The sequence below is a fragment of the Tursiops truncatus genome, chromosome 13 (genome assembly GCF_011762595.2).
Source record: "Tursiops truncatus isolate mTurTru1 chromosome 13, mTurTru1.mat.Y, whole genome shotgun sequence".
Classification (NCBI taxonomy): domain Eukaryota; kingdom Metazoa; phylum Chordata; class Mammalia; order Artiodactyla; family Delphinidae; genus Tursiops; species Tursiops truncatus.
In genome coordinates, this window is record NC_047046.1 from 58831185 (window position 1) to 58975363 (window position 144179).

Consider the following 144179-nt stretch of genomic DNA (forward strand, 5'->3'; position numbering starts at 1 on the left):
AACTAGAGCTGCAGTGAACATGGAGGATTTTCATGCTAACCACTCATTTAAAAAATGAAGAAAATGAGCCCTGAGACAGAGAAGTAACTTACACAAGGTCACCCAGCACAGAAGTAGAGGATTTGGGTTTAGATTTCAGGAATTTCAATTTTAAGTCCTATCTTGTTTTCAATTTTAAGACCTATTTTCCCCCAACTGTAATTCATTAGGAAGTCAGACCTGGCATTAATGTATGTGTGTCTTTACCACATTTGCTTCAATGTCTTTTTCCATAATTTTGAAGTCATGTTAACAAAAATCTACCTTACTAGGCGATTGATTAAACTATTGCACTTCTGAGAGAAAACACAAGGGAAAATCTTTACAATTTTGAGGTAAGCAAATATTTCTTATGTAACAAAAAACACAAACCATAAAGTAAAACAATAAAGTGAATGTCTTCAAAATTAAAAATCTCTACTCTTTCAAAGACACCATTACAAAAATAAGGATATTCACAGTTCAGGAGAAAATATTCACAATGTATATATCTGACAAAGGACTTACATTCAGAATTTATAAATAATTCTTATAATTCAATTATAAGAAAAGAAAGAGCCTGCTAAAAATAAGTGGACAAAGGACTTTAATAGACGCTTTAGAAAAGAAATGTAATTCTGGCCAATAAGTAAATGAAAAGATGGTTAACATGGCAGTCATAGGCAAATAAAAATGAAACCCACAATGAGATACCTATTTTATACCAATTAAAATGTCTACAATTGAAGTTTTACATACATTTTGTTGGCAAGATACATTTCTGGTGGAAGTGAAATGTTAAAAAACAGAACAAAACAAAAACTTTGGAAAATTCCTTAGCAGTTTCTTACAAAGTTAAATATTTATCTACTCTATTACCTGAAAATTTCACCCATAGGTATTTAACTGAAGTAAAAGTATACCTACAAAAAATCTTGTACCTGAATGATCATAACAGCTTTATTCATAATAGCCAAAACTAGAAGCAACCCAAGTGTCATCATTTGTGGTATAGTCTACATGGCACAGCCTTCTCAGCAATAAAAATGAACAAACTGTGGATACACATAATATGGATGAATCTAAATGTTGGGTTAGTGAAGAAGCCAGGTACAACAAGTGATTCCATTTATATGAGTTCTCAAGCAGGCAAAATTACTGTATGGAAATAAGTGGTTGGGATTGACTGTAAAGGGGTAAAAGGGGACTACTATGGGTGATGGAATTATTTCATTGTTAGGGTGATGGTTACATATTTGTTACATTTGGTATTGAGGTGGTAAATATATTTATTTATTTATTTATATAGTTATATATATAATATATATATAGTTATATATATATGTCAAAATTCATAGACCTATACACTTAAGATGGCTGTATTTTATTGTATGTAAATTATGACTCAAAAGTTTACTTAAAAAATCAATCTAATGGTTACCTCTAAGATGATGTAGGAGCACAGGGATCTTCAGTTACATTGGTTCTGCTTTAGTTTTGAAGATGGATATGGATAGTCAGTTCACAAGTGTTTGGTTTATTATCATGCTTCATAAAATATACAGTGCACATATAATCTGTCATTTATCAAATATTACATAATAAAATATTTGAAGGAACTAAAACATTTTGCCAAGTTACCATATGTAAAGTGCTGATCAAAGTTGCCAGATTTATGAAGTTATTACTATGTAATAATCCTTTATAAGCCTGAGTTGATTTTATCTTTGTATAAATTTATGGGGTAGTTTTAGGGTTCTAGTTATAGATTTTAGGACATTGATGATCAAAAGGTTAAACCAACTCCTCAACACTACACAGTTAGTAAAGAATAAAGCCAAATCTATCATGATTTTGTTCTTACTCTACCATGTTCTAGCTGCTTCTCCTAGTGCTTGACCCAAAACATGTTAATTTAACTCTCTCCATTCATTCCCTGCTTTTTTAGGGTCAAGAGTATACAACATTTCTCTCATTCTTTGTGCAGTGCCCATAATTGTGTAGTTACATTTATTTACATTCATCTCTTTCTTACAGCCGCCCCTCTGCTTCAGACACTTTTATTTTACACCTAGATTATTTCCATTGTCAATTCTTCCTGTGTTCAGCTTTTCCTTCCTCACAATTTTTCTGCAAACTAGGGACGTTTTATTCATATACAATTCTTGTGGGCAGCAAGATGATAGCATCTACAAACTGGCTATTAAATCTCTGAAAGATAAAACACTCTCCTTAGTCAAGCTTTTATAGACCCTGCAGTCTAGTCTAAGCCAATAGTTGCCTCATAAGATATGCAAATTATGTTCCAAGTCAAATGTCTAAAAGGCTATTGCAGAAAGACCTCATGCTGTCCATTTTTTTTTTTTTTTTTTTTTTGCTGTACGCGGGCCTCTCACTGCTGTGGCCTCTCCCGCTGCGGAGCACAGGCTCCGGACGCGCAGGCCCCGCGGCCATGGCTCACGGGTCCAGCCGCTCCGCGGCACGTGGGATCCTCCCGGTCCGGGGCACGAACCCGCGTCCCCCGCATCGGCAGGCGGACTCCCAACCACTGCGCCACCAGGGAAGCCCATGCTGTCCATTTTTTATGCCTTTCCTCTTGTTGCCTTTCTGAAGAACTATGCCTTTCCTTTCTTCTATCTAAATCCATCTGCCTTTCAATTCCCAAAATAAGTCACCTCCTCCGTGAGGCTTCTCTGATTAACAAAAACAAATCCAAACCACTTCATCCTCTTCAGTTGTTTGTGTTTTACTACATTTAAGTTACTCTTTTATTCATTCATCTATTCAATTGCACCTCTTGAGTTCCTACTCTGAGTCATTCGCAATGTGCAGTGCAGAGCTGTAGTAGTGAATGAGTTCTTGGTATCGTGAATATTATATTCTTGCATCTGTGTTGGTCTTATTCTTCAAAGTTGATTATAAGGTTCTTAATGTCTAAGATCTTGTTTCATGCTTGCATCCCTTAATAGGTATAATTAATGTTTAGAATATATAGTCAAAGAAAAAGGCAATCTAATAATAATAATTTGTCCTATTTTTATTATTTTATTTAATTTTTGATATTTATTTATTTTCCTTATTTTTTTTGGTTGTGTCAGATCCTAGTTGCGGCCCATGGGATCTTTGTTGAGGCATGTGGGATTTTTTTTTATTACAATGCATGGTCTGCTTGGGTTTCTCTCTAGTTGTGGTGCGCGGGTTTCTCTCTAGTGGTGACATGCAGGTTTTCTCTCTCTAGTTGTGGCACATGGGCTCCAGGGCACAGGGCTTCTGTAGTTATGGAGCACAGGCTCTCTTGTTGAGGTGCACAAGCTCAATGGTTGTGGCATGCAGGCTTAGTTGCCCCACGTCATGTGGGACCTTAGTTCCCCAACCAGGGATTGAACATGTGTCCCCTGCATTGGAAGGTGGATTCTTTACCACTGGACCACCAGGGAAATCCAATTTGTCTTGTTTTTAATACCCTAAATTGGCATCTATTTATCTGGTCTTCTATAAATGAGGAATAGCTATTTGAAGGCTATGTGTGAAAATGTAAATAGTGGTTTTCACTGGATGTTGGGGTCATAAGTGACCATAAGTAATTGAAAAGAATGAAGTAAAAAGAAATATTCTATTATTTGAAATCTTTATGTGATGCTTTTTGTGTTCTCCTGAACTTAGGAAAAATGTCTCTCCTCTAAAAGAAAAATTAATCTACTTAATAAAATAGGAGTTGTCATTTGCCCTATTATTCAGTTTTCCTTACTGTGCAGTCATGGGGCTTTACTCTCCCTACTTCATGAAGTTATAGTTAGTGATTAATAAAATACCATGACTTAATATACAGTAAAATGACACTGGGCAGGGGATATGGTTAAAAATTAATCTTATAGTCATTCATGAACAAATGAATTTTATATAAATCATCTGACATATAAAATTATACATCTTATAAAAGTTTCTATATGGCTCAGTTTTCCTTTTTTTGACAAAGGATAAAATAATTTTTATGCTTTATTCTACATGTAACATAACTAATAGTTATGACTTTTGACAGAGAATCTTCATTACTATCACCAATAATGAAGTCCATGGTGAAATAATATTGTTGCAGAAATGACAATGCTCTGTTATAATGAGATGTTGTCATATTCATTTGAAGTATAAAATAAATTATGATTATCATAGCTATTAATATTGTAGACAATATTGATTAGTAATATATTATTATTAAACAGAATGACATACAGAAAACTTATGGGGATTCTTTAACTCACGAGGGTGCTTTACAACCTTGGCCTTCTTAAGAGATTTTCATCTTTCAGTTTACTACTTATGTGAGAAGAATTAATTGGAAAGAGCAGCAGACCAAAGGGTACAACTGCCTTGGGGGAGGGGGAAGGAGGGAGAGGGAGAGGCAAGAGGGAAGGAGAAGACAAATTCTGGAATCTAGGAAGTCTCCAAAATGAGAATTTAGGAACAAGATCAAGATTCAAATCCACTTCTTTAATTTTTTTTTCTGTACTACCAAGTTTTCAGTTTTTCCTTTGCTTAAACTAACTCAATGCTTCCCAGTGAAATAGTTCCATATTTTAGGTTCATTCCTTTAGACTGGAATATCTACTCTATATCAGGTTACATTAAAGCAACTGTATTTATGCAAAGACAAAACTTCTTCCATAAGGCCTTATCTGAATAACTGAATTAAATAATGTTGCTCACACTTGAGACCAAGCAAGGGCAGCTTAAACAGTCAACAGTTAAATCAGATGATTATAGCCAGTGGAATACTTGATAGTGAGATACTTGGAGTATAGTTCAAAACCACTGATTTCTAGATAATGACGGAGTATACTCTTGAAAGTAAAGCTGTGCTTTTCCACTTTAAATATAACTAAATACCCTAGAGATTATCAATAGACAGTGATAAAATGACTGAAAGCTAGAAAGAAGAGGGAAGACTGGCCAAAGACCTGACGACTTGAGAAAAAACAACGTGATAAATTCCCTGAATTTTCTTTTATTTCCTATCTACTCCCTGACTAGGTACTGAGGAGGCTTGCAACCCAGGACTGACAACAGGTTTAAACAAAACAAAACAAAGCAAAACAAAAAGTCCAAGGAAGGTCTGCTCTCTCTAGCAAAAGAACTGGAAAAGGGGAAGTTCAATGGAGACCTAGAGTAGAGGCTAATTTCTTGTTCTACAACTGAAGCCCCAGCAAGCATTTTAACCACTGGCAACATCATATCAGTCCTTGCTCCACACCTGGCCTAGTGAGCAGTCTGATCTGGCAGCAGTGGCAGTGGCATCAACAACAGCAAAGTTCCAGGCTTTCCAAGCCACTGGTCCTCAAACAAGACACTGCTAAATAGTCCCATTTGCCTGTAGTAATGATAGCAGCAAAGATGAAAAGGATAATATATTTTATTTACCTATATTTTTATTCTTTCTGTTATACTTTTTTCTACCTAATGTTTCAAGATTTCTTCTGACACCTTTTTCCCCTCCCTTTCTAGTTAGAGAATTACCTTTAGTCATTTATTTATGATAGATCTGCTAATGACAAATTCTCTTTTCCTTTATGGAGAATGTCTTTATTTCAGCTTTGTTTCCAAGGGATATTTTCACTGGATTTGGAGTTCAGATTTGGCAGGTTTGGGGTTTGTTTTAAAATTGTGCCACTTTTTTCTGTCCTCTACAGTTTCTGATGAGAAATCCATTATCATTCAAATTGTTTTTTCCTTGTAAGTAAGGCATCATTTCTCTTTGCTTTCTAGATTTTTCTTTGTCTTTAGTGAAAGTTTCAGTCTTTCAGAAGCTTGTCTATGATGTGTCTTGGCATGAGTTTCTTTAAGCTTATCTTGTTGGAGATCACTCAGGAAATTTAATTTATGGGTATATATCTTTTGCTAAATTTAGGAAGTTTTCTATTGTTATTCCTTCATGTAATTATTTTTTAAATTAATTAATTTATTTATTTTTGGCTGTGTTGGGTCTTCGTTTCTGTGTAAGGGCTTTCTCTAGTTGTGGCGAGTGGGGGCCACTCTTCATTGTGGTGTGCGGGCCTCTCACTATCTCGGCCTCTCTTATTGTGGAGCACAGGCTCCAGAAGCACAGGCTCAGTAGTTGTGGCTCATGGGCCCAGTTGCTCCACAGCATGTGGGATCTTCCTGGACCAGGGCTCGAACCCATGTCCCCTGCATTGGCAGGCAGATTCTCAACCACTGCACCACCAGGGAAGACCCCCTTCATGTAATTTTTAAGCCCTGCTCCCTTTCCCTCCCCTTCTGAGACTCTGAGCACATGAATGATAGAATTCTACTATGGTCTTACAAGTCTCTATTCATTAGTAAATTTTTCTCTTTGTTGTTCAGATTGCGTGATTTCTGTTGTTCTGTCTTCAAGTACATTGACTCTTTCCTCTATCACATCCACTCTGCTATTGAGCCTATATAGTGAGTTTTCTATATTTTAGTTATTGTACTTTCATGTTCTAAAACTTCCATTGGGTTCTTCTTTATATCTTCTATTTGTTTGATGAGACAATTATTTTAATTTGTTACAAGTGCATAGGTTTCCTAAAGTCTTTGTCAGGTAATTCTAATATTAGTGTCATCTAAGTGTTTAATGTTTTTTTTAAATCATGTTGAGATTTTCCTGATTCTCAGTATAAAGAGTCATTTTTAATTGAAACCTGTATATATGAGTATTATATTATGAGATTCTGAATCTTATTTAAAGTTTGGTTTTAGCCAGCTAGCTCTGAAACTGCAAAAGTGTGAAGAGATAGAGAAGTGTTGCTTCACTACTACCAGATGAGTGTAAGCAGGGAGGGCCTCTTAGTTACAGCAGGACAGGTGCAACAGTAAGCCTCTACTGATTCTTCCCTGGAATGGAGGAGAGTACTGCCTGTTACTTTTCTCTCCCTGGTCTTCACTGGCACCACAGGGGAAGGACAGGGGGCTCATCACCTCTAAATGGGTAACAAAGTCCTGGCTTCCCTATCCAGCCATTGACCTACTCTGCCACAATCCAGTAAGACATGGATTAGGGTACCTTCTTACAGCCTTGTGAGTGTCCCCCCAGTTGGGTTTTTCCAGAGTGGGTGGGGTAAGGACCACAGTTTTTTCTGTGGTGTTTGACTGGAATAGAATAATTGTTGTCTAAATTGTTGCCTCTTTCCTGGCTCTTAGTCTAGAGTGAGAAGCCGTTTGTTGGAGTTTTAAGTTTTTTAAATCTTTATACTTTGGTGTTTCCAACTTGCTGCCTTATTCAGTTTCAATTCTGGAATATTTAAACAAAAGGGAAAATCCATAAAAAAACACAGCCCTTAAACAACATATTTTAATAGTTGGATTTAACAGATATGTACAGAACATTCCATCCCAAAGCAATAGAATACACATACTTTTCAAGTACACGTGAAATATTCTTCAGCTTTGATCATATGCTAGGTCAAAACACAAATTTCAATATATTTGAAATTAAGCATATTTTCCAAACAAAACACTATGAGACTAGAAATCAAGTAAAAGGAAAAGAAAAATGCAAAATACACAAATATGGGAGGCTAAACAATATGCAACTTAACAACCAATGTGTCACTGAAGAAATCAAAGAGGAAATTTAAAAATACCTGAATACAAATGAAAATGGAAACAAAATGATCCAAAATCTGTGGGACACACCAAAAGCAGTTCTAAGAGGGAAGTTTATAGTAATACATGCTTACCTCAGGAAACAAGAAAAATCTCAAATAAACAATCTAACCTTAGGTGTAAAGGAACTAGAAAAATAAAAAAAATCTGAACCCAAAATTAGTAGAAGGAAAGAAATAATAAATATCAGTGCAGACATAAATGAAATAGAGTCTAAAAAATATAAACAATCAATAAAACTAAGAGCTGGTTCTTTGAAAGATAAACAAAATTGATAAATATTTAGACAGACTCATCAAGAAAAAAGAGGACCCAGATAAAATCAGAAATTAAACATAAGTTGTTGCAATGAACACCACAAAAATGCAAAGGATCATAAGAAATTACTATGAATAATTTTAATACAAGAAAATGGACAACCTAGATAATGGACAAATTTCTAAGAATGTACAATCTCTCAAGACTGAATCAGGAAGAAATAGAAGATATAAACAGACCAATTACAAGTAAAGAAATTGAATCAGTAATAAAACAAAAAACAGAATACTCCCAACAAACAAAAGTCCAGTACTAGATGGCTGCCAAGGTGAATTTTACCAAATATTTAAACAGTTATCATTTATCTTTCTCAAACTATTCCAAATACTGAACAGTAAGGAACACTTTCAAACTCATTCTACAAGGCCAGCATCATCCTGATATCAAAACCAGACAAAGACACTACACACACACACACACACACACACACACACACAAATCACAGCCTAGTATCACTGAAAAACATAGGTTCAAAACTCTTCAACAAATTTTTTGCAAATCAAATTCAACCATACATTAAAAGGATTATATCATATTAATATATACAACAAAAGCTTTTGATAAAATTCTACATCCATTTATAATAAAAACTCTCAAAAAATGGGTATACCCCAGCAACAAATAAAAGGCCAGATATGACAAATCTACAGCCAATATTATGTTCAACACTGAAAAGCTGAAAGCATTTCCTCTAAGATCAGAAACAACACAAGGATGCCCATTCTCACCAATTTTATTCAGCATAGAATTGGAAGTCTGAGCCACAGTAATCAGAAAAGGAAAAGAAATAAAAGGAATCCAAATTAGAAAAGAAGAAGCAAAACTGTCGCTATTTGCAGATGACATGATAAAGTATATAAAAAATCCTTTATATACATGAAAATCTTCTATGACATGAAAAACTACCAGAGCTCACTGATGAATTTAGTAGAGTTGCAGGTAAAATTAATATACAGAAACCTGCTGTGTTTCTATATGCTAACAATGAACTATCAGAAAGAGAAATTAAGAAAGCAATCTCATTTACAATTGCATCAAAAATAAAATGTCTAGGAATGAACCTACTTAAGGAAGTTAAAGACCTGTACTTGGAAAACTCTAAGACACTGATGAACGAAATTGAAGACAACACAAACAAATGGAAAAGTATACTGTGCTCATGGATTGAAAGAATAAATATTGTTAAAATGTCTGTACTACCCAAGGTCATCTACAGATTCAGTGTAATCCCTATCCAATTACTAATGGCATTTTTTTCACAGAACTAGAACAAATAATTCTAAAATTCTTATGGAAACACTAAAGACCCCAAATAGACCAAACAATCTTGAGGAAGAAGAACAAAGGTGGAGGCATCATGCTCCCTGATTTCAAACTGTACTACAAAACTGCAGTAATCAAAACAGTATGCACTGGCACAAATGCAGACACATAGACCAATATAATAGAAGAGAGAGTCCAGAAGGAGTCCTAAAAGAAAACATAGGCATTACACTTTTTGATCTCAGCCTTAGCAATATTTTTTAACATCTCCATGGGAAAGGGAAACAAAAGCAAAAATAAGAAAATGGGACCAAATCAAACCAAAAAACTTTTGCACAGCAAAGGAAACTATCAACAAAAGGAAAAGGCTGCCTACAGAATGAGAAAGATATTTACAAATGATATATCAACTAAGGGGTTAATATGCAAAATACACAAAGAATTCATTCAACTCAACATTAAAAAATACCACAACCCAATTAAAAATGAGTAGAAGACTTTAATAAACATTTTTTCAGAGAAGACATATAGATGGCCAACAGGCACATGAAAAGATGCTCAACATCTCTAGTCATCAGAGAAATGTAAATTAAAACCACAATGAGATATTACCTCACACCTGTCCGAATGGCTATTGTCAAAAAGGCAACAAATAACAAATGTTGGCAAGGATGTGGAGAAAAGAGAACCATTGTGCACTTGTTGGTGGACATGTAAATTGTTGCCGCCATTATGAAAAACAAGATGGAGTTTTCTCAAATAATTAAAAATAGAACTACCATATGATCTAGTAATTCTACTTTTGGATATTTTTCTGAAGAAAATGGCAACACTAATTGAACCTAGGGGTAAGGCGGGAATAAAGACACAGACCTACTAGAGAATGGACTTGAGGATATGGGGCGGGAGAAGGGTATGCTGTGACAAAGTGAGAGAGCAGCATGGACATATATACACTACCAAACGTAAAATAGACAACTAGTGGGAAGCAGCCACATAGCACAGGGAGATCAGCTCGGTGCTTTGTGACCACCTGGATGGGTGGGATAGGGAGGGTGGGAGGGAGGGAGACACAAGAGGGAGGAGATATGGGAACATACGTATATGTATAACTGATTCACTCTGTTATAAAGCAGAAACTAACACATCATTGTAAAACAATTATACTCCAATAAAGATGTAAAAAAACAAAAACAAAAAAACATTAATTGTAAAAGATATAAGCACCCCTGTGTTCGCTGCTGCATTATGTACAATAGTCAAGATATGGAAGCAACCTAAGTTGTGCCCATCAGTTGATGAATGGATAATGAAGTGAAGATGTTGTGTGTGTGTGTGTGTGTGTGTGTGTGTGTGTGTGTGTGTGTGTGTGTGTATACTATTCCATATATATAATGGAATATTACTCGGCCATTCAAAAAATAAAATCTTGCCTTTTGTGACAACATGGATGAACTTAGAAGGTATTATGCTAAGTGAAATAAATCAGAGAAAGACCAATAACTTATCATTTCACTTACATATGGAATCTTAAAAAACAAACAAATAAACAAGCATAACAATACAGAAACAGAGTCATAAACATAGAGAAGAAGCAGATGGTGACCAGAAGGGATGAGGGTGGGAAAATGAGAGAGATAAGTGAAGGCAAGTAAGTGGCAAAAACTTCCAGTTCCAAAATAAATGAGTCAGAGGTATGAAAGGTACAATGTGGAAAATATTGTTAACAATTATGTAATATCTTTACATGGTAACAGATGGTAACTAGACTTATCATGGTGATCATTTTGGAATCTATGAAATATTGAATCAATATGTTGTGTACCAGAAACTCACATAAAGTTGTAGACCAATTATACTTTAAAATTAACTAACTAACTAACTAACTAACTAACTAATAGTAAAATCAGATTTGTGGTTACCAGAGCAGGGGTTGGGGGAAGGGGGAATTGGATGAAGGTAGTCTAAAGGTAAAAAGTTCCAGTGATAAAATAAACAGATTCTAGGGATGTAATGTACAACATGATAAATATAATTAACTCTGCTTATTATTATATGTGAAAGTTGTTAAGCATGGATCCTTGGAATTCTCATCACAAGGAAAACTTTTTTTTCTTTTTCTTTTATTTTGTATCTATATGAGATTATGAAAGTTCACTAAACTTATTGTAGCAATCATTTCATGATGTATATGAGACAAATCATTGTGCTGTACAACTTGAACGTACACAATGCTGTATGTCAATTATATGTCAATACAACTGGAAAGAAAAAAAAAAGACAACATGCCCCCTAAAATGTAGGCCAACAACAAAAATGAACAATTTCTAAAGGAATAAGTACATATAAATGACCAGTAGGGACATTAAAATTTGTTATGGTAGTCATTAAGCAGATGCAAATAAAAATAATGATGAGCTAATACTATATATATCTCCTCATTGGTGAGGATATGAATCAACTGGAATGCTCCTACACTGCTGGTAGGTACCATGTATTAACATGGTAGTTTTTCCATGGATTGTAACAAGAAATTGAAAACAGAGAGTCATATATACCCCAGTACATAAAGATCTATTTTTCTGTGGAAGTACTGTATTTCAAAAACACCATACATATCCAGAAAGTTTGTGTATATAATTAATTATTTAATTTTAATTTGATGTGTTCTTCACCCGTGTTTTCCTGTCTTTTGGATAATGTTTTTTGGAGATTGAACAAAATAGCTAGAAATTATGTTTTAAAAATTTAGAATTGAATATTACTTCATTTTAAATAAATTCTGATACAATGTTTGCATTTATTTTGTAATTTAAAATTTATTATAATTACATGAATAAGTTCTACTGAATTCAGATTTTTATCTATGTGTGTAAACACACATATACGTATGTGCCTATATTTATGATTTTTTCCATAAACCCTTCTTTTAAATTTATTTTTATTTATTATTATTATTTTTAACATATTTGTTGGAGTAATTGCTTTACAATCTTGTGTTAGTTTCTGCTGTATAACAAACTGAATCAGCTATATGTATACATATATCCCCATATCACCTCCCTCCCACCTTCCCTATAACACCCCTCTAGGTGGTCACAAAGCACCGAGCTGATCTCCCTGTACTATGCAGCTGCTTCCCACTAGCTATCTATTTTACATTTGGCAACGTATATATGTCAATGCTACTTTCTCACTTCGTCCCAGACTTACCGTTCCCCACCCCGTGTCCTCAAAAGTCCATTCTCTATGTCTGTGTCTTTATTCCTGCCCTGCCCCTAGGTTCATCAAAACCATTCTTTTTTAGAGTCCATGTATATGTGTTAGCATAGTGTATTTGTTTTTCTCTTTCTGATTTATTTCACTCTGTATGACAGACTCTAAGTCCATACAATTAACAAAAAATAACTCAATTTTGTTTTTTATATGGCTGAGTAATATACCACTGTATAGATGTGCCACATCTTCTTTATCCATTCATCTGTCAATGGACACTTAGATCGCTTACATGTCCTGTCTATTGTAAATAGTGCTGCAATGAACATTGTGGAACATGTACCTTTTTAAATTATGGTTTTCTCAGGGAACATGCCCAGTAATGGGATTGCTGCATCATATGATATTCTATTTTTAGTTTTTTGAGGAAGCTCCATACTGTTCTCCATAGTGGCTGTATCAATTTACATTACCACCAACAGTGCAGGAAGATTCCCTTTTCTCCACACCCTCTGCAGCATTTATTGTGTGTAGATTTTTTGATGGTGGCCATTCTGACCAGTGTGATGTGATACCTCATTTAATTTTGGTTTGCATTTCTCTAATGATAAGTGATGTTGAGGATCCTTTCATGTGTTTGTTGGCAATCTGTATATCTTCTTTGCAGAAATGTCCATTTAGGTCATTTTTGGATTAGGTTATTTGTTTTTATGTTATTGAGCTGCATGAGCTGCTGCTTGTAAATTTTGGAGATTAATCCTTTGCCAGTTGCAAATAGTTTCTCCCATTCTGAGGGTTGTCTTTTTGTCTTGTTTATGGTTTCCTTTGCTGTGCAAAAGCTTTTAAGTTTCATTAGGTCCCATTTGTTTATTTTTGTTTTTATCTCCATTTCGCTAGGGGGTGGGTCAAAAAGGATCTTGCTGTGATTTATATTGTAGAGTGTTCTGCCTATGGTTTCCTCTAAGAGTTTGATAGTGTCTGGACTTACATTTAGGTCCTTATTCCATTTTGAGTTTATTTTTGTGTATGATGTTAGGAAGGTTTCTAATTTCATTCTTTTACATGTAGTTGTCCAGTTTTCCCAGCACCACTTAATCAGAGGCTGTCTTTTCTCCATTCTATATTCCTACCTCCTTTATCAAAAAATAAGGTGACCATATGTGAGTGGGTTTATCTCTGGGCTTTCTCTCCTGTTCCATTGATCTATATTTCTGTTTTTGTGCCAGAACTATACTGTCTTGATTACTGTAGCTTTGTAGCATAGTCTGAAGTCAGGGAGCCTGATTCCTCCAGCTCCATTTTTCTTCTCAAAATTGCTTAGGCTATTCCCAATCTTTTGTGTTTCTATGCAAGTTGTAAAATATTTTGTTCTAGTTCTGTGAAAAATGCCATTGGTAATTTGATAGGGATTGCCTTGAATATGTAGACTGCTTTGGGTAGTATAGACATTTTCACAATGTTGATTCCTCTAATCCAAGAACGTAGTATGTCCCTAATCCAAGAACATAGTATGTCCTCTAATTAGTTGATTCCTCTAATCCAAGAACATAATATGTCCTCTAATCCAAGAACATAGTATCTGTTTGTATCATCTTTTTGATTTCTTTCATCCATGTTATATAGTTGAGTGCATACAGGTCTTTTGCCTCCTTAGTTAGGTTTATTCCTTGGTATTTTATTCTTTTTTGCAATGGTAAATGGGAGTGTTTCCTTAATTCCTCTTTCAGATATTTCATCATAGGGGTATAGGAATGCAAGAGATTTCTGTTCATCAATTTTGTATCCTGCCACTTTACCAAATTGACTGATGAGCTCCAATAGTTTTCAGGCAGAATCTTTAGGATTCTCTATGTATACTATCATGTCATCTGAAAACAGTGACAGTTTTACTTCTTTTCCAATTTGGATTCCTTTTATTACTTTTCCTTCTCTGATTGCCGTGGCTAAAACTTCCAAAACTATGTTGAATAATAGCATTGAGAGTGGGCAACCTTGTCTTGTGCCTGATCTTAGAGGAAATGGTTTCACTTTTTCACCTTTGAAGAACGATGTTGGCTGTGGGTTTGTCATATATGGCCTTTATTATGTTGAGGTAGGTTCCCTCTATGCCCACTTTCTGCAGGGTTTTTATCATAAGTGGGTGTTGAATGCTGTCAAAAACTTTTTCTGCATGTATTGAGTTGGTCATATGGTTTTTATCCTCAATTTGTTAATATGCTGTATCACATTGATTGATTTGTTTATATTGAGTAATCCTTGCATTCCTGGGATAAACCCAACTTGATCATGTTGTATGATCCTTTTAATATGCTCTTGGATTCTCTTTGCTAGTTGAGAATTTTTGCATCTAGCTTCAGGAGTGATATTGGCCTGCATTTTTTTTTGTTGTTGTTGTTCTTTTTGACATCTTTGTCTGGTCTTGGTATCAGGGGGATTATGGGCTCATAGAATGAGTTTGGGAGTGTTCCTACCTCTGCTATATTTTGGGAAAAATTTGAGAAGGGTAGGTGTTAACACTTTTTGAAATGTTTGATAGAATTCACCTGTCAAGGCATCTGGTCCTGGGTTTTTGTTTGTTGGAAGATTTTTAATCACAGGTTCAATATCAGGGCTTGTGACTGGTCTGTTCATATATTCTATTTCTGCCTAGTTCAGTCTTGGTAGGTTGTACTTTTGTAAGAATTAGTCCATTTCTTCTCAGTTGTCCATTTTATTGGCATATAGTTGCTTGTAGTAGTCTCATGACCCTTTGTATTTCTATAGTGTCAGTTGTTACTTCTCCTTTTTCATTTCTAATTCTGTTGAATTGAGTCTTCTCCCGTTTTTCTTGATGAATCTGGCTAATGGTTTATCAATTTTCTTTATCTCCTCAAAGAGCCAGATTTTAGTTTTATTGATCTTTGCTATTATTTCCTTCATTTCTTTTTCATTTATTTCTGATCTGAACTTTATGATTTCTTTCCTGCTGCTCATTTGGGGTGTTTTTTCTTCTTCTTTCTCTAATTGTTTTAGGCATAAGGTTAAGTTGCTTATTTGAGATGGTTCTTGTTTCTTGAGGTAGAGTTGTATTACTATAAACTTACCTCTTAGAATTGTTTTTGCTGCATCACGTTGGTTTTTGGTTGTCATGTTTTCATTGCCATTTGTTTCTAGGCATTTTTTGATTTCCTCTTTTATTTCTTCAGTGATCTCTTGGTTATTTAGTAGTGTATTGTTTAGGCTCCATGTGTTTGTATTTTTTACACTTTTTTTTTCCTGTAGTTTATATCTAGTGTCATATCATTGTGGTCAGAAAAGATACATGATACAATTTCATTTTTCTTAAATTAACCAAGGCTTATTTTGTGACCCAAGATATGATCTATCCTAGTGAATGTTCCATGAGCACTTGAGAAGAAAGTGTATTCTGTTGTTTTGGGATGGAAGGTCCTATAAATATCAGTTAAGTCCAACTGGTCCAATGTGTCATTTAAAGCTTGTGTTTTCTTATTTATTTTATTTTGGATGATCTGTCCACTGGTGAAAGTGGGGTGTTCAAGTCCCCTACTATTATTGTGTTACTGTTGATTTCCCCTTTTATGGCTGTTAGCATTTGCCTTATGTATTCAAGTGTTACTATATAGGGTGCATATATATTTACAACTGTTACATTTTCTTCTTGAATTGATCCCTTGATCATTATGTAGTGTCCTTCTTTGTCTCTTGTAATAGTCTTTATTTTAAAGTCTATTTTGTCTGATATAACTATTTCTACTCCAGCTTTCCTTTGATTTCCATAAACTATCTTTTTCCATCACTCGACTTTCAGTCTGTGTGTGTTCGTAGGTCTGAAGTAGGTCTCTTGTAGGCAGCATATATATAGGTCTTGTTTTTGTATCCATTCAGCCAGTCTATGTCTTTTGGTTGGAGCATTTAATCCATTTACATTTAAGGTAATTATCGATATGTATGTTCCTATTACCATTTTATTAATTGTTTTGGTTTTGTTTTTGTAAGTTTTTTCCATCTCCTGTGTTTTCTGCCTAAAGAAGTTCCTTCAGCATTTGTTGTAAAGCTGGTTTTGTGGTGGTGAGTTCTCTTACCTTTTGCTTGTTGGTAAATGTTTTAATTTCTCCAACAAATCTGAATGAGATCCTTGCTGGGTAGAGTAATCTTGGCTGTAGGTTTTTCCCTTCCATCACTTTAAATATGTCCTGCCTCTCCATTCTGGGTTACAGTGTTTCTGCTGAAAGATCAGTTGTTAACCTTATGGGGATTCCCTTGTATGTTGTTTGTTGATTTTCCTTTGCTGCTTTTAATAATTTTTTGTATTTAATTTTTGAAAGTTTCATTAATATGTGTCTTGGCATGCTTCTCTTTGGATTTATCCTGTGTGGGATTCTCTGAACTTCCTGGACTTGATTGATTATTTCCTTTCCCATGTTAGTTAAATTTTCAATTATAATCACTTCATATATTTCCTCAAGCCCTTTCTCTTTCTCTTCTTCTCTGGGACCCTTATAATTTGAAAGTTGGTGTATTTAATTTTGTCCCAGAGGTCTCTGAGACTGTCCTCATTTCTTTTTGTTATTTATTCTTTATTCTGCTCTGTGGTATTTATTTCCACTACTTTATCTTCCAGCTCACTTATCCATTCTTCTGCCTCAGTTAGTCTGCTATCAATTTCTTCTATAGAATTTTAAATTTTATTTATTGTGTTTTTCATCATTGTTTGTTTGCTCTTTAGTTCTTCTAGTTCCTTGTTGAACATTTCTTGTATTTTCTTCATTCTATTTGCAAGATTTTGAGTCATCTTTACTATCATTATTCTGAATTCTTTTTCAGGTAGACTGCCTATTTCCTCTTCATTTGTTTGGTCTGGTGGGTTTTTACCTTGCTCCTTCATTTGCTGTATATTTCTCTGTCTTTTCATTTTGTTTAACTTACTTTGTTTGGGGTCTCCTTTTCACAGGCTGAAGGTTCATAGTTCCCATTTTATTTGGTGTCTGTCCCCAGTGGATGAGGTTAGTTCAGTGGCTTGTATAGGCTTCCTGGTGGATGGGATTTGTGTCTGTGTTCTGGTGTGTGGAACTGGATCTTGTCTCTCTGGTGGGCAAGGCCACATCCAGTGGTGTGTTTTGGGGTGTCTGTGAACTTATTATATTTTTAGTTAGCCTCTCTGCTAATGGGTGGGTTTGTGATCCTGTCTTTCTAGTTGTTTGGCATGTGACGTCCAGCACTGGAGCTTGCTGGCTGTTGAGTGGAGCTCAGTATTAGTGTTAACAAAGACCTCTGGGAGAGCTCTTGCTGGTTGTTATTACATGTTGCTGGGAGATCTCTGGTTGTCCAGTGTCCTGCACTTGGCTCTCCTACCTCGGAGGTTCAGGCTTGACACCTGGCTGGGTCACCAAAACCCTCTCAGCCACACCACTCTGTAGAAAAGGAAGAAAAAAAAGGAAGAAAAAATCAATAAGTATAGTAAAATAATAAAAAATAACAATAAAATAAATAAATAATAGAAAAATAAGAGAGCAACCAAAACAATAAACAAATCCACCAGTGATAACAAGCACTAAAAAGTAAACTAAGATAAACATAAAAATCAGAAAAAAATCAGTGCAGACAGCAAATCCCACATCTACAATTGCTCCCAATGTCCACTGCCTTAATTTTTGGAATATTTTTGTCTATTCAGGTACTTCACAGATTCAGCGTTCATCAAGTTGATTGTGGGGATTTAAATCCGCTGCTCCTGAGGCTGCATGGAGAAATTTCCCTTCTTCTTCTTTGTTTGCACAGCTACTGGGGTTCAGCTTTGGATTTGATGATGCCTCTACATATAGATCACCCTCAGGTCTCTGTTCCCCACCCAGACAGAGGGGGTTAAAGCAACAGCTGATTATGGCTCTCTTGCTCTCTCAGGTTGAGTAGAGGGAGGGGTATGTTTGTCATAATTGGGATGTGGGATGAGCCTGTGGTGGCAGAGGTCAGTGTGAATTTGCAACAGCCTGAGGAGTGCCATGTGTTCTCCTGGGGAAATTGTCCCTGCATCTAGGGACCCTGGCAGTGGCGTGCTGCCCAGGCCTCCAGGGAGAGTGTGGGTAGTGACCTGTGCTTGCACACAGGATTGTTCATGGCAGCGGCAGCAGCCTTAATGTTTCATGCCTGTCTCTGGGGTCTGAGCTGATAGCCATGACTCATGCCACACTGGAGCTCACTTTGGTGGTACTCTGCTTTCTGTGGCACATGGAGAAGGAATCCCTTCTCCTTGCACACCCTAAAAAAATGGTCTGTTACCTCTTCAGCAGGTCCAGAATTTCCCCCTGACTCCTAGCTAGCTGTGGCACACTAGCCCCCTTCAGGCTGTCTTCAAGCAACCAATCCCAGTCCTCTCCCTGGGGTCTGAACTCCAAAGCCCAAGCCTCAGTTCCATGCCCCCACCCATTACGGTGGGTGAGCAGACAAGTGTCTCAGGCTGGTGAATGCTGGTCGGCACCAATCCCCTGTATGGCAATCTGTCTGCTTTACCATCTGCACCCCTGTTGCTGTGCTCTCCTCCATGGCTCTGAAGCTTCCTCCCCACGCCCCTCTCATCTCCACCAGTGTAGGGACTTCCTAGTGTGTGGTAACTGTGGTAACTTTTCCTCCTTCACAGCTCCCTCCCAGAGATGCAGGTCCCATCCCTATTATTTTGTCTCTATTTTTCCTTTTTTCTTTTGCCAGTCAGGTACGTGGGGATTTTCTTGGCTTTAGGGCAGTCTGAGGTCTTCTGCCAGCATTCAGCAGGTGTTCTGTAGGAGTTTTTCCACCTGTAGATGTATTTTTGATGTATTTGTGGGGAGGAAGGTTATCTCCACATCTTACTCCTCCCCCACCTTGAATGTCTCCCCCTTTGGTGCTTTCCAAGTCACCTCAATTCTGCCTCCAAAAAGTCCTCTCTCTTTTCCTTCCCTTCTTTTTTGTTAAACTAATTCAACAAGGAGGTCCTGAGACTAATGTGGTTCTAATACATTAACAGCCACCAGAAGAAAACCCTTTTTTAAAATTTTATAATTTTTATTGTTTTTACAATAACCACCATTACATAGTCTGCATATTTTAGTGTGATAACCCATTTATTCAACTTTATTGTCTAAATGCTTATTTTAACCATATGTCCTTTTATCCCTTATTTTTTTGTTTTCATTTGATTAAATTATATACTGATTTACTTACAGGTCAAAGATTTAAATATGCTTAATAAAATTATAGTATATTGCTAATTATTCATTAGTTTTTTCATGACATTTTTAGAATATTAAGTATTCATCTAAGCAGAATATAGTTATATGATTTTTGCAGATTACCATTATAATTTCCACATTAAAGATTAGTATTTTTAAATGAGTTTAGTTGCTACACTAAAAATTACATGGAAAGACTTGTAATAATTTGCCACGTTATTTTATTAAAAAAGGAATGTTACTGCAAAAAAAAAAAATGAAAGAAAAAGTAAACCCAGGTAATTCGCCTCCATGTTGATCCTTGTGTGTCCTAGGGTCACTCTCTGTTCTTCCTTCTTCTTTCCACCTTTCAAAGTTATCTTATGTTTGTTTTATATATAATGTCCAAGGTTTTTATTTGTACTTAGTGGCAGATATATGAAAAAAATACATCCACCCCACCTTCCCTGAAATCTTTGTTCAGCCACATGTACAGTCTTAAATGTACCATTCATTCAATTATCAGAATGTAATTAAAGAAAACAAAATTAATCTAAAAATATTTTAAATGACCATTTTAAAATATATGTGACCATTGTATTAGATTGAAGCATGTGCAATTGATGATATTCAACAGTTTTTGATCTATAAAAATGTCACTTTCATAGGAAAATCATTTGCTACATCACATTAAAAATGTGATGAACTAAGATTTCACTAATAATGTCATAGCAACCCAAATCAGAGAAATAAGGAGTGGGGTAGACAATTATAGATAACTTCATTTCTGTCATAATAATCTCGGAAACAACTCACAAATTAAGATCCTTGGCTCTTTTTATGTTTTAATGGATTAAAACTAAAGACGGTTGAGTTGCAAATGTTGGGCATTTCTGCCAAGAATAGTTATGCAGACCATGGTTTGCAAACATCTAAGGGTTGGGCTTCCTTTGTGGTGCAGTGGTTGAGAGTCCGTCTGCCGATGCAGGGGATATGGGTTTGTGCCCCGGTCCAGGAATGTCTCACATGCCACGGAACGGCTAGGCCCGTGAGCCATTGCCGCTGAGCCTGTGCGTCCGGAGCCTGTGCTCCGCAACGGGAGAGACCACAACAGTGAGAGGCCTGCGTACTGCAAAAAACAGCAACAACAACAACAAAACATCTAGGGGTCATTCTGGTAAAGTATTGTTTATTATTAAGAAAATTTTCTGGTAAATGACAGTAAAATATCCTGCCCTAATAAAATTAATTTATTACTATAGCTTTTCAAAACATGGAAGCACAGTGTTTTAAATGGAGGACACTTTTTCTCATGTGAACAAATGTATCTATGGGCTAGTAATAACACATATGTTTTCTTAATCAGCTGGGCTCTTGAAGTGCTAAGATAACTAAACATTGAAGATATTTTTATTTGGCATAAGTGAGGTTTTAGGTAATGTTAAAAAGCAGCAGCTATATAGAGGTAGAGAAGAGCACTCCTTCAGTTTTCCAGTCTGCACAGATTGTGTCCCTAAGGCAGAAGATAGTCTGAGAGCCAGGCATAAACCAGAATGTAAGTTTCTTCCTCCTGAATTTGGTGGCAATTATTTTCATAAGGAGAAGCATTAATTGTTTCTAATAATCTGTATCTATCAGGCTTATAATAAAAGTTAATATTTCCCAGATTCTGGAAATAATTTTTCAGGGTTTAGAGAGCATTTTTACTCATTTTTGTGTTTTTAACCTTTCTGTATATTCATAGATATTTTAAATAAACTACTGGGGGCTGCATCAGTGGCCAGATGTCATTTTAAACAAAGAGTTGCATACTCATAACATTTTATTTTTTAAATAATTAAATTTTCTGACCAATATTTCAAAGGTCAACAAGTGCTTTCTGGATTTTTGGTTCAAACAAAGCTCACTTAAGAAAACTGCCAGGGTCAAGAGCTGAATGGTATTAAAGGCAGGGAGGAGGGAGTGGATGGATTCTGGATATATATGTACTTTAGATTGGCATTTTTCCTAGAATGGAACAAATTGTTCCTAACTCTTGTCTGGTTGTTACTGTTAGTAATACAAAGCCATTAAATTCAATAATGATCTCAGCACCAAACCTCACCCAAATAGCTTCCATTTTCACAGTTTGAATCTCAAATTGCATTAATTCACCTCCATCCCCTGTCTAGATAGTCTTTATGATGAGAGGTTATTCCCTATGGACTATACTTGATTTTGACAAGCCCACTCTTGGTAATCACAGTGCTTTGTACTCATCCAAAGCTTGAGTTTTCACTAACTATTGTCAGTCAAACTGTTCACTTCCAGCTGTTAAAGTTCAGAATCACTGGACACAGTTAAGAGGTAGAGAAAGAATCTTCTTCCATCATATAAATGGTGATGATGTAATTGGAAAAAAATCACTCATCTGATTACACAGAGTTCTCCAGTTTCATTTGTAAAAGTCTGTCTCTCCAACTACTTTTTTAAAGCTATAAGGGGAGCAGTGATGTGTTTTTCTTCTATAAAATTCATAGAGACTATTCACGTAGCTGAGGATAGTGTTAAGAGTTAATTGATGCATATTGGCTTGAATGAATAACCTTAAGTCATTCATGGTTTTTTAAAATTAACTATTTAAAGGGGAATTTTTGACTAACCACATGTGGATCATTAGCCTTACTGTGTGCCTACTATAAAAAAAACAGGGTCAGGAACAAGGGATACCAAAGAAAAGAAAGAAAGGGAGACTTATTCTTAAGCATCATATAGACAAGTAGAAATAATCAGATGAAAGATATAAAGAGCTGCATCATGGAAGACACATAGCTAAAATAATTCAGAGAAAAAATTTAAAAAAGATATTTTGCAATTGCACATTCTTGGAAAGAGCCATGGAAAGAATAATCTTTGACTGGATTTTTAAAAGCTAGGTACGAATTAGATAAGCAGACATGGAAGACAGAAAAATATTTATTAATTTAATAATGTATTCATGTCATGCACTTATTTGGTGTCTACCTTGATATTTAGATAATGACATCTAAATCAGTGCTTATCTCAATCAAATGACTTCTGACATGGCAGAAATTGTGTGGGGAAGAGTTCAGAGATCATAATGATATGTCCTAGAGGCCTTGATTAGCTATGGATACCACCTAGAAATAAATAAGGATCACATGCCAATTCTAAAATTGTTATTTTTAAAATGTAACTTTGGAGAAGTTACACATTTATTCAAGAAATTATTACTGAGGCCATATCTGGCTCTTAACTCAAAGTGTTTCTTGTTGTTTTAAATTTATACTGTTTTTCTATTCTTGACCTGTACTGTTAGGATTTGAGAAAATAGGGTTCCATAAAGTCAGGAACCCAAATTGGTCTCTAGAGAGAACCTGAATATTAGGCAGCATGATGAGTCTTCCAGAGTATGGTCAATCATAGGGCTAGAGCAGGGTGGATACCTCTGTTGTAATGACAGCTGAAAGCCAGGATGAAACTTGAGACTGGAAGCAAGCATTTGAATGTTAGTAATTCAATAGCATAAGAGATTTGGAATAGAAAGAGAAGATGGTCTACTCTTGAGCACCAGAGAAGAATAATAGGATATGGGCAAGATGCCGGGAAAATATCACCTTCTCACAAAGCCACATGGCCTTCAGCAAAACTGAGATTTTTGAAGCTAACTTTACATGAGTAAGCCTTCATAATGGGACATGCATTGCAGGTAAAAGTCAAATCAAATGGAAAGAAATATGTAAGGCAAAGAAGACAATTTTCAGGAGTCATGGACACAGTGTCATCTATCATGGGAAGAAACCAGAGGTCAGTGCAGCATAGTAAGAAACCAAGGGGAAGAAGAAAGTGCCTTTTGTTCATGAATTAAGGGATCAAAGTAAGACTGACATATATTAGGGTGATCATAGAAAAGAAGTAACAAACAATCCAGGGATAGAAGAATTGACCTGAGATGTCAAAACCAGAAATAGTCATAAAGACGCTCTGTAAGGAAATTAGAATCCTATCAGTCTTAATGTTGATGCCAAGTATCTGCCAGCTATCTGGAGTTACAATCTGGTTACCATAACCTAGTATCCTATATAGATAAGTTAAATATATACTAAACTTGAGAAACTTGTATAGGAATGTCTAAAACGGGAACATAGAAAGGGACTAGAGAAAAAAAGACTTAGCACTACTATTATTTCAATAAATACTAATTATTTAATATCTGTAGCAACTTCCAACAGGTATTTTATCTTTATGTATGAGAAATGGTTTCAGGAAAATCTCTCACAAAAACAAAGCAAAGCAAAACAAAACCTTTGTTTAAAATCATGGGGATTTATCCTTCTTCAAGATAAGCACACAAGTGGACACACTGAGGTTTCTGTGGTTGATTGAGAAGCTGTGGCATAAATTAGGGAGAAACTAAACCCGTCAGATTAAAGCTAGGAGTGGGAGAGAGAAAGTGAAGAAAGATCATACAAGTTTTCAGACTCAGAAAAAATATTGACTTCTTGTGCCACTTATTAAGGGAATCAGAGATGACACATGAAACACCAATCCACCTAGGTAGAATTAGTAGAATTCAATGAGAAGAGAAGGATACTTCAGACACTCCATGTAGCATTCAAGAATTCAATTATAAAATGTTAACTAATTCTAAACGATTAGAAGTGAAAGAGCCATAGAAATAAATCCTTCCCAATTCTCTTTGGTCTCCTGCAAATGCCAAGAAAGCTCAGCTCAAACGTGTGGAGGGTTTTCTGAATCACATCACATTCTCTCCACCTCCCCAAATCCAGGCTGTTTTGTCTCTGAGGGTCATTCGGAATACCTTTTCATCATAGTGTCACTACAGAGGAAACAACATTAAAGTCAATTTTTTTATGTTTTTCAGGTTTCTGCTGGGCTTGCCCTATACAAGAAAGGCAAAGAAAATCTTTTGAGAGGTGAGATATAAAGACAAATTGTCTATTAATAATTTTTTATAAACTGCCTACTCAGACTGCCTCCTATGGATATTAATAACACTCAGGTCTTCTTAAGTCCAAATGCTATTGATGTAATAATGTCCTGAGGGACTTTCTTTGTGACACAGTGGTTGAAAATCTGCCTGCTAATGCAGGGCACATGCGTTCGATCCCTGGTCCGGGAAGGTCCCACATGCCATGGAGCAATTAAGCCCACGCACCACAACTACAGAGCCTGTGCTCTAGAGCCCGTGAGCCGCAACTACTGTGCCTGTGTGCCACAGCTACTGAAGCCCACAGGCCTACAGGCTGTGCTCTGCAACAAGAGAAGCCACTGCAATGAAAAGCCTGCACACTGCAAGGAATAGTAGGCTCTGCTGACCGCAATTAGAGAAAGCCTACACGCAGCAACGAAGACTCAACACAGCCCAAAATAAATAAATAATGTTCTGAAAGATCCTCCCATGGATATTTACGATTTTCATCTTTACACTGAATCTCCCCCCCCCCCCCCCACACACACTCTATTCATTATCAACTCTTTTGTCCTGTGGAGTAAGGCTTAGCAGTTAAATATCTTATTTATTAGAAACTAGCCAGTCTGAGTTCAAACCCATACTAAGCCTCAGTTTCTTCACTGTGATTTGGGGCTACTGTTAGCTCAAAGGACGTTTGAGAAGATTAAATGAAATAATGCCAGTAAAGTGCTTGAGAAATAGAAAGTTGTAGTAGTTGTTGTTATATTAATCATTATTATAATTACACTTCTCACCAAGTGGTATTTTTCTTCTATTCTAACCTATATGTATCTTTTTATAACATCTTTATTAGAGTATAATTGCTTTACAATGGTGTGTTAATTTCTGCTTTATAACAAAGTGAATCAGTTATACATATACATAGGTTCCCATATCTCTTCCCTCTTGCGTCTCCCTCCCTCCCACCCTCCCTGTCCCACACCTCTAGTGGTCACAAAGCACCGAGCTGATCTCCCTGTTCTATACAGCTGCTTCCCACTAGCTATCTATTTTATGTTTGGCAGTGTATATATGTCCATGCCACCCTCTCACTTTGTCACAGCTTACCCTTCCCCCTTCCCATATCCTCAAGTCCATTCTCTAGTAGGTCTGTGTCTTTATTCCTGTCTTACCCCTAGGTTCTTACTAGTTCTTCAAAGTGCAGTTAAAATTCCACTTGTCTCAATTATTTCACTACTATTAAAGAGTAGTATACTTAGGACATAATTAGGTTATTAAAGAAACAAAATTCAATTGAGCATATTTTAAAGTTTTAATTGGCTTTACTGAATGATTCATAGATCAGGCAACATCCCATTTAGCAAGTAAAGAGTAGCTCCAAAGGGCTACACAGAAAGATTTCTAAAGGCAAAACAAGAAGTCATACATTCTGGAAAAGGCAAACCTATGGAGAGAGTAAAAAGATTAATTGTTCCCTGGGGTTGGGGCAGGGAGAATGAATAAGTGGAGCACAGAGGATTTGTCATTATCTATTTGTCCAAACCCATAGAATACACAATACCAAAAGTGAATCCCAATGTAAAATATGGAGTTTTTATGGTTATGCTGTGTCAGTGTAGGCTCATCACTTATAACAAATATGCCTCTCATGGGAGATATGGATAGTGGGGGACACTGCATTTGAGGAGACAGATTGTATATGGAAAATCTCTGTACCTTCTCCTTTTTGTGGAAAAAAATGGATCTTATTAGGTGGATTACCTCATCTTCCTTTGGGGAATGGAAAGGGCCTGTGTGACAGGTTACCTCATTGGTGTTCACCAGAAAATTACTGATTGACCTGTTAAGACTACATTTCTGGGGGAATTTGAATGTTCGGTTAGGTTAGGAATTAAGTCCCTTTTTGGTTACATGGCATAACGTAAGTGACTCAATCTGGAGCTTGTGGTTTTCTTTTTAAGAAGACGAAGTTATATAAAAACCTCATTGACACCCCTAAATTGGAAAGGAGAAAGAAGACAATAGGATTATCCCAATCAACTAGTAGTAAACTAGCTAGGAAACTATACTTCCTTTGAAATGGTGCTTGCAGTGAACAGACAGTTATGTCGTTGTAGAAGAGCTTCTTTCCAGAGATAATAATCATCCAAGGGATGACAGAAAGAAAATTAAATCAACAGAGCAAGGCCTCTTCTGCCATGAGAATTAGCTAAGAAAGTAGGAGTGGAATGCATATTTCTCAGGAATCTGCTCCATTGAGCAGACAACTTCTGTTTGGATCCTGTGGTCACAGTAAGCTTAGAGTGAGTGCTTTAGAATGAGCCCTTGGACCATATGGGTACAGCAAACAGTTAGTTGGCATAATGGTGTGACTTTGCTGAAACAATCACTCCTTTCAGAAAATTAGAGAAAAATAAAGATGCCTATGAAAAGACACAATCTAAGGGAAAACTCCTATGAAGATTTGGAAAATGGTCATTCTGACAATTTCCTATAGAAAGCAGAACAAAATTTTAGAATATTTTATATGCTTAGAAAATTATTCAAGAGGGTAGATTAACTGAGAAGAGTAAGCCACCATAAAGGAGGAATAATCTGAGATCATGAAAGATTACATAGGAAGAAAATCTTATTTGCAAAATTAAGAAAAAATGAAGAGCAGCTAGATAATGTTAAACAACTTACAGTTCTGTCAAATGATAACCATATAATTAGAGGATAGATAAGATATATGAAAGAATGAGGCAGGATCTCTTGTAACTTACAGTAATCTCAGAAAGGCACACCTAAACTGAGTTGAAACAATGGTTAAAGAATTGTACAAATAAGAATTTTTAGGAAGAGGATATGCTTGTGTCAGAGTATGCAAATCACCATGCACCAAGAAATATTAAAGAACAGAAAGATATTAGAACACAAAATTTACTTGTTTTGAATTTCCAAATAAAAAGAAAATCATATAAAGTCAAAAGTGAAATACTTAAAGCAAATAATAATAATAATAGCTATTAATAAAGAGTAGATTCAGATATTTTCTTATACCACTAAATACCAAAAGATAAGCAATGTATACTCACAGGTTTTGAAGGGAGGTGATTGTGACCAAAAACATCCATAGTCAGGGGTGTTGCACATGTCTGAGAAAAACAAGATATTTTAAAACATTCTAGGAGAAATTTGAGAAGATGGCAGAAGAGTAAGACGCAGAGATCACCTTCCTCCCCACAGATACATCAGAAATATATCTACACGTGGAACTGCTCCTATAGAACACCCACTGAACGCTGGCAGAAGACCTCAGACCTCCCAAAAGCAAGAAACTCCCCACATACCTGGGTAAGGCAAAAGAAAAAAGAGAAAACAGAAACAAAAGAATAGGGACGGGACCTGCACCAGTGGGAGGGAACTGTGAAGGACGAAAGGTTTCCACACACTAGAAGCCCCTTTATGGGCAGAGACTGTGGGTGCTGGGGGAGAAGCTTTGGAGCCACAGAGGACAGCACAGCAACAGGGGTGTGGAGGGCAAAATGGAGAGAATCCTGCACAGAGGATCAGTGCTGACCAGCACTCACCAGCCCAAGAGGCTTGTCTGCTCACCCGCTGGAATGGGCGGGGGCTGGCGGCTGAGACTTGGGCTTCGGTCAGATCACAGGGAGAGGAATGGAGTGGGCGGCATGAACACAGCCTGAAGGGGGCTAGTGCGCCACAGCTAGCCGGGAGGGAGTCCGGAAAAGGTCTGGAGCTGCCGAAGAGGCAAGAAACTTTGTCTTCCCTCTTTGTTTCCTGGTGCACGAGGAGAGGGGATTAAGAGTGCTGCTTAAAGGAGCTCCAGAGACGGGGAGAGCCACGGCTATCAGCGTGGACCCCAGAGACGGGCATGAGATGCTAAGGCTTCTGCTGCAGCCACCAAGAAGCCTGTGTGTGAGCACAGGTCACTATCCACACCTCCCCTCCCGGGAGCCTGTGGAGCCCGCCATTGCCAGGGTACTGTGATCTAGGGACAACTTTCCCAGGAGAACACAAGGCACACATCAGGTTGCTGCAACATCACACCGACCTCTGCCGCCGTAGGCTCGCCCCACATCCATAGCCCTCCCTAGCCACCCCCCCCGCCTGATTGAGCCACAGCCCCCGAATCAGCTGCTCCTTGAACTGTGTCCTGTCTGAGCGAAGAACAGATGCCCTCAGGTGACCTAAAGGCAGAGGCTGTTCCAAATCCAAAGCTGAGCCCAGGGAGCTGTGCGAACAAAGCAGAGAAAGGGAAATAACTCCCAGCAGCCTCAGGAGCAGTGGATTTAATCTCCACAATCAACTTGATGTACCCTGCATCTGTGGAATACCTGAATAGACAACGAATCATCCCAATTTGAGGAGGTGGACTTTGGGAGCAAGATATATTATTTGTTCCCCTTTTCCTTTTTTTGTGAGTGTGTATGTGTAGGCTTCTGTGTGAGATTTTGTCTGTATAGCTTTGCTTTCACCATTTGTCCCAGAGTTCTGTGCGTCCATTTTTTTTCTTAAAAAATTTTTTTTCTTAATAATTATTTTTTATTTTAATAACTTTATTTTATTGTACTTTATTTTAATTTATCCACTTTCTTTCTTTCTTTCTTTCAATTTTCTCTCCCTTTTATTCTGAACCATGTGGATGAAAGGCTCTTGGTGCTCTAGCCAGGAGTCAGTGCTGTATCTCTGAGGTAGGAGAGCCAACTTCAGGACACCGTTCCACAAGAGACTTCCCAGCTCCATATAATATCAAATGGCAAAAATCTCCCAGAGATCTCCATCTCAATGCCAAGACCCAGCTTTACTCAACGGCCAGCAAGCTACAGTGCTGGACAACCTATGCCAAACAACTAGCAAGACAGGAACACAGCCCCATCCAATACCAGAGAGGCTGCCTAAAATCATAATAAGGCCACAGATACCCCAAAACACACCACCAGACAAGGACCCGCCCACCAGAAAGACAAGATCAAGCTTCATCCACCAGACACAAGCACTAGTCCCCTGCACCAGGAAGCCTATACAACCCACTGAACCAACCTTAGCCCCTGGGGACAGACACCAAAAACAACGGGAACTATGAATCTGCAGACTGTGAAAAGGAGACAAAAACACAGTAAGTTAAGCAAAATGAGAAGACAGAAAAACACACAGCAGATGAAGGAACAAGATAGAAACCCACCAGACCTAATAAATGAAGAGGAAATAGGCAGTCTACCTGAAAAAGAATTCAGAATAATGATAGTAAAGATGGTCCAAAATCTTACAAGTTGAATAGACAAAATACAAGAAACGTTTAACAAGGACATAGAAGAACTAAAGAGCAAACAAACAATGATGAACAACACAATAATTGAAAATAAAAATTCTCTAGAAGGGATCAGGAGCAGAATAACTGAGACAAAAGAATGGATAAGTGATCTGGAAGATCAAATAGTGGAAATAACTACTGAAAAGCAGAATAAAGAAAAAAGAATGAAAAGAACTGAGGAAAGTCTCAGAGACCTCTGAGAAAACATTAAATGCACCAGCATTCGAATTATAGGCATCCCAGAAGAAGAAGAGAAATATAAAGGGACAGAGAAAATATTTGAAGAGATTATAGTTGCAAACTTCCCTAATATGGGAAATGAAATAGTTAATCAAGTCCAGGAAGCACAGACAGTCCCATACAGGATAAATCCAAGGAGACACACACAAAGATACCTATTAATCAAACTATCAAAAATTAAACACAAAGAAATCATATTAAAAGCAGCAAGGGGAAAGCAACACATAACACACAAGGGAATCCACATAAGGTTAACAGCTGATCTTTCAGCAGAAACTCTGAAAGCCAGAAGGGAGTGGCAGAACATATTTAAAGTGATGAAAGAGAAAAACCTACAAACAAGATGACTCTACCCAGCAAGGATCTCATTCAGATTTGATGGAGAAATGAAAACCTTTACAGACAAGCAAAAGCTGAGAGAGTTCAGCACCACCAAAGCAGCTTTACAACAAATGGTAAAGGAACGTCTCTAGGCAAGAAACACAAGAGAAGGAAAAGACAATAACAATACAATAACAAACCTAAAACAATTAAGAAAATGGAAATAGGAACATACATATCGATAATTATCTTAAATGTAAATGGATTAAATGCTCCAACCAAAAGACACAGACTGGCTGAATGGATAAAAAACAAGACCCGTATGTATGCTGTCTACAAGAGACCCACTTCAGACCTAGGGACACATACAGACTGAAAGTGAGGGGATGGAAAACGATATTCCATGCAAATGGAAACCAAAAGAAAGCTGGAGTAGCAATTCTCATATCAGACAAAATAGACTTTAAAATAAAGACTATTACAAGAGACAAAGAAGGGCCCTACATAATGATCAAGGAATGATCCAAGAAGAAGATATAACAATTGTAAATATTTATACACCCAACATAGGAGCACCTAATACATAAGGGAAATACTAACAGCCAAGAAAGCAGAAATCAACAGTAACACAATCATAGTGGGGACGTTAACACCCCACGTTCACCAATAGACAGATCATCCAAAATGAAAATAAATAAGGAAACACAAGCTTTAAATGATAATTAAACAAGATGGACTTAATTGATATTTATAGGACACTCCATCCAAATACAACAGAATACACATGTTTCTCAAGTGCTCATGGAGCATTCTCCAGGATAGATCATATCTTGGGTCACAAATTAAGCCTTAGTAAATTAAAAAAATTGAAATTGTGTCAAGTATCTTTTCCGACCACAACACTATGAGACTAGATATCAATTATAGGAAAAGATCTGTAAAAAATACAAACACATGGAGGTTAAACAATACACTACTTAATAACAAAGTGATCATTGAAGAAATCAAAGAGGAAATTAAAAAACTACCTAGAAACAAATGACAGTGGAGACACATTGACCCAAAACTGATGGGATGCAGCAAAAGCAGTTCTAAGAGGGAAGTATATAGCAATACAATCCTACCTTAAGAAACAGGAAACATCTCAAATAAACAACCGAACTTTGCACCTAAAGCAACAAGAGAAAGAAAAACAAAAAAAAAACCCAAAGTTAGCATAAGGAAAGAAATCATAAAGATCAGATCTGAAATAAATGAAAAATAAATGAAGGAAATGATAGGAAAGATCAAGAAAACTAAAAGCTGGTTCTTTGAGAAGATAAACAAATTGATAAACCATTAGCCAGACTCATCAAGAACAAAAGGGAGAAGACTCAAATCAATAGAATTAGAAATGAAAAAGGAGAAGTAACAACTGACACTACAGAAATACAAAGGATCATGAAAGATTACTACAAGCAACTCTATGCCAAAAAATGGACAACCTGGAAAAAATGGACAAATTCCTAGAAATGCACAACCTGCCAAGACTGAACCAGGAAGAAATAGAAAATATAAACAAACCAAACACAAGCACTGAAATTGAAACTGTGATTAAAAATCTTCCAACAAAAAAAAGCCCAGGACCAGATGGCTTCACAGGAGAATTCTATCATACATTTAGAGAAAAGCTAAAACCCATCCTTCTCAAACTCTTCCAAAATATAGCAGAGGGAGGAACACTCTGAAACTCATTCTACGAAGCCACCATCACCCTGTTGCCAAAACCAGACAAAGATGTCACAAAGAAAGAAAAATACAGGCCAGTATCACTGTTGAACAAAGATGCGAAAATCCTCAACAAAGCACTACCAAACAGAATCCTACAGCACATTAAAAAGATCATACACTATGATCAAGTGGGGTTTATCCCAGGAATGCAAGGATTCTTCAATATACGCAAATCAATCAATGTGATAAACCATATTAACACATTGAAAGAGAAAAACCATATGATCATCTCAATAGATGCAGAGAAAGTTTTTGACAGAATTCGACACCCATTTATGGTAAAAACCCTGCAGAAAGTAGTCATAGAGAGAACTTCCCTCAACATAATAAAGGTCATATATGACAAACCCACAGCCAACATCATCCTCAATGGGGAAAAGCTGAAACCATTTCCATTAAGATCAGGAACAAGACAAGGTTGCCCACTCTCTCCACTATTATTCAACATAGTTTTGGAAGTTTTAGCCACAGCAATTAGAGAAGAAAAAGAAATAAACAGAAGCCATATCAGAAAAGAACTAATAAAGCTCTCACTGTTTGCAGATGACATGATAGTATACATTAAGAATCCTAAAGCTGCTAACAGAAAACTACTAGAGCTAATCAGCGAATTTGGTAAAGTAGCAGGGTACAAAATTAATGCACAGAAATCTCTGGAATTCCTATATACTAATGATGAAAAATCTGAATGTGAAATTTCAAAAAGCACTCCCATTTACCATTGCAACAAAAAAGATAAAATATCTAGAAATAAACCTACCTAAGGGGACAAAAGACCTGTATGCAGAAAATTATAAGACACTGATGCAAGAAATTAAAGATGGAGAGATAAACCATGTTCTTGGACTGGAAGAATCAACATTGTGAAAATGACTCTACTACCCACAGCAATCTACAGATTCAATTCAATCCCTATCAAACTACCACTGGCATTTTTCACAGAACTAGAACAAAAAATTTCGCAATTTGTATGGAAACACAGAAGACCCTGAATATCCAAAGCAATCTTGAGAACGAAAAAAGGAGCTGGAGGAATCAGGCTCCCTGACTTCTGACTATAGTGCAAAGCTACAGTAATCAAGACAGTATGGTACTGGCACAAAAAACAGAAAGATAGATCAATGGAACAGGATAGAAAGCCCAGAGACAAACCCACGCACATATGGTCACCTTATCTTTGTAAAGGAGGCAAGAATATACAGTGGAGACAGCCTCTTCAATAAGTGGTGCTGGGAAAACTGGACAGGTACATGTAAAAGTATGAAATTGGAACACTCCCTAACACCATGCATAAAAATAAACTCAAAATGGATTAAAGACCTAAATGTAAGGCCAGACACTATCAAACTCTTAGAGGAAAATATAGGCAGAACACTCTATGATATAAATAACAGCAAGATCCTTTTTGACCCACCTCCTAGAGAAATGGAAATAAAAACAAAAATAAACAAATGGGACCTAATGAAACTTCAAAGCTTTTGCACAGCAAAGGAAACCATAAACAAGACCAAAAGACAACCCTCAGAATGGGAGAAAATATTTACAAATGAAGCAACTGACAAAGGATTAATCTCCAAAATTTACAAGCAGCTCATGCAGCTCAATAACAAAAAAAAAACAAACAACCCAAACCAAAAAGGGGCAGAAGACCTAAATAGACATTTCTCCAAAGAAGATATACAGATTGCCAACAAAAACATGAAAGAATGTTCAACATCATTAATCATTAGAGAAATGCAAATCAAATCTACAATGAGATATCATCTCACACAGGTCAGGATGGCCATCATCAGAAAATCTGGAAACAATAAATGCTGGAGAGGGTGTGGAGAAAAGGGAACACTCTTGCACTGTTGGTGGGAATGTAAATTAATACAGCCACTATGGAAAACAGTATGGAGCTTCCTCAAAAAACTACACATAGAACTACCATACCACCCAGCAATCCCACTACTGGGCATATACCCTGAGAAAACCGTAATTCAAAAATAGTCATGTACCAAAATGTTCATTGCAGCTCTATTTACAATAGCCTGGACATGGAAGCATCCTAAGTGTCCATCAACAGATGAATGGATAAAGAAGATGTGGCACATATATACAATGGAATATTACTCAGCCATAAAAAGAAACGAAATTGAGTTATTTGTAGTGAAGTGGATGGACCTAGAGTCTGTCATATAGAGTGAAGTAGGTCAGAAAAGAAAAATAAATACCATATGCTAACACATTTATATGGTATCTAAGAAAACAAATGGTCATGAAGAACCTAGGGGTAAGACGGTAATAAAGATACAGACCTACTAGACAATAGGCTTGAGGATATGGGGACGGGGAAGGGTAAGCTCTGACAAAGTGAGAGAGTGGCATGGACATATATACACTACCAAACGTAAAATAGATAGCTAGTGGGAAGCAGCCGCATAGCACAGGGAGATCAGCTCAGTGGCTTGTGACCACCTAAGGGTGGGATAGGGAGGGTGGGAGGGAGAGAGATGCAAGAGATATGGGAACATATGTATATGTATAGCTGATTCACTTTGTTATAAAGCAGAAACTAACACACCATTGTAAAGTAATTATACTCCAATAAAGATGTTAAAAAAAATTCTGGATTACAAAAGGTGATATGCATGTTCCGTACTGGAAAGTATTATGGGAAGATATACTTTAGCACTTTGTGAAATGAAGAAAATTAAAGAACTTACAAAGGGAATCATTGTATATCAAATGCAGAGTTGATGATAAATATCTGTAGTACCCTTTAAGTGAATATGTCAAAACTAATTATAGAAACCAAATATCTGCTATATAATAATTTAATGTTTTTATCTTAGCTCTGAAGCTCTAGATAAAATGAACAAGAAGTGGAAGTTGTATGATAGGATGGAAAAGAGTTAGGAGTAGAGCGATTAATCCTGAGGTGACTAAAGAGTTATACATCGGAATGAATATAATCTATGGTGGCACATATTTGGAATATATCAGTTCTTCTCCAGTTGATATAGAATGTTAAGGCAGTTGAAATCAAAATACCTACAGTGAGAATAAAAAGGCAGTTTCTGAAACATAAATGTGTGTTGGAGGATCTTGTCTTATGAATTATAAAACTATATAATTAAAACTGATTGTCGTGGACACATGTAAAACAAAATTAAATTTTTAAAGGGCAGAAAGCACAGTAATAATTTAGTATAGCATACATTTCCCTTACTCATTGAGAAAAAAATGGATAATTAAAAATTAAATATTGGGTCAATTGCCAGCATTTAGGGTTAAAAAAGAACCTTTAAAACAAACAACCAACAAAAAACTCCAAAGAATTTTAATGTTATCTCAAAGTATATTTTAAAATATATTCCATATTAAAGACTTAAATATAAAAAAACCATAAACATATTTGGAGAAAATGTTGGTAAGGATTTCTATTGATATTATATTGTTGTAGAGAAGAGCAGTAACAAAATTTAGGGTAATTAATTGCTAAATTTAGCAAGAGAAAAATTAAAAACAAAATTAAAGGACAAATAATAGCAAATTAGCAGTGTTTTCTATGTATATCCCAGAGGAATTCATAATATTCTTAATAGATGAATGGTACTTACAAATCAAAAGTAACAATGAAACAAAAAAATAAACTGGCCACTCTTCATGAGTGAGCCCTTCCGTATCTCTCTAGATAAATTCCTTGAAGCATTCTAGCCTTTCAAATCCTCCAACACCCTTGTGATTGCATGTCTTTCCCCACTAAACTGTAAGCTTCTTGTAGGCATGGTCTTTGCTTATCATGTTCACCTCTATATACTAAATCCTTAGCAGAGGGTTGGATGCATATATAAATTAATACATGTTGGTGTTACTGTTGAAGAATATGAATAAGAATTCACCAATTAGTACATGAAGATGATAATTAAATAAATGAAAATATTATATTCCAGTAGAAATCAAAATGCATATTAAAAATAATATAATAAGTAGTTAGCAAAGGGGAATGGTTGAGGGAGGGATAAAACAGGATTTGGGGATTAACATATACACACCACTATATATAAAATAAATAACCAACAAGGACCTAGTGCATAGCACAGGGAACTCTACTCAGTATTCTGTAATAACCCATATGGGAAAAGAATCTAAAAAAGAATGGATATATGTATATGTATAACTGAATCAGTTTGCTGTACACCTGAAAATAACATAATATTGTAAATCAACTATAGTCCAATATAAAATAAAAATTAAATTAAAATAAATAATAAGTAACAATGCTCACAGTTGGAAAAGATACAATAAATAAGTAAGCACTTTCCTACCATTAATGGGAATAAAAATTGGTGCAAATATTTTAGATTTGCTATAAATGGGTATTGAAAAAGTTTTCTGAATACTCTTTGACCCAGTGATTGTACTTGTAGGAACATTTCTGAAGAAACTAAATATGATAATATTTTGAGATTTTCTTTTTAGGATGTTTATGTTATCACAGCATTGTTTTAATGAAGAAAAAATAAAAATGATTTAAAATGTTCAACATTAAGTTATTGGTTAAATAAAATGATATATATTATTGCAACATAATATTCAGCTTTCAAAATGAATTTGTACAATATGAATTTGTATTCATATTTCAATATGAATATTTAATGATGTGTAATGTCTTTCATTTTTTTTTAAATGTGGATGATACCATATAATGGGTCAAACTTCATTGTCCAACAGAAATGCATAAGGAAAAACTTTAATGTATTGATGTCTGTAAATTGCCTAGTGTGATGATAAAAGTAAGGTACAAAAGAGACTCTGAGGCCCTGAATTGAAATTAATGGTGCTGAACTGGCAAGTCATCTGTTATTTGTTTTTTTAAAACCATGTTTTATATCCTTTTGGACAGTTTTTCTTAGGTAAGTTAAGCATTTCTTCTTGAATTTTTAATTTGAACAATTGACTTAGATGGAAAAAAAGATTCATGTTTAAATAATGAATACTGGGTAAATCTTTCCCATGAGGAAGCACTTCACTAGGCCCGACTGGAAAGTGGTTTCTTTGTCAGTTAATGAGCAAGGGGTGTTCCAGAGTGTTTGGCTTGGAGATCCAGCATTTACAAGACTTAAGTCCCCTACACGAGAAAAGCTAATGGAAGGCCCAGGAAGAGGGAATATTTATTTACTTTCTTTCTTACTTACATACAGCCATCAGTATTTTTGTCTGTGGTCTCTAGGCTCTGATCCAGTTTTTGTTTTTCAACTAACAGAGTCTTTTTCTTTAGCAAGAATATGAGGAAGTAACTTACATCATTATTTATTAAAATATACAGATTTTCCAAATGTATGCCCTTTCTCCTCTTGGTAATTCCCACCCACCACTCAATAAAATCATTTTTCAAAGCTCATTGTTTGTTATTTTCTTCTTTTAAACACACTATTCAGAGAAAAAAAATCACTGGAGATTCACATTATTCTAAACAATTTATGAGAAAACCTGTCTGGTTGTATTTCCCAGTAGAAAGGGCTGGGGCATTATTAAATGATTTGTTATCATTTTCTTCTGTAGACACCAAAAGATGAGACAGAAAAATCAAAGTTAATTAAGTAAAATCAATCCAGTTTTTTAAAGCATATATGTGTATATATTTTATATATGATTGCATTTTATAAATGTGTTTTTAAGTTTTGCTTTCTATATACATATGTATGAATATGGATGGGTGACATTCATTTTAAAAACTTTATTTTCACTCATTTCATATTTGAAGATGTAACTATAAAATGTACTAAATGGAAAACAGGAAAGCATGCCAACCACCAAGCTGATGGGAGACATCTGAAAAAGATTAGATACATTTTCAGAAGTACTTTTCCATTTCATCTCTGTGCCCCTGGCTAGTATGTTCTTTGTACACTGGATTCCAGTTTCAGAGATGTTGCCAAACATGCAGGGTGAGTGTATGGGCCTTGTGTCTCCTTCACTGATCAGATACAGCCAGGGAAATACTTGGGCCAAGCCCCCTGCCATGAATGTATGTGCCACTGATTCTGGTGAGTGTGTATGCATACACACACACACACACACACACACACACACACACACACACACACTTCATTTACTTGCTTTTTGTAAGGGGGTACTGGTGTAAGGAGAGAGGTTATTAAGATATTCAAGAAATAAATACAATTAAATCAATTACAGGACATGAGTAGAGGGCTTGCTCAATAAAAGCAACAGTAAATGCTTATCTACTCAATGTGTCTTGGGAAAGGCAATACATGCTGTTTCAGTAACTCTTCCTCACTCCAATCCCCACCTCCAACAGTCACTCCTCTCACTTTGTCAGGCTACTTAATCTGAGTCTCACTAAAACGAGACATTTCTCACTTAATAAATATCTTTAAAACTTGCTTCTCTGAGGCATTTGCAGTCTAGAAGGGGTCTTTACCTGTGGTTTGCCTACATGCTCTCAGATCTTGGATTCATAATTTTACCCTGCTCTGTTCTGCACAACAGAGCACAGACTCTAGCAAATTCTGTTTCTTAGACACTCTTGCCAACTTGCTTCAGGTTAGATTTGGCCCTGGTGAGAGAACGTAGAACAGAAAAAGGAGGGAAAAAAAGGTGCTTGTTCCCTCCTTTTGACTGCTGGTGGCCTCTCAGAGAGTTGTGTCGCCGTTGTGACCCCAGTTCTCTTAGCAAACCACCTCCTTTCTAGATTCTGCCTCTTGCAGATGGTTCCAGCTTCTAGAATCTGGTAAACTTCCTCCTTCCATTGTACCATCAGACCTCTTGCTAATCTGTGGGTCACTTTATCATCCCCTATCTGCCCTTTCAGCTATTAAAATGTCCTTATAGCTAATTTTGCATATTTTTTTCCTCTATCTAATTACCTGGGATAGATTCTGTTTTCCTTACTTGATCCTGAGTGGCACAAAGAAAAAAAGGCCAAGTGGAAGGAGTGCAAAGGAGTCAGATCACACTGGAGGAATTCAGACTGCCTTCTTTACTTAATCATAATGCTCCCTAACAGCACAAAGATTTGTCACTTCTTGTTCCATCCCATATTCTTTATCTCACATGGCTTTCTTTTTTAATATCTCAACTTCATGAGATATTTGGGAAAGTACATGAGATTTGAAGCAGGCCATTTCTTAGCTGTATGACCTAAGGAAATTTCTCCAAGTCTCAGATTTCTGTCCCCAAAATGGTACCACATTCTCTGTCTTGATGAACTCAACTAAAATAATATATGTGGAGTCACTTTGTAAATTGTACAACTCTATTTAATAATGAGGCACAGAAGGTGCTTTACAAATCTGTCTATATGTGCACATTAGAATGCTTTATACATTTATCAGGGATGTTTTAATGAGCACTATTTCGATCTAAGGGAACTGACTCTTCAAATATCCTAAAGGTGGGGGATTATTATTAAGTTACCAAAATAGGGAAAAACACATTCAAGGTATTTGAACAAAAATTTGAGGGAAGTTTTGTACCTTACTTAGATCTCAAGTAACTGGAAGCAGATAGTAATCTGCTCAACCTATTGACAAGCTGATCTTGACTAAATAGATTTAAAAAATTCATTTTTTCATTCAACATAGGATACTGGATTATTTTGTACCAGTGTACCTCGTACTTGGAAAGTTTTGTTCACTTGGATAGTATATCAAGAACCCTAAAATAAAGTAAACAAGATCACATTTTTCTGAGAGACTTGATACATCTTTAGAAAACATTATATACAGTTAAGCCAAATTCAAAAAAATAAACATATGTGCAATCAAAAGAACCTTGGATTGAAAGGCAGGAAAGTGATGGCCTAGTGTGTAAGTCAGCTAATGTTACAATAATGCCTTGGAAGAAAGCATCCCAAAATTTAGTGACTTATTGCAGCAAGTATTTTCCTTTTCAAGTTTGCAGGTTGCCTGGAACCCTGCTTGGCTTGGTTCACAGATCTCATTAGTTTTCTTGGGCCAGTGCCTATGCCTGGTGTGTACTCTTGGCAAATGACAGGAGTGCAAGAGGGTGAGCAGAAACATGTGATAACATATTGACATTTTGGTCCAGAAGAGTCAGACTGACACTTCAGCTTGACATGGTCAAATTTAGCATGAACGGAGCAGGGAAATACATTTTGCTCACTCCACTGAATTGTATGGAATCATGAAATCTCATGGCAGAGAACATAGAAGTATAATTCTAACAAAGGGGGAAACATGAAAACTTATGAAAAAAGATTCAAACAACCATGTCTTGTTTTAAATCTGTCACCAACTGGACAGACAATAAGATTTCAGTAAGGTTGGGCCTTCATTTTTATGTAAAACTAAGAAGAAATTTGATTTGGATCTAATTTCCTATCCAGTTCTTCATTTAGAATGAATGACAAACTCATTGCTATAATTTTTACACCTTAATATTATATAACAATAAAGGTTTTACCCATGAAATGAATAAAATTAATAGGATTACACTGGAAGAACTTACCTATTTCAGAGAACAAGCATTTTAAAGGAGTTTTATCATGAGTTTATATGCCTAGATGACATTAATTACACATAAACAATTTCACGTGAATAGTAATAGAGTCTTTAAAAAAACATTTACTTAGAATATTTGTTATCTAGTTAATTTTATTTATTACATATAGACCATATTTTGATTAATTAGATATACCACGATTTTAGATGACACCATGCTCCAATTTGCTCCCGTTTTAAGGGTTGATAGTTCAAAAATTCCTGTTTGCTCTTCTCCTCAGGAGACAGCCAGTCCTGGCACAATTCCCAAATCACTGAATGAGATCAGGGCATCTGGTTTCCAGTTCTGGCTCTGTCACCTCATTACCACGTGACTCTGGACAAATTGATGGTTTTGTGCCTTTATTCCTCTGAAAAATGAGGAGTCACTGCTAAACTTCTTCACTCAGAGGACTAGAGAAGTGATCAAGGGAGATTCCATATGTAAAAACACTTTGAGAAACTAAGTCTTGAGCATATTGAACAGTTTCATTAAGAGAGTATGTTTTAATAGGTTTTATTATTATTTAAGTATGGTAAGGCCGTAGATCAGGATACAATTGCTGTTGAAAAGGTATTCTATTATATTCACAGTTCCCAAGAAAGGGAGTATATGTCATACAACAAGGGAGCCACAGACATGGGAAATCACTGGGGGTCAGTCATGAGGCAGAGGGAGAGAGACGAACAGTGCACAATCTTCTTTATTGTGTTTTCCATGGGAAGGAATGAGCTAAATAGAGTATGAGGATTTAGAATTGGCTAGTTTGAATAATTTAACAGGCTCTGGGTCGTGGTGACAGTCCCTTGTTGTCTGGTACATTGACCTAGGGTTATTAGGATGTGTATATAGTGCTTCAGAGTGTGAGAACCCTATAAGAAGGGTGGTTGAGGGTGCAGACTCTGGATTTGTATTGTTTGTATTTACAAGTGCACACCCAAGAGAAGGTCTCCTCCTGAGAAGTGATGACAATGAGGAAGGCAGGAGGCCAAAGAAAGGTAACTCAGGCATATTATTATGTTGTACAGAACAAGGTGTGTCCAGTATAGGCATGCAGGGCAGATATTAAAGCATCAAATTTACAAAAGCTAGAAATAGTTAACACTGGATCCTGAGGGATCCAGCAAGAAAAACTTGCTGGATCCTGATGCTGGACTAAATACTTGTGTGTTCCTAAATTTCCTAGATATCTCTCTTTCATTAAATATATTTTAATATTACTGTTTATGCAGGTGTCTCCTTCATTACTCTTCACGTTTTTTAAGGACTGAAACTGTACATCATTAATTTTTGTGTCTCTAATTTCAAACACAGTAGTACAATTGAAGTATTCATAAATTGTAGCTGTAATAATTTTTATTATCACTATTACGATGTTTTTGAATAAATGGATAAATAAATGAATAAACAAATGCAAAAGAGGACATAATAGGATCTGAGGCAGAAGTAATAATGGGGGACAAACAGTAAAATAAATACCATGCCTTTCTCATAGGGTTTTTTCCGGTGTCAAGATAAAATGATATTGTTCAGAAAAATCATCAAAAGAGAGTAAGTCAGAAAAAGAACAACAAATACCATATGCTAACACATATATATGGAATCTAAAAAAAAAAAAAAAGGTCATGAAGAACCCAGGGGCAAGACGGGAATAAAAACACAGACCTACTATAAAATGGCCTTGAGGATATGGGGAGGGGGAAGGTTAAGCTGGAACAAAGTGAGAGAGTGGCATGGACATATATACACTACCAAATGTAAAATAGATAGCTAGTGGGAAGAAGCCGCATAGCACAGGGAGATCAGCTCGTGCTTTTTGACCACCTAGAGGTGTGGCATAGGGAGGGTGGGAGGGAGGAAGACACAAGAGGGAAGAGATATGGGGATATATGTATAACTGATTCACTTTGTTATAAAGCAGAGAATAACACACCGTTGTAAAGCAATTATACTCCAATAAAGATGTTAATAAAAAAGAGAATAAGATAAACAAGGCATTATATTACTAGGGTAAAGTGAAAGTGAGAGAATATGATTTATTTAAAAATTCATTGGATCTCACAGTTTAGAATGTGTCTTGACAAAGTTATGGAAACTTAATCACCATCACTTTTTTGAAAGACACTTACATTTATTGTCTACTTTCTGCAAAAACCAGAAAACAAGGGTGTTGATGTCAAGGAATGATATCTACAGCTATCGTGAGGACAAGATGGTTGACGTTCAGAAGGGATCAAGTATATCACAGGATGGCTGGAGGCTGGTTTCCAGGATGAAATAAAAAGCACATACAGTAGACCTTTGAATAACAAGGGGTTTAGGGGTGTGACTCTCCACTGAGTTGAAAATGCACATGTAAATTATATTTGGACCTCTGTATCTATGGTTCCTCTGTAACCACAGTTCCACAACTGAGGATTCAACCAACGATGTATTGTGTAGAACTGTAGTATTTACTATTAAAAAAAATGTGTGTATATTTGGATCTGCACAGTTCAAACCTATGTTTTTCAAGAGTAACTGTATTTGGAAAGAACTGTATTACAATAGTGTCCAACTTTATCCAATAGCCTCATGCAAAAAAACTGATGGGATTCCAGGAGGAATGTTTTCTACTACTTCTTCAAAGGGTTAGTTGTTGCCAACTGAGCTGATGTCTGATATTCTTTTCCAAAAGGAATTGTTGTATGTCAAATATCCAGTTAGAAGTAGAAATATGTGCAAAAATAACTCACAAAGAATTTATTATTATGGAATTATAGGAGTAAATGGCTAATTTTAAAACACTTCTCAAAGCAAATTTTGATAAGGGAAGGAGAGAGCTCAGAACAGTTGCCAGGTGCCCTCTCAGGGCTTCACTCTTTAATGTTTAACTTTGCTGTTGAATGAGAACATACCCAATGGGAAGACCTTGCCATCAACGCTTCCTCTTCTCACTGCTAACTTCTGTCACCTCCCTGTTGTCCTCTGCAGTGCCCATCTGGTAGCACTTTACTCTCCTCCAATCTCTACTCAGGACAGAGCTACACCATGTGCAGTTCACTGGGTGAGGCTTTCAAGATAGGATGGGTGGCAGGGTGAATGCATGGCAGATTAAGAAAGAATAAAGAAAAAGCAAATTACCAAATATAAATGTAGCAAAATTCACAGTGTTTTTAAAGACTGTTCTTTTGACCCCTTTATATTTCAAGGCAGAAAAAAGAGAAGACACATTTCTGGTTTTCCTCTCCTAATTACTTCAGAGCATTAACCAGCTTTGAATTCAGTCTACCAAATGAGCTGTTTCCACACCCAAGAAGCATTATTATCAACCAGTTCAAAAGTGTTCAACATAGGGACACCATCAAAACCCAAACTGACATTCTGTTTCTCATTTCTAGTAAACAATTAAAGAAAGCTAATCAACACATAGGCCTCTGTCAGGGACTAGGCATTAATTGTGCCATGGAGTTGTGTGCAGACTCCACAAACTCATTTTAATTTTACACAAATGATCATTTTAATTTTGCACCTAATGAAGGGTGCAGCTCCCATTTAAAAATAACAGCAACAACCTGTGAAGTCATGATAGAAAACAGAAGCTACATTTTCAAATCATATCTATATTGGAATTTCACAACTGTAGCATGATTTGAAAATGTTAATTAATTCCTGAAATGAACAGTAAGCCAAAGGGACAATTTTAGAAGAGTATCAAAACTTGTCATTTAATTAGTAAATTAAGTATTTTTATCTCAAATGTTTCTCTATTTAATTAGTATGCACTGTAGATAAAATTTCACACCAGCTCAATATTTTCAAGATAAATGGCTTTGCTTATTTTTTTTCATTTATCAATCCAGTAATTTTTCAGAAAAAGGTTGAGCTTGGGTGGTAGGAAGGTGAGGGAATAGGATCAGAATAGAGTACTTGTTCTGGAGAATCATATATTTCAGAGAGGAATGAGGAGGAAATTTCTATTTTAAGATACTACTCTCATATCTATAGCATAGGATAACAGAGCTTGAGGAGTTTTAGGGCTCATCTAGTCCAATACCTCTTTCCTTAGAGTAAAGTTTTGAGTCTTAGAGAAGTTGAGTGACACATTGGAAGCCATACATCAAGTAGAATGACCTGAACTACTATCTAGGACCCCTGACTCCAAATATAAGTTTTTTCAGATGTCCATGTGTTCATGAAAAAGTATGAAAAGTGTAATTGTAAGGGTGCATAGTAAAACAAGTAGAGTACACGTGAAGAGGACTTTATGATATCAACTACCATTTTAAAGTCTTGGAATACTGAGATTTAACTGGATTAAGTTTGCTTTTAAAGTATTACCAACTAATAATTCATATCTCTAAATGAAGAATTAGTCAGCTTGTTTCATCTCACATTCTGAGAGCAGGTTTTTTTCATTTTGGAGCAAGGTTCCATTAATGTTTCTTAATATAGTATCAAGATATGTCATCTCAGGCTTAACTCATTAGTGCAGTGTCTCTATTTTCTTCTTAATTAAAGAGAAACTGCTGATTCAAGGACAAAAATAGAACCTGATGAAATCTGAATTTATTCCAAGAAAATATTTTGTCTTTTCCTCCAGATGTCAAAAGTGACATATGAGTACATCTTATATGGGAGAGGGGACATACAGCTGCCCTTCCAAGAAGGCAACCTTGGGCTGGAGAATATCACTGATTACTCACCTGTTGTCTCCAGATACAGGAGCTATAATCCAGGATCACTTGTGATAGAATGTCTTCAGCCTAGAAGTTGCCTTAACTATCCTGAGCCCTCCACAAGAATGAGTAAGGAGCACTAAGGGAGTTGAATATAAATTAATCAGTTAAACAAATTTTAATGACTACAAACTACTCAAAGAGCTTGGTGGGCTAAATATGGTACTTTTCTCGAAGTTATTGCAATTAATTTGAGGTAAAGAATTCATGTATGCATAAAACATTTAAAAATAATTTAAAAATATGTGCTAAATGTCTAATGAGAGGTATAAAATATAAAGTCTCAGGAATGGAAAGTTTCATTAGTTTATGTAAATAGGTCTTGTGGATATAGGCAAGAGCCAGGATTTGTAAGTTGCTTCACTCTCACCACCAGCAGAAATGGGAATCTTGTTATTTCTGTCTTTGCTACCTGCTCATCTGAATTTTGGCCTACTGCCTCCGTATGATATATTCAAGATTGTCATCTAAGTCTTTATTTGCAGAAGTCTCCAATTTTTTAAATTTTAGATTCACTTAGGGATGACTATCCAGCTAGCTGGAGTCATTTATGTCCTAGGGCTATATCTTTCCCAGCCTTAAGGCTCTATCTGGTGTCCAGGTCATTTTCAGTCTGACTTACCCCTCTGTGAAGCCACATAAACACTTGAACTGACTGAGTGAGTTGCAAAGATACTAATTTTGTGCTTTCAAGTTCCAGCAGAAACTATATCTAGGCTTACAATGAATTTTCCAATATAGTTTCTTTTTTTATCTATTAATTGCCTCTGTTGTTTTGTTTTGTTTTGTTTTGTTTTGTTTTGTTTTGGTTTTTTTTGTGGTACGCGGGTCTCTCACTGTTGTGACCTCTCCCGTTGTGGAGCACAGGCTCCAGACGCGCAGGCTCAGTGGCCATGGCTCACGGGCCCAGCCACTCCGTGGCATGTGGGATCTTCCCAGACCGGGGCACGAACTCGTGTCCCCTGCATCGGCAGGCGGACTCTCAACCACTGTGCCATCAGGGAAGCCCAAGTATCATTAGGTCACATTTGTTTATTTTTGTTTTTACTTCCACTTTGCTGGGAGGTGGGTCAAACAGGATCTTCCTGTGATTTATGTCATAGAGTGTTCTGTTTATGTTTTCCTCTAAGAGTTTGATAGTGTCTGGTTTTACATTTGGGTCTTTAATCCATTTTGATTTTATTTTTGTACACAGTGTTAGGGAGTATTCTAATTTAATTTTTTTACATGTAGCTGTCCAGTTTTCCCAGCACCACTTATTAAAGAGGCTGCCTTTTCTCCACTGTATATTCTTGACTCCTTTATCAAAGATAAGGTGATCATATGTGCATGGGTTTATCTCTGTGCTTTCTATCCTGTTCCATTGATCTATATTTCTCTTTTGGGCCAGAACCATACTGTCTTGATTACTAGAGTTACTGAAGTCAGGGAGCCTGATGCCTCCTGTTTTTCTTTCTCAAGCTTGCATTGGCTATTCAGGGTCTTTTGTGTTTCCATACAAGTAGCAAAATTTATTGTTCTAGTTCTATAAAAAATGCCACTGGTAGTTTGATAGGGATTCCATTGAATCTGTAGATTGCTTTGGGTAGTATAGTCATTTTCACAATGTTGACTCTTCCAATCCAAGAACCTGGCATACCTCTCCATCTGTTTGTATCATCTTTAATTTCTTTCATCAACATCTTATATTTTTCTGCATACATGTCTTTTGTCTCCTTAGGTAAGTTTATTCCTAAGTATGTATTCTTTTGCAATGGTAAAGTGGAGTGTTTCCTTAATTTCTCTTTCAGATTTTTCATTGTTAGTGTATAGGAATGCAAAAGATTTCCGTGCATTAATTTTGTATCCTGCTAGTTCACCAAATTCGTTGATTACCTCTAGCAGTTTTCTAGTAGCATCCTTAGGATTTTCTATGTATATTATCATGTCATCTGCAAACAGTGACAGTTTTACTTCTTTTCCAATTTGGATTCCTTTTATTTCTTTTTCTTCACTGATTGCTGTGGCGAAAACTTTCAAAGAAAGCTATGTTGAATAATAGTGGTGAGAGTGGGCAACCTTGTCTTGTTCCTGATCGTAGGGGAAACGGTTTCAGTTTTTCACCATTGAGAACGATGTTGGCTATGGGTTTGTAATATTTGGCCTTTATTATGTTACATTCCCTATATAAGACTTTCAGGAGGGTTTTTTTCATAAATTGGTGTTAAATTTCGTTGAAAGTTTTTTCTGCATGTATTTAGATGATCATACGGTTTTTTTCCTTTGAATTTGTTAATATGCTTTATCTCGTTGATTGATTTCCATATACTGAAGAATCATTGCATTCCTGGGATAACCCCAGTTGATCATGGTGTATGATCTTTTTGATGTGCTGTTGGGTTCTGTTTGCTAGCATCTTTTTGAGGATTTTTGCATTTATGTTCATCAGTGATATTGGCCTGTAGTTCTTTTTTCTTGTGACATCTTTGTCTGGTTTTGGTATGAGGGTGATGGTGGCCTTGTAGAATGAGTTTGGGAGTGTTCCTCTCTCTGCAATATTTTAGAAGCATTTGAGAAGGATGGGTGTTAGCTCTTCACTAAATGTTTGAGAAAATTCACCTGTGAAGCCATCTGGTCTTGGGTTTTTGTTTCTTGGAAGATTTTTTTTTTAACATCTTTATTGGAGTATAATTCCTTTACAATGGTGTGTTAGTTTCTGCTTTATAACAAAGTGAATCAATTATACATAAACATATATCCCCATATATCTTCCCTCTTGTGTCTCCCTCCCTCCCACCCTCCCTATTCCACCCCTCTAGGTGGTCACAAAGCACGAGCTGATCTCCCTGTGCTATGGGGTTGCTTTCAACTAGCTATCTATTTTACATTTGGTAGTGTATATATGTCCATGCCACTCTCTCACTTTGCCCCAGCTTACCCTTCCCCCTCCCAATGTCCTCAAGCCCATTCTCTAGTAGGTCTTTATTCCCATCTTGACCCTGGTTCTACATGACCTTTTTTGTTTCTTTTTTTTAGACTCCATATATATGTGTTAGCATACGGTATTTTTTTTCTCTTTCTGACTTACTCCACTCTATATGACAGACTCAAAATCCATCCATCTCATTACAAAAAAATCAAATTCATTACTTTTTATGGCTAAGTAATATTCCATTATATTTATGTGCCACATCTTCTTTATCCATTCATCTTTCAATGGACATTTAGGTTGCTTTCATGTCCTGGTTATCGTAAATAGAGCTGCAATGAACATTGTGGTACATGACTCTTTTTGAATTATGGTTTTCTCAGGATATATGCCCAGTAATGGGATTGCTGGGTCATATGGTAGTTCTATTTGTAGTTTTTTAAGGAAACTCCATACTGTTCTCCATAGTGGCTGTATCAATTTACATTCCCACCCACACTGCAAGAGGGTTCCCTTTTCTCCACACCCTCTCCAACATTTATTGTTTCTAGATACTTTGGTGATGGCCATTCTGGCCCATGTGAGATGATATCACATTGTAGTTTTGATTTGCATTTCTCTAATTATTAATGATATTGAGCATTCTTTAATTTGCTTGTTGGATTTCTGCATATCTTCTTTGGAGAAATGTCTGTTTAAGTCTTCTGCCTGTTTTTGGATTGGGTTGTTTGTTTTTTGAATATTGTGCTGCATGGGCTGCTTGTAAATTTTGGAGATTAATCCTTTGCCAGTTGCTTCATTTGCAAATATTTTCTCTCATTCTGATGGTTGTCTTTTTGTCTTGCTTATGGTTTGCTTTTCTGTGCAAAAGCTTTTAAGTTGCATTAGGTCTCATTTTTTAATTTTTGTTTTTATTTCCATTTCTCTAAGAGGTGGGTCAAAAAGGTTCTTCCTGTGATTTATGTCATAGAGTGTTCTGCCTATGTTTTCCTCTAAGAGTTTGATAGTGTCTTGTCTTATATTTATGTATTTAATCCATGTTGAGTTGTTTTTTCTTTATGATGTTAAGGAGTTTTCTAATTTCATTCTTTTACAGGTAGCTGTCAGTTTTCCCAGCACCACTTACTGACAAGGCTCTCTTTTCTCCACTGTATATTCTTGCCTCCTTTTTCAAAAATAAGGTGACCATATGTGCATGGGTTTAACTCTGGGCTTTCTATCCTGTTCCACTGATTGATAGTTCTGTTTCCATGCCAGTACTATCCTGACTTAATTACTGTAACTTTGTAGAATAGTCTGAAGTCAGGGAGCCTGATTCTTCCAGCTGCATTTTTCTTTCTCAAGATTGCTTTGGCTATTCGGGGTCTTTTGTGTTTCCATACTAATTATGAAATTTTTGTTCTAGTTCTGGAAAAATGCAATTGGTAGTTTGATAGAGATTGCATTGAATTTGTAAATTGCTTTGCATAGTATAGACATTTTCACATGTTGATTCTTCCAGTCCAAGAAAATATTATATCTCTCCATCTGTTGTATCATCTTTAATTTCTTTCATCAGTATCTTATAGTTTTCTTCATACAGGTGTTTTTTCTCCTTAGGCAGGTTTATTCATAGGTGTTTTGTTTTTCTGTTTGTTGCAATGGTAAATGGGAGGGCTTCCTTAATTTCTCTTTCAGATTTTTCATCATTAGTACATAGGAATGCATGACATTTCTGTGCATTAATTTTATATCCTGCTACTTTACCAAATTCCTCGATTAGAGTAGAAGTTTTCTGGTAACATCCTTAGGATTGTCTATGTATACTATCATGTCATCTGCAAATGACAGCTTTACTTTTTCTTTTCGGATTTGGATTTCTTTTATTTCTTTTTCATCTCTGATTGTTGTGGCTTAAACTTCCAAAACTATGTTGAATAATAGTGGTGAGAGTGGGAGACCTTGTCTTGTTCCTGATCGTAGTGGAAATGCTTTCAGTTTTTCATCATTGAGGATGATGTTGGCTGTGGGTTTGTCATATATGGCCTTTATTATGTTGTGGAAAGTTCTCCCTATGCCTACTTCTGGAGTGTTTTTATCATAAATGGGTGCCGAATTTTGTTGAAAGCTTTCTCTGCATCTACTGAGATGATCATATGGTTTTTCTCTTTCAATGTGTTAATATGGTTTATCACATTGATTGATTTGCATATGTTGAAGAATTCTTGCATTCCGGGGATTAATCCCACTTGATCATGGTGTATGATCCTGTTAATGTGCTGTAGGATTCTGTTTGGTAGTGTTTTGTTGAGGATTTTTACATCTATGTTCATCAGTGATTTTGGCCTGTAGTTTTCTTTGTGACATCTTTGTCTGGTTTTGGTAGCAGGGTGATGGTGGCCTTGTAGACTGTGTTTGGGAGTGCTCCTCCCTCTGCTGTATTTTGGAAGAATTTGAGAAGGATAGGTGTTAGCTCTTCTCTAAATGTTTGATAGAATTCACCTCTGAAGCCATCTGGTCCTGGGCTTTGGTTTGTTGGAATATTTACATCATAGTTTCAATTTCAGTGCTTGTGATTGGTCTGTTCATAATTTCTATTTCTTCCTGGTTCAGTCTCAGAAGTTTGTGCATTTCTACGAATTTGTCCATTTCTCCCAGGTTGTCCATTTTATTTGCATATAGTTGCTTGTAGTAATATCTCATGATCCTCTTATTTCTGCAGCGTCTGTTGTTACTTCTCCTTCTTCATTTCTACTTCTATTGAGTTGAGTCTTCTCCCAATTTTTCTTGATGAACCTGGCTAATAGTTTAAAATTTTTGTTTATCTTCTCAAAGAAAAGCTTTTACCTTTATTGATCTTTGCTATCATTTCTTTCATTTCTTTTTCATTTATTTCTGGTCTGATCTTTATGATTTCTTTCCTTCTGCTAACTTTGGAGATTTTTCGTTCTTCTTTCTCTAATTGCTTTAGGTGTAAGGTTAGGTGGTTTATTTGAGATAAATAAACCTTGTTTATTTCTTGTTTATTAAGGTAGGATTGTATTGCTATAAACTTCCCTCTTAGAAGTGCTTTTGGTGTATCACATAGGTTTTGGGTCATCGTGTTTCCATTGTTATTTGTTTCTAAGTATTTTTTGATTTCCCCTTTGATTTCTTCAGTGATCTCTTGGGTATTAAGTAGTGTATTGTTTAGCCACCATGTATTTGTAATTCTTACAGATATTTTCCTGTAATTGATATCTAATCTCATAGCATTGTTGTCGGAAAGATGCTTGATATGATTTCAATTTTCTTAAATTTATCAAGGTTTGTCTTGTGACCCAAGATATGATCTATCCTGGAGCATGTTCCATGAGCCCTTGAGAAGAATGTGTATTCTGTTGTTTTTGGATGGAATGTCCTGTAAATATCAGTTAAGTCCCTCTTGTTTAATGTATCATTTAAAGCTTGTGTTTCCTTTTTTGTTTTCATTTTGGATGATCTTTCTATTGGTGAAACTGGGATGTAAAAGTCCCCTTCTATGATTGTGTTACTGTTGATTTCCTTTTTTATGGCTGTTATTATTTGCCTTATGTATTGAGGTGCTCCTATGTTGGGTGCATAAATATTTAAAATTATTATATCTTCTTCTTGGATTGATCCTTTGATCATTATGTAGTGTCCTTCTTTGTCTCTTGGAATAGTCTTTGTTTTAAAGTCTATTTTGTCTGATATGAGAATTGTTATGCCAGCTTTCTTTTGATTTCCATTTGCATGGAATATCTTTTTCCATTCCCTTTCTTTCAGTTTGTATGTGTCCCTAGGTCTGAAGTGGGTCGCTTGTAGACAGCATATATACAGAGCATGTTTTTGTATACATTCAGCCAATATATGTCTTTTGGTTGGAGCATTTAATCCATTTACATTTAAGGTAATTATTGATATGTATGTTCCTATTACTATTTTCTTAATTGTTTCAGTTTTGTCATTGTAAGTCTTTTCTTCCATTGTGTTTGCTGCCTAGAGAAGTTTCTTTAGCATTTGTTGTAAAGCTGGTTTGGTGGTGTTGCATTCTCTTAGCTTTTATTCATCTGTAATGGCTTTATTTTCTCCATCAAATCTGAATGAGATCTTTGTTGGGTACCGTAATCTTGTTTTTAAATTTTTCTCCTTCATCACTTTAAATATGTCCTGCCACTCCCTTCTGGCTTGCAGAGTTTCTGCTGAAAAATCAGCTGTTAACCTTATTGGTATTCCCTTTTGTGTTATTTGTTGTTTTTCCCTTGCTGATTTTAATATTTTTCCTTTGTATTTAATTTTTGATAGTTTGATTAATATGTGTCTTGGTATGTTTCTCCTTGGATTTATCCTGTATGGGATTCTCTTGGTTCCTGGACTTGATTAACTATTTCCCATCCCATATTAGGGAAGTTTTCAACTGTAATCTCTTCAAATATTTTGCCAGTCCCTTGCTTTTTTGCTTCTTTTTCTGTGACCCCTATAATTTGAATGTTGGTGCATTTACTGTTGTTGCAGAGGTCTCTGAGACTGTCCTGAAATTTTTTCATTCTTTTTTCTTTATTCCACTCTCCAGTAATTATTTCCACTATTTTATCTTCCAGGTCACTTATCTGTTCTTCTGCCTCAGTTATTCTGCTACTGAACCCTTCTAGAGAATTTTTAATTTCACTTATTTTGTTGTTCATCACAGTTTGTTTGTTCTTTAGTTCTTCTAGGTCCTTGTTAAATGTTTCTTTTATTTTCTCCATTCTATTTCCAAGATTTTGGATCATCTTTACTATCATTATTCTGAATGCTTTTTCAGGTAGACTGCCTATTTCCTCTTCATTTGTTATGTCTGGTGGGGTTTTGCCTTGTTCATTCATCTTCTGTGAGGTTCTCTGCCTTCTCATTTTGCTTAACTTACTGTATTTGGGGTCTCCTTTTCTCAGGCTGCAGGTTTGTAGTTCCCATTGTTTTTGGTGTCTGTCCCCAGTGGCCAAGGTTTGTTCAGTGGGTTGTGTAGGCTTCCTGGTGGAGGGTACTAGTGCCTGTGTTCTGCTTAATGAGGCTCTATCTTGTCTTTCTGTTGGGCAGGTCCATGTATGGTGGTGTGTTTTGGGGTGCTTGTGGCCTTATGATTTTAGGCAGCCTCTCTGCTAATGGATGTGGTGGTGTTCCTGTCTTGCTAGTTGTTTGGCATAGAATGTGTAGCAGTGTAGCTTGTTGGTCGTTGAGTGAAGCTGTGTCCTGGCATTGAGATGGAGATCTCTGGGACATTTTTGCCATTTTATATTACGTGGTGCTGAGATGTCTTTTGCAGACCAGTGTCCTGAACTTAGATCTCCTACCTCAGAGGCACAGTCCTGATGCCTGGCTGGAGCACAAAGAGTCTGTCATCCACACAGCTAGGAATATAAGACAGAAAAATAAAGAAAGAAAGAAGATAAAATAAAGTTATTAAAATAAAAAATTAAAAAGTAGTTATTTAAACTGTTTTTAAGTAATGAAAAAAAGAAAGAAAGAAAGAAGAGAGCAACCAAACCAAAAACAAATCCACCAATGATAACAAGTGCTAAAACCTATACTAAAAATAAAAAAAGAAAAAGAAAAAAATGGACAAATGGAACCCTAGGACAAAATGTAAAAGCAAAGTTATAGAGACAAAATCACACACAGAAGTATACACATACAGACTCACAAAAGAGAAAAAAACATATATATCATTGCTCCCAAAGTCCACCTCATCAATTTGGGATGATATTTTGTCTGTCCAAGTATTCCACAGATGCAGGGTACATCAAGTTGATTGTGGAGCTTTAATCCACTGCTCCTGAGGCTGCTGGGAGAGATTTCCCTTTCTCTTCTTTGTTGTCACAGTTCCCATATTTGGCCCCACCTCTGTGTGTAGGTCACCGAAGGGCATCTCTTTTTCACTCAGACAGGATGGGGTTAAAGGAGCAGCTGATTCAGGGTCTCTGGGTCACTCAGGCCAGGGAGAGGGAGGTGTACAGAGTGCAGGGTGAGCCGGCAGCAGCAGAGGCCAGCATGACATTGCACCAGCCTGAGGCATGCCATGTGTTCTCCCATGGAATTTGTCCATGGATCACAGGACCCTGGCAGTGGTGGGCTGCACAGGTTCATGGGAGGGGAGGTATGGATAGTGATCTGTGCTTCCACACAGGCTTCTTGGTGGCTGAAGCAGCAGCATTAGCATCTCATGCCCATCTCTGGGATCTTCCCTGATAGCTACGGATCATGCCCATCTCTGGAGCTCCTTTAATCGGTGCTCTTAATCCCCTCTCCTTTCACACCAGGAAACAAAGAGGCAAGAAAAAGTCTCTTGCCTCTTTGGCAGCTCCAGAATTTTTCCCGGACTCCCTCCTGGCTAGCTGTGGTTCACTAGCCCCTTCAGGCTGTGTTCACGCAGCCAACCCCAGTCCTCTCCTGGAGATCCAAAGTCTAAAGCCTGAGCCTCAGCTCCCAGCCCCCGCCTGCCCCAGCAAGTGAGCAGACAAGCCTCTTGGGCTGGTGAGTGTTGGTCGTCACCAATTCTATGTGCAGGAATCTCTCCACTTTGCCCTCTGCACCCCTGTTGCTGCACTCTCCTCTGTGGCTCCAAAACTTCCCACCTCCACCACCTGCAGTGTCCACCCACGAAAGGGCTTCCTACTGTGTGGAAATCTTTCCTGCTTCACAGCTGCCTCCCACTGGTTCAGGTCCCATCCCTATTCTTTTGTCTCTTATTTTGCTTTTTTCTTTTGCCCTACCCAGGTACGTTTGGAGTTTCTTGCCTTTTGGGAGGTCTGAGTTCTTCTGCCAACGTTCTGTAAGTGTTCTGTGGGAGTTGTTCCACACGTAGATGTATTTCTGATGTAGTTTTTGGGAGGAAGGTGATCTCCACGTCTGACTCTTCCGACATCTTGAAGCTTCTCCTCTCAGAGTCTCTTATAAAGCCCTTTTTATCCATCTACCACCATCCTAGTTCCAGTTCTTATTACCTCATATCAGGACTATTTTAGGAACTTTTAAATGGATCCCTCTGACATACCACCATTTCCTCTCTTGGAAGATTTTTAATCAGTTTCAATTTCAGTGCTTGTGATTGGTCTGTTTATATTTTCTGTTTCTTCCTGGTCAGTCTCAGAACATTGTGCTTTACTAAGAATTTGTTCATTTCTTCCAGGTTGTCCATTTTATTGGTTTATAGTTGCTTGTAGTAATCTCTCATAATCCTTTATATTTCTGCAGTCAGTTGTTACTTCTCCTTTTTCATTTCTATTTTTCTTGATTTGAGTCTTTTCTCTTTTTATCTTGATGATTCTGGTTAAAGGCTTATCAATTTTTATTTATCTTTTCAAAGAACCAGCTTTTAGTTTTATTGATCTTTGCTATCATTTCCTTCATTTCTTTTTCATTTATTTCTGATCTGACCTTTATGATTTCTTTCCTTCTGCCTTTTTTGTTTTTTTTGGTTGTTGTTGTTCTCTCTAATTGCTTTAGTTGTAAAATTAGGTTGTTTATTTGAGATGTTTCTTTTTCCTTAAGGTAGGATTGTATTGCTGTATACTACCCTCTTAGAAGTGCTTTTGCTGCATCCCATAGGTTTTGGGTCATTGTGTTTTCATTTTCATTTGTTTTAGGTATTTTTTGATTTCCTCTTTGATTTCTTCAATGATCTCTTGGATATTTAGTAGTGTATTGTTTAACATTCATGTGTTTGTATTTTTTACAGATTTTTTTCCTCTAATTGATATCTAACCTCATAGCACTGTGGTTGGAAAAGATACTTGATATGATTTAAATTTTCTTTAATTTACCAAGGCTTGATTTGTGACCCAAGACATGATCTATCCTGGAGAATGTTCCATGAGCACTTTAGAAGAAAGTGTATTCTATTGTTTTTGGATGGAATGTCCTATAAATATCAGTTAAGTCCATTTGGTCTAATATATTATTTAAAACTTGTGTTTCCTTATTTATTTTCATTTTGGATGATCTGTCCTTTGGTGAAAGTGGAATGTTAATGTCCTCTACTATTTTTTTGTTACTTTCAGTTTCCCATTTTATGGCTATTAGCAGTTTTCTTATGTAAAGAGGTGCTCCTATGTCAGGTGCATAAATATTTACAATTGTTATATCTTCTCCTTGGATTGATCCCTTGATCATTATGTAGTGTTCTTATTTGTCTCTTTTTACAGTCTTTATTTTAAAGTCTATTTTGTCTGATACGAGAATTGCAACTCCTGCTTTCCTTTGATTTCTATTTGCATGGAATATCTTTTTTCCATCTCCTCATTTTCAGTATGTATGTGTCCCTAGGCCTGAAGTGGGTCTTTTGTAGACAGCATATATGCAGGTCTTGTTTTTGTATCCATTTAGTCAGTCTATATCTTTTGATTGGAGGATTTAATCCATTTATATTAAAGGTAGTTATTGATATGTATGTTCTTATTAACATTTTCTTAATTGTTTTGGGTTTGTTATTGTATGTTTTTTCCTTTTCTTGTGTTTCCTTCTAGAGAAGTTCCTTTAGCATTTGTTGTAAAGCTGGTTTGGTGGTGCTGACTTCTCTTACCTTTTGCTTGCTTGTTAACGTTTTAATTTCCTGTTGAATCTGAGTGAGATCCTTGCAGTGTAGAATAACCTTGGTTGTAGTTTTTATCCTTCATTGCTTTAAATATATCCTGCCACTCCCTTCTGACTTGCAGGGTTTCTGCTGAAAGATCAGCTGTTAACCTTATAGGTATTTACTTGCATGCTATTTGTTGCTTTCCCCTTGCTGCTTTTAATATTTTTTATTTGTATTTCATTTTTGATAGTTTGATTATTATGTGTCTTGGCGTGTTTCTCCTTGGATTTATCCTGTATAGGTCTCTCTGTGCTTCCTGGTCTTGACTGACTATTTCCTTTCCCATATTAGGGAAATTTTCCACTATAATCTCTTCAAATATTTTGTCAGTCCCTTTCTTTTTTGCTTCTTCTTCTGGAACCTCTATATTTTGAATGTTGGTGCATTTAATTTGTCCCAGAGGTTTCTGAGACTGTCCTCAATCCTTTCCATTCTTTTTTTCTTTATTTTGCTCTGCAGTAGTTATTTCCAGTATTTTATATTCCAGGTCACTTTTCCATTCTTTGCTTCAGTTACTCCACTATTGATTCCTTCTAGAGAATTTTTAATTTCATTTATTTTGTTGTTCATCATTGTCTGTTTGCTCTTTAGTTCTTCTAGTTCTTTGTTAAACGTTTCTTGTATTTTCTCAATTATCTTTTGAAGATTTTGACATCTTTACTATCATTACTCTGAATTCTTTTTCATGTAGACTGCCTCTTTTCTCTTCATTTGTTTGTTCTGTTGGGTTTTTACATTTCTCCTTCATCTGCTGTTTATTTCTCTGTCTTCTCATTTTGTTTAACATACTGTGTTTGTGGTCTCCTCTTGGTTGGCTTCAAGTTTGTAGTTCTTGTTGTTTTTCATGTCTGCCTCCAGTGGGTAGTGTTGGGTCAATGGTTTGTGTTGGTGCCCTGGTGGAGGAGACTGGTGCCTGTGTTCTGCTGGATGAGGATGGATCTTTTCTTTCTGGTGGGCAGAACCACACCTGGTGGTGTGTTTTGGGGTGTCTGTGAACTTATTATGATTTTAGGCAGCCTCTCTGCTAATGGGTGGGGTTGTGTTCCCATCTTATAGTTGTTTGGTATGGTGTGTCCAGCACTTAAGCTTGCTGGTCGTTGAGTGGAGCTGGGTTTTAACATTGGGACAGAGATCTCTGGTAGATCTCTCACCACTTGATATTATGTGGGGTCAAGAAGTCTTTGGTCATCCAATGTCCTGTCTTCACTCTCCTACCTGGAGGCTCAGGGCTGACACCTGGCTGAAGCACCAAGACCTTTTCAGCCACACAACTTTTGGAAAGTCTGAGATCTCTGCCACTTTTCAATAGGTGTTCTGTAGGACTCATTTCACATGTAGATGCATTTTTGTATTTGTGGGGAGGAAGGTGATCTTCACATCTTAGTCCTCTGCCATCTTGAAGGTCCTTCTCCTTCTAGCTTCCTCCACACTCTAAAGTTGAAAATCACCTTCTTTCTTGATTCTTGCCTCTGTTGACCCTTACTCAGTAAATTTCCCACTGGGCCTTCATGGGCCCTCCTCTCCCTGTCTCATAATGTATTCTTGAGAAAGTTCCATGTGTACTTGAAGAGAATGTGTATTCTGCTGTTTTGGATGGAATGTTCTACATATATCTCTAAAGTTCACCTGGTGTAATGTGTCATTTAAGGGCAGTGTTTCCTTATTGATTTTCTGTCAGTATGTTCAGTTCATTGATATAAGTGAGGGTTTAAAGTCCCATACTATTATTTTGTTTCTTTAAATTTCTCTCTTTATGTTTGTTAATATTTGCTATGTACTTTGGTGCTCCTATGTTGGGTGCATATACATTTGCAGTTTTTATATCTTCTTTGATTAATCACTTTATCATTTATAATGTCCTTTTTTTCTTGTTATGGTCTTGAATGTCTCTTTTTTTCCTGAGTATTGCTACACCCAGCTTTCTTTTTATTTTGTTCCATTTACATGGTATACCTTTTTCCATATCCTCACTTTCAGTCTGTGTGAGTCATTAGATTTGAAGTGAGTCTCTTGTAGGCAGTGTTATATGGATCTTGTGTTTTTATCTATTCAGTCAGTCTGTGTCTTTTGCCTGTAGCATTTGGTCCATTTACATTTAAAGTAATTATTTATAGTTATGTATTTATTACCTTTCTGTTAAATATTTTCAACTTATTTTTGTAATTTTTTTTTTTTTTTGTTTTTTTTTTTTTTTGCGGTATGTGAGCCTCTCATTGTTGTGGCCTCTCGCATTGTGGAGCACAGGTTCTGGATGCGCAGGCCCAGGGGCCATGGCTCACGGGCCTAGCCACTCCGCAGCATGTGGGATCTTCCCATACCGGGACACAAACCTATGTCCCCTGCATCAGCAGGCAGACTCTCAACCACTGCTCCACCAGGGAAGCCCTGTAATTCTTTTTCATTGATGAATATTTTCATCATTATGTTTGGATTATTTTCTCTCTGTGTGTGTGTGTGTGTGTGTGTGTGTGTGTGTGTGTTTCTAATACAGGTTTTTGGTTTGTGATTATACTGAGGTTAATATATAACAACTTATATCTCTATGTGATTAATTTAACTTGATGTCTCTTAATTTCAAACACATTTAACCACCTTGAATTTTTATCCCTCTCAACCCTTCCCATTTAATGATTTTCACATTGCATTTTACTTATTTTTCAATAATTATTGTGAGTATAGATGTTTTTACTATTTTTCTCGTTTAACCTTCCTATTAGCTTTAAAGTATATTTGTCTTTACCAATGAGTTTTCTTTTTCTTTAATAATTTTTATATTTCTAGTTGGGGTCTTTTCCAATTAATGAAATTCCTTTAAAATATAAAGCCAGTTTAGTGGTGCTAAACTCTTAATTTTTGTTTGTCTGTAAAACTCTTAATCTCTTCAAATCTTAATGATAGCCTTGCCAGGTAGAGTCTTCCTGATTGTAGGATTTTTCCTCTCATCACTTTGATTATATTGTGCCACTCCTGGCTTACAAAATTTCTACTGAAAAGTCAGGTGATAGTCATGGAATTTTCCTTGTATGTAACTATTTGCTTTTATCTTGGTGCTTAAGAATCTATCTTTATTTAATTTTCCCTTTTAATTGTGTATTAGTGTAGACCTCTTTGTTTTTATCTTATTTGGAACTCTCTATAATTCCTGGATCTGGATATCTCTTTCCATTCCCAGGTTCAGGAAGTTTTCATCCATTATGTCTTCAAATAAGTTCTCTGCCCCTTTTCCTCCTTCTTCTCCTTCTGGGACCTCTATAATATGAATGTTAGTATACTTGATATTGTTCCAAAGGTCTATTAAAGTATTCTCTATTTTAATTGTTTTTTCTTTTCTTTTATTCAGTTTGGGTGATTGCCACTACTTTGTCTTCCAGTTCACAGTTCTGTTCCTCTGTATCATCTAATCTACTGTTGATTCCTTCTAGTGTTTCCATTATTGTATTCTTCTGCTTTTGAGGGGGTCTCTTTTTATATTTTATAAGGCTTTTCTGAAATTCTCACCACATTCATCTATTCTTCTCCTGAGTCCTTTGAGCATTTTCATGATTAATACCTTGGACTCTGTATCATGTAGATTGCTTATTTCCACTTCATTTATTTCCTTTATAATATTTTATCATGTTTATTTGTTTAAAATATATTCTTCTGTCTCATTTTGCCTAATTCTCTATGTCTATATTTATGTGTTAGGTAATTTGGTTATATTTCTCAATCTTGGAGAACTAGCCTTACATAGGAGACATCCTGTGGGGCCCAATGGCACACTCCCTTCTGGTCATCAGAACTATATGTTCTAGGGGTGCCCCCTGTGTAGGCTTCATGGTCCCTTCTGTTGTGGCAGGGCCAAATACTATTGGTATATTGGTAGGTGGTTCTGGACTTTGATCTTGTTGACTGTCAGATGCTGCCTTATGTGGTGGCTGCTTTCCTGCTGGTGTGCTGGGCAGAGTCCTGGGGCAGCTGGCTGTCAGATCTGGGGTGAGGGAGCTGGTATCATCTTGCTGAGCAGTGGCTAAACCCTTAGCACTAATAGGCTAGAGGGAGAACTCCAAACTATTATTTGCCAGTACCAATGCCCTCTGGTAGAAAAAGCTCCCCAAGTTAGCTGGCTCCAGCATCTATGTCCCAAGTGATATGTCCCAATTGCTTCCTGCCTCTCTGGGAGGCTCTCCAGTTCAGCAAGTGGGTCTGACCCACCACTCCATTCCAGTTACTACTTCTGCACTAGGACTTAGATTGTGAGAGATTTTGCATGCACCCTTTAAAAGGGAAGTCTCTGTATACTATAGCTCTCCAGATCTATTGTATGCAAGCCCTGCTGGCCTGTAAAGCTAGATGTTCTTGGAACTTCTCTTCCTGGTGCAGGACCTCCAGGCTGGGGAACCCAGTGTGGGACTTGAACCATCATTGATTACCCTTTTATTTGTGTGTTGCCTATCTGGGAGTATGGGTCTTGACTATACCATGTCTCTGTCCCTGCTACCTGACCCATTATGTTTCCTTGTTTATTTAGTTGTGGAAAATCTTTTCTGTTATTTTTCAGGTTATTCTCATTGGTAGTTGCTCTGTAATATAGTTAAATTTTGGTGTGGCCATGGAATGAGTTGAGCTCAGGGTTTTCCTTCTTCACCATATTGGGCACGATTCTACTCACCTCATTTTGGATTATTTTTTGATGGTCCATGACACACTGACCATATGCTTAATAATACCTAGTACATTGCATTATTAATAATAAATGCATGCTATTTCTTTAGTCTTATGAGAGGCAGAAAAAATGAACTATTTATCCATGTAGCCATATCAGAGCTGTCATAGTTGTTGGTAAATGTCAGATAATAAATGCTTATTGAATATTTTCAATAACAAATAATATTTGAGTTGGGTATTGAAATTCAAGTAGTGAAATCCAAGTATAATAGGTATGCATAATAGTCAGGAGAGGCTAAGATATGCTGCAACAACAGGCAACCTTAATATCTGGTATTTTACCATGAATTAGAAAAACAATAGGTTTTTCTCTCCCTCAACACAAAGTTTGATGCAGGTCCATGTAAATTTCAAGGACAGCCTGTCCTATATATGTTGACTCAGCTTGCATGTCTGTTTCAGGCTCATGTTACTTCCTTATAGCTTGCTTTATAAGCTTCACTAGCTTCCTTTAATTCCTTGAGCATTCCAAGATCATTGTTACCCTGAGGCTTTGCACGTTCTGTTCTATGTGGCACACTTTAATATATACTCTGCTAATTCTTCATGTATCTTAAGTCCTATTTCATGAAATAACTCCTCAGTAAGGCCATTCATGACAACCCAAAGGATTACTCACACACACCAGCTTCACTCCAAACCATCACCTGATCTTACTGGCTTTATGACATTTAATAATAATTAATAATAATTTAATAATATCATACACTTATACATTTGCTTATAATGCTCATTGTCTCTTCTCTCCTTTCCTCTACATTCTAAGATATAAGATCTACAAAGCAGGAGCTTATCTGTTTTGTTCACTGATTTTGCCGCAGCAGCTAGAATAATACCTGATACCTAATAAATAACCAACATTTTAAAAGTGAATAAATTGTTTGCAATATCAAGAAGATATACTAGAAAATTCTTAAACTTCAGAATACCAGGAGGCTTCAAGGGGGTGCAAACTTTTTCTGTCAAAGTCTAGATAGTAAATATTTTACGCATTGCAAGCCAAATGATCTCTGTGCAACTATTTAACTCTGCACTGATTCTGCCATTGTAAGTCACAATCACCCATAGACAGAATGTCAACATATGAGTAAAAATATTTTACAAAAAAGTTTACCAACAAAAATAGGCAGCAGCAGCAGCTGGACTTGGTCTGACGGCATAGTAAACTAACCCTTGCCTCAGATAATGATGGCAATGGAAATAAGAATAGAGGAGAACAGGTGTAATTAAGAAACTTGAGAAGTGATGTTGGAAGTTTCTGGTGAGTAAAGCATGAGTTAGTGATAACCTTATATCATCTGTTTCTTCAGCCTGCACTTCTTAACCTGTAGAAATCTTCTTCATTTCTAAGAACCAGCTCTAATTCTACACCTTTGAACAGGCTTTCAAAGTCCTCAACAGAGTTCGTCATTTAACTAAACAAAATATTAAGCTTATGTTTTTTAAATTTCTTCTCTGTCTAATACAGTTAGCAATTCACACATTTCCTCAATTCATTATGAAACCCTCAGGAGTAGAGATCATTTGTTTTGTCACCTGCTTTTGTTTTGGCATTGCATTTTCCATTACACTTGGCCTATTGGCTTGTACATATTTCATAATTTCTAATGGAACTATTGAATGAGTTAATGATTGAATCATTTTTTGAAGTGCAGAAGTTCAACTTCCACTTGTTAGTCCCCATCAAGAAAATATCCACAGACCACATATTGTGGATCATAGACAATGGTTTGATAACTTTTGTTTTATCCCCAATTTCTGCTTGCAGTGATGTAGTATTTTCTAGGCTGCTCACATGCCTTTCCATTGGGATATCTCTGTCTTAAGTCCCCATACCCCACCCCACAAAACTTCACTGCCTGCCTCATGTGAGACATAAAATTAACACAAAGACCAGTCATGTATGATAATTAATAGGAACAAAATGTCTAGGATGAAATAAGGTATAAACTACATGATGTAAATACACATCCCAACATAAAGTGATAAAAAACTCTACTTTGAGAGAAACTTGTCTCCTTGAGAAGTTTTTATACTGAAAGATCAGATGGAAAAAAATATCTTAAAGACTCTGAATTTCATGAAAGCAGTAAATTTTCTTCCCCAATGGCTTGAAAAGTTTAGACTATTTCAGCCCAAACATTGTATTTTTTTTTCCATTGGAGAGAGAAATTTTAAAGAGGAGTCGTAAAGTAATAATCATTATTTTAGCATTGCAGTTGACCCTTGAACAATACAGGTTTGAACCCTGTGAATCCATTTAAATGTGGATTTTTTTCAACAAATATAGAGTCAGCCCTCCATATTAACAGGATTCTCATCATGGATACAGAGGGCTGACTGTAGTATGTGATTTTATATAAGGAAATTGAGCATTTGTGGATTTGGGTGTACACAAGTGTTCCTGGAACGAATCCTCCATGGATATCAAAGGGTAACTGTATTTTTATTATAAGAATTACACATATTCGTTTTCAGGTTTTTTGAAAACTGCAAAGCTATAAAGGTAAAAATAAAATTTTCTACTAATCTTAATAATCAGACTCAGTTTGTGTGCTTATATTTCTAATCAAGTAGTTTTTTAAGGTATTAGAATCATGGGCTTTTTAAGTTAAAGTTAAGGAAATTATATTTTCTAGTAGCCTTCCACCTCAAAAACTGAGTCGTAATCTTACTGTCATAGGTAAAGAGAGATTGGATTCTGCTATGGAAAAGAAAAAACCCGTGTATATATTTCTAATCTAGATTTCTGGAGTTCATTTAAAAAATCATCATAGAAACCTGGTTTTTGGTTTTGACTTGCCATGGACTCTATAAAGTAGCAGTCCATAAAGAAGTGAACAGATTTCCAAAACTTCTGTAACTACTAATTAACTTATCACAGCCTAGGTCTTGTGGGCTAGATCAAAGAGTTCTAATGTCCCATAAGAACTCAAGATAAGAATTAGAGTCATGGAAATTTTACCTTTTCTGGATCCACTTGCTGGGAAAACAAGGGAGAAGGAGGTAGAACTAACAGGTTAAAAATGAGTATTCTAGTCATTTTATAGCCCCACCTTAGGACCAACCTCAAGGGGTTGAGGATTTTAAAAATATCTAAAGAGGTATGAGAAACCAAGAATATTAATGCAAGTAGTACACTTACTAGGGATTATATGGAAAAGCTAAGGAAGACCTGAAATTTTCACTTGTAGCTACATCTAACATAGCATAGAGCATGAAGTGGTGGAAGGAGGCATTTAGGTAAGGAGGCTACAGCAGTTCTCATAATTTTGTCTTTGCCTGCTACTCAAGGGATCAATAAATGTTATCATTCTCTTTCAGGATATATAGAGAAGAAAAAAGGGGAAGCGATGCAGGAATTTTCTTATCCATCTGGGCAAGAATTAAAGAGGTTGCCATGGCTCATGTATTTATAAATGAAACAATGGATGGTTCCACAGACATCAGTGATATGACCAGCAATTTCCCCCAAATAGCAAAATAAAGAGCACACTACGCCACATGGGGAGCCCTCCTAGGAGACCAATTATTACAGACAATGAACCAGAGAAGGCCAGAACATTCTACAAGGATATGAAACCCCTTATCCTCTTATACACACTGTACCATCTTGGACGAGAATATGTGTGAGAATGGAACACAAAGTATTCATGCCCAGCAGACAAATGAGATACTAGTATCTGTATTTTTTTTTCCTTTCTACATTTGCTCATGTTTATTTACTGAATATTCATATATTGCAGACAAAACATACATGTAATAATCATATTGAATTCAGACAAAGTTGGGTAAACTTCAGTGTTAATCATAGTTCACAACAGATTTAGTGTATGACTTAACTTGGGTGACAATTTCATCTCCTGAAACAGCCAAAATATTTTCAAGAGTTACTCTGGAAGCAGATTGTTCATAACGACTTACCACACAGTTTATTTTGCAGACAAAGTAGTCATTTTTGCTGAGATGATCATCTTTTCTGGCACTGTTGACTTGGCCAGTAGCCTGTCCTGCTTTTTTTTTTTTTAGAGTATAGTTTCTTTACAATGCTCTGTTAGTTTCTGCTGTACAGCAAAGTGAATCAACTATATGTATACATATAGTCCCCTCTTTTTTGGATTTCCTCCCCATTTAGGTCACTACAGAGCATTGATTAGAGTTCCCTGTGCTATATAGTAGGATCTAATTAGTTATCTGTTTCATACACAGTAGAGTATATATGTCAATCGCAATCTCCCAAAAAATCCCACCCCTCCTTCCTCCCTTGGTATCCATAAGTTTGTTCTCTATGTCTGTGTCTCTATTTCTGCTTTGCAAATAGTTCATCTATACCAGTTTTCTAGATTCCACATATATGTGTTAATTTATTTTTCTTTTTCTGACATACTGCACTCTGTATGACAGTCTCTAGGTCCATCCATGTCTCTTCAAATGGCACTATTCATTCATTTTTATGGCTGAGTAACATTCCACTGTATATATGTATGTACAACATCTTCTTTATCCATTTCTCTGTTGATGGACATTTAGGCTGCTTCCATGTCCTGGCTATTGTAAATAGTGCTGCAATGAACATTGGGGTACATGAATATTTTTGAATTATGGTTTTCTCAGGGTATATGGCCAATAGTGGGATTGCTGGGTCATATGGTAGTTCTATTTTTAGTTTTTTAAGTAACTTCCATACTGCTCTCTACAGTGGCTCTACCAATTTACACCTCACCAACAGTGTAGGAGGGTTCCCTGTTCTCCACACCTTTCCCAGCATTTATTGTTTGTAGATTTTTTTTTTTTGATGATGGCCATTCTGACTGGTATGAGGTAATACCCCACTGTAGTTTTGATTTGCATATCTCTAATAAATCGTGATGTTGAACATCTTCTCCTGTGCCTCTTGGCCATCTGTATGACTTCTCTGGAGAAACATCTATTTAGGTCTTCTGTGCATTTTTTGATTGGGTTGTTCAGTTTTTTTGATATTGAGCTGCATAAGCTGTTTGTATATTTTGAAGATAAATCCCTTGTTAGTTGCTTTGTTTGCAAATATTTTCTCCCATTCTGAAGGTTGTCTTTTTGTCTCATTTATACTTTCTTTGCTGTGCAAAAGATTTTAAGTTTAATTAGGTCCCATTTGTTTACTTTTATTTTTGTTACTCTAGGAGGTGGGTCAAAAAATTATTTCTGTGATTCATGTCAAAGAGTGTTTTTCCTATGTTTTCCTCTAATATTTTTATAGTATCCAGCCTTACATTTAGGTCTTAACCCATTTTGAGTTTAGTTTTGTGTTAGGAAGTGTTCTAATTTCATTCTTTTACATATAGCTGTCCAGTTTACCCATCACCACTTATTGAAGTAATTCTACTAATAATATTTTCCTGAGGCCTCAGCTATCAGTGTCCTTGCCCCACAGTGAGCCACAGCCAACCTCTGCCTCCCCAGGAGGCCCTCCAGTACCTCTAGGTAGGTCTGTGGACCCACTGTGGGTACTGTGGGGGTAGTTCAGACTCTGACCTGGCCCAACTCCCATATGTACTTGCCCCTGAAGTCCATAGCTGCTAAAACTAGACCAGTCTCAGTTGTAGAAACACTTGTCCATTCAGATATTCTACAGACAGTGTTTATCAAGCTGATTGTGGGGATTTAACCTGTGCTTGTGCAGCTGCAGGGAGAAATTTTTGTTCCTCTTCCTTAGTCGTACAAGCCCTCGGGCTCAGCTTTGATTTCGGCCCCATTTCTGCATATGGGCTATCCTCAGGCGTCAGTTCCCTGCCCACAGGACAGGGGGTAAAAGCAGTGGCTGAATGGGACACACTTACTCAGGCCAGGGAGGGGTAAGGCAGCCACAAGTGGAATGTGGGTGAAGTGCCTGTGGTGGCAGAGACTGGCAGAAATTTGAAACAGACTGGGGTGTGCTGTGGGGTCTCCTGGGGAAGTTAGACCCAGATCACAAGACCCTTGGCCGTTGCGGGCTGTACAGATTCCCAGGAACCAGGAAGGTGTGGGCAGTAACCAGACTTTACTAACAAGACCCTTGTTGGCAGTAGTGGCAGCAGTAGCAGTCCAAACTTGCCTCTAGGTTTTGACATAGCAGCTATGACTTGCACCAGTCCCTGGAGCTCATATAAGGTAGGCAGTGCCTGCCACCTGGGAGTGATTGGAGAAAGAAGTTCCTATGGTGGACCTGCCCCTTCCTCTTGCACTCCCCAACAATGGCCCCCTGCCTCTCTGGAAGATCCAGGCTTCTTTGTAGACTCCCTCAGCTGTGGCACACTACACCCTAGCCCCCTCAGGTTGTCTTCACGTAGCCAACCCCAGTCCTCTCCCTGGGGTCTGACCTCCAAAACCCAAGCCTCAGCACTCAGCCCTCACCTGACCAACTTGGGGAGTGGAGAAATATCTCAGGCTGGGGAGTGTCAGTTGGCACTGAATCTCTGTGCAAGTCTCTCTCAGCTTTGTTCTCAACACAGCTGTCACTGTGTTTTCCTCCAAGGCTCCAAAGTTCACACACTCTCCCGTCCCCACCAGTGAGGGGACTTCCCAGTGTGAGGAAACATTTCCTCCTTCACAGTTCCTTCCCAGAGGCACAGGTCTCATTCCAACTCCTTTCTCTCTTTTTCTTTCACCCTACCTAGTTATGTGATGTTCTTGCCCTTTTGGAAATCTGAGGTCTTCTGCCAGCATTCAGTAGATGCTCTGTGAGAGTCATTCCACATGTAGATGTATTTTTGTTGTTTCTGTGGGGAGAAGGTGAGCTCCACATTTACTCCTCCACCATCTCGATCCCTCTGTCCCCACCCCCCCAGTATCTGTAATGATGAAAGGAAACTCTTTTCTTTGCAGTGTAGTGGGACTTGTGAAGTATATTATATCATTTATAGTAAATAAAGAAACTGCTTTCTGTTTACAAATTTTACTGGAGTCTAGATCAAGATGGCAGAGTAAAAGGACCTAGTGTTCACCTCTCCCCACAAGTACAACAAGAATACAGCTACAGGAATTCTGGAAGGGCTCATGCCTAGGAGTACTTCCCAGAACTTCTGTTGCCATGTCCATGTCCCCATGGTAAACCACAGCCATACCACCTCTGCAGGAGACCCTCAAATATAGGAGCTGAGGGATTGACAGGGTCTTGGTGCTCTCGTCGGGAGTCAGTCCTGTGCCTTTAATGTGGGAGACCTGAGTTCAGGACATTAGTCCACCAGAGACCTCCCAGCTCCATGTTACATGGAGCTACATTTCATATTATATGAAATAGCAAAAGATCTCCCAGAGATCTCCATCTCAAGGTTAAGACCCAGATACACTCAATGATCAGCAAGCCACACTACTGGACACCTTATGCCAAACAACTAGCAAGACAGAAACACAACCACACCCATTAGCAGAGAGGTTACCTTATATCATAATAGGGTCACAGACACCCCCAAAACACACCAATGGATGTGGTCCAGCCCACCAGAAAGACAAGATCCAACCTCAACCACCAAAAAATAGACATCAGTCCCCTCCACCAGAAAGCCTACACAACCCACTGAACCAACCATAGCCACTGAGGGCAGACTACAAAAACAATGGGAACTACAAACCTGCAGCCTGAAAAGAGGAGACCCCAAACAGAGTAAGTTAAGCAAAATGAGAAGACAGAAAAACACACAGCAGATGAAGGAGCAAGGTAAAAACCCACCAGAACAAACAAATGAAGAGGAAATAGGCAATTTACCTGAAAGAGAATTCAGAGTAATGATAGTAAAGATGATCCAAAATCTTGGATAGAATGGAGAAAATACAAGAAACGTTAAACAAGGGACTAGAAAAACTAAAAAGCAAACAAACAAACATAAACAACACAATAAATGAAATTAAAAATTCTATAGAAGAAACCAAAGGCAGAATAACTCAGGCAGAAGAACGGAAAGTGACCTAGAAGATAAAATACTGGAAATCAATACCACAGAAGAGAAAAAGAAAAAAGAATGAAAAGAATTGAGGACACTCTCAGAGACCTCTGGGACAACATTAAATGCAACAATATTTGAAATATAGGGGTCCCAGAAGAAGAAGAGAAAAAAAAAAAGGGACTGAAAAAATATTAGAAGAGATTATCATAGAAAATTTCCCCAACCTGGGAAAAGAAATAGTCGATCAAGTCCAGGAAGAACAGAGAGTCCCATAGAGGATAAATCCAAGGAGAAACACACTAAGACACATATTAATCAAACTATCAAAAATTAAGTAGAAAAAAACTATATTAAAAGCAGAAAAGGAAAAACAACAAATAACATACAAGGCAATCCAAATAAGATTAACAGCTGATCATTCAGCAGAAACTCTGCAAACCAGAAATGAGTGGCAGAAGATATTTAAAGTGATGAAAGGGAAAACCTACAACCAAGATTACTCTACACAGCAAGGATCTCATTCAGATTTGATGGAAAAATTAAAACCTTTACAGACGAGCAAAAGCAAAGAGAATTAAGCACCACTAAACCAGCTTTACAAGAAAGGCTAAAGTAACTTCTCAAGGCAGGAAACACTAGAAAAGGGAAAGACCTACAAAAACAAATCCAAAACAATTAAGAATATGGTAATAGGAGAATACATATTGATAACTACCTTAAATGTAAATGGATTAAATGCTCCAACCCAAAGATATAGATTGGCTGAAAGGACAGGAAAAAAAAAGACCTGTACATATGCTGTCTACAAAAGACGAACTTCAGACCTAGGGACACATACAGACTGAAAGTGAGGAGATGGAAAACGATATTCCATGCAAATGGAAATCAAAAGAAAGCGAGAGTCGCAATTCTCATATCAGATGAAATAGACTTTAAAATAAAGACTATTACAAAGGACAAAGAAGGACACTACATAATGATCAAGGGATCAATCCAAGAAGAAGGTATAACAACTGTAAATATTTATGCACCCAACATAGGAGCACATAAATACATAAGGCAAATGCTAACAGCAATAAAAGGGGAAATTGACAGTAACACAATCATAGTAGGGGAATTTAACACCCCAGTTTCACCAATGGAAAGATCATCCAAAATGAAAATAAATAAGGAAAAACAAACTTTAAATGATACATTAAACAAGATGGACTTAATTGATATTTATGGGACATTCCATCCCAAAACAACAGAATACACTTTCTTCTCAAGTGTTCATGGAACATTCTCCAGAGTAGATCATGTCTTGGGTCACAAGTCAAGCCTAGGTAACTTTAAGAAAATTGAAATCTTAACAAGTATCTTTCCTAACCAAAACGCTATGAGACTAGATATCAATTACAGGAAAAAACATCTGTAAAAATACAAACAAATGGAAGTAAACAATACACTACCAAATAACCAAGAGATCACTGAAGAAATCAAAGAGGAAATCAAAAAAAATATCTAGAAACAAATGACAGTGAAAACACAATGACCCCAAACCTATGGGATGCAGCAAAAGCAGTTCTAAGAGGGAAGTCTATAGCAATACAATCTTACCTAAGGAAAAAAGAAACATCTCATATAAACAACCTAACCTTACACTTAAAGCAATTAGAGAAAGAAGAACAAAAATCAGCAAAGTTAGCAGAAGGAAAGAAATCATAAAGATCAGATCAGAAATAAATAAAAAAGGAATGGAAGAAACAGTAGCAAAGATCAATAAAACTAAAAGATGGTTCCTTGAGAAGATTAAAAAAAATTGATAAACTATTAGCCATACTCATCAAGAAAAGAAAGGAGAAGACTCAAATCAATAGAATTAGAAATGAAAAAGGAGAAGTAACAACTGACCCTGCAGAAATACAAAGGATCATGGTAGATTACTACAAGCAACTATATGCCAATAAAATAGACAACCTGGAAGAAATGGACAAATTCTTAGAAAAACAAAACCTTCTGAGTCTGAACCAGGAAGAAATAGAAAATATAAACAGACCAATCACAAGCACTAAAATCAAGATTGTGATTAAAAATCCTCCAGCAAACAAAGGCCCAGGACCAGATAGCTTCACAGGCGAATTCTATGAAACATTTAGAGAAGAGCTAACACCTATCCTTCTCAAACTCTTCCAAAATATACCAGAAGGAGGGACACTCCCAAACACATTCAGTGAGGCCACCATCACCCTGATACCTGATAGCAAAAGCAGACAAAGTTGTCACAAAGAAAGAAAACTACAGGCCAATATCCCTGATGAACATAGATGCAAAAATTCTCGACAAAATACTAGCAAACAGAATCCAACAGAACATTAAAAGGATCATATACGGTGATCAAGTGGGATTTATCCCAGGAATGCAAGGATTCTTCAATATACGCAAGTCAATCTAATGTGATAAACCATATTAACAAATTGAAGGAGATAAACCATATGACCATCTCAATAGATGCAGAAAAGCTTTTGACAAAATTCAACACCCATTTATGATAAAAACCCTCTAGAATGTAGGTATCGAGAGAACTTACCTCACATTAATAAAGGTCATATATGACAAACCCACAGACATCATCATTCTCAATGGTGAGAAACTGAAAACATTTCCTCTAAGATCAGGAACAAGACAGGGTTGTCCACTCTTTCCACCATTATTCAACATAGTTTTGGAAGTTTTAGCCACAACAATCAGAGAAGAAAAAGAAATAAAAGGAATCCAAATTGGAAAAGAAGAAATAGAGCTGTCATTGTTTGCAGATGACATGATATTATACATAGAGAATCCTAAGGATGCTACCTGAAAACTACTAGATCTAATCAATGAATTTGGTAAAGTAGCAGGATACAAAATTAATGCACAAAAATCTTATGCATTCCTACACATTAATGATGAAAAATCTGAAAGAGAAATTAAGGAAACACTCTCATTTACCATTGCAACAAAAAAGAAACAAAATACATAGGAATAAACCTACCTGAGGAACCAAAACACCTGTTTGAAGAAAACTATAAGACACTGATGAAAGAAATTAAAGATGATACAACAGATGGAGAGATATACCATTTTCTTGGATTGGAAAAATCAACATTGTGAAAATGTCTATACTACACAAAGCAATCTACAGATTCAATGCAATCCCTATCAAACTACCAATGGCATTTTTCACAGAACTAGAACCAAATGTGTCACAATTTGTATGGAAACAGAAAAGACTCCGAATAATGAAAGTAATCTTGAGAAAGAAATACGGAGCTGGAGGAATCAGGCTCCTGGACTTAAGACTATACTACAAAGCTACAATAATTAAGACAGTATGGTAATGGCACAAAAACAGAAATATAGATAAATGGAACAGGACAGAAAGCCCAGAGATAAACCCATGCACATGCGGTCAACTTTTCTTTGATAAAGGATGCAAAAATGTACAATAAAGAATAGATAGCCTCTTCAATAAGTGGTGCTGGGAAAACAGGAGAGGTACATGTAAAAGAATAAAATGAGAAAACTCCCTAACACTGTGTACAAATTTAATATCTAAATGGTCTTTGGTCTTTAGACCTAAATTTAAGGCCAAACACTCTAAAACTCTTAGAGGAAAACATAGGCAGAACACTCTATGACATAAATCACAGGAAGATCCTTTTTGACCCACCTCTTAGAGAAATGGAAATAAAAACAAAAGTAAACAAATGGGTCTTAATGAAACTTAAAAACTTTTGCACAGCAAAGAAAACATAGAGAAGACAGAAAGACAACCCTCAGAATGGGAGAAAATATTTGCAAATGAAGCAACTGACAAAGGATTAATCTCCAAAATTTACAAGCAGCTCAATATCAAAAAACAAACAACCCAATCCAAAAATGGGTAGGAAAACTAAATAGACATTTCTCCAAAGAAGATATACAGATTGCTTACAAACACATGAAAGGATGTTCAACATCACTAATCATTAGAGAAATTCAAATCAAATCTACAATGAGGTATCACTTCACACCCCTCAGAATGGGCATCATCAGAAAATCTACAAACAGCAAATGCTGAAGAAGGTGTGGAGAGAAGGGAACCCTCTTGCACTGTTGGTTGGAATGTAAATTGATACAACCACTATGGAGAACAGTATGGAGGTTCATTAAAATATAAAAATAAAACTACCATATGACCCAGCAATCCCACTACTGGGCATATACCCTGAGAAAACCATAATTCAAAAATAGTCATGTACCACAATGTTCATTGCAGTTCTATTTACAACAGCCAGTACATGGAAGCAACCTAAGTGTCCACTGAGAGAAGAATGGATAAAGAAGATGTGGCACATATATACACCTATATATGAGAGTGGTATTGACATATATACACTACCAAATGTAAAATAGATAACTAGTGGGAAGAAGCTGCATAGCACAGGGAGATCAGCTTGGTGCTTTGTGACCACCAGAGGGGTGGGATAGGGAAGGTGGGAGGAAGACTATATGGGGATATTTGTATACATATAGCTGATTCACTTTTTTATACAGCAGAAACTAACACAACATTGTAAAGCAATTACACTCCAATAAAAATGTTAAAAAAAGAATAGATCTATAAGTGGAACAATTTGTTCAGCACAGTTGATGAACACTATCAGAGGACCTCAGACACTTAAAAGGACAAGAAACGATGTTAGTGTAACAGGGTAGGATGAAGGAGAGAAAGGGAATAAAAAGAAAGGAAGAAATGGGATGGGACCCAAATCCCTGTGGGGTGAGCTGAAGGAGAAAAGAAGTTACCACACCAAGAGAGGCCTTCTCACTGGTGGTGAGATATGCTGAAAAAGAGGGGGCAGCTTCAGGATCTAGCAGAAGAAAGTACAGAGGCTGGCAGGACAGTATGAAACTTTCATGAACAGTCTGTATCACAGCCCTGACAACCCAGACAGAGATGGGTGTCCACCAGTGCTTGTGGGGGCTGACTGCTGAAGCATTGGGACATGGAGAGAGGCCTGCTGTTGGCTGTGAGGATAGAGCCTGAAGGGATGGGAGTGTGGAACTCAGCTGTGCAGAGACAGCCTGAGAGGATGGGAGTGAGGAGCTCCAAAGGTGGGAATGCTCCTAGAAGAAGCTGGATCTGCCTTGGAAGTGAGGAGCCAGTGTTGAGTGGAGCACAAGGGGGTAGGGCTGACATTGTGGACTCTCTCCCCAGATGCCAGCCTCTGCCTTTACAGACTCTAAGAGGTTCTCCCACCAGAGAGAGCTCACTCCAATCTGTCACAGCTTCCTGACAGCCCCTGCCTCATGGGCACTAGAGGGGATTCCGAGTAGAGCAAGCACACACGTCCCAGTTGTGGTCACCTTATCCCTACCCCAACTGAGCAAGTGCTCGTGACTCAGTCTGTAGAGGCCTCTTGCCCCTCCCACCTAAGCAAACAAGTATGCTTCAGCCAATGCCTTTGCTGCCTCTCTCCTGGGCAGGGAACAAACACCTGAGGGTGGCCCACAAGCAGAGGTGGAACCAAACCCAAAGCAGAGCCCCAGGGCCTGTGCAACTAAGGAAGAGGAACTGAAATTTCTCTGTGCATCTGTGCAAGCCACAGATTAAACCCACGTGATCAGCATGGATAACCCAGCTTCTGCAGAATATATGAATGGACAAGTGCTCCCACAATCAAGACTGGTCTAGATTTACCAGCTATGGACTTTGGGGCAAGTACATGTAGGAGTTGGACGAGGTCAGAGGTTGAGCTGCCCTCAAAGTGCCCAGGGTTGGTCCAGAGACCTAACTAGGGGTCTTGGGGAGTCTCCTGGGGAGGGGGGGTTGGCTGTGGCTCACTGTGGGAGCAAGGACACTAATAGAAGGGGCTCCAGAGAATTTTTTTCTTTTCTCTTTTTTATTTTTTTGTTTTGTTGTTTTATTTTTTCCATTTCTTTTATATTTTAAAGAATTTTAAATATATTTTTCTATTTTTATTTTATTTTTATTTTTGCTTTTTGTTTGGTTTTGATTATTTTGTTTAATTTTTTAGTTTTTATCTTATTGTTTTGTGTTTTTTTATGTTTACTTTGATTTTTAAAAATTTGCTTTAGTTTGCTTTTTTTTGAGTTTTTTTTTTTGGCAGTTTTGATTTAATGGTTTATTTTTGTTGTGGGATTTTTTTTTGTGTCATTGTTTTCTTGTTTTCTTTTGCTGTTGTATCACTTTTTTGTTTGTTCTTATTTATTTGGTTTTGTTTTTATTATTTGTCTTCAGTTTGTTTGTCTGATTGATTTCTTTTCTTATTTATTTTTTGGTTTTGTATTTACTATTTGGCTCCAGTTTTGTCTGTTTATTTTCTTTTTCTTTATTTTTTTCCTGCTGCACTGCTTGGCTTGCAGGGTCTTGGTTTCCTGGCCAGAGTTCAAACCCGAGCCACCATTTTGGGAGCATTGAGTCCAGGATGCTGGAATACCAGAGAATTCCTTGCCTCAGGGAATGTAAATTGATGTGAGCTCTCCTGGAGGTCTCTATCTCAGCACCAAGACTGAGCTCCATGTAAAAGCCTGCAAGCTCCAGTGCTGGACGCCTCAGGACAAACAACCAGCAAGACAAGAACACAACCCCACCCATTAGCAAACAGGCTGCCTAAAGTTGTACTAAGCTCATGGACACCCCAAAACACACATCTTGATGAGGCCATAACAACCAGAGGCACAAGACCCAGCTCCAGAGTGCAGGCGGCAGTCCCTCACACCAGGAAATCTACAGAAAACCCTGGACCAACTTCCCTCACCAATGGGCAGACACAAGAAGCAAGAGGAACTATGACCATGTAGCCTGTGGAAAGGAGACCACAAATCAGTAAGTTAGAAAAAATGAGATGACAGAGAAATATTGCAGATGAAGGAGCAAGAAAAAAAAACGTAGAAGGCCAAATAAATGAAGAGGAAAGAGTGAATCTACCTGAAAAAGAATTCAGAGTAATGATAGTAAATATGATCCAAAATCTCAGAAATAGAACAGAGGCATGCATCAAGAAAATACAAGATATGTTTAACAAAGACATAAAAGAATTAAAGAACAAACAGTGGTGAACAATATAATAACTGAAATGAAAAATACACCAGAAGGAACCAGTAGCAGAATAAATGAGGCAGAAGAACAGGTAAGTGATCTGGAAGATAGAATGGTGGAAATAACTGCTGCAGGACAGAATATAGAAAAAGAATGAAAGAATTGAGGACAGTCTCAGAGACATCTGGGACAACAGTAAATGCACCAACATTCAAAATATAGGGGTTTCAGAAGAAGAAGAGGAAGAGAAAGAGTCTGAGAAAATATTTGAAGAGATTATAGTTGAAAACTTCCCTAACATGGGAAAGGAAATGGTCACCCAAATCCAGGAAGCACAGAGAGTCTCATACAGGATAAAACCAAGGAGAAATATGCTGAGACACATATTAATCAAACTAACAAAAATTCAATACAAAGAAAAAATATTAAAAGCAGCAAGGGAAAATCAACAAATAATACACAAGTTCCTGTTAAGCTTATCAGCTGATTTTTTCATCAGAAACTATGCAGATCAGAAGGAAGTTGCAGGATATATTTAAAGTGATGAAAGGGGAAAACCTACAATCAAAATTACTCTACACAGCAAGGATCCCATTCAGAGTAGACAGAGAAATCAAAAGCTTTAAAGACCAACAAAACTGAGAGAATTCAACACCACCAAACCAGCTCTACAACAAAGGCTAAAGGAACTTCTCTAAGTGGGAAACACAAGAGAAGGAAAGGAATACAAAAAACAAACCCAAAACAATTAAGAATATGGCAATAGCAACATACATATCAATATTTACCTAAACGTTAAGTGCATTAAATGCTCCAAGCAAAAGACATAGACTGGCTGAATGGATACAAAAACAAGACCCATATATATGCTGTCTACAAGAGACCCACATCAGATCTAGGGACACATACAGACCGAAAGTGAGGGTATGTAATAAGATATTCCATGTAAATGAAAATAAAAAGAAAGCAGGAGTAGCAATAGTCATATCAGGCAAAATAGACTTTAAAATAAAGACTGTAAGGGGAGACAGGGAAGGAAACTACATAACAATCAAGGGATCAATCCAAGAAGAAGACATAACCATTGTAAATACATATGCACCCAACATAGGTTCACTCCAATGCATAGGGAAATGCTAACAGCCATAAATAGGGAAATGACAGTAGCACAATAATTGTGGGGAAGTTTAACACCCTAATTACACCAATGGATAAATCATCCAGACAGAATATTATTAAGAAAATACAAGTCTTAAATGACACAGTATGCCAGATATACTTAATTGATATTTACAGGACATCCCATTCAAAAGCAGCACAATACACTTTCTTCTCAAGGGCACACGAAATATTCTCCATGATAGATCATATCTTGGGACACAAATCAAGCCTTGGTAAATTTAAGAAAATTGAAATCATATCAAGCATGTTTTCTGACCACAACACTATAAGATTAGAAATCAATTATAGAAAAACAAAACTGTAAAAAACACAAACACATGGAGGCTAAATGATATGATACTAAATAATCAATGGGTCTCTGATGAAATCAAGAGGAGATTAGAAAAAAAAAACCTAAGGACAAAAGACAATGAAAACATTACAATCCAAAACCTGTGGGATGCAGCAAAAAGCATTCCCTCTAAGAGGAAGTTTATAACAATACAATCCTATGTCAAGAAACAAGAAAAATCTCAACTAAACAACATATCTTCCATATAAAGCCACTAGAGAAAGAAGAATTAACAAAACCCAAAGTTAGTAGAAGGAAAGAAATCACAAAGGTCAGAGCAGAAGTAAGTCAAATAGAGATGAAGAAAACAATAGTAAAAAAATCAATGAAACTAAAAACTGGTTATTTGAGAAGGTAAACAAAATTGATAAACCTTTAGCCAGAATCATCAAGAAAAAAAGGGAGATTACTCAAATCAACAAAATTAGAAATGAAAAAGGAGAAGTTACAATGGACACCTCAGAAATACAAAGGATCATAGAAGACTACTACAAGCAACTGTATGTCAATAAAATGGATAACTTGGAAGAAATGGACAGATTCTTAGAAATGTACAGTCTCCCAAGACTGAACAAGGAAGAAATAGAAAATATGAACAGACTAATCACAAGTACTGACATTGAAACTGTTATTAAAAACCTTCCAACAAACAAAAGCCCAGGGTAGATGAATTCTATCAAACATTTAGAGAAGAGTTAACACCTACCCCTTTTAAACTTATTCAAAACATTGCAGAGGAAGAAACGCTCCCAAGCTCATTCTATGAGGCCATCATCACCCTGATACCAAAACCAGACAAAGATATCACAAAAAAACAAAATTACAGACCAATATCACTAATGAACATAGGCACAAAAATCGTCAACAAAATACTACCAAAGAGAATCCAATAACACATTAAAGGTCATATATCCTGATCAAGTGGGATTTATCCCAGAGATGAAAGGATTCTTCAATGTATACAAATCAATCAATGTGATACACCACATTAACAAATTGAAGAGTAAAAACCATATGATTATCTCAATAGATACAGCAAAGGCTTTTGACAATGTTCAACACCAAGTTATGACTAAAAACTCTCCAGAAATTGGGCCTGGAGTGAACATACCTCAACATGATAAAGGCCGTATACAACAAACCTACAGGTAGCATCACATAATGATGAAAAGCTGAAACCATTTCATTAAGATCAAAGATGTCCACTCTCATCAATTTTATTCAACATAGTTTTGGAAGTCCTACCCATGGCAATCAGAGAAAAAATGAAATAAAAGGATCCTAACTGGAAAAGAAGAAGTAAAACTGTCACTGTTTGCATGTGACATGAAAATCCTAAAGATGTTACCAGAATACTACTAGGGCTCATCAATGAATCAGTAAAGTTGCAGATAAAAAATTAATACACAGAAATCCCCTGCATTCCTATACACTAATAATGAAAGATCAGAAAGAGAGACTAAGGAAACAATCTCATTTACATCACATCAAAAAATATAAAATACCTAGGAATAAACCTGCCTAAGGAGGCAAAAGACCTGTACACAGAAAACTAAAAGATATTGATGAAAGAAATTAGATATGACACAAACAGATGGAGATATATACCATGGTCTTGGATTAGAAGAATAAATATTGTGAAAAAGACTATACTACCTAAAGCAATATACAGATTCAATGCAATCCCTATCAAATTATCAAGGGCATTTTTCATGGACATGGAATTAGAACAAAAAATTTTACATTTTGTATTGAAACACAAAAGCCCCTGAATAGAAAAGCAATCTTGAGAAAAAAGAATGGTGCTGGAGGAATCAGGCTCTCTGACTTCAGACTATACTACAAAGCTACAGTAATCAAGACAGAATGGTACTGGCACAAAAACAGAAATATAGATCAATGGAACAGGATAGAAAGTCGAGAGATAAACCCATGCACCTATGGCCACCTAATCTATTACAAAGCAGGCAAGGATATACAATGGAGAAAAGACAGTCTCTTCAATAAGTCATACTATGAAAACTGGACAGCTACATGTAAAAGAATGAAATTAGAACACTCCTTAACACCATACACAAAAAATCAACTCAAATTGGATTAAAGACCTAAATGTAAGGTTGGGTGCTGTAAAACTCAGAGGAAAAAATAGGCAGAACACTCCTTGACATAAACCAAAGCACGATCTTTTTTTGATCTACCACCTAGAGTAATGAAAATAAAAACAAAAATAAACAAATGAGACCATATTAAATTTAATAGCTTTTGAACAGGAAAGAAAACCATAAACAAAATGAAGAGACAACCCTCAGAATGGGAGAAAATACTTGCAAATGAAACAAACTGACAAGGGATTAATCTCCAAAATATAAAAGCAGCTCATGCAGCTCAATATCAAAATCAAACAAACAACCCAATCAAAAATGGGCATAAGACCTAAATAGACATTTCACCAATAAGTACATACAGGTGACCAACAAACACATGAAAATATGCTCAACAACACTAATTACTAGAGAAATGCATATCAAAAGTACAATGAGGGCTTCCCTGGTGGTGCAGTGGTTGAGAGTCTGCCTGCTGATGCAGGGGACGTGGGTTTGTGCCCCGGTCTGGGAAGATCCCATGTGCCGCGGAGTGGCTGGGCCCCTGAGCCATGGCAGCTGAGCCTGTGCATCCAGAGCCTGTGCTCCACAACAGGAGAGGCCACAGCAGTGAGAGGCTCGAATACCACACACACACAAAAAAAAAGTACAATGAGATATCACCTCACACTGGTCAGAATAGCCATCATCAAAAATTTCACAAACAATAAATGATGAAAGTGTGTGGAGAAAAGGGAACCCTCCTACACTGTTAGTGGGGATGTAAATTGGTACAGCCACTATGGAGAACAGTATGGAGGTTCCTTAAAAAAATAAAAATAGAGTTACCATATGACCCAGGAATCCCATTCCTGGGCATATATCCAGAGAAAACCATAATTTGAAAGGATGCGTGCACCCCAATATTCATTGCAGCACTATTTTCAATAGCCATGACATGGAAGCAACCTAAACGTCCATCAACAGAGAAATGGATAAAGAAGATGTTGTACATATATACAATGGAATATTAGTCATAAAAATAAATGAATAGTGCCATTTGCAGAGACATGGATGGGCCTAGAGGTTGTCATACAGAGTGAAGTAAGTCAGAAAGAGAAAAACAAATATGGTATAATATCACTTATATGTGGAATCTAGAAAATGGTACAGATGATCTTATTTGCAAAGCAGAAACAGAGTCACAGATGTAGAAAAGAAACATGGTTATGAAGGTGGGAAGGGGGGGGTGGGATGAATTGGAAGATTGGAGTTGACATAGATACACTACTGTGTGTAAAGTAAATAGTTAATGAGAACCTACTGTACAGCACAGTGAACTGTACTCAAAGATCTGTGGTGCCCTGAATAGGAAGGAAATCTAAAAAAGAGTGGATATATGTATATGTTTACTGATTCATTTTTCTTTACAGCAGAAACTAACACAACATTTTAAAGCAACTATCCTACAATAAAAAGTTTTTTAAAAAAACCCCAAATTGTAGTGTTCATAAATTAACTCTGCTATATGCCTATGAAATATTCATATAGATGTAATTTTTAAAATTGAAGACCTATTATTTATTCAGTGTTATACATTAATTTTTCACTTATTAATGTATCATGAGCATTTCCTAACTTGTAATATCAAAATAGCATTTTAAAGTACTGCAATATACAATCATAGAACTCTATTTTAATCATTTTATTATTCAATTGAAATATAGTTGATTTACAATATTGTGTTCATTTCAGGAGTACATCAAAATGATTCAGTTCTATGTATATATATTTTTTCAGATTATTTTTCAATATACATTATTACAAATTATTGAATATATTTCCCTGTGCTATAAATTCTTGTTTCTTATTGATTTTATATACATAAAATACACCACTTATTTATCCATTCATCTGTTAATGGAATCTTAGACTGATTCCATGTCTTGACTATTGTAAATAGTGTTACTATGAACATTGGGATGCATGTATCTTTTGAAATTAGAGTTCTGATCTCTTCTGGATATATGCCCAGGAGTGAAATTGTTGGATTGTATGGTAGCTCTATTTTTAGATTTTTAAGGAGACTCCATATTGTTTTCCATAGTGGCTGCACCAATTTACATTCCTACCAACAGTTTAGGAGGGTTACCTTTTCCCCACACTCTCTCCAGCATTTATTATTTGTAGACATTTTGATGATAGCCATTCTGATCCCTGTGAGTTGATACCTCTTTATGGTTTTGATTTGCATTTCTCGGATAATTTGTAATGTTGAACATTTTTTGTGTGCTTCTTGGACATTTATATGTCTTCTTTGTAGAAATGAAAATGTCTACTTAGGTCTTCTGCACATTTTACATTGGGTTGTTTTTATTTTTGATATTGAGTTTATATTATTGGATATTAAACTCTTGTCAGTGGTATCATTTGCAAATGTTTTCTCCCATTACATAGGCTGTCTTTTTGTTTTGTTGGTGGTTTCCTTTAATATGCAAACGTTTTATGTTTGAATAGGTCCTGTTCGTTTATTTTTGCTTTTATTTATTTTGCCTTGGGAGAATGATCTAAGAAGATAGTACTATCATTTACGTCTGAGATTATTTTGCCAATGTTGTCTACTAGGATTTCTATGGTGTTATGTCTTACATTAAGTCCTTTGAACCATTTTGAATTTATTTTTGTATGTTGTGTAAGAAGTATTCTAGTTTCCTTGATTTACGTAAGTCTGTCTAGCCTTTCCAACACAACTTGCTGAAGAGACTGTCTTTTCTTGTTGTATATTCTTACCTCCTTTGTCATAGATTAATTGATCTTAGGAGTGTGGGTTTATTTCTAGGCTCTCTATTCTGTTTCATTAATCTATATATCTGCTTTTGTGCCAATAACACACTGTTTTGATTACTTTGGCTTTTTAGTATTGTCTGAAGTCTGGAAGGCTTATGCCTCAAGCTTTGGTTTTTTTTCCTCAGGATTGCCTTGAAGATTCTGGATATTTTCTGTTCCATATAAATTTTATGATTATCTGTTCTATTTCTGTGAAAAATGTCATAGGTATTTTGATAGGGATCTCATTAATATGTAGATTGCTTTGGATAATATGGCCATTTTAACAACATTAAATTTTCCAATACAAGAGCATGGGACACCTTTCCATTTCTTTCAATCATTTTTAATTTTCTTTATCAATGTTTTATAGTTTTCAGCATATGTCTTTTACTCCTTAGTCAGATTTAATCTGAAGTATTTTATTTTATTTTTTGATGTGGCTTTAAATGGATTTTTTCTTTTATGTTCTTTTTCCGATATTTCATTGTTAGTGTAAAAATATGCAACAGATTTTTGTATATTAATCTTTTACTCTGCTACCTTGTTGAATTCATTTATTAGTTTTAATAGTTTTTGTGTGGAGTCTTTAGGGTTCTCTATATAAAGTATCATGTCAGCTGCAAATAGTGACAGTTTTACCTTTTCTCTTCCAATTTGGATGCATTTTATCTATTTTTCTTCCCGAATTACTGTGGCTAAGACCTTCAATATCATGTTGAATAGAAGTGGTGAGAGTGGGCATCCTTATCTTTGTCCAGAATTCAATGGGAAGGTTTCAGCTTTTCCCCATTGAGTATTAGTTGGCTGTGTCACTATTGAGTATGATGTTAGCTGCGGACTTGTCATAAACTGCCTTTATTATGTTGAGATATGTTTCCTTTGTACCAACTTTGGTGAGAGTTTTTATCATGAATGGATATTGAATTTTATCAAATGTTATTTCTGTGTCTATTGAGATGATCATGTGTTGTCTTTTCTTTTGTTACTGTGGTGTATCACATTCATTGATTTGAGTATGCTGAACCATCCTAGCAACCCTGGAATGAATCCACCCTGATTATGGTTTATGATAATTTTTATATATTGTTGGATTAGGTTTACTAATATTTTCTTGAGAATTTCTGCATTTATATTCATCAAAGATACTGACCTGTAATTTTCCTTCTTTCTTTCTTTCTTTCTTTTTTTTTTTTTGTAGTGTCTTTGTCTGGTTTTGGTATCATGGTGATGGTGGCTTCATAGAATGATTTTGGGCGTGTTCCCTCCTCTTCAATCTTTTGGAATAGTTTTGAGAAGGATAGGTATAAGTTCTTCTTTTTATGTTTCATAGAATTCTCCAGTGAAGCCATTCAGTACTGGACTTTTCCTTGCAGGAAGGTTTTTTTTTAAATATATAAATTTATTTATTTTTATTTTTGTTGCATTGGGTCTTCATTGCTGTGTGTGGGCTTTCTCTAGTTGCAGCGAGTGGGGACTACTCTTGGTTGTGGTGTGCAGGCTTCTTATTGCAGTGGCTTCTCTTGTTGTGGAGCACAGGCTCTAGGCATGCAGGCTTCAGTAGTTGTGGCACATGAGCTCTAGAGTGCAGTCACCATAGTTGTGGCACATGGGCTTAGTTTCTCCATGGTATGTGGAATCTTCCCAGGCCAGGGTTCGAACCTGTGTCCCCTGCATTGGCACACAGATTCCTAACCACTGCGTCACCAGGGAAGCCCTAAGGAGTTGTTTTTTATTACAGATTCTATTTCATTTCCAGTGATCAGTCTGTTCAGATCACCTAATTCTTCTTGACTCAGTTTTGGCAGGCTCTATGTTTCTAGCATTTGTCCATTTCTTCTAGGTTGTCCAATTTGTTGACACATAACTGCTTATAGCATTTTCTTTTGGTTCTTTTTATATCTGTAATAATGATTGTTATCTCTCTTCTTTAATTTCTTACTTTGTTTATTTGTGTCCTCTCTCATTTCTTCTTAATGAGTCTGGCTAGAGGTGTCTCAATTTTGTTTTTTCTTTTCAGAAAAATATCTCTTGGTGTTATTGATATTTTTCTATTGTGTTTTTGACCTTTATTTTATTTATTTCCTCTCTGACCTTTATTATTCCCTTCTTTCTGCTGACTTCGGGTTTGTTTGTTCTTTTTCTAATTTTTTAGGTGGTAGGTTAGGTTGTCTATTTGAGACTTTTCTTGTCTGTTGGGGAAGGCCTGCATTGCTATGAACTTCCCTCTTAGAATTGCTTTTGCTGCATTCTACAGACTTTTGTAAGGTTGTGTTTTCATTGACATTTTTCTCAAGATATTTTCTAATTTCCTCTTAGATTTCATTGCTGACCCATTGATTTTTTAGTAACATGTTTTGTGGTTTCCATGTGTTCATTTTGTTCCCATTTTTCTTTCTGTGGTTAATTTCTAGGTTAATATTGTAGTCAGAAAAGATGTTTGAGATAATTTCTATCCTCTTAAATTTGTTGCGGCTTGTTTTGTGACCTAGTATGTGGTCTATCTTAGAGAATGTTCCATGTATGCCTGAGAAGAATGTGTATTCTGTTTTTTAAATTTATTTATTTGTTTATTATTTATTTAATGTAATATCCTGTAGATATGAATTAAGTTCAACTGGTCTGTTATGTCATTTAGGATCTCTGTTGCCTTAATGATTTTCTGTCTGGAAGATCTGTCCATTCATGTCAGTGGGGTATTAAAGTCTCCTATTATTGTTTTTCTGTCAATTTCTTCCTTTATGTCTATTGTATTTGTTTTATATATTTAGGTCCTCCTATATTTTTTGTGTATGTGTTAATGAGTCTAATATCCTCTTCTTGTATTGATCCCTTTATCATTATATAATCCCCTTCTTTGTCTTTAGTTGTAGCCTTTGTTTTAAAGTCTACTTTGTCTGCTCAGTGTATTGCTACCCCAGCTTTCCTGTTGTTTCCTTTGCATGAAATACCTTATTCCTCCCCCTCACCTTCAATCTGTGTGTATCTTTCACCTGGAAAGGCGTCTCTTGTAGGTAGCATATTGTAGGTTCTTGTTTTTTATCCAATCAGCCACTCTATGTCTTTCAATTGGAGCCTTTTTTTCATTGATATTTAAAGTAATAATTGATAGGTATGGACTTATTGACATTTTAAACCTTGTTTTCCAGCAGATTTTATTGTTCTTCTTTGTTCCATTTTCTTCTTTTTGTTTTTCTTTTCATGGTTTGATGGTTTCCTTTTGTATTGTGCTTGAGTTTCTTTCATTTTGGTTTTTGTGAATCTATTGTATGTTTTTGATTTGTGGTTCCCCTGGTTTTTGAATGTGTTGACTCTTTATTCACTTTAGACTGATAGTCATACAAGTTCAAACACATTCTAAAAGACCTACATTTCTTTCTACCTACCCCCACATTTGGTGATTTTGATGTCCTATTTTACATCTTCATGTTTATCCTTTTGCTATTAGTTGTACTTTTATAATCACTTTTACAAATTGTTTTGAATGTTTTTTAATCTATGTGCTGGTGTATGTAAGTGGTCTTCAATCTGTTTATATATTTACCTTTCCTTTTGTAATTTTCTCTTTCCTACGGATTATTGCCTCTTTTCTATTTAGAGAAGATATTTCAATATATATTTTCATAAGTTGCTTTAGTATTGCTGTCATTGTTTTTGCTTCTCTGAAAAATTATCTCTCATTCTATTCTAAATAATAATGTTGATGGCTATTGTTCTCTAGGTTGCAGGTTTTTCCCTTTCAGAACTTTGAATATATCTCACCATTCTCTTCTAGTCTGCAAAATTCCTGCAGAAAATCAGTATATGGTGGTTCTATTTGGTGTAGGTCTCTTTGTGTTCATCTTTTTTGGGACCCTCTCTGTTTTTGTACCTGCATATCTATTTCCTTCTTTAAGTTTAGGATGTTTTCAGGCATAATGTCGTCAAGTACATTTTTGATCCCCTTCTCTCTCTGTTCTCCTTCTGGTACTCCTATTAAGATAAGTGGGCATGCTTTATATTAACCTATAGATCTTGTATGTTGCTTTTTTTTTTTTTTTTTACTTTTCATTTGTCTTTTTGTCTGCTGTTCTGATTGGGTGATTTCCATTATTCTGTCTTCCAGATCACTTATTTGCTCTTTTGTGTTATTTAATCTGCTATTTGTTGCTTTTATCTTGGCATTTGAGTTGCTTAATTTTCATTGGTTCCTCTTTAGAGTTTCTATTTCTTAATTTTCAGTGCTCTACATTTCTATTGATAATCTTTTTAAATTCCTTTAGCACTATTATTACCTCCTTTTTGAACCTGAGATTTAGTAGACTGGTGAGGTCTGTTTCATTTGTATTTTATGGGATTTCTCTTTTTTTTTAAATAATAAGATATATTTACTCTGCTTTTACATTTTACTTGACTTTCTCTGTCTATGGATTTAGGATAAACCATTATCTACTGTGGTCTTTAAGGAGTGTTTTTATTTGGGAGCATCCCTTTGTAGACTGTGGGGGTCCATTATTTTTGTTGTGAGGGCTGATTTTGTTATGGATGCCTCCCATGTCTTTCCTCAGATTGTGCTGGCTGTTATTCTCTTGATAGGGGGTGTTATTGGTGGTGTGGTGACCAAAGTCTGCACTGGATATTGAGCAGGGCCTCTCCTTTGTCCCTTGTCTGTCACAGTTCTGTATGGGGTGAGGTGTCCTCCCCAGTTGTTGGAGTAGAAGATCTGAGGATTGGGCTCAATAAGGCTCCATTGCCACTGAGTGAGTGCTCTGTCACAAAGGAGGCAAGAACTGAAACAAGTGAGGATCTTTTGCTCACAGTGAACTATGCACTGCCCATGCAGCCCTCCACAGTTCTGTCCATAAGCAGCCCAAGGTTGCATCCCTTTCTCTGTTGTGTTTGTTCCATACCTAGTGCTAGGCTGTGGTGTGAAGTGGGTTAGTGCTGGGGGTTGGGGTGTTGTGGCTGAAAGATTCAAGGTAGTTTTTTTGCCACTTGAAACTTGGGCTGCCTCTGTGGCAGGTCTCTCCCAGGACCTGTCCACCACAGATCTGGCTCCAAGATTTGATGTAAGATAGGCAGTCCTGGAGCACTCCTGTAGGGAAACAAACCACTGTGCACTTCTTCCCAGGGGCTGTATTCCTGAGATATATGTTTCTGTGGCACCACCTAGTGTGCACACTGACAAAGTCTGCCACCCACACTCACTGTGCACATTTTAACAATGGAGTCAGAGCCCAGTTCTGCCTGTGCTGAGCAGGTGCCCACAAAATCCGCCACTCCTGGATCTGCACCTGCTGTGTGTGTAGTGGCAGTGGGCTCCAAGTTTCAGCCTAGACCACACCCCAGGCCCTCCTGGCTGTCTCCACATGGCTAGACTGAGTCCTCTCCCAGGGTCTGTCCACTTGAAATTTGGCACCTAACTACTGCACCTATTAGCATCCTCCTTCCCCTGAAATCACTTTGGACTGGAAATTGTGGTGAGGTGGCAAGAGTAAGTGCTGGTCTCTCTCCACCATGATTGCTAGCAAGCCAGCACGTGAACACTCCTTGTAAGCAGAGTCCAGACCTCTCCAGCTCCTTTATCTGCCCCAGTGGACCTCCCAGCAGGCAAGGGGGCTCTCCAGGGTAAGGGTCTGCCCAAGTGGACTTTCTCCCCTTCAGAGATTCCTCCTAGGGTGTCAGTCCCATCCTGATGAATTTTTACCTCCACAACTTACCCAGTTACATGATACATGATCTTTTTGCAGCTTTGGTTGTATAAGAGATCTTCTGCCATTTTCCAGATGGTTTTCTGTGATATTTGTTCTACCTGTTGATGTATTTTTGATGTGTTTGTTGGGGAAGGTGAGCTCCACATCCTCATGCTCTGACATCTTGGTCCTTCACCTATTTTGATTTATTAATTGACTGCTCTATACCCCTAGGTTATATTATGTTTTGCCAGAATAATGTTTCTATAAACACCATCGTGTATAAATATTGGCTCAGTTGATTCTTTTATTAAGGGTAGAGTCTTATAAATAGGATAGGGAGGATGCCTCTATGAAAGAGTATGAATAATTTAAATGGCTATTGAAATACATCATCAACTTAATGCCTTTGAAGTGTTTAACATTTTATACCCCTAGTAATAGAATATTACGATGATCATTACACCATGCTCCTATCAAACTTGAGAATATATACTTTCTTATTTTATATATTCTTAAATATATATATATATATACATACATATATATTTTTTCTATAGTTGACACTCAGTAGGCTGTTATGAATATTGGTTAAATAAAATAAGCAAGCAAGCTCATTGTTACCATAATTGGCATGCTTTTATTACCAGCAAAATTCTATATTTTAGTCCTTTAATGACCATTTTCTTTTTAACTTATTCCAATTAACTCTAAACTTTTATTGTTCTCCTTCATGCATTCAGCTGAATCTCCTCTTTCTCATACTCATTCCCATTGCTGAGTCTTTGTTCACATAAAAGTTCTTGGAATCTTTCTTCTTCAAATTGAAAATCTTCTTAGAGTAAATTTGAACACATATTCTATTCTTTTTATTATTATTACTTTGTGCTTTCACTAGACCATGATGCAATGTGGTGTACCGGCTTTGGATTCAGAAAATATGGGCTGAATCTTGGTTCTGGGACATTCCAGACTTTGTGTGACTTTAGGCAAAACTCTCCTCCTTTCTGTGTCTTTTAACTCACGTGTCAGTAACTCATCTACAACATAGATACTGATAACTACCTCAATGTGTTCATTTATATATTCCATAAATATCACTTGAGTGTGTACTAAGATTTATTCCTGGTAACAGGGATAGATGGTCACTTGATTAAAAAAGAGTGTGGGTGTTATAAATCTTGCGTATTTTAGACACACAGATGATGCTTAGGGATTGGTAGATGGGGAAAGCAAAATAGAAATATTAATATAATCTCTGAGAAACCACATATTGTATACATCATATACATTTATACACCATGGTAGTATTTCTGACCACCATTAAAAAGAAGTGTCATTTTTCTTGCTTTCTCACTGGCAAAAATATACCTTGCTGAAGCATCCATACACTCCCTCATTGTAAGATTTCCCTGTTTGTGGGACAGTTGGTTTATGATTTCGTTGTCAGAGAAGAAGCAGAATTAAGTGACCCAAAGAGAGACCCAACCTCTGATCTTGACTTCATTAAGATTGTGTGCTAAGAACTCAGGCTGACCAATAACAGAAATTTTGTCCATTCAGTGGATGTGTCCCTAACATGTTTATTTCCATGCATATATGAATCCTGATAACTATTTCCCAGAATACCCCCAACCCTGGAGAGAATTATTTGGATGTCATGGTCAAGCTTAATGCATTTCTATTTAGGAATCTAATGTCTGGCAACATAATACATTTATCACTTATTTAATACATAAACGGTTTTTACTCTTGTCTGATACCCCAATGGTTGGCAAATTAAAGACTATACATTAATCAGTTTGCCTTTCAGTTAAGTGCACCTATCTCATCTGTGTGGACTGTAGCTTCATCTGCCAGATATGTAGTCTGACTCAGTAAAAAAATGGAACTGAATTCCTGTTGAGGACATTATATTTGGCATTTGTTGCAGGTACAGATGATGGGTAGGAAACAAAAAGGGGACATTTTTCCCTTAGGTTTACAGTGTAAGTGGCAGGTCCTAGTGTGAGAACTCCTTGAGGCTCTTCACTTAGTGGTGACATATCTAAGGTTCTAATAAGAGGATTCTGTATTACTTTAATCTTAGTATATATAAAATAGAACTTATCTTTCCCAAACCCAAATTTTCTTATGTCTAGTTTCAATCAACTATGTCATTCTCCAGACTTCAAGCTGTGAGGGCTATGTGCTTTTGGACCTGCATTTCTCTTCATTGCTGATATTTACTGGTCAGCACATGACTCAAACCTGCCAATTTCTCTGTATCACCTTGCCATTTTCATGACTAGCACCTATTCAACTTATGTTGAGATTACTTCTAGAAGCCTTGTTAACTGGCCTTTCAGGCCACAATCTTTCCACATATATTCCTTTTTATAAATAAATATCCTCAAATGCCCTTCCTCCACACTTTCACTTGAGAGATAAGACACGTTTTCTCACACTTATGACATTATTTTTCTTTGGCTCTCAAAAGCAAACACAATGTGGCACCAACTCTCCTGTCTTATCGCCAACTATTTCCCCAAATCTTCGTTTTCCTAGAGTTAGCTGTGTCCCCTCTCTACCAGCCCATCCCTAATGAGGCTTCACACATGTTCTTCCCACTAGAAGTTCAAATCTGCTTCATTCAAATTCCTGGTCCCATATTTATTCAAAAGACAAATATTAACTGAGTGACTCCTCTGGCTAAGCTATTTTAGGCATGTGAGATATATAATTTATGCCTGGCCTCATGGAGTTTTCATTTTGAAGGGTAAAGATACTGTAGGTACATATACACAGCCCAGATCCCAACCTTCCATACTGCTATGCTCTAGATGCTAGGGACAATGAGAGCTGGTCATTCTCAGCTTGGTCTCTCTTCATAACTGCCCTCAGTTGAGGAGATTGACTTTATCCCAGATCATGGGGGAAGCTCACATACAATGACTGGTTAATGGAGGGGAAAGGCCCTGGTTATTTAAAGAGCAAAAGAATAGTTTAAATTTAAGGAAGTCCAGCTCATCTTTATTTTCAAGTCGTTCTGACCAGTACTTGTAATCAATCTAGGGCATGGGCATGTTACTTCTTTCATGTCATGTTCATCCATCCTGCACTTGGGTCTAGGAATATCTGTATGGAGTACTAGCATCAAGACTTCTTCCATAATGCTCCATGTTGCCATTACCTTCTGAGTTCTGCCATATCAAAGTGATACATTTTCCACTATTTGCAGAACCTCAAAGTGTCATTCCTTTTTAAATCACGGAGAACTTTTCCCTCTTACACACAATCACAAGACAAGAGGGAAGCTTATGTAAAGAGAAGTCATGATGATATATATTCTGGACTTCTTTCTCATTATAGTACTTGAAAATTTGGGGATAAAGTGAAAATAAATATACTTTAAAGCAATAAAATAAAAGGCAATTCAATGTAGTATTTTAATCATTATTAAACATATTATATACAACTTCCCAACTTGGAGATATATATAGAAATCATTAATACTGACTGACCATAAATTATTCCATACAGACAGGAAGAGCAATGAATAAAATTTAATACTTTTAAAATAAAATTACCAAGAAATTTCATACACACAGAACCAAATTTTGGAGTTTGGGATGACTACCTTCTAAATAGGGGGACAATACGTCCTTTGCTGCCAGGAATAGTCCTGGTTTATACCTGTTGTTCCAGAGTAATTATTAATTTCATCCTCATTAAAAAAACTTGAGTTGAAATTCATATAACATAAAATTAACCATTTTAAAATGTACAATTCAGTGTCATGTAGTACATTCATGATGTTGTGCAACAATCATTTGTATATGATTCAATCATCTGTACATGTAAAAGTGTTCCAAACATTTTTACCCTCCTTTTACCCTCAAAGGAAATCCTATACCCATTAAATAGTCAGTCCCTATTCCTCCCTCCCCAACCCCTGACTACCATTACTATGCTTTCTGTCTCTAAAAATGTAGCTTTTCTTGATATTTCATTTAAATGAAATTATACAATATGTGGTCTTTTGAGTCTGGCTTTTTTCACTTAGCATAATGTTTTTGAGGTTCATCCACATTATAGCATGTGTCACTACTTCATTCATGTCTATAGTTGAATAATATTCCACTGTATGGATATATTCCATTTTGGAGGGCTGCTTCCAAATTTTGACTATTCTGATTATTGCTGCTATGAACATTCATGTGCAAGTATTTGTTCAATTTTTTCATTTTCTTGTAAATTATAATGCCATTTGTCACAGAAGTGTTTAAGAATTATCATTTTTTCATCAATGTAGGTGATTTTTCATTGACATGAAAGTAAAAATATAATGTTCAGAATTGTCCATGGGCTTATTCACCTCCTCCCCAAAATGGACAATACTTTGCCTTTATGAATCTTAGATAGCTATGAGAAATTAAAAAAAAAAAAACACCTTTAAACACACAGCCCCATATGAACTATCTTTTTAAAGATTTGTTATATACTCTAGTCTCCCTTGTTAACTGAAAACAAAAGGCACAACCTATAAATTGAGAGTTATGTTTTACTGTGGACAAAACTGAGGACTTGAGCACCAGACACAGCATCTTGGATAACTCTGAGAGACTGCTCTGAAGAGGCAAGGGGTGGGGAGCAAGGATATATAGGAGTTTTTGCAAGAAAGACCAGGTAGTTGGATCATCAAATGATTTCATTAATTAGAGAAAATCAGGTATCTCAAGTTAAGAATTTAGCACTTTTCTATGTATGGAAAGATGCAAGAGTCTGAGCTCACTGAAATCATTCCTTTGACATGCACTACAGCTATCTGAGGCCAGTATCCTGTGTTTTCTCATCCTGAGTTTCCTCAGGGTGCACTGTGTGGGGGGAGGGAGGGGAGGGAGACTGCAGTGTCAGATGATTTGATGGCAGGCATTATGTTTCCATCCTGAGTTCCCTCAGGGCTCACCATTGGGGGTGGCTGAAGTGCCTGGTGGTTGCAACATCTTTTGTTTACTGATAGGTCAGGTGGCATTTTTAGTTTACACCCTCTAGCCTATCTTAGCTTGTTAAGGTTTTCTGAAACTTTCCAAATGTTTCTTGCAGGTGGAAGGTATAGAAAACATTCATATTGAAGAGAGTGATCCTCTCTTTTCCATGGACAACAGTCTACACATCAAGAAAATAGAATCAACTGACATGTCTGATTGGTCCATCAAGGCATTTCTGAGACCTCTTTGAAGTTCAAAAGTTTCAGGATCCTTTGGTCAAAAAAGAAACTTTTGCCAAGGGCAGAGAAGAATTGCAGGTTTAATTTGGTTGAGAAAAAACATCAACATCAGCTTCCTCCTATTGAGGTTTCCTCTGATTACATGGTCTTGTATAAGAATTTCAGCCCTAAGGACCTTTGATTCTCCATAGATTTTTTCATTATCGTTCATCCTTAAGCTTAAACTATATCAGACATGTAAAGAATTAAGGCAATCAGTCAAACAGAACAAAGTTTATTGATGTTTAAACAAGCAGGAAAAATAAAAGATTTTGGGTCTCAGTGATTCTGGCTGATAATCAGTCATTAGAAGTAAGTTGATAGTTGTTTGATCTTCAACCTCCTATGCTCATGTTGATATAACATTAGGGTTATCAAAAGGACATTATGATTAATAAAATTGTATAAAAACAGTTTAAAGACATAAAGCTTTCTGCAGTCAGCTAGAGGATGAAGTAGGTAAAATTCTTTCCCTTATTCTTCCTTTTTGTTTTTCCAAGGAGAACGTTAGCAAGATAATTTGCACACCGCAAGTGCTAAGTAAATACATTTTGAATTATATTGATTTTCTTTACCATCTTTTATCTCTCTCCATTTATAAGTTATTTAAATTATAAAATGAAACCAGAGTACAAATATAGGTTTATGATGAAAAAAAAATCTGAAGTAGAATGAACTGAAGATTTTGTAAATCTCTCCAGTCTTAACCATTTGAAATTTTCTAGTCTCACTATATCTACAGGAAGGGAGGAGAATGAGGAGATAAACTTGGAAGTCAGTAACTTTTTGGTTCTGATTTCAGTTCTGTCATATATAAGCTACTTGGCAAGGCATTTTCCTTCCTGTGTCTCCATTCCATCTTCTACCAAATAGGAATAATAATACCTAATTCACAAGGCTACTGTGAGTCTTAAGTGTCAAAATATCTCTAAAATTACCTGGCACACTATGTAGTATAAGGCTTTCTAATAAATATTATGTTCTTCCTCTTTTCTGACCACTTTTGTTGGAGTGAGACTTGAGAAGCATGAAATATTTTCTCTTAGTTCTGCTTTAAAAAAAAAAAACTGTGGGAAAAATGTACATGTGAATGCTTACAGACTGTAGGAAGACATTTTAAGAGTGCTAAATTCTACTCACACAGCCTCATCTCAGGTATAAATGCCCCAAATTCTAGATTTTGAGTCTGTTTCAATTCTTTCTCTCACTCCCTCTAAAATCAAGTGTTCAAATACTTTTGAGTGACACCTATGAAAATCTTACTGTTAGCTAGCCTAACAAAGCCCATTTCCTGTCGCTAACAAGCTTTCAACTTACCAATCCTTATCAAATCTTTGTTTCTCCTCATTTTTATTCCTAAAATATAGAGACCTAATCACTGAATATATTTTACTGGAGTGCAATTACTTTACAATGTTGTGTTAGGTTCTGCTGCACAATGAAGTGAATTAGCTATATGTACACATACATCTCCTCTCTCTTGGACCTCACTCTAAGGCCCCCATCCCACCCATCTAGGTCATCACAGAGCATCGAGCTGAGCTCCCTGTGCTATACAGCAGGTTCCAACTAGCTATCTATTTTACACATGGTAGTGTATATATGTCAATCCTAATCTACCAATTCATCCCATCCTCCCATTCCCCCTTCCATGTCCATGTATCAGTTCTCTAAATCTGCATCTCTATTCCTGCCCTGCAAATATGTTCATCTGTACCATTTTTATAGATTCCACATACATGTGTTAATATACAATATTTGTTTTTCTCTCTCTGACTTACTTCACTCTGTTTGACAGTCTCTAGGTCCATCCACATCTCTACAAATGAGCTCATTTCATTCCTTTTTATGGCTAAGTAATATTCCATTGCATATATGTACCACATCTTCTTTATCCATTCATCTGTTGATGGACATTTATGTTGTTTCCATGTCCTGGCTATTGTAAGTAGTGCTGCAATGAACATTGGGGTACATGTATCATTTTGAATTATGGTTTTCTCAGGGCATACACCCAGTAGTGGGATTGCTGGGTCATATGGTAGTTCTATTTTTAGTTTTTTAAGGAGCCTCCATACTGTTCTCCATAGTGGCTGTATCAATTTACATTCCCACCAATAGTGTAAGAGGGTTCCCCTTCCTCCACACCCAATCCAGTATCTGTTGTTGGTAGCTATTTTATGATGGCCATTCTGATTGGTGTGAGGTGATACCTCATTGTAGTTTTGATTTGCATTTCTATAATAATTAATGATGTTGAGCATCCTTTCATGAGCCTCTTGGCCATCAGTATGTCTTCTTTGGAGAAAGCTCTATTTAGGTCTTCTGCCCATTTTGAGATTGGGTTGTTTGTTTTTTAATATTGAGCTCCAGGATTTGTTTGTATATTTTGGAAATTAATCCTTTGTCAGTTCCTTCACTTGCAAATATTTTCTCCCATTCTGAGGGCTGTCTTTTCATCTTGTTTTTGGTTTCCTTTGTTGTGCACAAGCTTTTAAATTTAATTAGGTCCTGTTTGTTTATGTTTGTTTTATTTTCATTACTCTAGGAGGTGGGTCAAAAAAGATCTTGCTGTGGTTTATGTCAAAGAGTGTTTTTATTTATGTTTACTCTAAGAGTTTATAGTGTCTGGTCTTACATTTAGGTCTTTAATCCATTTTGAGTTTACTTTTGTGTATGGTGTTAGGGAGTGTTCTAATCTCATTCTTTTAAATGTAGCTGTCTAGTTTTCCCAGCACCATTTATTGAAGAGGCTGTCTTTTCTCCATTGTATATTCTTGCCTCCCTTGTCATAGATTAATTGACCATAGGTGCATGAGTTTTTTTCTGGGCTTTCTATACTGTACCATTGATCTATATGTCTGTTTTTGTACTATTACCATACTGTCTTCATTACTGTAGTTTGTAGTATAGTCTGAAGTCAGGGAGCCTGATTCCTCCAGCTCCGTTGTTTTTTTTTTTTTTTTCTCAAGATTGCTTTGGCTAGTCGGGGTCTTTGTGCTTCCATACAAGTTGTAAAAATTTTTGTTTTAATTCTTGAAGAATACCATTAGTAATTTGATAGGGATTGCACTGAATCTGTAGATTGCTTTGGGTAAGGTAGTCATTTTCACAATATTGAGTCTTCCAATCCAAGAACATAGTATATCTCTCCATCAGTTTGTGTGATCTTTGATTTCATTCATCAGCATGTTATAGTTTTTGGACTACAGGTTTTTGCCTCCTTAGGTAGGTTTATTCTTAAGTATTTTATTCTTTTTGCTGCAATGGTAAATGGGATTGTTTCCTTAATTTCCCTTTCTGATCTTTTCTTGTTAGTGTATAGGATTTCAAGACATTTCTCTGCATTAATTTTGTATCCTGCAACTTTATCAAATTCGTTGATTAGCTCTAAGAGTTTTCTGGTGGCATCTTTAGGATTTTTCCATTTATATTATCATGTCATCTGCAAACAGTGACAGTTTTACTTCTTCTTTTCCAATTTGTATTATTTTTAATTCTTTATCTTCTCTGAGAGCCATGGATACGACTTCCAAAACTATGTTGAATAAGTGTGGTGAGAGTTGTCATCCTTGTCTTGTTCCTGACCTTAGAGGAAATGCTTTCAGTGTTTCACCATTGAGAATGATGTTTGCTGTGGGTTTGTTGTATATGGATTTTATGCATTCAGGTAGGTTCGTTCCAGGCCACTTTCTGGGGAGATTTTTTTTTTAATAATCATAAATTTGTTGAATTGTCAGAAGCTTTTTCTACATCTATTAAAATGAACATAGGGTTTTTATTTTTTAATTTGTTAATATGGTGTATCACATTGATTGATTTGTGTATATTGAAGAAACATTGTATCCCTGGGATAAATCTCACTGGACCATGGTGTATGATCCTTTTATTGTGTTGCTGGATTCTGTTTGCAAGTATTTTGTTGAGGATATTTGCATCTATATTCATCAGTGATATTGGTCTGTGATTTTCTTTTTTTTTTTTAGTATCTTTGCCTGGTTTTGGTATTGGGGTGATGGTGGCCTCATAGAATGAGTTTGGGAGTTTCCTCCACAATTTTATGGAAGAGTTTGAGAAGGATAGGTGTTAGCTCTCCTCCAAATGCTTGATAGGATTTGCCTGAGAAGCCATCTGGCCTTGGCATTCTATTTGTTGGAAGATTTTTTTTTTTTTGCCATCTCCATTAGAGTACAATTGCTTTACAATGGTGTGTTAGATTCTGCTTTATAAAAAAGTGAATCAGTTATACATATACATATGTCCCCATATCTCTTCACTCTAGCATCTCCCTCCCTCCCACCTTCCCTATCTCACCCCTCTAGGTGGTCAAAAAACACTGAGCTGATCTCCCTGTGTTATGTGTTTGCTTCCCACTAGCTATCTATTTTACGTGTGGTAGTGTATATATCTCCACGCCACTCTCTCACTTTGTCCCAGCTTACCCTTCCCCCTCCCTGTATCCTTAAGTCCATTCTCTAGTAGGTCTGCATCTTTATTCCCATCTTGCCCCTAGGTTCTTCTGACCATTATTTTTAAATTTTTTTTAGATTCCATTTATATGTGTTAGAATATGGTATATTTTTCTCTTTCTGACTTACTTCACTCTGTATGACAGTCTCTAGGTCCATCCACCTCACTAAAAATAACTCAGTTTCATTCCTTTTTATGGCTGAGTAATATTCCATTGTATATATGTGCCACATCTTCTTTATCCATTCATCTCTCAGTGGACACTTAGGTGTCCTGGCTATTGTAAATAGAGCTGTAATGAACATTGTGGTACATGACTCTTTTTGAATTATGGTTTTGTCAGGGTATATGCCTAGTAGTGGAATTGCTGGGTCGTATGGTAGTTCTATTTGTAGTTTTTTAAGGAACCTCCATACTGTTCTCCATAATGGCTGTGTCAATTTACATTTGCACCAACAGTGCAGAAGAGTTCCCTTTTCTCCAGCGTTTATTGTTTGTAGATTTTTTGATGATGGCCATTCTGACCGATGTGAGATGATATCTCACTGTAGTTTTGATTTTCAGTTCTCTAATGATTAATGATGTTGAGCATTCTTTCATGTGTTTGTTGGAAATCGGTATGTCTTCTTTGGAGAAATATGTATTTAGGTCTTCTTCCCATTTTTGGATTGGGTTTTTTGTTTGTGTGATATTGAGCTGCATGAGGTGCTTGTATGATTTGGAGATTAATCCTTTCTCAGTTGCTTCATTTGTAAATATTTTCTCCCATTCTAAGGGTTGTCTTTAGTCTTGTTTATGGTTTCCTTTGCTGTGCAAAAGCTTTTAAGTTCCATTAGGTCCCATTTGTTTATTTTTGTTTTTATTTTCATCTCTCTAAGAGGTGGGTCATAAAGGTTCTTGCTGTGATTTATGTCATAGAGTGTTCTGCTTATGTTTTTGTCTAAGAGTTTGATGGTGTCTGGCTTTACATTTAGGTCTTTAATCCATTTTGAGTTTATTTTTGTGTATGGTGTTAGGAAGTGTTCTAATTTCATTCTTTTACAGGTATCTCTCCAGTTTTCCCAGCATCACTTATTGAAGAGGCTGTGTTTTCTCCACTGTATATTCTTGCCTCCATTATCAAAGATAAGGTGACCATATGTGTGTGAGTTTATCTCTGGGCTTTCTATCCTGTTCCATTGATCTATATTTCTGATTTTGTGCCAGTACCATACTGTCTTCATTACTATAGCTTTGTAGTATAGTCAGAAGACAGGAAGCCTCATTCCTTCAGCTCCGTTTTTCTTTGTCAAGATTTCTTTGGCTATTCTGGGTCTTTTGTGTTTCCATACAAATTGTGAATTTTCTTGTTCTAGTTCTGTGAAAAATGCCAGTGGTAGTTTGATAGGGATTGCATTCAATCTGTAGATTGCTTTGGGTAGTAGAGTCTTTTTCACAATGTTGATTCTTCCAATCCAAGAACATGGTATATCTCACCATCTATTTGTATTATCTTTAATTTCTTTCATCAGTGTCTTATAATTTAATGCATACAGGTCTTTTGTCTCCTTAGGTAGGATTATTCCTAGATATTTTATTCTTTTTCTTGCAATGGTAAATGGGACTGTTTTCTTAATTTCACTTTCAGGTTTTTCATCATTAGTGTATAAGAATGCAAGAGATTTAGGTACATTAATTTTGTATCCTGCTACTTTACCTAATTCATTGATTTGCTCTAGTAGTTTTCTGGTAGCACCTTTAGGATTCTCTATATATAATATCATATCATCTGCACACAGTGACAGCTTTACTTCTTCTTTTCCAATTTGTATTCCTTTTATTTCTTTTTCTTCTCTGTTTGCTGTGGCTAAAACTTCCAAAACTATGTTGAATAATAGTGGTGAGAGTGGGCAAACTTGTCTTCTTCCTGATCTTAGTAGAAATGGTTTCAGTTTTTCACTATTGAGGATGATGTTGGCTGTGGGTTTGTCATATATGGCCTTTATTATGTTGAGGAAAATTCCCTCTATGCCTACATTCTCGAGGGTTTTTGTCATATATGGGTGATGAATTTAGTCAAAAGCTTTTTCTGCATCTCTTAAGATGTTCATATGGCTTTTCTCCTTCAATTTGTTAATATGGTGTATCACGTTGACTGATTTGCATATATTGAAGGATCCTTGTATTCCTGGGATAAACCCCACTTGATCATAGTGTATGATACTTTTAATGTGCTGTTGGATTCTGTTTGCTAGTATTTTGTTGAGGATTTTTACACCTATATTCATCAGTGATATTGGCCTATAGTTTTATTTCTTTGTGACACCTTTGTCTGTTTTTGGCATCAGAGTGATGGTGGCCTCGTAGAATGAGTGTGGGAGTGTTCCTCCCTCTGCTATATTTTGGAAGAGTTTGAGAAGGATAGGTGTTAGCTCTTCTCTAAATGTTTGATCAAATTTGCCTGTGAAGACATCTGGTCCTGGGCTTTTGTTTCTTGGAAGATTTTTAATCACAGTTTCAATTTCAGTGTTTGTGATTGGTCTGTTCATATTTTCTCCTTCTTCCTGGTTCAGTCTAGGAAGGTTGTGCATTTCTAAGAATTTGTCCATTTCTTCCAGATTGTCCATTTTATTGGCATAGAGTTGCTTGTAGTAATCTCTCATGGTCCTTTGTATTTCTGCACAGTCACTTGTTACTTCTCCTTTTTCATTTCTAATTCTATTTATTTGAGTCTTCTCCCTGTTTTCTTGATAAATCTGGCTGTAATGGTTAATCAATTTTCTTATCTTCTCAAAGAACCAGCTTTTAGTTTCATTGATCTTTGCTATCATTTCCTTCATTTCTTTTTCATTTGTTTCTCATCTGATCTTTATGATTTCTTTCCTTCTGCTAACTTTTGGGTTTTTTTTGTTTTTCTATCTCTAATTGCTTTAGGTGTAAGGTTAGGTTGTTTATTCGAGATGTTTCTTGTTTCTTAGGGTGGGCTTGTATAGATATAAACTTCCTCTTAGAACTACTTTTTCTGCATCCCACAGGTTTGAGACATTGTGTTTTCATTGTTATTTGTTTCTAGGTATTTTTTGACATCCTCTTTGATTTCTTCAGTGATCTCTTGGTTTTTAAGTAGTGTGTTGTTCAGCTTCCATGTGTTTGTATTACTTACAGATTTTTTCCTGTAATTGATATCTAGTCTCATAGCGTCATGGTCAGAAAAGATACTTGATACGATTTTAATTTTCTTAAGTTTACCAAGTCTTGATTTGTGACCCAAGATATGATCTATCCTAGAGAATGTTCTATGAGCATTTGAAACGAACGCGTATTCTGTTTTTTTGGATGGAATGTCCTACAAATATCAATTAAGTCCATCTTGTTTAATGTATCATTTAAAGCCCATCTTGTTTAATGTATCATCTTGGGTTTCCTTATTTATTTTCGTTTTGGAGGATCTGTCTATTGGTGAAAGTGGGCTGTTAAAGTCCCCTACTATGATTGTGTTACTGTCAATTTCCCCTGTTATAGCTGTTAGTATTTGCCTTATGTATTGAGGTGCTCCTGTGTTGGGTGCATAAATATTTAGAATTGTTATATCTTCTTCTTGGATCGATCCCTTGAACATTATGTAGTGTCTTTCTTTGTCTCTTGTAAAAGTCTTTGTTTTGAAGTCTATTTTGTCTGATATGAGAATTGCTACTCCAGGTTTCTTTTGATTTCCATTTGCATGGAATATCTTTTACTACCTCTCACTTTCAGTCTGTATGTGTCCCTAGGTCTGAAATGGGTCTCTTGTAGACAGCATATATACGGGTCTTGTTTTTGTATCCATTCAGCCAGTCTATGTCTTTTGGTTGGAGCCTTTAATCCGTTTACATTTAAGGTGATTAATGATATGTATTTCTATTACTATTTTCTTAATTGCTTTTGGTTTATTATTGTAGGCCTTTTCCTTCACTTGTGTTTCCTGCCTAGAGAAGTCCCTTTAGCATTTGTTGTAAAGCTGGTTTGGTGGTGCTGAATTCTCTTAGCTTTTGCTTGTCTGTAAATGTTTTAATTTCTCCATCAAATCTGAATGAGATCCTTGCTGGGTAGAGTAATCTTGTTTATAGGGTTTTCTCCTTCTTCACTTTAAATATGTCCCACTCCTCCTTTCTGGCTTGCAGAATTTCTGATGAAAGGTCAGCTATTAACCTTATGGGGCTTCCCTTATGTGTTGTTTGTTGTGTTTCCCTTGTTGCTTTTAATATTTTTTCTTTGTATTTAATTTTTGATAGTTTGATTAATAGGTGTCCTGGCACATTTCTCCTTTTATTTTTCTTGTATGGGACTCTCTGTGCTTCCTGTATTTGATTAACTATTTCCTTTCCCATATTAGGGAAGTTTTTGACTATAATCTCTTCAAATATTTTCTCAGTCTGTTTCTTTTTTCTTCTTCTTCTGGGACCCCTATAATTCAAATGTTGGTGCATTTAACTTTGTCCCAGATGTCTCTGAGACTGTCCTCAATTCTTTTCTTTCTTTTTTCCTTATTGTTCTCTGCAGTAGTTACTTCCAATATTTTATCTTCCAGGTCACTTTTCTGTTCTTCTGCCTCAATTATTCTGCTATTGATCCTTTGTAGAGAATGTCTAATTTCATTTATTGTGTTGTTCATCACTGTTTTTTTGCTCTTTAGTTCTTCTAAGTCCTTGTTAGACGTTTATTGTATTTTCTCCATTTTATTTCCAAGATTTTGTATCATCTTTACTATGATCATTCTGAATTCTTTTCCAGGTAGACTGCCTATTTCCTCTTCATTTGTTAGGTCTGGTGGGTTTCTGTCTTGCTCCTTCATCTGCTGTGTGTTTCTCTGTCTTCTCATTTTGCTTTACTTTCTGTTTGAGGTCTCCTTTTTGCAGGCTGCACGTTTGTAGTTCCCATTGTTTTTGGTGTCTGTCTCCAGTGGTTAAGGTTTGTTCTGTGAGTTGTGTAGGCTTCCTGATGGAGGAGATTAGTGTCTGTGTTCTGGTGTTTGAGGCTGCATTTTGCATTTCTGGTGGGCAAGTCCATGACTGGTGGTGTGTTTTGGGGTGTCTGTGGCCTTATTATAATTTTAGGCAGCCTCTGTGCTACTGGTTGGGGTTGTGTTCCTGTCTTGCTAGTTGTTTGGCATAGGGTGTCCTGCTCTGTAGCTTGCTGGCCATTGAGTGTAGCTGGGTCTTGGCATTGAGATGGAGACTTCTGGGAGATTTTTGCCATTTGATATTATGTGGAGCTGGGAGGTCTCTTGTGGATCTTGTGGACCATTTTCCTGAACTTGGCTCTCCCACCTCAGTGGCACAGCCCTGACACCTAGTTGGAGCACCAAGAGCCTGTCCCCCACATGACTCAGAAAAAAAGTGAGGAAAAAAGAAATAAAAAAGAAGATAAAATAAAATAAAAGTAAAATGAAATAGAATAAAGTTATTAAATTAAAAAAAATTATTAAGGAAAATAATAGTTTTTAAGTAAAAAAAAAAAACAACAGACAGACAGAACCCTAGGACAAATGGTAAAAGCAAAGCTGTATTGACAAAGTCACACACAGAGGCATACACATACACACTCACAAAAAAAGAAAAAGGGGAAAAATATATATCATTGCTCTCAAATTCCACCTCTTCCATTTGGGGTGATTCGTTGTCTATTCAGCTATTCCACAGATGCAGGTACATCAGGTTGACTGTGGATATTTAATACGCTGCTCCTGAGGCTCCTGGAAGAACTTTCCCTTCTTTGTTTGCACAGCTCCCTGGGTTCAGCTTTGGATTTGGACCCACCTCTGCTTTAGGTCACCTGAGGGCATCTGTTCTTCGTTCAGACAGGACAGGGTTAAAGGAGCAGCTTAGGGCTTCCATGGTGGCACAGTGGTTGAGAGTCTGCCTGCTGATGCAGGGGACACGGGTTCATGCCCCGGTCAGGTAAGATCCCACATGCCACGGAGCAGATGGGCCTGTGAACCATGGCCCCTGAACCTGCGCGTCCAGAGCCTCTGCTCCGCAATGGGAGAGGCCACAATAGTGAGAGGCCTGCGTACTCCAAAAAAAAAAAAAAAAAGGAACAGCTGATTCGGGGACTCACTCAGCCCGGGGGTGGGAGGGGTACAGATGTGTGGTGAGCCTGCAGTGGCAGAGGCTGGCGTGATGTTGCAGCAGCCTGCAGTACACCATGTATTCTCTCGGGGAATTGTCCCTGGATCATGGGACCCTGGCAGTAGCGGGCTGCACAGGCTCCTGGGAGGGGATTTGTGGATAGTGACCTGTGCTTGCACACAGGTTTCTTGGTGGCTGCAGCAGCAGCCTTAGCTTCTCATGCCATCTCTGAGCTTGAGGTCCATGCTGATAGCCACAGCTCACGTCCATCTCTGGAGCTCCTTTAAGCAGCACTCTTAATCCCCTCTCCTTGCACACCAGGAAACAAAGAGGCAAGAAAAAGTCTCTTCTGTCTTCGGCAGCTCCAGACTTTCCCAGACTCCCTCCCGGGCAGTCGTCACGCAGTAGCCCCCTTCAGGCTGTGTTCACGCAGCCAACCCCAGTCCTCTCCCTGGTATCCAGCTGAAGCCCAAGTCTCAGCTCCCAGCCCCTACCCATCCCGGCGGGTGAGCAGACAAGCCTTTAGGGCTGGTGAGTACTGGTCAGCACCAATTCTCTGTGCAGGAATCTCTCCGCTTTGTCCTCCACACCCCTGTTGCTGTGCTGTCCTCCATGGCTCTGAAGCTACCCCCTCTGCCACCCTCAGTCTCTGCCCACAAAGGGCCTTCCTAATGTGTGGAAACCTTTCCTGCTTCACAGCTCCCTCCCACTGGTGCAGGTCCTGTCCCTAATTTTTGTCTCTGTTTCTTCTTTTTTCTTTTGCCCTACCCATGTATGTGGGTAGTTTCTTGCCTTTTTGGAGATCTGAAGTCTTCTGTCAGTGTTCAGTAGGTGTTCTGTAGGTGTTGTTCCACATGTAGATGTATTTCTGATGTATTTGTGGGGAGGAAGGTGATCTCCGTGTCTTACTCTTCCACCATCTTGAAGCCATTCCCCTAATATTTCCTTTGTTGGAAGAGTTTTATTCAGTTTCAATTTCAGTATTTATGATTAGTCTGCTTATATTTTCTAATTCTTCCTGGTTCAGTCTTGGAAAATTGTACCTTTCCAAGAATTTGTCCACTTCTTCCAGGTTGTCCATTTTCCTGGCATATAGTTGTTTGTAGTAGTCTCTTATGATCCTTTGTATTTCTGCAGTGTCAGTTGTTACTTCTCCTTTTTCATTTCTAATTTTATTGAATTGAGTCCCCTCCTGTTTTTTCTTGATGAGTCTGGTTAAGGTTTATCAATTTTGTTTATCTTCTCAAAGAACAAACTTTTAGTTCTATTGATCTTTGATATTGTTTCTTTCATTTCTTTTTCATTTATTTCTGACCTGATCTTTATGATTTCTTTCCTTCTACTGCCTTTGGGTTTTATTTGTTCTACTTTCTCTAGTTGCTTTAGGTGTAAGGTTAGATAGTTTAAGATTTTCTTGAGTGAAGATTGAATTGCTATAAACTTCCCTCTTAGAACTGCTTTAGCTGCAACCCATAGGTTTTGCATTGTCGTGTATTTGTTGTCATTTGTGTCTAAGTATTTTTTGATTTCCTCTTTGATTTCTTCAATGATCTCTTGGTTATTTAATAGTGAAATATTTAGTCTCCATATGTTTGGTTTTTTACAGTAATTTTCCTGTAATTGATTTCTTATCTCATAGCATTGTGGTTGGAAAAGATGCTTGATATGATTTCCTTTTTTTGTATATTTTCCAAGGCTTTATTTTTGACCCAAGATATGATCTATCCTGGAGTAGGTTCCATGTGCATTTAAGAAGAAACTGTATTCTGCTACCTTCGAGTGGAGCGTCCTATAAATATCAATTAAGTCTATCTTGTCTATTGTGTCATTTAAAGCTTGTGTTTCCTTATATATTTTCCCTCTGGATGATCTGTCCATTGGTGTAAGTGGGGTTTTAAAATCCTCCACTATTACTGTGTTACTGTCGATTTCCCCTTTTATGCCTGTTAGCATTTGCCTTATGTATTGAGGTGCTCCTATTTTGGGTGAATAACTATTTATAATTTCTATATCTTCTTCTTGGATTGATCCCTTTATCATTATGTAGTGTCCTTCCTTGTCTCTTGTAACAATCTTTATTTTAAAGTCTATATTATCTGATATGAATCTTGCTGCTCCAGCTTTTGTTTGATTTCTAATTGCATGGAATAACTTTTTCTAACCCATCACTTTAAATCTGTACATGTCCCTAAATCTGAAGTGGGTCTCTTGTAGCCAGCATATATACAGGTATTGTTTTTGTATCCATTCAGCCAGTCTGTGTCTTTTGGTTGGTGTATTCAAGGTAATTATCAATATATATGTTCCTATTACCATTTTCTTAATTCTTTTGTGTTTGCATTTGTGGTTCTTTTTCTTCTCTTGTGTTTCCTCCCTTGAGAAATCCCTTTAGCATTTGTTGTAAAGCTGTTTTGGTGGTACCAAATTCTCTTAACTTTTGCTTGTCTTTAAAGCTTTTGTTTTTTTCCATTGAATCTGCATGAGACTCTTTCTCTGTAGAGTAATCTTGGTTGTAGGTTTTTCCTTTTCATCACTTTAAATATATCTTGCCATTCCCTTCTGGCCTGTAGTTTCTGCTGAAAGATCAGCTGTTAACCTTATGGGGATTCCCTTGTATATTTTTTGTTGCTTTTCCCTTGTTGCTTTTAATATTGTTTCTTTGAATTTAATTTTTGTTAGTTTGAGTAATATGCATCCTGATATTCTCCTTTGGTTTATCCTGTTGGTACTCTGCACTTCCTGGACTTGTGTGGCTATTTCCTTTCCCATGTTAGGGAAGTTTTTGAGTATGATCTCTTCAATATTTTCTCAGATGCTTTATCTTTCTCTTCTTCTTCTGGGAACCTTATAATTTGAATTTTGGTGCATTTAATGTTGTCTCAGTGGTCTCTGAGACTGTCTTCAATTCTCTTCATTCTTTTTTCTTTATTCTGCTTCTCAGCAGTTATTTCCACTATTCTATTTTCCAGCTCACTTATTCATTCTTCTGCCTCAGTTATTCTGCTATTGATTCCTTCTAGCATATTTTTCATTTCAATTATTGTGTTGTTCATCACTCTTTGTTTTTAGTCCTTCTAGTTCTTTGTTAAACATTTCTTGTATTTTCTCAATCCATGCCTCCATTCTTTTTCTGAGATTTTGGATCATCCCTACTATCATTACACTGAATTCTTTATCAGGTAGGTTTCCTATTTCCTCTTCATTTATTTGATCTTGTAGGTGTTTACTTTGCCTCTTCATCTGTAACATATTTTTTGGTCGATTTATTTATTTTGATGGGTGAGACTGTGTTCCTGTCTTACTGGTTGTTTGGATTGAAGCTTCCAGCACTAGAGTTTGTAGACAGTTGTGTAGAGGCAGGTCTTGGTACTGAGATGAGGACCTCTGGGAGACCTCACTTCGATTAATATTCCCTAGGGTTTGGGTTTCTCTGTTAGTCAAGTGGCTTGGATTTGGCACTCCCACCACAGGAACTCAGGCCCAATCCCCAGCCTGTGAACCAAAATCCTGAAAGCCACAAGATGTGGCCAAAAAAAAAAAAAAAAAAAAGCAGTATAGTAACAAAGAATAAAAAATAAAGTAAAATTAGAAAAATTTAAAAATATATTAGAAAAATAAAAATGTAAATGAAACAACAACACCAAGTTAAAACAGAGCCACAATAGCAAAAAAAAAAAAAAAAAAAAAAGGGGGGGGCAAGGGGTGTGCAGAAAATGTCTTGATTTTGAGTTGTGGAGTGTAGGTGGTGGCAGGATTTAGGGAGGGCCAGTGCCTAGACTCAGGACACACATGACCAGAAAAGGCCCTGAAGGCAGGGCTTAGGTGGTGGCAGTGTTTAGTCAGGGGGGCAAGAGCCTAGCCTCAGGACCTGTACAGCTGGAAATGGTCTTGTGGATCTGGGCTTAGGTGGGGGCTGGGCCTAGTCTCAGGGCCCACTTAGCTGAAAAAGGCCCTGGGGTTTGGGGGGACAGGTCTTAGGTTCAGCATGGCTGGAGGGTGCCTCGGAGGGCAGAGGATAGACCTGGGACCTCAGCAGGTTCCCAGAGGCCCAAGTAGGTAAGGGAAATTCTGGCTGAATTCCTTTCTGATCCTCCGATCCCCTGGTGGTCTCCCTGCATCCCTGTTGATCTCTTTGTGGTGAGTGGGCCCCTCCAGGCATGGGAAATTCTCCCCTTCCTCAGCTGCCCCTCGGGGTGCCAGTCCCATCCTTCCCACTTATCCTTCCCCTTCTCTCCCACCAACATCCTACCTGGTCATTTGGGGGTTTCTCCCATTCTCTTAGTTGTCCAAGATCCCCCACCAGCTCCTGGTAGGTGCCCTAGTTGTTAGGAGAGGTGAATTCTGTGTCCTCCTACTCTACCATCTTGACTTCATCCCCTCCCATCTTGACTCCGCCCCCTCCGTTGACTCCTTATTTTTCTTCTTTCTGTCTCTTTTGTCATGTTTCACTTTTTGCTTTCTTACCTCCTTATTCTCTTTATCCTCTCTCCATTCTTTTAACCCTTATTTTCTGCTTTTCTTTTCTCTTTACCTCTCTCCCTTTCCTCAATAAAATATTGTTTAAAATTAATCAGCAAACTAAAGCAATGTGACACACAACTGTACTTCAGGAATTCAAAGTTTACAAATATAGATAATGGCAGAAAAAGATGATTGACAAACAGCATGAATTTATGGGGCTTGCTGCCATAACTGTAGCTTCTTTTCTGCCCATTTCTGTACCCACACATTCTGCCTTCCCACCTGCTACTATTAATAAGCCTTTCTGTGCTCCTAAATTTTATTCATTTGCACACTAGATCACATCTTTTTTCTCCTACTTCACTGCTGCAATCTTCATATTCTTTCCTTCTAGAATGAATCTATTCCATTGTGATTTCAATGGTCTCTTTCCTTTGAAGTCCCTCCAGCTAATGCTTCAGAATTATCTGAATCCTCCCTTTGCTCACACTCTATGTCTAATCTTTTAACAAATTGTTAACATCTTAAAGATGTATTCAAAATCTCACTACTTATCATTTGTTCCACTCCTATCACTGTGAAATTAGCTACCCTATCAAGCTAAAATCTGATCTGATCTGGATTATTGAAATAGACTTCCACCAGGGCTCCCACCTTGTTAGAACCTATTATCACCTAGTGACAAACTTTATCCTTTCAAAACTCAAGTCAAATTATGCTAACTGTTCTGAAGAAAACTTATGTATGTCTTTCAAACACATGTCAGAGTCACTACAGTGGCCAATATTATTCTGTTTAATTTGATGGCATTAGTAATCTCTCAAATCCTACCTTTCCCCACCTTGCTCACCAAGTCTCATCATACTCTTTCTGCTCTTCATTGAACATGTCACACTCCTTTATCAGGGTGTTTATGCTTGTTTTTCCCTCACATATCTTCCTGGCTTTCTCCCTGACTTTTGTAAAGCCTCTGTGCCCAAGATTACTTTTTCAGTGAAACCTGTCAGAAACACCCCATCTCAAATTGTAAACTCTCAGAAAAACCTGTCATCTAGACTCCCTGGTTTTTGTCAGTTGCACTTATTTTTAGCATAACCATTTGTTATGATGTATATTTAAGTGCTTTTTTTTCTTTCTTTTCTCCCTCTGTACTGTAACATCCATGAAAACTGTTATTTGTTGGTTTATTTTGTCTTGTTTTGTGTTATGGTTTTGTTTACGCCTGTATCCATTGCCCTTAGGAAAGTTCCCAGTACTTGATAGGCACTTAAATATTTGTTGAAGGAAATACTTTAACGATCAAAATTATTTGGAAAGGAGATCTTAAAGAAAAGTCTCATCATTTCATCAGAGTTATATATTAAATGAAAGATTATCTTATTTTTAAAGCTGAGCTGATACTGTTTAATACAGCAGGTTAGGTCATTGTGAAATGTTCAACATTTAATTAATCTAGCCTGAAGCCACCTTCTAATTCATATTGTTCATTTCAAATTATTTTATACAGGCTAGTCTTATCTCAAGTTTTATATTCTCAGTCAGTGGGATCACTAGTAGAAGAAACTCTATTATTTTTTTGTTTCTGTTTTCCTAGTGCTAGTAGAATGCTGCAGTCATGGTAAATTCTCATTAAATATGAGGTAATTGATAGAGGACTTGATTACAATTAAAATGCACAATATCTCCCCCAGTCCTTGGCAAGCCATATCATATGACTGCCTCAACAAGTTCTACTTTATGAAATCTTTGGTACTTTAAGGAATAATATTCATTGAAAAAGATCTGGTGGTAAATGGACATTAACAACTAAATGGACATTAACAACTAAAAGAACGACAAACGTACAATGATTTGGAAGAGTTTTTCTTCATCACTGCTTACAGCAAACTTTCTGTACTCCATTAAGATTTAAGTTTGACTGAAATGTCTGGTGTGGTATTTGTAATAGTGTGTCCAGTTCTCATCATGCTCAGTTCTCTTTAGTAGTTTATCCGTTGCCTGCAGAATCTTTCACTACATGTGAAAAGGGGATTGAAACCCTAAGGATCTTGTGAAATACATTAATTTGTGGTTAAATCTAAAAAAAAAAAATCTAATTTCAAATGTAAGTTAGTGCCAAACACAAATGGACAAGTGGAAGCCTGTGACTAGATAACAGTATGTAGAGAGAAAATTATTTACTTTCAATTCTAAGAGAAAAATGCACAAAGGAAACTGTTTACCTTTATGGAGCATAATTTATGGTATTACATTAATTCCCTAATACTTGCCAATCCCATTACTGAATCCTCATTTGCCATAATGTGTATGAGAATAGCATTAACTGGTTCTGTTTGTTTAGTCTTATGAATAGAAACTGTGCCTGTACATATACTAAGAGGTTGATACAACTAATTTGTTAACCAAAAGTGTTTTTACATTAGGGTTTTATACCTTTGTCTGCTTCTTAAAGATTATTAGAAGAATGACTAAGATAGAAAGTATAAAGCAAAATTCTTGTTTGGAAATAAAATTGTGTCATAAATGTTATATAATAATAAGATTATTACAGTTTTGTTTTATTGAGTATATGCTTACATTTAATATAATGCTACAGGTAAAGAATTCATATGAAAAGGGTCTAAAGGTAAATGATCTAATTGTGAAAGCAGAGTTAATGTTATAACACAGCTAAAACAAAATTTGATGGTGATAAAAAATATGCTGACATATTTTTGTTCAAAAATATAGCTGGCAGCATGGTGAAGCTAATAAAGGGTAGTATTCATAGTTGTGTAGGTAATTTTCTTGGATGGCATTAAAATAAATTGCAAAGCAAATGAAATAAAAACCTATTCATGTACCTTATGGAATCATAAACTGCAATGACATTACAATGAAAGCAGCATGATTTGTCCAATCAAAGACAATTGTGTTAAGGGAAAGAAAGTGAGAGAGAAAGCTATGGACATCATAAACACTGTCAGTCTGAATCCTCATTTCTTTGGCACTTAAGACAAGTTACTTTACTTTTTTACATAATTCTTCATTAAATGTTCTGGGCTCAGGACATAAGACTGTTAGTACCAAACTATAAAAATATCTGTGCTCAGGGACTCTTTTAAGGGTTATTTGTCTTCTGTGTTTTTATCTGTTAGTTTTTATTAACTTGCACAGCTTTAATACAGACACTACCTTATCTGACAATTATTTTGTTATTTTCTCCCATTTGGTCTCATACACCCCGCTAGTAAATATGATTTACTCCACCCCCTAAATTTATTACCTAATAAATTTGCTAAGCCCACACCAAGTAGGAATAATCTCCATTTACTGTACAGAGAGGGTATTAAGTGACTTGTTTAAGGTAGAAGACACTTGATTAATAGGGTTGGTTAAAAAGGAGATGACATTGTCCTCATAAAATACTTATTGGATGTCTGCTGTACTTGGCAATGAGAATAAGTGATGAACGAAAGAGGAATGGTATTTCCATCACAGAGCTTCCCATTTAAAGTCAAAGATGTCCTTTGTTCCAGATACACCCTTTCCAGACAAAAGGATTTTAAGAGGTGTCCACCAATCTTACAACAAACATCATCTCAAAAAGCTAAATTAATATAAATAGCTAAAATAAATAAAAAGTTAAATTAGGATAACAAAGTCTCTAAAATATTCTGCAAAAAAGAAATCTATTAACTTTAATCAACCCAGGGTTTCTCAAGCATATTTAGTTGTAGACTACCTACCTTCTCACCTCTCCCTTCAAACCTAGCAACTGCTAGCAACTGGTGAAGAAGGTTTTCCACAGCACAGTCTAGGAACCACTGATTTGAACTAAGATCCTCTTTAGCTAAGGACTTTTGACAAAAAGGAGCATTATGGGTTGGGAGCATTGCTGAGCAAGTTAATGGACTAACTTATGCATATGCTGTTCTTTCAAACAGAAATATTTTGCAAAGAATAATTTTGAAATCCCTTTCAAAACCAGCATTCTCACTCTTTCTCCCCTACTCAACATGCTATTCAAAAAGGAAAATAAATTTGATGGACTATTTCTGCCCAAGGAATAAAAAGCATTGTTTACTTTTCTGCACAGCTCTCAGTCTTTGACAGAGAAACAGTAGACCTAATTAGACACATCTTTCTGTCCATGTGGTATTTTTAAACAAAATACATTTCCCCTCCTTAAATTTTCCTTCTTTTTTAAAATACAAAGCATGATATTTTAAAAAATGAATTCCTTGTTTCTTTGGCATATCCACCATTGCTTTAAATGAAAACATCTTCCACTCCAAAAGGGACACAATATATCTAAACAGTTGCAAGAAAAACAAATGGTCAGAAGTTTGCAAATATGATAACACTGTACACATAAGTATCACAATAAAATACAATAAAATATTATAACTTTTAATATCCCTTCACACTTGAATGAAAACTGTTTACTAAGAGCTGTAGTGATTTAGCAAGTAGAAGCAAAACAAAATATATGTTGCATGTTTCCACTCATTAACATGTGGCCCTCCCTGTTAGCTTAGTATTTCCCTATTTTAATATTGGTGAAAATAAAAATAATAAAGAAATTCAAAGAACTAGAATATTTTGTCATTGTTTCCAAACTTCACATTATTTTTAAGTATCTCTTTTCTTGTTCAGGGTGTGAGTGTATGGATGTATGTGACAGTGTGTATATAGGTAATCAGATGTAAAAACAGGAAAGTCAGAAATATAAGATGAAATTTTAGGATATATCACTAATTAAGCATTAGTAGAGAAGTGGAAAGAACTAGAATTTAATATGTGATTTGCTAGTAGTCAGGCAATCAAATTGAAGAACTATTTATTTAATATTCTGAATCATAGTTCCTTCACTTATAAAATATAATTAGTGGTACCACTAAAGTATAGTTTTTCAAAAAGTTTAAAACATGATTTATACAAATATAAAATCATCAGATACTAATAATTTTATTTAACTCAATAATTTAATGAGGAAATCAGTGAATGTTAAATGTGAGTTTGAAGAATAGATACATATACAGAAAATCACTAATGATGAAATGAATCTGCTAATAGAAACAAATTAATTAATATCTTATAGGGCAATAAAATGTTGGAGATAATATTTTCTTTAGGATAGAAAGCAATTTTATCTCTATTGAACAAAATTAACTTGCATTATTGAGGATAAGAATTATTTGCTTATCAATTGCCTATAACTTCTATTCTTACAGAGCTGACTCCATTTAATTCTTTCAATATTTTTATTATTCTGAGCTCTAAAATTATAAAATTCTAATGCATAATCACAAAGCTTTCTTAAAACGGTAGTATGCTATAAGATTCTTGAAAAGGATGTTTAACTAAAATACTTATCAGTGACAAGTTTCAGGCAATTTATGGACTTTGCCTCTATAAGCTCAGACATCTCAATATTTCAAAACACTGAAATACATGCTTGTTCTACCATTAGAGTTGTTTTGTCATTGTTTTGTGTTTGAGCAAGTACATTCATACATCAAGCAATAGTTCTAATAGTTTCTGCCTGTATTTTTGTACTACTATGAGTAGAAAATAGTTTCTGTTCAGCATAATTTCCTTATCTCATCACTCTTGAAGACCATAGATCTGATCTGTTATGAAGAAATACACCAAAGAGAAACTGCCAAAATATCTAGGTTCATGTGTTTTTCTTGTGTGTGGGGGGCATGTGAGTGATCCAACTGTGTGTACATAATCTGAAGCATATGTCTGTACAGCTGCGATGTTTGTGCAACATACACTTTGGCATGTGGCAGGTGTAAAGGAAAGGTTGAGTACCTTTCTTTAGAATACTAATTACTGATAAAACATGATTACCATTTCCTAGAAGCCATATTGAAGTTTATTTAGAGCACCAGATTTAAAAAAGCAAAAGAAGAAGAAAGCAAACAAGCAAGCAAAAATAGATATGTTTCTTCTCACTGCATTATTATAAGGAAGACCTTAAAATTCCAATAAAAAGTTGCAGAGAAACTTAAGTGCAATTCTGTGAAAATACTAACACATAAAAAACTCACATGGTTATCATGAGAATTAAATTAGTTAATACAAAGAATTAGGGACTTCTCTGGTGACACAGTGGTTAAGAATCTGCCTGCCAATGCAGGGGATACAGATTCGAGCCCTGGTCCATGAAGATCCCACATGCTGTGGAGCTACTGAGCCTGTGTCCTAGAGCCCAAAAGCCACAGCAACCGAGCCCATGTTCTACAACTACTGAAGCCTACATTCTTAGACCCCATGCTCTGCAACAAGAGAAGCCACTTCAATGAGAAAACTGTGCCCCAAAACAGAGAGTAGCCCCCAGTCTCTGCAACTAGAGAAAGCCCACGCACAGCAACAAAGTTCCAACACAGACAAAACTAAATAAATTAATTAAGTTAAGAAAAGAATTAACACCTAATGTTTGATATACAACAAAATTTAATCATTTGTATTTATTGTATTTCATGATAACATTTAAAAAATTCCTTTGAGACTCTCAGATCTGGTTATGAGTTGGGCTTTAGGCTTAGTTAGCATCCTTGGAAGACAATGGATTTCATGTTCATGATGCCTTGGACTTCATGCTCAGACTGAACCATGAGTGTTCTTCTTGGTCATTATAGCCTCAGAACATGTTCCTTTCTGAGATCTCACTCCTAGACCCAGGAAGAATAAAGCTAGGTACTGTTAATAATTCTGAAGTGTCTAATATTTTATCTAGCTTGAAAGCTGACAAGTTAATCTCCTATAATATAGTGCATGTTTGTAGAAAACATAAGATTTCTGGGTCAGAGATTAAGGATAGTTTATTTATAACTCACAGAAACAGTGTGGTCAGAATATCAGCATTTTTGAATTAATTTGCCAAGCTCTAATCCTCACAGGATGACACAGATGATAGCTATACACACAGTGGGATGTATTATGAAAAAAGAACACTGAATTCCAGGAGCTGTAATCTTCTATAATGGGTGGTAAGTATAACTGCCCTGTAACCTAAGGTTTCAAGGGAAACATTATCTTTATTTTATTTTAATTAATTAATTAATTAATTAATTAATTTTGCAGTACGCAAGCCTCTCACTGTTGTGGTCTCTCCCGTTGCAGAGCACAGGCTCTGGACGCGCAGGCTCAGTGGCCATGGTTCACGGGCCCAGCTGCTTCACGGCATGTGGGATCTTCCCGGACCAGGGCACAAACCCATGTCCCCTGCATCAGCAGGCGGCCTCTCAACCACTGCACCACCAGGGAAGCCCCATTATCTTTATTTTAAAGCAACTAGGAACTTCAGAAAACTAGGAAAAAAAGGAAATTCCTTACTTGATAAATGAAAACCTATGAACACCCATATCAACTTATATTTAATAGGCAAAAACTGAATGTCTTTTTCCTAAAATCCAAGATTATAAAAGATGTACTGGAAGTTCTAGGCAGTCAATAAGCCAAAATAAAGAAATAAGAGGCATACTGATTATAAAGACAGAAGTAAACTGTTTTTATTGGCATATGACTTGATTACCTATGTAGAAAATCTGATAAAATTCACAAGAAAGCTACTAGAAATAAGTGTTTTTAGAAAGATTGTAAGATACTATATAAATATAAAAATAATTGTAATATTATACACTAACAACAAACAATTGGAAATTGAAATTTTAAAAATATCATGGATAATAGCAAAAAATAAAAGAAATATTCACTGGTTAATTTGACAAAAGCTGTACAAGACCTGTACATTGTAAACTAAAACACTGCTGAGAGAAAAATGGAAGATTTAAATATATCAACAAGATGGTGGAATATGAGGTCCCACGCTTGTATCTCTCCTCAGCAACAATAATTAGGCAGCCATCCATGGAAAAAAAGTGGCTTTGAGGGATACAAAATCAATCCTGCCTGCCCAGGGGTCTGCCCACTCACCTGTCAAGAGCCCTTTTAAAGACCAAGGGGGAGCCACACCCATCTGAACACCTGGTAACAGGCCCATTGGCTGTCAACCTCAAAGTGGACGCTTGAGCTAGTACCAGCCTTATTAAACAAGGTCCTGGAAGCAGATCCAACCACCCAGGAACCAGACAAAATCCATGCTCACTGAAAACCTGTGGTAACAGGCTCTCCAACAAAGGACCTCACTGAAGACCCAGCAGCAGCCATATGACCTGGCTCCAGTTTGGCTCAACTGTGACCTTAAAGACAATAGCATTAGCCTAACTCAACAGGAAAAAGCCTTTACCCACCAAAGCCAGTCTGTAAATGGAATAATACTCAGCAATAGAAAGGAATGAACTATTTTTTATTTAGTCTTTTGGGAATCTTTGTGTTGTATATTTTTTTATTTCTATCTTTTTATATATTTCTATTTTTACTGTCTTTTTCTGTTGTTCTGTGTTTTTTCCCTTAATGTTTTCTTCTTTTTCTTTAATATATTTTTAATTTTCTTTCATGTTTCCATTTCTACTTTGCTTTTCTGTTGTCTTGTATTTTTACCCTTTTTATTTAATTTAATTTTATTATTTTTAAAAATAATTTTTATCAGTTTGTTCTGTTTTGTTTTATTCTTCAGTTGGCACACTGCTTTGGTTTGTTTTTAGGTTTTGTGTTTTTGTTAGTATTGATCTTAATTGTTTGATTTCATTTTTGAATTCTTCTATTTGTCTAGTTGTTCTCTTCATTTTGTTTTATTTGATTCTGTTTTGTTTCTTCCTTGTGTGTGTGCATGTTAACTTGTTTCTGTTTCTTTGATTTTGTTTTTACCATTTCTCTGGGGTTTTGTTTGTCTTTTTAATATATTTTCTATTTTATTTTTTTAATATTTCTATTTCTACATTGCTTTTCTGTTTTTCTATCTTCTTTACCCTTTCTCTGTTTTGTTTTTGTTTTTTATAAAATCAATTTTGTCAGATTGTTTCATTTGTTTGCTTCATTCTTCAGTTGGCCCCCTGGTTTTGTTTTTTGGTTTCATGTTTTTGTCAGTTATCTTTCTTTTTCTTTTCTTTTTTTTTTTTTTTTTGGCTGCATTGGCTGCTTATTACTGCACATGAGCTTTCTCTAGCTGTGGTAAGCAGGGGCTACTCTTCATTGTGGTGTGCAGGCTTCTCATTGCAGTGGCTTCTCTTCTTGCAGAGCACAGATTCTAGATACACGGGCTTCAGTAGTTGCAATTTGCAGGCTCAGTAGTTGCAGCACACAGACCCTAGAGCATGGGGGCTTCAGTAGTTGTGGAGTGTGGGCTCAGTAGTTGTGCCTCACAGGTTATAGAGCACAGGCTCAGTAGTTGTGGTGTATGAGCTTAGTTGTTCTGCGGCATGTGGGATCTTTCTGGACAAGGGATCGAACCTGTGTCCCCTGCATTGGCAGGCAAATTCTTAACCACTGTACCCCCAGGGAAGTCTATCAGTTTTCTTTTTAGTTGTTTGATTTCATTATTGGGTTCTTTTGCTTTTGTTTGGTTGTTCTCTTGCTTTTTGATTTATTTGGTTCTGTTTTTGTTTCTTTTGTGTGTGTTACCGTGTTTCTGTTTTTCTTTGTTTGATTTTACTTTTTACCACTTTTCTGGGGTTTTGTTAGTCTTTTCTTTTTTTGTTTTGTTTTGTTTTTAATCCCCTTTATTGCCAGGATGAGCGACTTGCAAGGTCTTGGATCCTCAACCAGAAGTTGGGCCTGAGGTTCTGGGATGGGAGCACTGAGTCCAAGATGCTGGACCACTAGAAAATTCCTGGCCCCAGGGAATATTAATCACTGAGAGTGCTCATGGAAATGTCTATCTGAATTTAAGACACAGCTCCATCCAACTGCCAGCAGCTCCTAGCACTGGATGCCTCACAACAAACAACAAACAAGATTGGAACACAAGCCCACCCATCAGCACACAGACTACCTAAAGTCATACTAAGCCAACAGATTCCCCAAAACACACCACCTGACATGGCCATGCTCATCAGAGGGAAAAGGCTCAGTTCCACCTACCAGAGTCCAGGCACCACTCCCTCCCATCAGGAAGCCTATGCAAGTCACTGGACAAACCTCACCACCAGGGGCAGAGAACAGAAGCAAGAGGAACTATGCCCCTTTAGCCTAGGAAAAGGAGACCTCAAAACAGTAAATTAGACAAAATGAGAAGGCAGAGAAATATTTTGTAGGCAAAGGAGCAAGATGAAAACTGACAAGACTAAATAAAGGAAGAGGAAATAGAAAAACTACCTGAAAAAGAATTAAGAGTAATGATAGTAAAGATGATACAAAATCTCAGAAAGAGAATAGAGAAAATATAAGAAACATTTAAAAAGGACCTAGAAGAATAAAGAGCAAACAAATAGTAATGAACAACACAATAACTGATATTAAAAACACTCCAGAAGGAATCAATAGCAGAATAACTGAGGCAGAAGAATGGATAAGTGGGCTGGAAGATACAATGTTGGAAACAACTACTGCAGAGCAGAAAAAAGAAAAAAGAATGAAAAGAATGGAGGACAGTCTCAGAGACCCCTGGGACAACTTTCAGCACACCAACATGCGAATTATAGGCATCCCAGAAGAAGGAGAGAAAAAGAAAGGGCCTGAGAAAATATTAGAAGAGATTATCATTGAAAACTTCCCCAACATGGGAAAGAAAAAGTCAATCAAGCCCAGGAAATGCAGAGTCTGATACAGGATAAACCTAAAGAGAAATATACCAAGACAAATATTAATCAAACTAACAAAAATTAAATGCAAAGAAAAAAATATTAAAAGCAACAAGGAAAAAGCAAGAAATAACATACAAGGGAATCCCCATAAGGTTAACAGCTGATCTTTCAGCAGAAACTCTACAGGCCAGAAGGGAGTGGCAAGATATATTTAAAGTGATGAAACGGAAAAAACTACAACCAAGATTACTCTACCCAGGAAGAATTTCATGCAAATTAGATGGAGAAATCAAAAGCTTTACAGAAAAGCAAAAGCAAAGAGAATTCAGCACCACCAAACCAGTTTTACAACAAATGCTAAAGGAGCTTCTCTAGGTAGGAAACACAAGAGAAGGAAAAGACCAACAAAAAGAAATGCAAGACAATTAAGAAAATGATAATAGGAACATACATATGAATAATTACCTTGAAAGTAAATGGATTAGATGCTCCAGCCAAAAGAAACAGACTGGCTGAATGGATACAAAAGTAAGATGATGTATATGCTGCCTACAGGAAACCCACTTCAGACATAGAGACACAAACAGAATGAAAATGAGAGGATGGAAAATTTGCATATTCCATGCAATGAGAGGATAGAAAATGAGAGGATGGAAAATTTGCATATTTCATGCAAATGGAAATCAAAAGAAAGCTGGAGTAGCAGTACTCATATCAGAAAAAAATAGACTTTAAAATAAAAATTATTACAAGAGACAAAGAAGGACACTACATAATGATCAAGGGATCAATCTGAGAAGATGACATAACAATTCTAAATATCTATGCACCCAACAAAGGACCACCTCAATACATAAGGCAAAGGCTAACAGCCGTAAAAGTGAAAATCATCAGTAACACAATAATAGCAGGCGACTTTCACACCCCACTTACACCAATGGACAGATCATCCAAAATAACTAAGGAAAGGAGCACTAAATGACTCATTAGACCAGATGGACTTAATTTGATATTTATAGGACATTCCATCCAAAGACAACAGAATACACTTTCTTCTCAAGTGCACATGGACCATTCTCCAGGATAGATCACATCTTGGGTCACAAATCCAGTCCCAGTAAATGTAAGAAATCTGAAATCATATCAAGCATCTTTTATGACCACAGTGCTATGAGACTAGATATCAATTATAGGAAAAAAAATAACTATAAAAAATACAAACACATGGAGGCTAAACAACCAAGAGATCACTGAAGAAATCAAAGAGTAAATTTAAAAAAACCTAGAAAAAAATGACAATGAAATCACAATGACCCAAATCCTATGGGATGCACCAAAAACAGTTGTAAGAGGCAAGTTTATAGCAATACAATCCTAACTCAAGAAATAAGAAAAATCTAAAATAAAATACCTAACCTTACACCTAAAGCAACTACAGAAAGAAAAACCCCAAAGTTAGAAGGAAAGAAATGATAATGATAACATCAGAAATAAAAGAAAAAGAAATGAAGGAAACAAGAGCAAAGATCAATAAAATTAAAATCTGGTTCTTTGAGAAGATAAACAAAATTGATAAACCATTAGCTAGACTCATCATGAAAAAAAGGGAGAAGATTCAAATCAACAGAATTAGAAATGAAAAAGAAGTAACAACTGAAATTACAGAAACACAAAGGATCATGACAGAGTACTACAAGTAAAAATATGCCAATAAAATGCACAACCTGGAAGAAATGGACAAATGCTTAGAGTATTAAAACCTCCCAAGATTGAACCCGGAATAAATAGAAAATCTGAACAGACAAAGGACAAGCACTGAAATTGAAACTGTGATTAAAAATCTCCCAACCAAAAAAAGCCCAGGGCCAGATGGCTTCACTGGTGAATTCCACCAAACATTTAGACAAGAGCTAATACCTGTCCTTCTCAAATTCTTCCAATATATAGCAGAGGGAGGAACACTCCCAAACTCATCCTATAAGGCCACCATCACCATGATACCAAACCAGACAAAGAGGTCACTAAAAAAATAATTAACAGGCAATATCACTGACGAACATACATGCAAAAATTCTCAACAAAATACTAGCAAACAGAATCCAACAGCACATTTAAATGATCATACACCATGATGAAGTGGGATTTATACCAGGAATGCCAGGATTCTTCAATATATGAAAATGAATCAATGTGATACACCACATTAAGAAATTTAAGAATAAAAAACATGATAATCTCCAAACATGCAGAAAAACTTTTGACAAAATTCAACACCCATTTATGGTAAAAACTTTGCAGGAAGTGGGCATAGAAGAAAGCTGCCTCAATCTAATAAAAGCCATATTTGACAAACCCACAGCAAACATCATTCTCAATGGTGAAATACTGAAAGCATTTCCTCTAAGATGTATCAGGAACAAAGCAATGTTTCCCACTCTCACCACAATTATTCAACATAGTTTTGGGAGTTTTAGAAATGACAGTCAGAGAAGGAAAAGAAATAAGATGAATCTCACTTGGAAAAGAAGAAGTAAAACTGTCACTGCAGATGACATGATACTATACATAGAAAATCTTAAAGGTGTCACCAGAAAACTAATAGAGTTAACCAATGAATTTGGTAAAGTAGCAGGATACAAAATTAATGCACAGAAATCTCTTGCATTCCTATACACGAACAACAAAAAATCAGAAGGAGAAATTAATGAAACACTCCCATTTACCATTGCAACAAAAAGGAAAAAATACCTAGGAATAAACCTACCTAAGGAGGCAAAGGCCTCTATGCATAGAACTATAAGAAACTGATGAAAGGAATCAAAGATGATACAAACAGATGGAGAGATATACCATGCTCTTGGATTGGAAGAATCAACATTGTGTAAATGACTATACTACCCAAGGCAATCTACAAATTCAATGCAATCCAATGACATTGGATTGGAATGCCAATCCAATTTGCCATAATCAAATTACCAATGGCATACTTCACAGAGCTTAAAAAAAATTACAATTTGTATGGAAACACAAAGACCATGAATAGCCAAAGCAATCTTGAGAAAGAAAAAGTGGAAGAATCAGACTCCCTGACTTCAGACAATACTACAAAACTACAGTAATCAAAACAGTATGGCACTGGCACAAAAGCAGAAATATAGATCAATAGAACAGGATAAAAAGCCCAGAGACAAATCCACGCACATATGGTCACCTTGTCTTTGACAAAGGAGTCAGGAATATACAATGGAGAAAAGAAAGCCTCTTCGATAAGTGGTGCTGGACAAACTGGACAGCTACCTGTAAAAGAATAAAATTAGAACACTTCCTAATACCATACAGAAAAATAAACTCCAAATGGATTAAAGACCTAAATGTAAGGCCAAACACTATAAAACACTTAGAGGAAAACATAGGTAGAACACTCTATAACATAAACCACAGCAAGATGCTTTTTGACACACCTCCTAGAGTAATAAAAATAAAAACAAAAATTAACAAATGGGACCTAATGAAACTTAAAAGCTTTTGCACAGCAAAGGAAACCATAATCAAGGCAAAAAGACAACCCTCAGAATGGAAGAAAATATTTGCAAACTAAGCAACTGACAAAGGTTTGATCTTCAAAATTTACAAGCAGCTCAATATCAAAAAAACAAACATCCCAATCCAAAAACGGTCAGAAGACATAAACAAACATTTCTCCAAAGAAGACATACAGATTGCCAACAAACACATGAAAAGCTGCTCAGCATCACTAATCATTTGAGAAATGAAAATCAAAACCACAATGAGGTATCACGTCACACCAGTCAGAATGGCCATCATCAAAAAACCTAGAAACCATAAAAGCTGTAGAGGGTGTGGAGAAAAGGGAACCCTCCTGCACTGTTGGTGGGAATGTAAACTGATACAGCCACTATGGAGAGCAGTATGGAGGTGCCTTAAAAAAACAAAATAGAACTACCATATGACCCAGCAATCCCACTACTGGGCATATACCCTGAGAAAACCATAATTCAGAAAGAGACATGTACCACAATGTTCACTGCAGCTCTATTTACATAGCCAGAACATGATAGCAACCTAAATGTCCATCAACAGATGAATGGATAAAGAAGATGTGGTACACATATACAATGGAATATTACTCAGCCGTAAAATGAAATGAAATTAAGTTATTTGTAATGAGGTGGATGGACATAGAAACTGTCATAGAGAGTGAAGTAAGTCAAAAAGAGAAATACAAATACCTTATGTAATGCATATATGGAATCTGAAATAACAGTACTGATGAAAGTAGTGGCAGTGCAGGAATAAAGACACAGATGTCGAGAACACACATGAGGACACAGTGGGGAAGGGGAAGCTGGGATGAAGTGAGAGAGTAGAACTGACATGTAGACTACAAAATGTAAAATGGATGGCTAGTGGGAAGCTGCTGCATAGCACATGGAGATCAGCTTGATGCTCTGTGACTACCTAGAGGGATGGGATAGGGAAGGTGGAAGGGATGTTCAAGAGGGAGGGGATATGGGGATGTATGTGTGCATATAGCTGATTCACTTTGTTGTACAACAGAAACTAACACAACATTGTAGAGCAATTCCACTCCAATAAAAATGAAAAAATAAAATAAACAGAAAAAGAGATTTTCCTGGTTGTCCAGTGGGTACGACTCCACACTCCCAATGCAGGTGGCCATGTTCAGTTCCTGGTCATGGAACTAGATTCCATATGCATGCTGCAACCAAAGATGCCACACACCACAATGAAGATCCTGTGTGCCACAAAGACCCAGAGCAGCCGAAATAAATAAATAAATATTTTTAAAAATACCCTTATAAAAAAATAAACAGAAAGAACTCCTTCTCTTCTTTCCCATCTTTCTATCTTCTAGTTATTTCCCTTGGCCTAACTTAATATATTTAAATCCAGCTTGCAAAGATTACAGGAAACCTAGTTTGTAGAGTTCAGACCTAGTATCACAGAGGCAAATTAGATGTTTGAATATCCTGCTGAGAAACAATATGTAAATAATGAACACAAATCATCCCTTTACTTACTCACACTTCCATAATTTCATTATTTCATGTAACAAAATGGAATTCTACTTTGACAAAGATGCCTTCATTCTTCCTACAAAAAGACAAAACACAAAGTCTTAGCAGTTATAGTACATATCATTGCACAATGTTAATTTCTTTCCTGGTTTAGTCATAAGTCCACCTGAATATTCTGAGAGAAAAATAGATATATAGCCAACAGAACTACTCAGCAAGAACCTTAACATCATTAAGTATTTTGAAAGCCTTCCTAGTTTCCTACCCATTATAATCTTAGCTGCTGATTTCTGCCTTATGACTCTAATTTGGTTAATTCTTCTTAAAAATCTGCTTAGATTTTTGTTTGCATTCTGTCTGAATTTGATTTCAAAAAAGGAAAATCATGTGTATTCTTATGGAAGTCGGCTGATGTCTTAAGCTAAGGCTGTGATAGCTTTTACCTTTTGGTTCATTTTGACAAATGGTTAATATTCATGGTAGGCAATAACTTCCAGTAAATTCCACCTGTAAATTCACTGGTCAGGTAAAAAGTACCTGCAATGGTATGGGCACTGCACTCCAAGTTACTCTAAAAAGAAAAATCTGTCCCCCCAATTATATTTTATATAGAATGATTAAATAAATTCTAGGTGGTTAACTTGAAAAAAAGACTCTAAAAATCATTCTATATATGCACAGGACTGTTAAGTAACCATGGCTTAAATTTACTCTGGATCCCAAAAGACAAAACTGGGAATGACAAAGAGGATCTTTTTCCAGTGCCAGGTAGCTCCGAGTATGAGGCTGCTTTCTGAAGTCATGATTTACCCATCACTAGGATTGTATCACGGGACACTAAATAATTCTGCCAGATAGGTAGGATTCGTATAGGAAGAGGAGGTTGAAGTGTTGGATATATATTCTATAAAGGGGCATCCAACTTTGGAGTCAGTTAAGATAAATGTTTTTATTTTACACTGTTGTATAAACATGGTTGGTTTTTAGCTAAAGGCAAAAAATGTAATGTTTCCACCATTCAAGAGCAGAATGGATCTCCTCTCATGCTGTCTCTTTTTTTTTTTTTCTTTTTCTTTGCGGTACTTGGGCCTTTCACCGCCGCGGCCTCTCCTGCCGCGGAGCACAGGCCCAGCGGCCACAGCCCACGGGCCCAGCCACTCCGCGGCATGTGGGATCCCCCCAGACCAGAGCACGAACCCGCGTCCCCCGCACCGGCAGGCGGACCCCCAACCACTGCGCCACCAGGGAAGCCCTCATGCGGTCTCTTGATTTACTTTTCCGTCCTATCCAAACTGATCTGTCTTGGACTCTAATCCACAAAGCTTGTTCTCTGTTAAACCAATGTCATAGACTCAAACTAAATCAGTACTGGATTATTATAGATTAATTTGTAGATCCTATGCCAACATTCTATGAAGTCTTTCGATTCTTAGCCATATATTGATATAGTGAGTGTGGAGAAATCTGACACTTTGGCACTTTAGCATTACCAGTTTTAGATATATTTCTTAGAGTTCCTTTGTTGCTGTCTTCAATTCACACCTTTGAATGTGTAGGAATCATTTTTCCAAAGATATATTATCTTAAGTTTCACATTCTCTTTATTCCCACTTCCCTTCAAATAATTTTAGGATAGAAGATTAAGCTAAGTGGTAGCAATGTATGTTAAATTTGATAGAAATTATATATATACATATTATAATATATATATATTTTTTTCTAATAACATACTCTTGCTGATATGGAAGAAAAAGGAAACAACAGCTTGGGCAAGAGGAGTGTTTGATAAATAACATCATGAACTCTACGTGATTACAACAAAGTTATCACAAACAAAATAGAAACATGGAAATAATTTTCAAATCTCGTGTTAATTTCTATAATTTTAGCTATTTTTCTTTTTTTTTTGGTAACATCTTTATTGGAGTATAATTGCTTTACAATGGTGTGTTAGTTTCTGCTTTATAACAAAGTGAATCAGTTATACATATACATATATCCCCATATCTCTTACTTCTTGCATCTCCCTCCCTCACACTCTCCCTTTCCCACCCCTCTAGGTGGTCACAAAGCAATGAGCTGATCTCCCTGTGCTATGCAGCTGCTTTCTATTAGCTATCTATATTACATTTGGTAGTGTATGTATGTCCATGCCACTCTCTCACTTTGTCCCAGCTTACCCTTCCTCCTCCCTGTGTCCTCAAGTCTATTCTCTCGTAGGTCTGCATCTTTATTCCCATCTTGCCCCTAGGTTCTTCATGACCTTTTTTTTTTTTTGATTCTCTATATAAGTGTTAGCAAATGGTATTTGTTTTTCTCTTTCTGACTTACTTCACTCTGTATGACAGACTCTAGTTCCATCCACCTCACTAAAAATAACTCAATTTTGTTTCTTTTTATGGCTAATATTCCATTTTATATATGTGCCACATCTTTATCCATTCATCTGCCAATGGACACTTCAGTTGTTTCCATGTCCTGGCTATTGTAAATAGAGCTGTAATGAACATCGTGGTACATGACACTTTTTGAATTATGGTTTTCTAAGGGTATATGTTCAGTAGTGGGATTGCTGGGTCGTGTGATAGTTTTATTTTTATATTTTAAAGGAACCTCCATACTGTTCTCCATAGTATCTGTATCAATTTACATTCCCACCAACAGTGCAAGAGGGTTCCCTTTTCTCCACAGCTCTCCAACATTTATTGTTTGTATATATATATATATTTTTTAACATCTTTATTGGGGTATAATTGCTTTACAATGGTGTGTTAGTTTCTGCTTTATAACAAAGTGAATCAGTCATACACAAACATATGTTCCCATATGTCTTCCCTCTTGCGTCTCCCTCCCTCCCATCCTCCCTATCCCACCCCTCCAGGCTGTCACAAAGCACCGAGCCAATATCCCTGTGCCATGCGGCTGCTTCCCGCTAGCTATCTACCTTACTACGTTCGTTAGTGTGTATATGCCCATGATTCTCTCTCGCCCTGTCACAGCTCACCCTTCCCCCTCCCCATAACCTCAAGTCCGTTCTCTAGGAGGTCTGCGTCTTTATTCCTGCTTTACCCCTAGGTTCTTCATGACATTTTTTTCCTTAAATTCCATATATATGTGTTAGCATACAGTATTTGTCTTTTTCTTTCTGACTTACTTCACTCTGTATGACAGACTCTAGGTCTATCCACCTCATTACAAATAGCTCAATTTCGTTTCTTTTTATGGCTGAGTAATATTCCATTGTATATATGTGCCACATCTTCTTTATCCATTCATCCGATGATGGGCACTTAGGTTGTTTCCATTTCCGGGCTATTGTAAATAGAGCTGCAATGAACATTTTGGTACATGACTCTTTTTGAATTTTGGTTTTCTCAGGGTATATGCCCAGTAGTGGGATTGCTGGGTCATATGGCAGTTCTATTTGTAGTTTTTTAAGGAATCTCCATACTGTTCTCCATGGTGGCTGAACCAATTCACATTCCCATCAGCAGTGCAAGAGTGTTCCCTTTTCTCCACACCCTCTCCAGCATTTATTGTTTCTAGATTTTTTCATGATGGCCATTCTGACTGGTGTGAGATGATATCTCATTGTAGTTTTGATTTGCATTTCTCTAATGATTAATGATGTTTAGCATTCTTTCATGTGTTTGTTGGCAGTCTGTGTATCTTCTTTGGAGAAATGTCTATTTAGGTCTTCTGCCCATTTTTGGATTGGGTTGTTTGTTTTCTTGTTATTGAGCTGCATGAGCTGCTTGTAAATTTTGGAGATTAATCCTTTGTCAGTTGCTTCATTTGCAAATATTTTCTCCCATTCTGAGGGTTGTCTTTTGGTCTTGTTTATGGTTTCCTTTGTTGTGCAAAAGCTTTGAAGTTTCATTAGGTCCCATTTGTTTATTTTTGTTTTTATTTCCATTACTCTAGGAGGTGGGTCAGAAAGGATCTTGCTGTGATTTATGTCATAGAGTGTTCTGCCTATGTTTTCCTCTAAGAGTTTGATAGTTTCTGGCCTTACATTTAGGTCTTTAATCCATTTTGAGCTTATTTTTGTGTATGGTGTTAGGGAGTGACCTAATCTCATACTTTTACATGTACCTGTGCAGTTTTCCCAGCACAACTTATTGAAGAGGCTGTCCTTTCTCCACTGTACATTACTGCCACCTTTATCAAAGATAAGGTGTCCATATGTGCATGGGTTTATCTCTGGGCTTTCTATCCTGTTCCATTTATCTATCTTTCTGTTTTTGTGCCAGTACCATACCGTCTTGATAACTGTAGCTTTGTAGTATAGTCTGAAGTCAGGGAGCCTGATTCCTCCAGTTCCTTCTTTCATTCTCAAGATTGCTTTGGCTATTCGGGGCCTTTTATGTTTCCATACAAATTGCAAAATTTTTTGTTCTAGTTCTGTGAAAAATGCCAGTGGTAGTTTGATAGGGATTGCATTGAATCTATAGATTGCTTTGGGTAGTAGAGTCATTTTCACAATATTGATTCTTCCAATCCAAGAACATGGTATATCTCTCCATCTATTTGTATCATCTTTAATTTCTTTCATCAGTGTCTTATAATTTTCTGCATACAGGTCTTTTGTCTCCTTAGGTAGGTTTATTCCTAAATATTTTATTCTTTTTGTTGCAATGGTAAATGGGAGTGTTTTCTTGATTTCACTTTCAGTTTTGCCATCATTAGTATATAGGAATGCCAGAGATTTCTGTGCATTAATTTTGTATCCTGCATTTTACCAAATTCATTGTTTAGGTCTAGTAGTTTTCTGGTAGCATCTTTAGGGTTCTCTATGTGTAGGATCATGTCATCTGCAAACAGTGACAGCTTTACTTCTTCTTTTCCAATTTGGATTCCTTTTATTTCCTTTTCTTCTCTGATTGCTGTGGCTAAAACTTCCAAAACTATGTTGAATAAGAGTGGTGAGAGTGGGCAACCTTGTCTTGTTCCTGATCTTAGTGGAAATGATTTCAGTTTTTCACCATTGAGGATGATGTTTGCTGTGGACTTGTCATATATGGCCTTTATTATGTTGAGGAAAGTTCCCTCTATGCCTACTTTCTGCCAGGTTTTTATCATAAATGGGTGTTGAATTTTGTCAAAAACTTTCTCTGCATCTATTGAGATGATCATATGGTTTTTCTCCTTCAATTTGTTAATATGGTTTATCACATTGATAGATTTGCGTATATTGAAGAATCCTTGCATTCCTGGAATAAACCCCACTTGATCATGGTGTATGATCCTTTTAATGTGCTGTTGGATTCTGTTTGGTAGTATTTTGTTGAGGATTTTTGCATCTATGTTCATCAGTGATATTGGCCTGTAGTTTTTTTTCTTTGTGACATCCTTGTCTGGTTTTCGTATCAAGGTGATGGTGGCCTCGTAGAAGGAGTTTGGGAGTGTTCCTCCCTCTGCTATATTTTGGAAGAGTTTGAGAAGGATAGGTGTTAGCTCTTCTCTAAATGTTTGATAGAATTCGCCTGTGAAGCCATCTGGTCCTGGGCTTTTCTTTGTTGGAAGATTTTTAATCACAGTTTCAATTTCAGTGCTTGTGATTGGTCTGTTCATATTTTCTATTTCTTCCTGATTCAGTCTTGGCAGGTTGTGCATTTCTAAGAATTTGTCCATTTCTTCCAGATTGTCCATTTTATTGGCATAGAGTTGCTTGCAGTAATCTCTCATGATCTCTTTTATTTCTGCAGTGCCAGTTGTTACCTCTCCTTTTTCATTTCTAATTCTATTGATTTGAGTCTTCTCCCTTTTTTTCTTGATGAGTCTGGCTAATGGTTTATCTATTTTGTTTATCTTCTCAAAGAACCAGCTTTTAGTTTTATTGATCTTTGCTATTGTTTCCTTCATTTCTTTTTCATTTATTTCTGATCTGATTTTTATGATTTCTTTCCTTCTGCTAGCTTTGGGTTTTTTTTGTTCTTCTTTCTCTAATTGCTTGAGGTGCAAGGTTAGGTTGTTTATTCGAGATGTTTCCTGCTTCTTAAGGTGGGCTTGTATTGCTATAAACTTCCCCCTTAGAACTGCTTTTGCTGCATCCCACAGGTTTTGGGTCGTTGTGTCTCCATTGTCATTTGCTTCTAGGTATTTTTTTATTTCCTCTTTGATTTCTTCAGTGATCACTTCATTATTAAGTAGTGTATTGTTTAGCCTCCATGTGTTTGTATTTTTTACAGATCTTTTCCTGTAATTGATATCTAGTCTCATGGCGTTGTGGTCAGAAAAGATACTTGATACAATTTCAATTTTCTTAAATTTACCAAGGCTTGATTTGTGACCTAAGATATGATCTATCCTGGAGAATGTTCCATGAGCACTTGAGAAAGATGTGTATTCTGTTGTTTTTGGATGGAGTGTCCTATAAATATCAATTAAGTCCATCTTGTTTAATGTATCATTTAAAGCTTGTGTTTCCTTATTTATTTTCATTTTGGATGATCTGTCCATGGGTGAAAGTGGGATGTTAAAGTCCACTACTATGAATGTGTTACTGTCGATTTCCCCTTTTATGGCTGTTAGTATTTGCCTTATGTATTGAGGTGCTCCTATGTTGGGTGCATAAATATTTACAATTGTTATATCTTCTTCTTGGATTGATCCCTTGATCATTATGTAGTGTCCTTCTTTGTCTCTTCTAATAGTCCTTTTTTTAAAGTCTATTTTTTCTGATATGAGAATTGTTACTCCAGCTTTCTTTTGGTTTCCATTTGCATGGAATATCTTTTTCCATCCCCTTACTTTCAGTCTGTATGTGTCTCTAGGTCTGAAGTGGGTCTCTTGTAGACAGCATATATAAGGGTCTTGTTTTTGTATCCATTCAGCTAATCTGTGTCTTTTGGTGGGAGCATTTAGTCCATTTACATTTAAGGTAATTATCAATATGTATGTTCCTAGTCCCATTTTCTAAGTTGTTTTGGGTTCATTATTATAGGTCTTTTCCTTCTCTTGTGTTTCTTGCCTAGAGAAGATCCTTTAGCATTTGTTGTAAAGCTGGTTTGGTGGTGCTGAACTCTCTCAGCTTTTGCTTGTCTGTAAAGGTTTTAATTTCTCCATCAAATCTGAATGAGATCCTTGCTGGGTAGAGTAGTCTTGGCTGCAGGTTTTTCTCCTTCATCACTTTCAGTATGTCCTGCCACTCCCTTCTGGCTTGTAGGGTTTCTGCTGAGAGATCAGCTGTTAACCTTATGGGGATTCCCTTATGTGTTATTTGTTGTTTTTCCCTTGCTGCTTTTAATATGCTTTCTTTGTATTTAATTTTTGACAGTTTGATTAATATGTGTCTTGGCATATTTCTCCTTGGATTTATCCTGTATGCGACTCTCTGTGCTTCCTGGACTTGATTAACTATTTCCTTTCCCATATTAGGGAAGTTTTCAACTATAATCTCTTCAAATATTTTCTCAGTCCCTTTCTTTTTCTCTTCTTCTTCTGGAACCCCTATAATTCGAATGTTGGTGTGTTTAATGCTGTCCCAGAGGTCTCTGAGACTGTCCTCAGTTCTTTTCATTCTTTTTTCTTTATTCTGCTCTGCAGTAGTTATTTCCACTATTTTATCTTCCAGGTCACTTATCCGTTCTTCTCCCTCAGTTATTCTGCTATTGATCCCATCTAGAGTACTTTTAATTTCATTTATTGTGTTGTTCATCGTTGCTTGTTTCATCTTTAGTTCTTCTAGGTCCTTGTTAAGTGATTCTTGCATTTTGTCCATTCTATTGTCCATTCTATCTCCAAGATTTCGGATCAACCTTACTATCATTATTCTGAATTCTCTTTCAGGTAGACTGCCTATTTCCTCTTCATTTGTTAGGTCTGGTGCATTTTTATCTTGCTCCTTTATCTGCTGTGTGTTTTTCTGTCTTCTCATTTTGCTTATCTTACTGTGTTTGGGGTCTCCTTTTTGCAGGCTGCAGGTTCGTAGTTCCTCCTGTTTTTGATGTCTGTCTCCAGTGGCTAATGTTGGTTCAGTGGGTTGTGTAGGCTTTCTGGTGGAGGGTACTAGTGCCTGTGTTGTGGTGGATGAGGCTGGATCTTGTCTCTCTAGTGGGCAGGTTCATGTCTGGTGGTGTGTTTTGGGGTGTCTGTGGCCTTATTAGGATTTTAGGCAGCCTCTCTGCTAATGGGTGGGGTTGTGTTCCTGTTTTCTAGTTGTTTGGCATAGGTTTTCCAGCACTGTGGCTTGCTGGTCGTTGAGTGAAGCTGGGTGCTGGTGTTAAGATGGAGGTCTCTGGGAGATTTTCGCCATTTGATATTATGTGGAGCTGGGGGGTCTCTTGTTGACCAGTGTCCTGAAGTTGGCTCTCCTACCTCACAGGCAGAGCCCTGCCTCCTGGCTGGGCTTTTCAACAAGAGCTTTTCATCCACACGGGATGAAAAATTAGAGGGAATTAGTAGAAGTATGAGGAAAGAAAGAAGGAAAGGAGGGTAGGAAGGAAGGAAGAAAGAAAGAAAGAAGCAAAGAAGGAAAGAAGGCAAGAAGGAAAGAAAGGAGGGAGGGAGGGAGGGAGGAAGAAAGGAAGGAGGGAAAGAAGGAAAAAAGAAAGAAAGAAGATACAGTAAAAATAAAAATAAAATAAAGTATAATAAAGTTATTGAATTAAAAATTCTTATTTAGAAAAAAAAAAAGGGCCGGATAGAACCTTAGGACAAATGTTGGAAGCAAAGCTATACAGACAAAATCTTACACAGAAGCATACACATACACCCTCACTAAAAGAGGTAAATGGGGAAAAATCATAAATCTTGCTGTCAGAGACCACCTCCTCAATTTGGGATGATTCGTTGTCTAAAGGAGGGAAGGAAGGAAGGAAAGAAAGAAAGAAAGAACGAAGGTAAAGTATAATAACGTTATTAAAATTAATTATTAAGAAAAAAATAAAAAAAAAAAACATGGACGGATAGAACCCTAGGACAAATGGTGGAAGCAAGACTATACAGACAAGATCTCACACAGAAGCATACACATACACATTCACAAAAAGAGGAAAAGGGAAAAAATCATAGATCTTGCATCCTTAATTTGGGATGATTGGTTGTCTATTCAGGTATTCCACAGATGCAGGGTATATCAAGTTGATTGTGGAGCTTTAATCCGCTGCTTCTGAGGCTGCTGGGAGAGATTTCCGTTTCTCTTCTTTGTTCTCACAGCTCCCAGGGCTGAGCTTTGGATTTGGCCCTGCCACTGTGTGTAGGTCGCTGGAGGGCGTCTGTTTTTTGCTCAGACAGGATGGGGTTAAAAGAGCCGCTGATTCGGGGGCTCTGGCGCACTCTGGCCGGCGGGGAGGGAGGGGCACGGAGTGTGGGGCGGGCCTGCGGTGGCAAAGGCAGGCGTGACTTTGCACCAGCCTGAGGCTCGCTGTGCGTTCTCCCGGGGAAGTTGTCCCTGGATCCCGGGAACCTGGCAGTGGCAGGCTGCACAGGCTCCGCAGAAGAGGGGTGTGGAGTGTGACCTGTGCTCGCACACAGGTCCCTTGGTGGCGGCAGCAGCAGCCTTAACATCTCCCGCCCGCCTCTGGGGTCAGCGCTTTTAGCCGCGGCTTGCGCCCGTCTCTGGATTCCGCGCTTTCAGCCGCGGCTCGCGCCCGTCTCTGGATTCTGCGCTTTCAGCCGCGGCTCGCGCCCGTCTCTGGGGTCCACGCTTTCAGCCGCGGCTCCCGCCCGTCTCTGGGGTTCGCGCTTTTAGCCGCGGCTCGCGCCGTCTCTGGAGTTCCTTTAAGCAGCGTTCTTAAACCCCTCTCCTCACGCCCCAGGAAACAAAGAGGGAAGGAAAAGTCTCCTGCCTCTTCGGCAGGTGCAGACGTTTCCCCGGACTCCCTCCCGGCTAGCTGTGGTGCACTAACCCCTTCAGGCTATGTTCAAGCCGCCAACCCCAGTCCTCTCCCTGCGCTCCGTCCGAAACCAAAACCCGAGCCTCAGAGCCTCAGCTCGCAGCCCCGCCCGCCCCGGCGGGTGAGCAGACAAGCCTCACGGGCTGGTGAGTGCCGGTCGGCACTGATCCTCTGTGCGGGAATCTCCCCGCTTTGCCCTCCGCCCCCGTTGCTGTGCACTCCTCCGCGGCTTCGAAGGTCCCCCCTCCGCCTCCCGCAGTCTCCGCCCGCGAAGGGGCTTCCTAGTGTGTGGAAACTTTTCCTCCTTCACAGCTCCCTCCCACTGGTGCAGGTGCCGTCCCTATTCTTTTGTCTCTGTTTTTTCTTTTTTTCTTTTGCCCTACCCAGGTACGTGGGGAGTTTCTTGCCTTTTGGGAGGTCTGAGGTCTTCTGCCAGCCTTTAGTAGGTGTTCTGTAGGAGTTGTTCCACGTGTAGATGTATTTCTGGTGTATCTGTGGGAAGGAAGGTGATCTCCGCGTCTTACTCCTCCGCCATCTTCCGCCTTCCCCTCCTGTTTGTATATTTTTGGATGATGGCCATTCTGACAAGTGTGAGATGATATCTCACTGTAGTTTTTATTTGCATTTCTCTAATGATTAATGATATTGAGCATTCTTTCATGTGTTTGATGGCAATCTGTATATCTTCTTTGGAGAAATGTCTATTTAGGTTTTCTGCCCATTTTTGGATTGGGTTTTTTGTTTGTTTTTGATATTGAGTTACATGAGCTGCTTGTAAATTTTGGAGATCAATCCTTGCTCAGTTGCTTCATTTGCAAATATTTTCTTCCATTCTGAGGGTTGTCTTTTGGTTTTGTTTATGGTTTCCTTTGCTGTGCAAAAGCTTTTAAGTTTCATTAGGTCCCATTTATTTATTTTTGTTTTTATTTCCACTTCTCCAGGAGGTGGGTCAAAAAGTATCTTGCTGTGATTTATGTCAGAGTGTTCTGCTTATGTTTTCCTCTAAGAATTTGAGTGTCTGGCCTTACATTTAGGTCTTTAATGCATTTTCAGTTTAATTTTGTGTTTGGTGTTAGGGAGTGTTCTAATTTCATTCTTTTACATGTAGCTGTCCAGTTTTCCGAGCACCACTTATTGAAGAGGCTGTCTTTTCTCCATTGTATATTCTTGCCTCCTTTATCAAAGACAAGGTAGCCATAGGTGCGTGGGTTTATCTCTCGGTTTTCTATCCTGTTCCATTGATCTATATTTCTGTTTTTGTGCCAGTACCGTACTGTCTTGATTACTGTAGATTTGTAGTGTAGTCTGAAGTCAGGGAGACTTATTCCTCCAGCTCCGTTTTTCTTTGTCAAGATTGCTTTGGCTATTCAGCGTATTTTGTGTTTTCTTACAAATTGTGAAATTTTTTGTTCTAGTTCTGTGAAAATGCCAGTGGTAATTTGATAGGGATTGCATTGAATCTGTAGATTGCTTTGGGTAGTAGAGTCATTTTCACAATGTTGATTCTTCCAATCCAAGAACATGGTATGTCTCTCCATCTATTTGTATCATCTTTACTTTGTTTCATCAGTGTCTTATAAGTTTATACATACAGGTCTTTTGTCTCCTTAGGTAGGTTTATTGTAAGGTATTTTATTCTTTTAGTTGCAATAGTAATGGGAGTGTTTTCTTAAATTCACTTTCTGATTTTTCATCATTAGTGTATAGGAATGAAAGAGATTTCTGTGCACTAATTTTGTATTCTGCTACTTTACCAAATTCATTGTTTAGCTCTAGTAGTTTTCTGGTAGCATCTTTAGGAATCTCTACGTATAGTATCATGTCATCTGCAAACAGTGATGCTTTACTTCTTTTCCAATTTGTATTAATTTTATTTCCTTTTCTTCTCTGATTGCTGTGGCTAAAACTTCCAAAACTATGTTGAATAATAGTGGTGAGAGTGGGCAACCTTGTCTTGTTCCTGATCTTTGTGGAAATGGTTTCAGTTTTTCACCAATGAGGACGATGTTGGCTGTGGGTTTGTCATATATGGGCTTTATTATGTTGAAGTAAGTTCCCTCTATGCCTACTTTCTGGAGGGTTTTTATCATAAATGGGTGTTGAATTTTGTCAAAAGCTTTCTCTGCATATATTGAGATGGTGATCATTAATTTTTAATGCGGTGTTTTTATGACCTTCATAGTCTGCTAGGGAACATGTGTGGAAGGCAAAATAAGAAAATTAATATATTTGGAAAGCATTTCTGTATTTACTTTTATAAAAAATTCATTTAGCTGTTAATAAAGCAGTCTGTATTTTGACATTAAATTTTAATTTAAAAATGAAAATGTAATTGCTTATTAATCCTGCTAAATATCCTTTGTTTTATTTAGGAGACCATCATTAACAGAGGCCATGTCTACCTGAGCAAAAGTTGGATAGGCCTGAAACAGAGTAGAGCTGCCATAAATATGGAATTTCAGTGGACTCATCTGATTCTGTCAATGTCTCCACATTCTGGCATAAAAGCAGAAGATTTAATTCTGGCTTATAAAACAAACTAATTGAATGTTCTTATTACTCAACTATTTGCAAAGTAGTAGGTTAATAGGTGAGTTCAACATTATGTTGTTTTTTTTTTAAATATCTTTATTGGAGTAAAATTGCTTTACAATAGTGTGTTGGTTTCTGCTGTATAACAAAGTGATTCAGCTATACATAAACATATATCCCCATATCTCATCCCTCTTGCTTCTCCTTCCCAGCTTCCTTATCCCACCCCTCTAGGTGGACATAAAGCACCGAGCTGATCTCCCTGTGCTATCTGGCTGCTTCCCACTAGCTATCAATTTTACATTTGATAGTGTAATATGTCCATATCACTCTCTCATTTTGTCCCAGCTTACCCTTCCCCCTCCCAGTGTCCTCAAGTCCATTCCCTATGTCTGTGTCTTTATTCCTGTCCTGCCTCTAGGTTCTTCAGAACCTTTTTCTTTTTTTAGATCCCATATATATGTGTTAGCATACTGTATTTTTTTTCTGTTTCTGAAATACTTCACTCTGTATGACAGTCTCTAGGTCCATCCACTTCACTACAAATAACTCAATTCCATTTCCTTATATGGCTGAGTATTCCATTGTATATATGTGCCACATCTTCTTTATCCATTCATCTGTCGATGGACACTTAGGTTGCCTCCATGTCCTGTAAATAGAGCTGCAATGAACATTGTGGTACAAGACTCTGTTTGAATTATGGATTCTCAGGGTATACCAAGAAGGAAGAAATATTTTACAATTTAGCTTTATTATCTGCCTACTTGTGTGAGAGATAAATATGTATAAAATGTAGATATCAAGAAGATATTAATTGAAAACGATTTCTGAAGGAATTGATTAAATTATATACATATTTCATTTGAATACTATTATTAAGGGTCATGGATTCATAAGATGAGACTAAAGAGTAAAATTGTAATTGGAACACATAGGAATTTGTTATAAAATACCACTCATAACTACATTTCTTCCAGGTTTCACTATACTGTTCAGTAGGGAAAACACTGAAACCCAAGTGTCTGGTTCCAGGCTCTGTTCAATCTCTAATTAGTGGGATAAACTTAGAAAAGTTATTTTGCCATCATGAGCCTCACATTCTCCATTATCTAAATGAAAACATTGGACTATCTAAATATAAATTAGATAAGGCTTATCTTCTCAGAATTCAATCTACTTAAAAGGTTTAGGGAGTAATAACTGAATAGAATCCCCCTTTCACTAATTTAATGACATTTTGGATGTGGCTCCCCATTCTTCCTCCTAACAGAAAGCCCTGCTAAGACATTCTAAGTTTTTGTAAAAGAGACTGCATTATTTATTTTATTTTAATACTAGTTTACAAGATATAGACTGGTTTGGGTGTCAGGTATAAGAGCAGTGGAAAAGTTGACTTCAAGTATTTTTGACAAAACTGTAAGGAGAGTTAACATTAACTTAGATGGGGACATTATAAAGATAATTACTATCTAGAAAAAAAAGTAGCTCCACAAAAGAGGGAACTTGCAAAAGCAAAAGTGGGATATAATCAAAGAAATACTTGACTAAGTGTCCAAGTTTGCCTCTAGCTGATTGTACATCCACTGTAATCAGGGCAGTACACTTTGGAACACAAAAACATTTCTGTGTTCCAGCTCTTGGCCCACAAGCAATGTGATATTCAACACAGAAGCACCACAACTGTCACTTCCAACAGATGCCAGGGTGACCCTGATGTGGAATGTTCCATGAAGTGACCAACAGGACATACTCCAGACTGTAACTGACCCCAAGTCTTACAGTAGGCATCAGACAAAACAGAAATTTTACCTGTAAATGGGAAACTGCTTTTGGACAATACTCTTGCTTAGGGAGCTGTATTTATGGTGGCAGCTGCAGATGAACTCAGAGACTGGAAATTCATCTTGTACAAAGCAAGTAATTAAATTTTATCAGAGTGTCCTGGAGAAAACGACCCACCTTCACTGATTTACCTACAACAGTGACTCTAACAGTATTCTTTACACAGATAGTATGTTCTAATAAGTACTTAATGTCAATGAAGAGTCCTGACTTTATTCTATTAGGTCATGTTCCTCAGTCCCTGCAGGTAGGATAATATAATTGATCTCATTTTTTGGAAATAATGCAATTATTCTTGGTAAAAATATTAGTGTGATATGAGCTACTCTTTCATTATCACATCACCTCATTATGTTTTTCTTTTTTTTAAATTTGGGTTCTTATTGAAGTATAATTTACTGAAATAGGTAAGGTTCCTCAGAAACCCTAAAATTCTAATGTGTGTGTAGGTGGCTTAGTGGGAGAAACACTTCTATGAGCGTGAAATAAGTAGGATTGCTCAGCAGGAGAAGTTGAACTGTGATACAGTTATAAGAGCATCAGATAATCTCAAGGGATTGACACTACTCTGAGTTGGCCTGAATTGAGTTGAAGATCTAGGCTTATATAACCAGGCATCAACCAATAAAAGGGTACATGCTGTCCTAGGGGAGAATGTACAAATTCAGGAAAAGCAATCCATTTGTCTGAAGGCAATTTCAAGAGATGAATGCAGATGGGATCCTTTAGCAATAACTTTACCAGTAGCAGATAAATAAGTACCTCAGCCCTGAGAGGGGATCTGCTCAACACAGAGAGGCCCTCTGCAGTGATTGACTGCAGTGTCCCCCTTACTCTGATTGACTTATTTGATAGTTTAAATTTATCTCTCCTGGAAACAATTGCTCCAGGATTCTGCTTTTTTTTTTTCCTCTGAGACAATTTATAAAAGAGGAGTTAATAGGAAACTGTACTCCCTGTCACTACAACTGGATCTTGAGCCTCTAATTGATCCTCATGTCTCTCCAATACTACCAGTTCTAGATTTCCCTCATTCTACCTAGTATCTCTTCTTATCTAAGTGACTAATTGGGTAGGCCAGTCCAGATCCTTATTTCTGAAGCTTTTGATTGTCTGGACACATGTGCCTTTAAATACAACAGAAGATTTGTGGGGTGAAACTGTAGCAGTGAGAAAGAGAGAAATTCATAGCTTGAAATGTTTGTTAAAAGAGAAGAAAAGTCAGGGGAGATACAAGATGGCAGAGTAAAAGAACCTTGAGCTCACCTCCTCTCATGAGTACACAAAAATCATAATTAACTGCTGAACAACAATCAGTAAAAAATAAAGGAATCTATGAAAAAAGATATTCTACATTTAATGGCATAAGGAAGAAACTGCAATGAGATGGTAGGAGAGGTACACTCACAATATAATAAAATCCTATACCTCCCAGGTGGGTGACCCACAAATGAGAATAATTATATAACAGAAATTCTCTCACAAGAATGAGAGTACTGAGCTGCACATTAGTCTCCCCAGACTAGGGGTCCAGCATTGGAAAGAGGAGCCCCCAGATCATTTGGCTTTGAAGGCCAGCAGGGCTTAATTGCAGGAGATTCACAGGACTGGGGAAAACAGAGACTCCATTCTAAAGGTCACATATGAAGGCACATTCTAAAGGGCACATGCACTAGGACCCAGGGAAAAAGAAGTAACTTCATACCAGACCTACCTGCTAGTGTTGGAGGGTCTCCTGGGGAGGTGGGGGATGGGGGCCAATGGTTCTCCCTAAGAAGAGAGAAACTGGTGGCAGATATATCAGGGAGCATTCATCTGCAGGAACTCTACATGGAGGCTGACATCCTACTTGAGTCATTAGCACAAAGTCCTGGCACCATCCACCAGATTGTAGGCTCCAGTGCCTGGATGTCTCAGGCCAAACAACCAACAGGGTGAGGAAATAGCCCTACCCATCACCAGACAGGCTGCTTAAGATTTTCTGAGCCCACAGCCACCTGTAGACATGCCACAAGACACAGCCCTGCCCACCAGAGCCCAAGACATATCTCCACCATCCCTTGGGCAGACACCAGACCCCTCCTGCCAGGAATCCTGTACAAACTTCTAAACCAAACTCACCGACCAGGGGCCAGACAATAGAAGCAAGAAAAATATGATCTTGCAGCCTACAGAACTGAGTCCACAAACACAAGTCGAACCTACCCTGGGACCAGCCTGTCCCTAATGCTTGGGTGTTGAGAACAGAATCTACTACTGGGAAACATAGGGCATCCCCTACAGAGGGCCTCATACTATGAGGCCACAATCACCCTGATACCAAAACCAAAACCAGACAAAGATACCACCATAAAAGAAAATTAGAGACCAATATCACTGATGAACATAGATGTAAGAATCCTCAACAAAATGCTAGCAAACTGAATCCAACATTATGTTAGAAAGATAATACACTGAGGGGAGAGGGCGAAGATGGCAGAAGAGTAAGACGCGGAGATCACCTTCCTTCCCACAGATGCATCAGAAATACATCTACACGTGGAACAACTCCTACAGAACACCTACTGAACGCTGGCAGAAGACTTCAGACCTCCCAACAGGCAAGAAACTCCCCACGTACCTGGATAGGGCAAAAGAAAAAAATAAACAGAGACAAAAGAATAGGGACAGGACCTGCACCAATGGGAGGAAGCTGTGAAGGAGGAAAGGTTACCACACACTAGGAAGCCCCTTTGCGGGCGGAGACTGCGAGTGGTGGAAGGGGGAAGCTTCGGAGCCGCGGAGGAGAGCACAGCAACTGGGGTGCGGACAGCAAAGTGGAGAGATTCCCGCACAGAGGATCGGTGCCGACCGGCACTCACCAGCCCGAGAGGCTTGTCTGCTCACCTGCTGGGGCAGGCGAGGCTGGGAGCTGAGGCTCGGGATTTGGTCGGAGCGCAGGGAGAGGACTGGGTTTGGCGGGGTGAACACAACCTGCAGGGGGTTAGTGCACTACGGCTAGCCGGGAGGGAGTCTTGGGAAAAGTCTGGAGCTGCCGAAGAGGAAAGAGACTTTTTCTTCCCTCTTTGTTTCCTGGTGTGCGAGGAGAGGGGATTAAGAATGCTGCTTAAAGGAGCTCCAGAGACGGGCGTGAGCTGCGGCAAACAGTGCAGACCACAGAGACGGGCATGAGACGCTAAGGCTGCTGCTGCCGCCACCAAGAAGCCTGTGTGCGAGCACAGGTCACTATCCACACCTCCCTTCCGGGGAGCCTGTGCAGACTGCCGCTGCTGGGGTCCCAGGATCCAGGGACAACTTCCTTGGGAGAACGCACGGCATGCCTCAGGCTGGTGCAACGTCCCCCAGGACTCTGCCACCGCAGGCTCGCCCCACATCCGCACCCCTCCCTCCCCCGGCCTTAGTGAGCTAGAGCCCCCGAGTCAGCTGCTCCTTTAACCCCGTCCTGTCTGAGCGAAGAACAGATGCCCTCTGGTGACTACAAGCAGAGGGGGGGCCAAATCCAAAGCTGAGCTCCGGGAGCTGTGCGAAAAAAGAAGAGAAAGGGAAATCTCCCCCAGCAGCCTCAGAAGCAGTGGATTAAAAAGTTTCACAATCAACTTGATGTACCCTGCATCTGTAGAATACATAAATAGACAATGAATCATCCCAAATTGAGGAGGTGAAATTTGAGAGCAAGATTTATTATTTTTTCCCCTTTTCCACTTTTTGTGAGTGTGTATGTGTATGCTTCTGTGTGAGAATTTGTCTATATAGCTTTGCTTTCACCATTTGCCCTAGGGTTCTCTACGTCTGATTTTTTTTAAATTTCTTAATAATTATTTTTGATTTTAATAACTATTTTAATTTATCTTTATTTTATTTTATTTTATCCTCTTCTTTCTTTCTTTCTTTCTTCATTCTTTCTATCTTTCTTTCTACTTTTCCTCCCTTTTATTCTGAGCTGTGTAGATGACAGATTCTTGGTGCTGCAGCCAGGAGTCAGTGCTGTGCCTCTGAGGTGGGAGAGCCAACCTCAGGACACTGGTCCTCAAGAGACCTCCCAGCTCCACATAATATCAAATGGTGAAAATCTCCCAGAGATCTCCATCTCAACACCAGCACCTAGGTTCCTTCAATGACCAGCAAGCTACAGTTCTGGACACCCTATGCTAAACAACTTCCAAGACAGGAACATAACCCCACCCATTAGCAGAGAGGCTGCCTAAAATCATAATAAGTCCACAAACACCCCAAAACATACCACCAGACGTGGACCTGCCCACCAGAAAGACAATATCCAGCCTCATCCACCAGAACACAGGCACTAGTCCCCTCCACCAGGAAGCCTACACAACCCACTGAACCAACTTTAGCCACTGGGGACAGAAACCAAAAACAACGGGAACTATGAACCTGCAGGCAGCAAAAAGGAGACCCCAAACACAGCAAGATAAGCAAAAAGAGAAGACAGAAAAACACACAGCAGATGGAGGAGCAAGATAAAAACCCACCAGACCTAACAAATGAAGAGGAAATAGGCAGTCTACCTGAAAAAGCATTCAGAATAATGATAGTAACGATGATCCAAAAACTTGGAAATAGAATAGAGAAAATGCAAGAAACATTTAACAAGGACCTATAAGAACTAAAGATGAAATAAACATTGATGAACAACACAATAAATAAAATTTAAAATACTCTAGATGGGATCAATAACAGAATAACTGAGGTAGAAGAATGGATAAGTGACCTGGAAGATAAAATAGTAAAAATAATTATTGCAGAGCAGAATAAAGAAAAAAGAATGAAAAGAATGGAGGACAGTCTCAGAGACCTCTGGGACAACATTAAACACACCAACATTCGAATTATAGGGGTTCCAGAAGAAGAAGAGAAAAAGAAAGGGACTGAGAAAATATTTGAAGAGATTATAGTTGAAAACTTCCCTAATAGAGGAAAGGAAATACTTAATAAAGTCCAGGAAGCACAGAGAGTCCCATACAGGATAAACCCAAGGAGAAACACACAAAAACACATATCAATCAAACTATCAAAAATTAAATACAAAGAAAACATATTAAAAGCAACAAGGAAAAAACAACAAATAACACACAAGGGAATCCCCATAAGATTAACAGTTGATCTTTCAGCAGAAACTTTGCAAGCCAGAAGGGACTGGCAGGACATATTTAAAGTGATGAAGGAGAAAAACCTACAACTTAGATTACTCTACCCAGCAAGGATCTCATTCAGATTTGATGGAGAAATTAAAACCTTTACAGACAAGCAAAAGCTGAGAGAGTTCAGC